At 40.6% G+C, this 120,018-nt stretch overlaps 1 protein-coding gene across 2 annotated transcripts; it reads left to right on the forward strand.

The window, feature by feature from the left end:
• Window positions 1–1,183: 1,183 nt before the first annotated feature.
• SLC25A12 (solute carrier family 25 member 12) lies at window positions 1,184–108,662 on the forward strand. 2 transcript variants are annotated; one of them, XM_007537799.2, is made up of 18 exons: window positions 1,184–1,566; window positions 2,547–2,600; window positions 27,111–27,253; window positions 36,828–36,943; window positions 45,948–46,087; window positions 63,408–63,554; window positions 67,559–67,697; window positions 68,360–68,453; window positions 70,020–70,104; window positions 80,396–80,477; window positions 82,258–82,416; window positions 87,980–88,032; window positions 88,259–88,339; window positions 97,683–97,823; window positions 100,430–100,568; window positions 105,427–105,585; window positions 105,705–105,795; window positions 107,579–108,662. In XM_007537799.2, exons 1-18 carry the CDS (start codon window positions 1,555–1,557, stop codon window positions 107,772–107,774), a joined length of 2,031 nt encoding a protein of 676 aa, XP_007537861.1. In that variant the 5' UTR covers window positions 1,184–1,554; the 3' UTR covers window positions 107,775–108,662. The 2 variants fall into 2 exon arrangements, with proteins under 2 accessions (XP_007537861.1, XP_060033695.1); XM_060177712.1 differs by lacking the exon at window positions 1,184–1,566 and adding an exon at window positions 2,214–2,234.
• The last annotated feature ends 11,356 nt before the right edge of the window (window positions 108,663–120,018 follow it).

Raw genomic sequence — 120,018 nt, forward strand, 5'->3', positions numbered from 1 at the left:
GAATGGAGGACACCAGTCCAGGTCCTCACACTTGATAATGTGTGCACTTAATGGGGTGCACCACCACTCGGTTCCATAAGTGAATCTTTTATGAAACCAATTTTCAAGCATAGATTTTGAATGGCTAGTACTGCATATTCTTTCTCTTTTTCCTCTTTCTCCCCCCTTTCTTTCTGTTATACTTGATAGTAGAGAGAGAAATTGATAGTTAAGGGGAGATAAAGAGGGAGAAAGACAGACAGACCTCCACCTGCAGACTTGCTTCATCTCCAACACGGGCCCTCGCGCATAATCCGGTATGCCACCACCCAGTCCCACTCAATGTGACATTTCAAATCAATATTTTCCATTTGCCAGTCTTCTTTCCTCATTTTAAAGTACTTAACACAAATATGATTAATGAGATCAGAGAAAAGGAAATCTGTGAGATTCAACTTTGGAAATGCCTTCTTTTCTGCCAGGGTCTTCACTGGGGCTCTACTCTGCACAATTACACCAGTCCCTGAGGACAATTCCCTCTCCCCCCTCAGCGGGTGAGAAACAGATAAGGAGAGAGACAGAGATCATTGCTACGACTCTTCTTTGCATGATGCTCCTATTTGGGGTTGTGGGTGTGGGTGACCATCTTTAAATTCTTAAAGTGTAAGGACTATTTTCTGCTTGTGTATTCTTTCTTTGAAAGCAGAACTATGTCTGGCAAGAATACATGTCCAGTAAATACAGCAGGAATCTGTGGCTCAATGTAGCAAGATTAAGTTTAAGAGATAGTCTTTTGGTTCAATGTATAGTTACTACTTCTTGGGTATGACTGGAAATGCTATGTAGGAGCAAGATGGGACAGGAAGTATCAACCTTTTGAAGACAAATGGATCTTCATTTCATAAGCAAAATTGCAACCCACCTCTTTGCACACAGGATCTGTTAGTTAGGACCGTAGGTTGAGTCTATGAATATAGTTTCATAATAGTACAGGAAGCAAAAATATACTGCACACACCAACTTAGGAGCGTGTTTCCCCCAGAGGAGTTGTTCTCAGCATTGCTTATTGTCGACATTTGTCACTAGCTGTCATTAATTCATTTATTATTAGTATTATTAATGGGGACATGTTCTTTGATCCTTCGAAATCTTGCTCAATCTAGGGCCCAAGTGTTCCTTTAAGTCTCAGGGGAGAACGACTTTGGCTGGTGTCGCCAGTGTCCGAAGCCACACCCACCAAGAGGCCTTAGGAAATCTGGAGCTTTCTTGGCGGCTACTAAGTTGTTGGCAACCACGCGGCGCGTCGGAATTCCACGGCTGGCACCGCGGTCTTCCCGGTGGAAGATGCATCCGCTCTCGCGGGCTGCAGGTCCGCAAGCCCGGGGTCCAGCTTCTGATCCAGCCTGGGCGCAGGGCCCTCTCCCCGGCCACCCGGCCGCCCCGAGCTCATTTGCATAGGGACGCGCGCGGCGCCGGTGAACGGGAGGGCGGGCGCGGCCGGGGAGGCGGCGCGCGCGCGCCCTGACAGCTCGGCCCCGCTCGCTCACTTGCTCGTCCCCGGCTTCCGAGCACAGCATGGCGGTCAAGGTGACTCCAACTCTATCCTGCTGCCTTTATGCATAGGCGACATTCCGGGGGCTCTTTCTGCGGCCCCATCTTCTCTTCCCATTTTCTTCTTTGCCTTCTTCCTAGATAGCACGTCCTGGGGCTCCAGTTGACGGATAGGGGAGCTGTGCGGGGCTTGGACCGGAGGGAAAGGATGCCCGGCTGGGGGAGGGGAAGGAAGAAGGGATTGTGAGTTTGAGGGACTGCTGCGGAGAATGGATCAGTGAAGAAGGAGTAGTGTACTGCCCTAGGTGCAAGGGATTGGGAGTCTGGATTTGGAGGGCATGGGAAAACGAGTGGAGGAAGCAGCATGTAAAACCGGGAATACCTTAGACATCTGTGTATTGCGGTGGGGGAGGGGGCTAAGTAACTGGGAAATTTAGGGCGTCAGTGGGACAGGGGACAGTGATTGGAAGGGACACGGCAGGTGGCTGGATGTCCAAAGTATTTTGGAAACGTAGTAGCGTTTATATTTTAGGCTGGGCTGAGAAATGGACGGTCACGGAGATAATTGTATTCAAGATTGCTTTGCAAGGGGGAAGAAAGGCTGCTAGGCCATGCGATTTATTTGGGTGTTTCAATTTTCTTGTAGTTGCACTGTAGTCTGTTGATTGGAAGGTGTTTTGGTTGTTGCTGTCTTCTTGTACAAGGTTGATCTACATCACCTTTCCTTTCCGGTATAGAGGAGATCTGACTGGTCGGTTTGCTGTTTCTTAGGCTGTTCACACTTGTCTAACTACCCTGTTACGTACAGATCTCCAACTTGACAGTTGTTATTAGTATTAGTGTTCTAGGTTTGTTTTAAACTAAGTGCCCTTATAAATGATAAAGAGTATGGATTGTTAGCTTTTGAACTCTTAAGCTCAAGAGATAATGTGTTCTCTATAGTAAAGAACTAACTGGCTTTCTTTCTATCTCCCCTTCTCTCTCTCTTTCACTCACTCTTTCTTCCTTTCTTATAGGTGCAGACAACTAAGCGAGGTGATCCTCATGAGTTAAGAAACATATTTCTACAGGTAAGATGGTTTATACTGTGTGCTTTTTCATTGCAACCAAGTTTCTGTTTATTTTTGAATACTTTTCAGGCATTAACTTTGGGGGATATTTTATTCTTATGTACTCTTAAAAACATAGCTAGACAATATTTAGTTAAGGTTTGAGTAAAGGTATTCCTTCTTATTAAGATTTGATAGAGGGTTTTCATCAATCACTGATATATATATATATATATATATATATATTTTTTCCGTATAGTTGCCCTTGTTGTTTTTCATTGTTGTAGTACTTGTTGTTATTGATGTTGTCGTTGTTAGATAGGACAGAAAGAAATGGAGAGAGGAGGGGAAGACAGAGAGGGGAAGATAAAGGTAGACACCTACAGACCTGCTTCACCCCTTGTGAAGTGACCCCCCCCTGCAGGTAGGGAGCCGGGGGCTGGAACCCCGATCCTTATGCTGGTCCCTGTGTGTTTAACCAGCAGCGCTACCACCAATCACCGGACTTTTATATAATTGGGAAAAAATGTGAAAGAATACTGAAAAGAATTTCCAGCTTCCATTAAGTACTGTGACCAAAATAAAATTTCAAAATGTACTGCCACTCTTGTATAATCAGATACATATTGTGGTTAGAATTCTTTCTTAGTTGAAAGGTGCATGTTTAGAAAGTTTTTCTAAGGGCAGGGGTAGATAGCATAATGGTTATGCAAAGAGACTCTCATGCCTGAGGCTCTAAAGTCCCAGGTTCAATCCCCTGCACTACCATAAGCCAGAGCTGAGCAGTGCTCTGGTATAAAAAAAAAAAAAGAAAGAAAGAAAGTTTTTCTACTTGTAAGTAATTATGTAATTTGTTATAGAGAACAAATAAAAGAAGATTATAGCTTCTCTTGATTTGTGTGTATCTTTTCCTCCTATTTTATATCATAGCTATATGCTGTGGAGAGTGGTTTGATACAAAATGTTACTACCTGATATTCTTGTAAGGATACACCTTCTGCTAAATTTCTAGGATCTGTTGCTTGGCTGTAGACTTTTAAAAGTTGACTTAACTTTTTGCTTTACTTTCTTTTTCTAAAGTTCAAAAACTTTTGATTTGGGAAATTGTATTAAAGAAGTAGATGTAAAGTATTCCATTAAATATTGTGTCTTTCTCTGAAAACTTCTTAAGAACTTTCTGTCTTGGACCTGAGTTCTTGTATAGAAGCTATGACCTTGGACAGGTCCTTGAGTAGTACTAGTTCCCTTTGTAAAATGATAGACGATCTCCAAGGTTCTTTCCAACTCCAAAAGTCCAAATCTATATTAGGAACAAGTTCTGACATATGCTGATGAGCCTGGAATAGATGACATTTTTATCTTAGATTTGTGAAATGGTTAAGCTACTATTGGGGAGAAGGCTACATAGTGTATAACTCATGACATAAGTTAGTGAGAAATTAAATGTAGATCTTAAAACTTTATTCATTCATTTGCTTATTTTTATCACATCACTGCTCAGTTCTGGCTTATGACAGTACTAGGAATTGAACCTGGGATCTTTGGTGCATCAAGTATGAAGAGTTCCCAGCCCTGAATCTTAAGTTTTATAAAGTTAAGTTAAATCTTAAATATAAATCTTAAGTTTTATAAAGTTAAGTTACCATTGGCTTATTATCTAGCCTTCCTGGGCTTTAGCTTCTTATGTGGGATTCAGTAGGGCATAAGGGAATGTGAATTAAAGTATTTACAGTTTTAAAAGCACTATCGAAGAAAATATGAATTTATCAATATATTGATTTCTTGGGGGGGCAGATGTGGAAGTGGAAGCAGAAGAGTAGGCCTGTTTAGCTTTGGATAACTTTTGAATCACATTATATATATATATATATATATATATATATATATATATATAGTTAAAGCTTTTTTAAGAAAATATTCTCTTTTTGTTGCCCTTGTTTTATTGGTGTAGTTATTATTATTGATGTTGTTGTTGTTGGATAGGACAGAGAGAAATGGAGAGAGGAGGGGAAGACAGGGAGAGAAAGAAAGATACCTGTAGACCTGCTTCACCGCTTGTAAATCGACACCTTTGTAGGTGGGGAGCTGGGGGCTCAAACAGGGATCCTTATGCTGGTCCATGCGCTTAGCCCGCTGCGCCACTGCCCGACTCCCGAATCATATTATATTTTTATGTATTTTGACATCTGTATTAGATTTTTATATTGAAAAGTTGTGGCGCTCATAAGTGTGCAGTTAATACTATAGCTACTATAAAGACTTCATAGTTTTTTCCTTTCCAGTATTACTTTATTGGGGAAAGATTGTTTTACAGAATTGTTATCACACAGGTACATCTCCACATTTCCCCCAAATAGGTATATTTCACCTTCAATCAACGTATTATCTTTTTTTGACCCAAGAATTATTGATAGGTAAGAGACATCAAGATCAGAAAGATTGGAGAGTCGGGCGGTAGTGCAGCAGTTTAAGCGCGCACATGGTGCAAAGCGCAAGGACCGGCTCAAGGATCCGGGTTCCAGCCCCCGGCTCCTCACCTGCAGGGGAGTGGCTTCACAGGCGGTGAAGCAGGTCTGCAGGTGTCTATCTTTCTCTCCCCCTCTCTGTCTTCCCCTCATCTCTCCATTTCTCTCTGTTCTAGCCAACAATGACGACATCAATGAGAATAACAATACAACAAGGATAAGAGGGAATAAATAAATATTAAAAAAAGAACAGAAAAGGTAGCTAGTAAGATACATAAATAGTTGAATGAATTTGAAGACAGTTACCAAGTTACGTATCAGATCTTTTTTCTTTAATTCCTAACTGGCATACTTTAAACTTGGGTTACTTGAAGCTATAGAACAGTGTTTAGAAATAATTTTATTATACATGTATATGGTTTTTAATTTTAGGAATAGACAAAATATAGGATAACTACATATTTCTTTCTTAATATTTATTTATTCCCTTGTTTTATTATTTAATTATTTTATTTATTTCCTTTTGTTGCCCTTGTTTTTTTTTATTATTATTGTTGTAGTTATTATTGTTGTTGTTGGACAGGACAGAGAGAAGTGGAGAGAGGAAGGGAAGACACGAGAGGGAGAGAGAAAGACAGACATCTGCAGACCTGCTTCACCACCTGTGAAGGGACTCCTCCTGCAGGTGGTGAGCCGGGGGCTCGAACTGGGATCCTTACACCAGTCCTTGCACTTTGCGCCACGTGCGCTTAACTCACTGGGCTACCGCAGGTCTCCAGACGACTATATATTTCTATAGCTCTTAACCTGTTAACCTAACAAATATTAAGGACTTTTTGCTGTGTGCCATATGTATGCTCATATTTAGTTTAGTAGTAGACACCAAGTTGAACCATCAGAGGGGAAGATTGAGTCAAGATTAAAATGGCAATGGATATGTGACTAGGTCCCCTCTGAGACTGATTCTATCTGTAGTTCATGATTGAAGTAGTCAATAATAGTGAGGGCAAATGTATTGCCTCTGGTAGAGCAATCAGATAGACTTAAAAGATTTTTTTAAATGTTTTATTATTTATTTACTTTCCCCTTTGTTGCCCTTGTTTTTTTTTTTTTTTTTTTTTTTTTTTAAATATTTATTTTATTTATTTATTCCCTTTTGTTGCCTTTGTTGTTTTTTTGTTGTAGTTATTATTGTTGTTGTCGTTGTTGGATAGGACAGAGAGAAATGGAGAGAGGGAGGGGAAGACAGAGAGGAGGAGAGAAAGATAGACACCTGCAGACCTGCTTCACCGCCTGTGAAGCGACTCCCCTGCAGGTGGGGAGCCGGGGTTCGAACCGGGGTCCTTATGCCAGTCCTGTGCTTTGCGCCACCTGCGCTTAACCCGCTGCGCTACAGCCCGACTCCCCCCCCTTGTTTTTTATTGTTGTAATTATTGTCGTTATTGATGTTGTCGTTGTTAGATAGGACAGAGAGAAATGGAGAGAGGAGGGTAAGACAGAGAGGGGGAGCAGACCTGCTTCACCGCTTGTGAAGTGACTCCCCTGCAGGTGGGGAGCTGGGGGCTCGAACTGGGATCCTTACTCTGGTCCTTGCGCTTTGCGCCGCCTGTGCTTAACCCGCTGCGCTACCGGCGGACTCCCTCAGATGGACTTTTATCTAGATCTGCTGCCTACTTGGCCATGTAATAATGAACAATGACTAACATTTACTGATGATTCTGTAGTGTGCTAGACATTGACTTAATAGTGTTTAAAGAGGAGGTAGGGTTACATGAAGAGATAATTTTAATGTCTCTGTTAAATAACCAATGTTAAATAAATTGGTTAATGTCACTTATAAGTGCTGTTGCTTGGATTCAAATCAAACTACGAAACTCATACGCTTTAAAACCAACTTTATTAATTAAAACATTAAATTCACATCTAAAGAAGTGAGAAAAATCCACTGTGTGAACTATACCTGTATGTGGTTTTTACATAGCCTTTTAAAATTCACTGTATATTCTTTGCTCAAAACAAATGTACAGTATTTCATGCCAGTTAGGGAATTGTTAGCTATTATTCTGATATCTGTGATTTAAGCCTGTGAAGCGACTCCCCTGCAGGAGGGGAGCCGGGGGCGGGAACCCGGATCTTTACGCCGGTCCTTGCGCTTTGCGCCACCTGCGCTTAACCCACTGCGCTACCGCCCGACTCCCGACATCAATAACTTTAACAATAAAACAACAAGGGCAACAAAAATAAATAAATAAATAAATAAATAAATAAATAAATAAATAACTTAATTTTAAAAAGCGTGAGGACCAGAGTAAGGATCCCAGTTTGAGCCCCTGGCTCCCCACCTGCAGGGGAGTCGCTTCACAGGCGGTGAAGCAGGTCTGCAGGTGTCTATCTTTCTCTCCCCCTGTCTTCCACTCTTCTCTTCATTTTTCTCTGTTCTATCCAACAACGATGACAGCAATAACAACAACAATAAAAAACAAGGGCAACAAAAGGGAAAATAAATAAATTTTAAAAATCAGTATGTGTTTATAATATATTAATCCCACCATTAAAAGTTCAACTCTGTTCTCTATAAAGATTTTTTCCCCAGTCTCATCAACAAGCATTCTCTACTTTTTTCTCTTGCTACACTGTGCATCACTATAGTAATGTTGTGCAAGTGTTTTCTCATTAAAGACCAGTTGATAAAGCAATTTATTTATAAAACTGATACTATCCTCTTATTTTTTTTTTAATTGTCTCCGGGGTTGTTACTGGATCTTGGTCCCAGCACTATGAGCTAGAGAGAGAGATTAGGGATGGGCAGTGCCGCACTTGGTTAAGTCACACAGTACTAAATGCAAGGGCCCGTGAAGGATCTGGGTTCAAGGCCCCCCCACCCTGCAGTGGTGAAGCAGGTCTTCAGGTGTCTGCCTTTCTCTCTGTGTGTCTGTCTGCTTCTGCTCTCAATTTCTCTCTGTCCTATCCAATAAAATGGAAAAAATGGCCTCCAGGAGCAGTGGATTCGTAGAACCCCAGGGATAAACCCTGGAGGCAAAAAAACAAAAAAGGGAGAGAGAAAGATAGCAGACCTGCTTCACTGCTTGTGGAGCGTACTCCCTACAGGTGGAGAGCAGGGGTAGGGTAGGGAGCCCAAACCCGGATCTTCGAGCCAATCCTTGCAGGAAAGTACTATGTGCTATTAACCAACAAGGGAGAGTGCAGGGGTAGATAGCATAATGGTTATGCCAAAAGAGAGTCAGTCATGCCTGAGGCTCCAAAGTCCCAGGTTCAATCTCCTGCACCATCATGAGCCAGATTAAAAAAAAGTAATAATAATAGTTAAGTTCATTAAGAAAACAGACAGTGGTTGGATGGTGGCACACCTGGTTGAGCACACGTATTACAATGAGCAAGGACCCAGGTTCCAGCCCTTGGTCCCCACCTGCAGGGGGAAAGTTTTGTGAATGGTGAAGCAGTGCTGTCTCTGTCTCTCTCCCTCTCTATCACCCCCCTTCCCTCTTGATTTGTGGCTGTCTGTATCCAGTAAATAAAGATAATAAAACAATTTAAAAAAGAAGGAAAACAAACCAAAAACAATGCTTATTTAGGTTATTTATAAGAAAAAAAGTGCTATAACTTTGTAACTACTTAGAACATTTGCCCAAGGAATTTCGGTTTGAGACAGTAGGGAGGCACTGTGGGTTTCTGAGTGGCAAATTGAAGTCTGGCAGCTCTGTGTGCTGGATAAAGTGGAGAGGTTGGAAGTAAGGCGATCAGCTAAGAGGCTATTAAAATAATACATGTGAGAGATAATGACCTGGATTGGCTGATGACTGGGGACATGGGAAAGAAGGACCATACCAGGGACTTTGGAAGGGCTGATTCTGTTGGATCTGGTTATAAATACAGAAGTCAAGAAGTAGTGACAGATGTTTTTAGAATAGAACTATCAAATACAAAAATTAATTAGGGGCCAGGTGGTGATGCACCTGGTTGAGCACACATGTTACTATGCACAAGGACCCAGGTTCAAGCCTCCTGTTCCCACCTGCAGGGAGAAAGCTTCATTAGTGGTGAAGCAGGTCTGCAGGTGCCTCTCTGTCTCTCTCCCTATCTCCCCTTTTTCTCTCAAATTCTGGCTGTCTCTATCCAATAAGTAAATAAAGATAATTTTAAAAATTAATGTTGAATTATAAGCCATTCACTTAAAACAGGTTTTGATTAAAAAAAAAAACAAACTACTTTGTATGGTCCAGGAGTAGTTCAGTAGATAAAGCACTGGCCTGTCAAGCCTGAGGTTCTAAGCTCAACCCCCAGTATCCTATGTACCAGAGTAATAAACTGATTTCTCTCTCTTATAAATAAATAAGTCTTTTTTTAAAAGGGGAGGGGTAAAGACTACTTTACCACAAAGTGTAAGTGACATTAACTTTTACTTTTAAATTTGTCAGCATGGCAATATTCTTGATATTACTGCTGCCCTCAACACAGCTCCCTGTTCTTTGCTTCTGTTTTTTTTTTAATAATTTTTTAATATTTTTATTTATCCCTTTTGTTGTCCTTGTTTTTCATTGTTGTTGTAGTTATTATTGTTGTTGTTATTGATGTCGTTGTTGTTAGGACAGACAGAAATGGAGAGAGGAGGGGAAGACAGAGAGGGGGAGAGAAAGACAGACACCTGCAGACCTGCTTCACCGCCTGTGAAGCGACTCCCCTGCAGGTGGGGAGCCGGGGACTCGAACTGGGATCCTTATGCCGGTCCTTGCGCTTTGTGCCACATGCTCTTAACCCGCTATGCTACTACCGCCCGACTCCCTCTTTGCTTCTGTTATCTCCTGTTGCTACTGTATACTTCTGATGAAGCAAACTAGGTCAGTGATAGTGTGGGGGTGAGAGAGGTAAAGAAGAAAGATAAGTCAAGAAATGACAGTTGTCCATATTCCCAGAGGAGTAAATGTTAGGGGAAGATGACCAGAGGACTAAAAAGGAAAACCACTCAGAAGTAGGTGTGGCTTAGAAAGGAAGAGAATGCAGAGCCATAGAAAAAGTAGACAGATAATATATGAATATAGATAGATAGTTGGCAAACGCTAGAAGAAGAAGATAGTTATAGAAATAATAGTAAACCGGCGGCCAGGTAATGATGGTGCATCTGCTTAAGCACTCACGTTGCAATGCATAAGGACCCAGGTTCAAGCCCCTGCTCTCCACCTGCAGGGGGAAAGCTTCACGAATGGTCAAGTAGAGCTTCACTAGCTCTTTCCCTGTCTCCCTCCCCTCTCAATTTCTATCCAATAGATAAATGAAATAAACATTTTTAAAAATAATAGTTAAGCCCATATCTGTGACGTTTGAGGAACTAATGCAGTTTCCAAGGGGGGGATGGGACATAGAACTCTGGTAATAAAGGTGTGGAATTATATCCCTGTTATCTTATAATTTTTAAATCAATATTAAATCACTAACAAAGTTTTAAATGACAGTTGTAAAGGCAAAATAAGCCACCAGAATCATTCATGGAGCTTGGTGCCAGATCCACTGCTCAGGGTAGCCACCCCCCCCTTTTATACTTGATAGGACAGAGAGAAATTGAGAGTTGAGGGGAGATAGAGGAGAGAGAAAGATACCTGCAGACCTACTTCATTACTCGTGAAGTGACCCCCTGCAGGTGGGGAGCATGGGATTGAGTCCAGATCCTTGTGCATGATAATATGTATATATAGCATAATGGTTATGTAAAAAGACTTTCATGCTTGAGGCACAGAGTCTCAGGTTCAATCCCCAGCACCACATTAAGCCATAATTGAGGAGTGCTATGGTTAAACAAACAAAAAACAAAGTCTCAATGCCTACGTGTTTGATTTTTTGCCAGAGCATTGCTCAGCTCTGGCTTATGGTGGTACTGAGGATTGAACCTGGAATCGCAACAGAGCCTCAGGCATGAAAGGCATTTGCATAACCATTAAGCTATCTCACCAGTCCGTGTTCATTTTTTAAAAATTTTAAAATTATTATATTTATGTATCCAATTATTTATTTTTCTCTTTTAGGTTTTATTTTATTTAATTAATTTTTCTCTTTTTTTGATAGTTCAGGGATAAATTGAGGTAGGGGTGAGATAGGGAGAGAGATACTTGCAACACTGCTTCACCGCTTGTGAAGTTTCTCCCTTGCAGAGAAGACGGGGGCTTGAACCTAGGTTCTTGGGCATGGGAACATGTGCGTTTAATCAGGAGTGCTACCACCTGATCCCACTGAATTGAAGTGAACGGCTTTAAATGTAAGAGCTTAGCAATTCAAAGCCTGAAATTTTAAGAGGATTTCCCAGAATAAATTGGCCTGGTATGGATCACGTAGAAGAGAATCTACAGTTTTCTGTTTTAAAGATTCATTTGTTTTTTTATAGGAGGGCCAGTCATTATTCTGGACCATGTGATTCAAGGAATCCAATTCAGGACCTCAGGTTTCAGAAGCTAACGCTTTATCCACTGCACTACACCACCCCCACCTCCTTTTTTTTTTTTTTTTTTTGCTTCCAGGGTTATTGCTGGAACTCTGTGCTGGCACTCCGACTCCATGGCTCCTGGCAGCCAATTTTCCAATTTTTTATCAGATAGGACACAGTGAACTTAAAGAGGAGGGGTGGATAGAGAGTGAGAGAGAGGATAGACACATGCAGACTTGCTTCACAGCTTGTGAAGCGACCCTCCTGCAGGTGGGGAGCGGGGGGGCTCGAATCAGGATCCTGACGCCGGTCTTTGCTCTTTGCACCACCAGCGCTTAACCCACTGCGCTACACCCAACTCCCAGCTTTCATATTTTTAAAGAATCATCTCCCTGATCTCTCTTACTTAGTACTGCCAAGATTTCTGAAGCTTTGTCTTTATAGAGTCATCATCCATCACTGAGACGAATGTTTCAATGGTGTTGGACTTCTACAACTGTGCTAATGAGTGTTTGCTGAGTCACTACTGCGTATCAGCCACTATTTGAAGTATCTTTAGGTACCATTAGTATTTCCACTTTCTAGATGAGGAAACTGAACCCCAGAAAACTTAACTAACTTGCTCAAGGGTATAGATACAGTAGTTGGAAGAAACTTAGTTTTCATGCATATTATTATTATTATTATTTTGCTTAATACTTGGAGATGCACATATATTAGCACATGTAGAATAATCTTATCTTTTTGCAAGACACTTTATTATATGGAATCAAGACTAAGTTTAGCCAAAATGATCTAATGTAGCACTAGTATGACTAGGATAATATAATGAATTGCCATATACCCATCACTTAGATTTATCTATTACTTAACCAGTCTTGCATCATTTGTAGTATAGTTGCACTAGATTATTTTGAAGTAATTTCCAGACCACCATATCTCTGCATCCATAAACACTTCAATGTGCATAACTGAAAAATAAGAACTCTGAACAACCAAACAGCCACAATATGATTACCGCACCGTAAAATACTCAACAGCTCTGCTTCCCCAGAGACTTACCCTACTACGGAAAGAGAGAGGCATACTGGGAGTATGGACCGACCAGTCAACGCCCATGTTCAGCAGGGAAGCAATTACAGAAGCTAGACCTTCCACCTTCTGCAACTCACAATTACCTTGGGTTCATTCTTTATCCCCAGAGGGATAAAGAATGGGAAAGCTATCAGGGGAGGGGATGGGATATAGAGATCTGGTGGTGGGAATTGTGTGGAGTTGTACCCCTCCTATCCTACGGTTCTACTAATGTCTCCCTTTTTAAATAATAATAATAATAAAAATACTCTGTAACACTCGGGCGGTAGTGCAGCAGTTTAAGCACACGTGGTACAAAGTGCAAGGATCCCGGTTCCAGCCCCCGGTTCCCCACTTGCAGGGAAGTTGCTTCACAAGCAGTGAAGCAGGTCTGCAGGTGTCTATCTCTCTCTCCCGCTCTCTGTCTTCCCCTCCTCTCTCCATTTCTCTCTGTCCTAGCCAACAACGATGACATCAACAACAATAGCTACAACAATAAAACAAGGGCAACAAAAGGGAATAAATAAATAAATAAATAAAAACACTCCTTAACTACATGACCTTTTAGTGTTGAAATTTCCCTGCACATTTAATTTAGTTATTATTTTTAATAGTATTTTGCTTAATAAAGCTCATTTCTTGTAGGTTTTTTTAAAGTAAATTTTATTATCTTTATTTATTGGATAGAGGCAGTCAGAAATCGAGAGGGTAGAGGGGAGATATAGAGGGAGAGAGACTGAAAGAAACCTGTAGCGTTGCGTCACCACTTACAAAGCTTTCCCCCTGCAGGTGGGGGTCAGGGGCTCAAATCCAGGCCCTTGAACTTTGTAACATGTGCCCTTAACCAGGAGTACCATCCCCCAGCCCCTCCTTGAGAATTTTATACTTTTAGGTTTGTTTTTAATTAAAAGCAGGATCAAAACCAGTTCATACATTGCATTTGATTGATCTGTCTTAGATCTTTAATATTTTCTGCCTCCTACCAGGATAAAGAGTCTTCTTCCCTCTATGACGAAAATCTTAGTATTTAATCAAGCCTTGCTAACAGTAGAGTATTTCCCTCCCTTAGGAGCTGCACCTTGATTGTCAAAGACATGATTTGCCCAGGCTTACAAACACATATATATATATGCTCTTCATAGGTTCCCATGGTTACTTAGATCAAGAGATTGAAGTATTTATTTTAAGAACAATGTAAATTAAGTATTCAACATATAGTCTGTCCTGGGAAACATTTTAGGTCCAGTTGTTGATTTTCTTGGGATCATTATTTTATTTCCAAAAATTTTTGGTCATTTTGAGAGGAAAGCTGTTTTTGGTTACTCTAGTTCATTTTTAATAGTGTTTGTTACTTGCTCTCAGTGATCAGTAAGGGACTTTATCTTACTGCTGTCCTAGGAATTGCATTGTTTAGTAGCTGACAGTAAAGAGTGGCTTATAATGAGTAGTAAGAAATGAAAATATTAAAGTGAGAAGAAAGGTATGCACACAATCTGAGTTAGAAAGACATTTCTGCAGAAAATTCTTTGCAAATTCAAATAGAAGCTTTTGCTTTTAGTGTATGTGAAGTATGTGAAGTATACAGCTCTAAGTGCCGATTAGAACCAGATGTGTGAAATCCTCTTTTCATAATGCATGAATGATGATCTGCGTCAGTGTAAGAAAAGTTCAGTGGACTGGTGGAATAGCTCACTTGCATAGCGTACTGCTTTACCATGTGTATGGCCCAGATTCTAGTCTGGTCGCTACCATGTTGAAGGAAGCTTCAGTGCTGTGGTCTGGTCTCTTTCACTTTTTCTCTCTCTGCCTCTATCTAGTTAAAATTTCTGTTTATAAAAAATAATGTGATTGAAGACCCCACCAATGTGCCCTGGAGCTTAGCTTCCCCAGAGACCCACCCTACTAGGGAAAGAGAGAGGCAGACTGGGAGTATGGACCGACCAGTCAACGCCCATGTTCAGTGGGGAAGCAATTACAGAAGCCAGACCTTCTACCTTCTGCAACCCACAATGACCCTGGGTCCATGCTCCCAGAGGGATAGAGAATGGGAAAGCTATCGGGGGAGGGGGTGGGATATGGAGATTGGGTGGTGGGAACTGTGTGGTGTTGTACCCCTCTTATCCTATGGTTTTGTTAATTAATCCTTTCTTAAATAAAAAAAATTAAATTAAAAAAAATAATAATGTGGCAGGCAGGGGGTAGATAGCATAATGGTTATGCAAACAGACTCTCATGCCTGAGGCTCCAAAGTCCCAGGTTCAATCCCCTGCACCACCATAAGTCAGAGCTGAGTAGTGCTCTGGTAAAAAAAAATAATAATAAAAATAATAATAATAACATGGCATGGGAACATCAAAAGAGTGTTTATAAGTGGTGGAGCTGCTTTGTGGTGTTTCTCCTTTAACAAGTAAGCAAAAAAGGTAATGGGCCTCAATAGTGTTGTTAAGATAATTGTGAACATGTGTGCTCAGTTTTTTTCTCATTAGAATATTATGATGGATGAATTTCATTGTTGTAAATGAGTTTGTGTGTCAGATCTGTTGAGTTTCTTGTTATGCAAAGTTCAAGGTTCTTGTGTAGTGGAAGGCATGCATTCCTGGTGAAGTCTGGTTTCTACTATAAGAACAGTAAAGTGAAGAGCAGGATGAACTTCACATACTTAACTGTTGCTTTGGCACATTATTGCTTTGGTGCATAACCTCCTCTGTATTGTTGCCACATTTCTTTTTCTATATGGGAAATACTCTATATCTGTAGCTGCTGAACTTTGTTATATTGTCATTTGAGTTTGTCATTAGAGTTGAATTTACTGGAATTGGAAGGATGTTACTGATCTTGAAATCTCAGTTCATGTTAGTGGGAACAAAGAAATTAGGAAGTTTGTTTTGACTCATGTTACAGCCATGTAGTAAACATGCAGACATGAAGTTGCCTCGACCATTCAGGACAGATCTGGTCAAATTAAGAAGAGTGGAAGTCAACCCTAAGGAAACCTTGGTTCAAAGAAAGAAAAAGAGACAGAACCACACATTCATGCCTGGAGAAAAGCAGAAAAATTCAGTAAGCCAGGATGGAAATTGAAATGTAGTATATTCCTGTGTCTCTAGGCAATTTAGCTTTCTTTCTTTAAAAACTTTGTCACATATTAAGGAGAAAACTAGAGCATCACCCTGGTCTATGCATTGCCAGAGTTTTAACTCATAAAGTCCTGTGCTACTTCCCTAGTCATTTTCTAAGCTGGTTAGAAGAACTATTTCTTTTTTGCCTCCAGGGATATCATGGGGCTTGTTGCCAACACTACGAATCCACTGATCCTGGAAGTTACTTTTTCCATTTTTTGCCCTTGTTGTGATTATTATGGTTGTTATTGCTGTTGTTGTTGGATAGGACAGAGAGAAATTGAGAGAGGAGGGGAAGATAGAGAGAAGATTAAGATAGACACCTGCAGACCTGCTTCACAGCTTGTGAAGCGACGCCCCCCTGCAGGTGGGGAGCCCCAACTTGGAACCAGGATCCTTATGCTGGTCCTTGTGCTTCCTGGAACATCACTCTGGTACATGTGCTGCCGGGAATTGAACTCAGGACCTCACTCCTGAGAGTCCAGTGCTTTATTCACTGCGCCACTCCCGGACCACATATTTCTGTTTCTTTTTTATAAAAAAAAAAGAATAACTATTTCTCCGGGGGTCGGGCAGTAGTGCATAGGGTTAAGCGCACATGGCGCGAAGGGCAAGGACTGGAGTAAGGATCCTGGTTCGAGCCCTGGCTCCACACCTGGGGGTGGGGGTGTTGCTTCACAAGCGGTGAAGCAGGTCTGCAGGTGTCTGTCTTAACCTCCTCTCTCCATTTCTCTCTGTCCTATCCAGCAACAACGACATCAATAACAGCAATAATAATAACCACAACAATGATAAAAAACAACAAGGGCAACAAAAAGGGGAAAAAATAGCCTCTAGGAGCAGTAGATTCGTGGTGTAGGTACTGAGCTCCAGCAGTAACCCTGAGGCAAATAAAAAAAAGAACTATTTCTCCATTTTTTAAAATTTATTTAAATTTATTTATTATAAATATAAATAGAGACAGAGAATTTGAGAGGGAAGAGGAGTGGGGGGGGGAGAGAGAGACCTGCAGCCCTGCTACACCACTCATGAAGTTTTCCCCCTGCGGATGGGGACCAGGGACTAGAACCTGGGTCATTGCACACTGTGGTGTGTGCACTTAACAGGTGCGCCTCTGCCTGGTTCCAGAATAACTTTTTCAATATGCGTCAGTTTCCTTGTACTCTGCTCTTCAAGATCTCATCTTTTCCCTCCCCAAACAGCTATCTTTCTGTAATTTCTGGTTAGAGAAGAGGCACAGATCGGTTACTAAGCAATTCAGTTAGTAGCACAGGGAATTAGGACCTCTTTTCTGACCCTAGTTTTCTTGACCACCAAGCTATTATCTGAGCTATTTGAGGTCAGGAAAAATGTTTTATTGATCTCTTCATCCCTCATACAAGGTGTCATATCCAGTACATAGTGCTTAAATGTTTTTAAGTAAATACAGGATAACCTGAAATATTTAATTATGGCAAGTTTTCAACTTAAGAATTAGTGTTTCTACACATACTAGCTTGGTTTGGCTTCTATTCTTAAAAAGAAGATCCTTGCTATAGCTATTGTATACTTTTTAAAGATAGAGACAAAGTGAAAGAAACCACAGCACCAGGAGGTCGGCAGGTAGCGCAGCAGGTTAAGTGCACATGGCACGAAGAGCAAGGACCAGGATAAGAATCTCGATTTGAGCCCCACTCTCGAGCCCCACTCTCGAGCCCCACTCTCTTCCCCTCCCCACCTGCAGGGGAGGGTAGATTCACAAGCAGTGAAGCAGGTCTGCAGGTGTCTATCTTTCTCTTCCCTTCTCTGCCTCCCCTCCTCTCTCAATTTCTCTGTCCTATCCAACAACAACATCAATGACAATAATAACAATAATGACTCCAAGGCAAGCATGCCTAGTTAACGTGATCTTATTTATAGCTGGAGGTAGTTCAATGTAAGTACAACATGTACTCGTATATGAAGCCCTGTTGTCCTTTTTTAAAAAATTTTTTTATTTATAAAAAGGAAACATTGACAAAGTCATAGGGCACAGCTTCGCACAATTCCCACCACCAGAACTCTGTATCCCCTCCCCTCCCCTGATAGCTTTCCTATTCTTTATCCCTCTGGGAGTATGGATCCAAGGTCATTGTGGGATGCAGAGGGTGGAACGTCTGACTTCTGTAATTGCTTCCCCGCTGAACATGGGCGTTGACAGGTGGATCCATACTCCCAGCCTGCCTCTCTCTTTCCCTAGTGGGGACAGGGCTCTGGGGAAGCAGAGCTTCAGGACACATTGGTGGGGTTGTCTGTCCAGGGAAGTCTGGTCGGCATCATGCTAGTATCTGGAACCTGGTGGTTGAAGAGAGAGTTAACATACAAAGCCAACAAATTGTTGGCCAATCATGGACCTCAAGACTGGAATAGTGCAGATGAAGAGTTGGGGGTTCCTCCATTTTGTAGATAGCTAGTAGGCATATTTTAGTTAAATTCCAGAGGGCCTATGACTACACTAGTTTTTCTTTTTTACCCTGAGCCTGAAATAATCTGATATGCAGGTGGATCCAAGTTATTGTCTGGGTAGATGATGTCATGGCTGAGAAAAGGACCAGAAAGCTGGATCAGGGAAGAGAGTAGTTCCCCAATATGGGAAAAGGGTATAAATACTGTTGACTATAAACCCTATCGATTTGATGTGCTCTGGGGCCCATAATTAGCTTAGGAGACTATGTGACCTCTGCATTCCTCTAGATCTGAGTTCACATTCTGTGGTCATAGCCCTGCTGCCTTTTACTGGGAGAAATTTTGATGAAATGTATAGAGATTCTAATCTCTTCTAAGATATATTTTATTTCTCAAGTTTCAGAAGGTCAAAGTTTTTTCAAGCATATGTGCACTGTACTCAATATACGTTTAAATACTTTTGAAAATATTTGGAAAGTCAGGGAAAACTATACAGTTTTACATTCAGATATTTGAGATGGGCTTTGAAGGTTTATTCAAGAAAATAGATCAGCTATTTTTGTTCAGATACTGTCAGCTACTTCTCGTCTATGTCTTTCACATGTCCTTAACTTCTTGCCCAGTAGGGATTTGCAGCTACTAAGTAGACATCTCTGAAATGGCAAGTGATTAACTCTAAAGTTATTTGGAGCCTGGATATAATATTTGGTTTTTTTTCTTTCTTTTTCTTTTTAAAATTTTTATTGTCATCATTGTTATTGCTAGGGCTTGGTGCCAGTACTATGAACCTACTGCTCCTGGTGGCCATTTTTTCTTTTTTTATTTGATAAAACAGAGAGAAATTGAGAGGGAAGGGGGAGATATGGTGGGAAAAAGATAGGGGCCAGGTGGTGGTGTACCTGATTTAGCGCACCCAGGTTCAAGTCCCTGGTCCCCACCTGCAGGGGGAAAGCTTCACAAGAGGTGAAGCAGGGCTGCAGGTATCTCTCTGTTTCTACCTCCTCTTCCTCTCTCAATTTTTTTTCTTTCTGTATCCAATAAGTAAAAAATATCTACTTAGAGAGAGAGAGGTAGACACTAAAGATCTGCCTCACCACTTGTGAAGTTTCTCTTCCTGCAGATAGGGAATGAGGGCTTTAACCCGGGTCCTTGTACATGGTAAAGTGTGTGCTCAACCAGGTACGCCACCACCTAGCCCCCTGCTTTCATTGAAAATATTTTTAGTTTATCTTTTGAAAAGATAGGAACAAAATAAAAAATAATTTCATGAAACTACCAAATTACTTGATAGATTAATTTTTTGCATTATCTTTATTTTTTTATTAAATAGAGACAGCCAGAAATCAAGAGGGAAGGGGGATGATAGAAAGGGAGAGAGACAGAGAGACACCTGCAGCCCTGCTTCACCACTTGAAAAGCTTTCCCCCGGCAGGTGGGGACTGGTGGCTTGAACCTCTCGGTCCTTGAGCACTGTAATGTGTGCACTCAACCAGATGTGCCACGACCCGGCCCCCAAAAGGTTAAATTTTTAGCTTAATTAACCTGAGAGACCAAAAACTTTGTTTTAAATTCCTTTTATCATTTTTAGTGTAAACACTCAAGTCATTCTGCCTGGAAAGAGGTCTGTGATTGGGAGCATAGCTCAGTGGGTCTCAGAGCAAAAGGGCCTACCTACCTGGGACTCCGGACTCCATTCTTGGTGCCACATGTCCTGTATGATGCTCTGGCTTCTCTCTTGTATGGACCTTAGAGAAGGTCTCCTAAGGGCACTTAACCTTTTCTGTTTATAGCCTTATATATTACTCTAGGCCATGTTTACTTTTCTGTGACTGCTAAAAATCATTATTATCCAGTCAGTTAAAATATGAAGTGTTGAAAGAAGTTCTTTAAAATAGATCATCCTTATTTTAATAGTATTTTAAAAATTAAACACTTTAAAAATAGCATTTATAAAAATACTTTAAGTTCAAATGTATCACCAGATTTTGATATACCTGCTTTCCTTTCTTCCTTCCTCCATTTCTTTCTTTCTTTCTTTCTTTCTTTCTTTCTTTCTTTCTTCCTTCCTTCCTTCCTTCCTTCCTTTTTTTTTTTTTTTTTTTTTTTTTTACCAGAGTATAGTTCAGCTCTGGCTTATGGTGGTGCAGGAGATTGAACCTGGGACTTTGGAGCCTCAGGCATAACAGTCTGTTTGCATAACCATTATGCTATCTACCCTCCGCCCCTTCCTTCCTTTCTTCATCTTTTTTTTTAAAATTATCTTTATATTATAGGGACAGCCAGAAATTGGAGGGTAGGGAGATATAGAAATGGAGAGAGAAATAAGACACCTGCAACACTGCTTCTCCACTCGCAAAGCTCTTCCCCTGCAGCTAGGGTCCGGGGGCTCGAACCTAGGTCCTTGCACATTGTAACGTGCACTCAACCAGGTGCACCACCATCTGGCCCCTATACCTGCTTTTCTTTGTTAAGATAACACCTAAAATGTTTTAGTATTATGTCTGTGGGTAGATTCTTCTATCATTTCTAAGCTCCCTTGCTTCTTCTGTCTGTTTAGGCAGCAGGCCCAGTGACATTGCTAAGTAATTGTCTTTAATTTACTCAGTTCTTGTGGATAAGAAGACCTGTTTTTTCCCCCCTCTGGGCTATACACTTTATCTTTCAGTTAAAATCAAGCTAAAATTGACTAGGAGAGTTGAGGAAAGCACTAGTAAAGTACCTTGGGGTAAGTGGTTCTCTGGCCTCATTTATAAAACCCCAGATACTGCAAAGCCTGTTCCAGTAAGTGTCCATGAACGCATTTGTTTTCCTTATTGGCTGCTGTAACCTTGCTGGCTTGTGCTAAGGCTGCTTGATTTCCTCATCATTTTACAGCCAAAAATACTATACAGTTCTAGTGATTTATAAAGTACAGTATACTTTCATATGTATGTGTGTGTGTGTGTGTGTGTGTACACATATGTGCTGTGTATACTGCTGGTAGTCCTGGCAGTCAAACTCAGGTATTAAATGCTTTTATGGGGAAAAAATGTACAGTTAATTATCAAATTTTGTTTACTCTAACTCTACAATGTTTTCATATTTTTAACCCTATCTTGAAATTTGTTATCTGCTAGCTAAAGAAGACAACACTCATTTGTGAACCCAACAAAGGTCACCATATCTTTCTCATCTGTTGTATTTTCTGACCTAGTATTTATTTTGCTTTTAGTTCATATATATATATATATATATATATATATACACACACACTAGAAGTCAGAACTTGGGATCCTTGTTAAAGAATGTAAACATTTTAATGATTCTTTACATATGATGTATACATTTAGTTGTTTTTTTGTATTTTGATATTGCTAAATTGACTAAAAATATTTATTTTCATTTGATAGGATAGAGAGATATTGAGAGATGAGAGAGAAATAGAGAGAGTGAGAGAGATACCTATAGCACTGCTTCAGTACTTGTGAAGCTTCTCCCCTGCAGGTGACCAGGGGCTTGAACCTAGAAGTTCTTCAGCATGGTAATGTGTGTGCTCAACCAGGTGTGCTACTGCATGGCCCCTACATTGATTTTTGAAAGGACTGAATTTGGAAGAAGCACAGTGTACAGAACATTGTATATAATATGCTATCATTTGTGTGAAAAGAGAAATGAATAGTATTGGGGCCAGGCAGTGGCGCACCTTGTTAAGTACTCACATTACAATGCGCAAAGACTCAGGTTCAAGTCCCTCGTCCCCACCTGCAGGGAAGCTTTGCAAGTGGTGAAGCAGGGCTGCAGGTGTCTCTCAGTTTCTCTGTCTCTCTCTGTCCTTCTCCCTTCTCAATTTCTCTGTATCTAATAATAAAAATCAAAATAAAATAAAAATGACTAGTATTCATAAGCATATTAGTGTGTCTTAGGTCAAACATGTTGGGTTATATCATGCAGGAAGGTATATGTGCATGAAGGTTATATCATGCATGAAGAATGAGAATGCAAAGGAGCAACTGACAGAATCTGGTAAAATTTCCCTATAAAATCTCTCTGGAAGGATATACAAAAAATTACCAAGGAAATGGGGTGGGAACTAAGTAGGAACAGAGATGGGATGAAAACTTTATTTTTTTTTACTATATACAAATACTTTCTGAATTATATATATATTGAGTTGAAACAGAGATCAAGAGGGAAAAATGAGATAGAGTGGGAGAGAGAGAGAAACCTGCACTACTGCTTCATCACCCATGAGCTTCCCCCTTCCCTGCAGGTGGGAACTGGGGCCTTGAACCTGCCTCATTTGCACTACTGCCTGACACCTGAATTATGTTTTTTCTTTTTAATTAAATTTTAAAAAATATTTATTTATTCCCTTTTTGTTGCCCTTGTTGTTTTATTGTTGTAGTTATTATTGTTGTTGTTATATGATGTCATCGTTGTTGGATAGGACAGAGAGAAATGGAGAGAGGAGGGGAAGACAGAGAGGGGGAGAGAAAGACAGACACCTGCAGACCTGCTTCACCGCCTGTGAAGCGACTCCCCTGCAGGTGGGGAGCCGGGGGCTCAAACCGGGATACTTAACACCCGTCCTTGCACTTTCTGCCAGTTGGCTTAACCCGCTGCGCTACCGCCCGACTCCCTTAATTATTATTTTTTTATTTTTATGTATTTATTGGATAGAGACAGCCAGAAATCGAAAGGGAAGGGGTGATGGAGAGGGAGAAAGAAAGATAGACACCTGCAACACTGCTTCACCACTTGCAAAGCTTTCCCCCTGCAGGTGGGGACCAGGGGCTTGAACCTGCTTCCTTGCGCACTGTAATGTGTGCACATAGCCAGGTGCACCACCACCGTGCTTTTTTTATTTAACAAAACATCATAACATAAATAACTAAATCCTCAGACTTTCCACAGAGGGAGACATCGTGTGTGTGACGTAATTGGCAGCTAGACTTCACAGCCTGGACTTTTCTTAAATCCTAACGGTTTCACCTTGTGCCTTTCTCACTGTGTAGTTATCGGCCTGCCTCCACTTATCTCAATGGAAACTCCTTTATACCCCCCTCCCCTTATTCTTTTTATTTTTTTTTGGCGTGGGAGGAGAGTGTGGAGACTGAACCTAGGCCTCCCATCATGAGAAGCTACTGAACCTGCCCCACCCCACCTATATTGTTGATACTCTACCATTTGGGTTTCCTCGTTATCATAATCTAGAGAACCGTTGGGGGATACTGAGGTGCTTAAGGTTTTACTAAATTATTTAGACGACAAAGGGGGAAAAATACCAGACAGTAATTTTGTTTTCGATGGCTTACTGCTCTAATTTCTGTGGGTGTGAGTCATGCCTACCTTGCATGCTGGATCCCCATCATCTAGTGAATGAAAAAACTGACATTACAGACTTGACGGATGAATTGGAGTTAGGAGAAGAGCATTAAAAAAAAAATTATTTCTTTATTGGGGAATTAATGTTTTACATTCAACAGTAAATACAATAGTTTGTACATGCATAACATTCCCCAGTTTCCCATTTAACAATACAACCCCCACTATGTCATTCATCATCCTTCATGGACCTGTATAGGAGAAGAGCATTTTGGGAAGAAAGGATAGCTTGTCCAGAATTCAGAGTCTGACAGAGGTATATGAAGACTGGAAAAAGGTCAGTTGGGTTGAACTACAGTGAGGAATGTTAAAGATAAAGGCAGAAATACATCATATAGGACTTTATAGTTTTTTTTTTTAATTAAGGAGAGTAAAAAACAAAAACAAAAACCAAAAACAAAACGAGGGGCTAGGCGGTGGTTAAGCACACACCTGGTTAAGTGCACAGGGACCCAAGTTCAAGCCCCTGCTCTCTCATCTGTAAGGGGAAAGAAAGCTTCACGATTGGTGAAGGGTTACAGGTGTCCTGCTGTCTCCCTTCCTCTCTGTCTCCCCTCCTTTCTCAATTTCTGCCTTTCTCTATTCAATAATAAATAAAAATATTTAAAAAAGTTAAAAAGCAGTAAAAAAAAAAAACCCTAAAGATTTGAAACATAAACAAACAAAAAAGAAACAAACACATTTTCTTCTTTTGAGTAAAGGAGTTAGTTGAAAAAAATGATAACAAAAATATACAAAAAGGAGGCCAGGTGGTAGCGTACCAGTTGAAAATGAAGTTTACTTTTAAAGTCTATTGATATGTAACTTTCTCCTTCCCTCCAGCTCCACCTCATGTATATGGTACATTTCACATACTACTGTCATTCATATTCTAGCTAGTGGTTGACTAGTCATTCAATTTAAATTCTAATTTTAGACTTCCTAGTGTCACTTCCACTCTCCCGTATACCTTCTTCCTCTCCTGCATGCCCTAATCTCTGGTGGTTATTGATCTTGGTAAAGCATGTCCGATTAGGTCATCTGTATACAACAAAGCAGCCAGAGAAATAACTGAGCTGTTAAGAGTGTTGCACTTGTATGTCTGAGGTTCCTGGTTCGATTTCCGGCACCACTGTTGGTTTGATAGCTATTCCTCCATCCCTCCTTTCCCCTTCCCTTCCTCTGTCCCATGTGAAACTTACTCTCATATGTAATAAATAAATCTTTTTTTTAAAAATGAACAAGGTAGAAAAGAAGCACTTGACAGAAAATGATAGAATCTACTCACTTTTTAGGATCAATACCAGTTTTTTTTTTCTTTTTCCTGTGTTTGTATACAAATTGCTTTGAAAAGTTAAAGTCTATCTAGTCTTTATTTTATAGATGTGTGAAATATTCAGAGGCCTAGAAAGAGAATGAGGGTACACAGGACAGCCAGCAGATTGGGGTATGCCTGCCTCCCAACCCAGTACCCAACCCCAAACCCCCCTTTTTTTTTTTTTTTTTCCTCCTCCAGGGTTATTGCTGGGCTCGGTGCCTGCACCATGAATCCACCGCTCCTGGAGGCCATTTTTCCCCCCCTTTTGTTGCCCTTGTTGTAGCTTCGTTGTGGTCATTATTATTGCCCTTGTTGACGCAATTCGTTGTTGGATAGGACAGAGAGAAATGGAGAGAGGAGGGGAAGACAGAGAGGGGGAGAGAAAGACAGACACCTGCAGACCTGCTTCACCGCCCGTGAAGCGACTCCCCTGCAGGTGGGGAGCCGGGGTTCGAACCGGGATCCTTACGCCGGTCCCTGCGCTTTGCGCCACATGCGCTTAACCCGCTGCGCCACCGCCCGACCCCCAAGTTTCGTCTAATTCTGCATCATCCTTTAGTTTTATTAGCAAGATTGTGTATTTCTATGCATGTGGTTTAATCTTCCTCTACCTCTTCCCAATACGCCAATTCCATTTCAGGTTATTTATTTTATTTACCAGAGCACTGCTCAGCTCTGGCTTATGGTGGGTGGTGTGGGGAACTGAACCTGGGACTTTGGAGCCTCAGGCATGAGAGTCTTTTTGCTTATCCATTATGCTGTCTACCCCCAGTCTTATTTGTTACGTGCTTGCCATTAATTTTAATTTTAAGGTTTCTCAAGTTGTGTTTCCCCCTTCCTCCATCCCCTTCTGGAAAACCTCTGGGATCGTGTTATCCCTTTACATTCAGGTCTTGATCACCTTGACTGTACATTTACTATTTTTCATTGTTCTTGTATCTCTCCTCTTCTCTCTATATAGAGAAAATCCAATTACTCTTAGTCTTCCGCTGCCCCCAACCACTGCTCCCTGCCAATTTTTTTTTTTTTTTGCCTCCAGGGTTATCGCTGGGACTTGGTATGACATTACAAATCCCCTGCTCCTGGCGGCCAATTTCCCCATTTTATTGGTTAGGACAGAGAGAAATTGAGAGAGGAGGGGAAGGTAGAGATGGGGGAGAGAAAGACACCTGCAGACCTGCTTCACCACTTGCCAAGTGATCCCCCTGCAGGTGGGGAGCCGAGGGATCTAGCCGGGATCCTTGTGCAAGTCCTTGCTCTTTGTACTATATGCACTTAACCCGGTGCGCCACCACCTGCCACCACCTGCCACCACCTGCCACCACCTGCCTAACCCCCACCCCCAACTTCTTCTTCTTAAGTTTTTATTTATAAAATGGAAACACTGACAAGACCACAGGAAGGGTACAATTCCACACAATTCCCACCACCAGAACTCCATATAACATTTCTTGTTCTTTAACCCTCTGGGAGTATGGACCCAGGGTCATTATGGGATGCAGAAGGTGGAAGGTCTGGCTTCTGTAATTGCTTCCCTACTGAACATGGGCGTCCACAGGTCCATCCATACTCCCAGCCTGTCTCTCTTTTTCCTTAGTGGGGTGGGGCTCTGGGGAAGCAGGACTCCAGGACACATGGTGGGGTCGTCTGCTCGGTCCCCCACCCCCCCAATTTCTAATGAAGACTTTATGGATTTGTCCATTGAGGATCTTTTTTTTTTTTTTTTTTTTTTGAGACAGGGAGACAGAGGCAAAAGAGATGAAGAGATGGAGTGTGAAAGAGACCACAGGACAAAAGCTTCCTTCAGTAGGGATCAGGCTAAAACCTGGGTTGCACATTTGGCAAAGCAGCACACTATCCAAGTGAGCTGTTTTGCCCGCCCTCGGTGGACACTTCATGTAAATAGGATCATACAGTATGTGGCCTTTTTGTGTCTGGCTTCTATAACTTACAGTGCTCTCAAGGTCCATCCATATTGTCACTTATCCCATCATGGTACAGTGTTTTTGAATTTAATTTAGATACATTAATGAACAAAGATTCCTTTCCCTCAAGTGTTGCCTCCACTGTACTGAAGGAAGCTTCAGTTTTCTGTTTCCTTGCCCTCATTCGGTCTCTGTGGAAAAAAAAAAAGTGGGCTCAGATGGTAAAACCCTCCTGATGACCATGAAAAAAAAATCCTTCCTTTGTGACACATTTTATGAATAGTTGGGAGATGATAATAAATGCTTTTTTTACTGTCCAGATAAAATTATGTTAATTTTGATAATGTTCTTCATTTTCCTTTTTATGAGAGATTTGTTGGTTATAAAGTTATATTGAATAATTTAAAGTATACATTACCTTTTTGCTTTTTAGTATGCCAGTACTGAGGTCGATGGAGAACATTACATGACCCCCGAAGACTTTGTCCAGCGCTATCTTGGACTGTACAATGATCCAGATAGCAATCCGAAGATTGTGCAGCTCTTGGCAGGAGTCGCTGATCAAACCAAGGATGGGTAAAAACCTTTATGCATTTTTTTTCCAAAATAATGTTCTGGAATACCTTATTTAAAAATAGAAAACCACAAGTGACCTGTGACCTGTTTAGACTTTTAATTTAGTAGGCTATATATTTTCCTTGGAAACTTATAAAAACAGTTTTCTGTCATCAACCAGGATATTGGCATTTATTTCTATCTTTTTTTCTTAAAGATTTTTAAAATATTTATTTATTCCCTTTTTGTTGCCCTTATTGTTTTATTGTTGTAGTTATTATTGATGTTGTTGTTGGATAGGACAGAGAGAAATGGAGAGAGGAGGGAAAGACAGAGGGGGGGAGAGAAAGATAGACACCTGCAGACCTACTTCACCGCCTGTGAGGTGACTCCCCTGCAGGTAGGGAGCCGGAGGCTTGCACCGGGATCCTTACACCGGTCCTTGCACTTGGAGCCACATGCACTTAACCCGCTGAGCTACCGCCCAACTCCCTCTGTCTTTTTTTTTTCTTTCTTTTTTTTCTTTAATTTTTAAAAGAATTTATTTATTTTTTCTTCTTTTTTAATTTTTATTTCTTTATTGGGGAATTCATGTTTTACATTCAACAGTAAATACAATAGTTTGTACATGCATAACATTCCCCAGGTTCCCATATAACAATACAACCCCCACTAGGTCCTCTATCATCCTTCATGGACCTGTATTCTCCCCACCCACCCACCCCAGAGTTTTTTACTTTGGTGCAATCTGCCAATTCCATTTCAGGTTCTACTTGTGTTTTCTTTTCTGATCTTGTTTTTCAACTTCTGCCTGAGAGTGAGATCATCCCATATTCATCCTTCTGTTTCTGACTTATTTCACTCAACATGATTTTTTCAAGGTCCATCCAAGATCGGCTGAAAATGGTGAAGTCACCATTTTTTACAGCTGAGTAGTATTCCATTGTGTATATAGACCACAATTTGCTCAGCCACTCATCTGTTGTTGGACACCTGGGTTGCTTCCAGGTTTTGGCTATTATAAATTGTGCTGCCAAGAACATATGTGTACACAGATCTTTTTGGATGGATGTGTTGGGTTCCTTAGGAGAAGGAATATATCCCTAGGAGAGGAATTGCAGGGTCATAGGGTTGGTCCATTTCTAGCCTTCTGAGAGTTCTCCAGACTGCTCTCCACAGAGGTTGGACCAATTGACATTCCCACCAGCAGTGCAGGAGGGTTCCTTTGACCCCACACCCTCTCCAGCATTTGCTGCTGTTACCTTTTCTGATGTATGACATTCTCACAGGAGTGAAGTGGTATCTCATTGTTGTCTTGATTTGCATTTCTCTGACAATCAGAGACTTGGAGCATTTTTCATGTGTTTCTTGGCCTTTTGGATCTCTTCTGTGGTGAATATTCTGTCCATGTCCTCCCCCCATTTTTGGATGGGGTTATTTGTTGTCTTGTTGTTGAGTTTGGCAAGCTCTTTATATATGTTGGCTGTTAAATTCTTATCTGATGTATGACATGTAAAGATCTTCTCCCATTCTGTGAGGGGTCTCTTGGTTTGGGTAGTGGTTTCTTTTGCTGTACAGAAGCTTTTTAATTTGATGTAGTCCCATAGGACTTGCCTTAGTCTTCTTTGTAATTGGATTCGTTTCATTGAAGATGTCTTTAAAATGTATGCGGCAAAGAGTTCTGCCAATATATTCCTCTAAGTATCTGATAGTTTGTGGTCTAACATCCAAGTTCTTGATCCACTTGGAATTTACTTTTGTATTTGGTGAAATACAGTGATTCAGTTTCATTCTTCTGCATGTTTCAACTCATTGTTTCCAACACCATTTGTTGAAGAGACTCTGCTTTCACCATTTAGTAGTCTGGGCACCTTTGTCAAAGATTAGATGTCCTAGGTGTGGGGCCTCACTTCTGGGCTCTCAGTTCTATTCCACTGGTCAGTGTATCTATTCATGTTCCAGTACCAAGCAGTTTTGATGACAGTGGCCCTATAATACAGTTTGAAATCTGGGAGTGTGACGCCTCCGGTTATCTTTTTTTTTCAATGTGCAGGAAAGGGGCTGTATAGATAGCTCACTGGGCAGGGCTGTATAGATAGCTCACTGGGCAGGGTGTATTCCATGTCATGTGCTGGATGTCGGCACCATACAGGAGGTTCGGTGGCATTGGGGGAAGCTCGGGGGCTATAGTGCCTTTCCTCTTCTCTGTTTTTCTAGCTGAATGAAAATGTGGCCTGGAGCAGTGAAATTGCATAGGAGTGAAAGCGTGAAAGGCTTTTGCATAACCATTATGCTGTCTCCCCAGCCCAGTACTTATTTATCTACTAGACATTGAGCACTGACTATGTTTTAAGCACCGACTATGTTTTAAGCACTGTTATAAGTGCTAGAATTACAAGGGTTTGCATATAAACTATGTAATGACATTAAATAAAATAAAAACTGTAGCTTGCTAGGAGCTTATAAACACAATGAAAACAAATTGGGGAAGAATTTAGAGTGGTATTTATTCATTGATCTGTGTACGCATTTATTGACAAACATTCACTGAATAACTCCACTACTAAGTACTACTAGGTACTGCTAGGTGCTGCTAGGTGCTTGAAATGCAAACATAGATAGAGTAGGGCTCTGGACCTAGGGAGAAGTCCATGGCTTAGTGACAGAATGAGTAAACAAATAAGTGAATAAAAACAAATAAGGTGATGCTTCTTACTTAGCATACTGGAATATATATATATTAGAAAATCCACCTAGGAAAGCCTGGGTAACTCTGTTTCTAGGTAGTCAGGTTAGCATCATAGATGAGGTGAGAATTGAGTAAAATCTGACAAGACTAATAGGAAATTTTTTAAAATAAACCTTTTTTTGTCATTATCTTTATTTATTTATTGGATAGAGACAGCCAGAAATCAAGAGGGAAGGGGGTGATAGAGAAGGAGAGAGACAGAGAGATACCTGCAGACCTGCTTCACCACTTGCAAAGCTTTCCCCCCTGCAAGTGGGGACTGGGGGCTCAAACTTGGGTCCTTGAGCATTGTAGCATGTGTGCTCAACCAGGTGTGCCGTCACCTAGCCCCCACTAATGGGAAATTCCTACTGGTTGAGCATGTTGGGAGAATAGCGGAATGGTTATGCAAAGACACTTTCATGCCTGAGGCTCTCAAGTCCCCATACCGCCATAAGCCAGAGCTGAGCAGTGCTCTGGTAAACAAACAAACAAGCAAAGAAGCAAACAAAACTCCCAAGTGATCAAGGAATGTGCACATGGGCGCACTGAGGAGTGGCAGCAGGGAGGCTGTATTGCAGGTGTTTGGTGTGGCTCTATAGCTTTAAGGCTAGAGTTGTGGCTGGAGTGGAGTTGGGGACCCTGTGTCCTAGGCTTTGACTCTATCCTGGAGACTTGTGATCCTCAGTCTTAGAGGTATTTTTAGGCCTGGCAGTTTACGAGTGTGTGAAGTCACAGAAATAATAAGGTACATCTTAGTGGAGAGTCATTCTACTCAATTCGAGAAAAAGTACTCTACTTTTATATTAAATAGGACAGAAGTGGGGAGATAAGATAATGATTATGTGAAATTATCCATGCCTGAAGCTCTGACGCCCCAGGTTCACTATGAGCCTTAGTTAGAGCAGTACTCTTGTAAAATAAAATAATAAAAATCAAATATGACTATATTATGAAGTGAATGTAATATTTATGTGAACTATAAAAGTTTGAGGATAAGTTCAATGCTATGCACCCAGGCTTCTAGAGGGCCCAGGTGTTTGTTTTCCTGTACTTGTAGAGTTGTTGGTGTGAAAAACTTTGAAAAGTTGGGCAGTAGGTTTTAAAAATTATCCCCAGGCATGGGCGATAACACAGTGGTTATGTAAAAAGACTCATGCCTGAGGCTTAGGGGTCCCAGGTTCAGTCTTCTGCACCACTATAGCTGGGCAGTGCTCTGATAAAAATAATTATCAAAAGTAAATAAATAAACCTCACAAAAAGTTATTTTCATTGCCATAATATAACCAAATTATAGAAAATAAGCTTAGATATGACTTGCATACAACAAAATCTAAGAGTCTGTTGTAATGAAAAAAAAATGTTATCTAAATTCTTTGAGTCCAGCATTAGTACTGCATCCATTTAAATTTTTTACAGAATCTGGCACAATGCATGAAATTTACTGTGATTATTTTATATCTTGGAAAGATTTGATGAGAGTATGTATCCATGGTGGATATTAAGGAACTTGTTTACATTTTGTGTCTAATCTCTAGAAAGGCAAATTAACTGATAAATTATTGTCAATTCTTCAGTCATTGTATTTCTCAATAGTGATTAGAGAATAAGGTATACAAAAATTAATTATAGGGGCTGAATGGTGGTGCTCCTGGCTGAGTGCTCATGTTACAGTGTGCAAGGACCCAGGTTTGAGCTCCAGGTCCTCACCTGCAGGGGGAAAGTAGTATTTGCAAGTGGTGAAGTAGTGTTGCAGGTGTCTCTCTCTCTCCCTTTCCATCATCCCTTCCCTCTCAATTTCTGGCTATCTCTATCCAATGAATAAATAATTACAATGAAAATTAATTACAGTTAATTGAGGGGGTTAATGCTTTACAGTGGATTCATTGACATATACATACAATTTCATTATGTATCAGGCCCCCCAAATTTTCTCTCTCCTCCCTCCCCCTCCCTTCCCAGAGTCCTTTGCTTTGGTGCAATAGATTTTGACAATTTTAAACTTATTCTAGATCAATCCTTCATCATTTAACATTTACGGAAAATAAGACCCAAAGAGATTGTGTTACCTGGTAACACAGTTATCTTGTTTCTTCCTCTAGTAGTCATTTTCAAAAATGATGTTCTCTTTTTGTCCTTCTCTTTCTATTTCCCACCCTTTTACTCAGAGCAGTGATGAAAGATTAGAATAGTTGTCTTTTTTTTTTTTCACCCTCAGGATATATTGCTTGGTTTTATGGTAACTTAAAAAACATCTTTTTTTTTTTTTTTTAATTGGGAGGCTAATGTACAACTGTAGGCACATGGCGCAATTTCTCCTCTCACCATGATAGATGTCTGCAAAGCACTCGCACTCCCAAATTAGGTCCACCATTGTGTATCAGGACCTGAGCCTCCCCCCCCCAACCTCTTTTCTGCCCCCCTTTCCCAGAGTTCTTTGCTTAGATGCAATATACCACCAATCCAAGTTTTACTTTATGTTTCTCCTTTCTGTTCTTGTTTCTTTTTTTTTTGCTCCCCCCATTCTTGTTTCTTTTTTTTTCTTTAATTTTTTCATACTTATTTCTTTTCCCTTTTGTTGCCCTTGTTGTTTTTGTTGTTGTAGTTATTATTGTTGTTGTTGATGTCAATATTGCTGGATAGGACAGAAAGAAATGGAGAGAGTAGGGGAAGATAGAGAGGGGAAGAGAAAGAGAGGCACCTGCAGACCTGCTTCACCGCCTGTGAAGTGACTCCCCTGCAGGTGGGGAGCCGGGGGCTCAAACCAGGATCCTTACGCCAGTCCTTGTGCTTTGTGCCACCTGTGCTTAACCCACTCCACTACCGCCCGACTCCCCTGTTCTTGTTTCTTAAGTTATCCCTGTGAGTGAGATTATCCCAAAACCATCCTTCATGAATTATTTATTTATTTATTTAGCCTCCAGGGTTATAGCTGGGGTTTGGTGCCTGCACTAGGAATCCACTGCTTCTGAAGGCCATTTTCATTTCCATTTTTTTAATAGGGTAGAACAGAGAGGAATTGAGAGAGGAGAGAGAGATAGAGAGGGGGAGAGAAAGATAGGCACCTACAGACCTGCTTCACTGCTTGTGAAGTGACTCCCCCCCTGCAGGTGCTAAGCTGGTAATTCCTTGAGGGAATCCTTATGCTTCATTCTATGTATGATTAATCTGGTGCACTATTACCTGGCTCCCTGAATTATCTAACTTTTTGGCAATGGACTCATTGGTATATAACAATTGGTATATAACAAGTGGTATCACGTACTCAATTCCAAATATAAAGTAGAGCTAGTATAGAGAAGTTTAAATAGTTTGATTAAATATTTGGGAAAAGTAAATTTAGGAGTGGTCAATATCTTTTGTGCTCTGTATTCCCCTTTTTTGTTTTGCAAACTGCCCCCCCTTTTCTCTTCCCTACTGCTTTTCTTGATGAACGGTAAAATAAATAGGAGGGTTTTGACATAGGCACTTGCTGTAGAAATCATGTGGAAGCAGCGTTGTATGATGTAAATAACGTGACGGGTTATCTAAAAGTAAAAGCCACTAGTGAAGTATAATTTGAGGCTTAAACTCTGACCTGCCATTTTTCCTTCTTTCCTTCCTTCCTTCCTTCCTTCCTTTTACTCTTTCTTTCTTTTAAAGATTTATTTATGAATGAAAGCAAAATAGGGACGAGAACTAGATTCTTACTCTGGCATATGCAACACTGGGGATGGAACTCAGGCCCTCAGACTGTGTTTTATCCACTGTACCACCTCCCAGGCCATTATATCTTTCTATCTGAAAAAGTCAGGCTGGAGTGGTGAAGCCACTGCACTAATTTCAGTATAGTAGACACCTATCCCAGGGAGATGAGGAATTATACCAGTGTCAGTAACTGTACTATAAACCACTATCCCCCATAAAAAATTAATAATAGAAAGCTTAACATAAATATGAAATATTTCTTAGATGGATGGGAGTAAGATGGAGGTATGAAATGAAGTATAAAACGTAATCATTTTCTACTACTGTGTTGGGAAACGAGACTCTAATTAAATCATGCATTCCAAAATGAATTTATTCAAGAACATATGTGAGTTTTCCTGCTGGATAGAATCTTTGCTCTGTGGCAAACTTATCTTCTGATGGTAAATTAGACCAGAAACAATAAGTCACATAATTATTTCACTTAGAATTTTCCAAAGGGGTACTAAAAAATGCTGCTGTGAGGGTGTGAAGTCATCTGACGGTCTCTAAGATGGTTTTCTTGAGAACTGCGCTGTGTACAGATTGCATGCAAATCAGCTGGGCAAAAGTTCAGAGATGGGGGATCATCTAAGAAGATCTTGCTGAGTGATGACCCTGACGGGAAGGAGCATGGGTAGTTTTAGGTCAGACCTGTGCAGAGAGCAAGGAGCAGGGATACAGCAGTCAGATCCTATGGGTCCAGAAGCCACATAATAATTAGATCTATTCCTTTATTCTTTCTTGATTTATATATTATTATTATTGTTGTTTTGCCTCCAGGGCTATTGCTGGGGCTCAGTCCCTGCACCGTTAATCCAATGCTCCTGGAGGCTATTTTTTCCTTTATGTTGCCCCTGTTGTGGTTATTATTATTGTTGTCATTGCTGTAGTTGTTGTTGGATACTACAGAGAGAAATGGAGAGAGGACGGGAAGACAGAGAGGGAAAGAGAAAGATAGACACCTGCAGACCTGCTTCACTGCTCGTGAAGCGACTCCCCTGCAGGTGAGGAGCCGGAAGCTCAAACCGGGATCCTTACCCGAGTCCTGGCGTTTTGCGCCATGTGCACTTAACCCTCCACTGCGCTACCGCCCGCCCCCTTTATTCTTTATTTATTAACCTTTTTATTAGTTACTTAATAGTGGTGTACAAGACTATTAAAATTAGAAGGATGTGGTGTATTGCACTAAAGTAAAGGTCTGGGGAAGGGGGGGTTTCTTACAGGTCCTGGAGCATGATGGTAGAGAAGGTCCTAGGTGGGGGCGGGGGGGGTGTGTCAGAGAGTTTTGCAGAAAATTGAGAAATTTTACACTTATACCAACAACTGCATTTACTGCTCGTGGTAAACCATTAATCCCTCCAATAAAAAAAAAAATTAGGGATGTACCTACTCATCACCGAAGTTCTGTGCTGCCCACTCCCACCCCAAGACCTATCCATTTAGATAGGGTGACTGTATATTTGTTGTTTAATTGAGACTAAAAGCAAGAAAGCAAGAAAGCAAATGCTACTACTATTATCTATGCATTTATACACACACACAGATTTTTTTTTTTTTTTTTTTTTGCTTCTAGTGGTTTGCTATGTAGTTATGTTTAAAGGGCTCCTTTGCCACTGGCATTTTCTGGAAATTGATGGTTAAAGCTAGAGCAGTGCTTCTCAATGTGATGAATGCATTAACTTCTCATGTTTGGGGGCTAGGGGTACTGCTAAACATGATACAGTGCACAGGAATGTCTCATAACAAATCATCCTGCTTTAAATGTAAGTAAGAGCTGGTGGGAATGTAAATTGGTCCAACCTCTGTGGAGAACAGTCTGGAGAACTCTCAGAAGGCTAGAAATGGACCTACCCTATGACCCTGCAGTTCCTTTCCTGGGGATATATTCCTTCTCCTAAGGAACCCAACACATCCATCCAAAAAGATCTATGTACACATATATTCTTGGCAGCACAATTTGTAATGGCCAAAACCTGGAAGCAACCCAGGTGTCCAACAACAGATGAGTGGCTGAGCAAATTGTGGTCTATATACACAATGGAATACTACTCAGCTGTTAAAAATGGTGACTTCACCGTTTTCAGCCGATCTTGGATGGACCTTGAAAAATTCATGTTAAGTGAAATAAGTCAGAAACAGAAGGATGAATATGGGATGATCTCACTCTCAGGCAGAAGTTGAAAAACAAGATCAGAAAAGAAAAAACAAGTAGAACCTGAAATGGAATTGGCGTATCGCACCAAAGTAAAAGACTCTGGGGTGGGTGGGTGGGGAGAATACAGGTCCATGAAGGATGATAGAGGACCTAGTGGGGGTTGTATTGTTATATGGGAAACTGGGGAATGTTATACAAACTATTGTATTTACTGTTGAATGTAAAACATTAATTCCCCAATAAAGAAATAAAAAAAAGAAAAGAAAAAAATTTAAAAAATAGGAAAGCTATCAGGGGAGGGGATGGGATACAGAGTTCAGGTGGTGGGAATTGTGGGAAGTTGTACCCCTCTTATCCTATGGTTTAGTCAATGTTTGCTTTTTATAAATAAATAAATAAATAAATAAATAAATAAATAAATAAATGTAAGTAAGTGCCAAGGCTGAGAAAGTCTAATTTAGAGACTTGATCAGATTCAAGCGTATTACTTCCGGTTTTATTCTCTTTTTATGATACCGGGCGCTATTGATTATTGCCCAGCTCTATTAATTTGTTAGGGGTTCACAAGAGAGTAATGTTGGGGCCATATGGTGGTACATCCTGTTAAGCACACATATTACCACGCCAAAGATCCAGGGTCCAGCGCCCACTCCCCACCCGTGGGGGGAGGGGAATGCTTCATGAGTGGTGAAGCAGGTCTGCAGGTGTCATCCTCTCCCTTTCTCCATATTCCCTCTCCTCTCAATTTCTCTCTGGCCTGTCAAATAAAAATAGAGATAAAAAAAGAAAAAATGGCAAAAAAAGAGGAATGTTTAATTTCATCATTTCTTCTCTCGTGATTATCTGAAATGCCTCTATAAAGAGAAACTTGCTGTCATCAATTATTTGCTTTTTCTCAGTGATAACCCATTAAGTAAATCCAGGTAAATACCTAATATTCTCCTTTTCTTTACCAACCAGCCACATTTTATATTTTATTCCAGGTTGATCTCCTATCAAGAGTTTTTGGCATTTGAATCAGTTTTATGTGCTCCAGATTCCATGTTCATAGTGGCTTTCCAATTGTTTGACAAGAGTGGAAATGGAGAGGTGACATTTGGTAAGGAAAAAAAAAAGATTACAAGTGATAAGTGAATTTAGTGAAATTGGTCGAGTCTCTAATTACTAAATCTAATAAATGAATATATTTTTACTCCTTATGAGCTTACTCAGGACCTACTCAATATGTGAAATATTAATTTTCTTAAAAGTGTTTATACAGATAAACTGTTTTTTTTTTCTCCCAAAGTGAAAAACTTGCTAGAAGTAAAGCAGTGTAGGAATGCTGTTGCCTCAATTCATTGAATCACAGCACTTCCACATTCCTAAAATATATGATAAATTTTTTTTCTTGTTCTGGGCCAGACTGGACACAACTCTTTATGAAACAGACCATAAGCAACATGGACTAACTATCTTCTTTTTTAAGTTTATTTATTTATTTATTTTCTGGTGGATAATCCAGAGCTTCTCTAGCACTTTAGGAAAATTGTTAGCATGCCAGTTTAATACTAAGCATAGGACAAGGGGTGAATTCAAGTAATAATAGTGTTCTCCAAAACCCATGTTAGATTTTTGGTTTGAGGAAACAAGGTTAGAAATAGATTTTCCAGTGCAAGGACCGGCGTAAGGATCCCGGTTCGAGCCCCCAGCTCCCCACCTGCAGGGGAGTTGCTTCACAGGTGGTGAAGCAGGTCTGCAGGTGTCAAAAAAAAAAAAAAAAAGAAATTGATTCTTCAGTTTTCAGGGAGTCTATCGCATTCTGGGTATATTACAAATCATGTAAGCTGATTTCTATTTGTAGCCATGCATTTCCTTTTAAAGATGCTAATATTCAGAATCTAGTTTGTGTTTATTAAATAGATCCGCAAATTTTTCCTGCAACAGGCTTTACAGTAAAAACAATATGATGTTTCGAAGGATCTTGATTTTCCCCTGCTTTTTGTTTAATATTCTATTGTTTTGATTGTGGTAAAACAACACATCAAGTTTTCTGTCTTAAGCATTATTTAGTGTATGGTTCAGTAGTATTCAGTATATTCTCATTGTTGTGAAAGTTCTATAGAACTTTTTACTTGGCAAATTTGAACTTATTCCCCTGCATGCTGTGAACTGGCATCAAGATGTGGTTGAGAAAGTATTAAAAATCAGACTTTCCATGAGCCACACACAGCACTTAACACTGATTCACTCTAGTGCTTGTTATAAAACAAATATCTTTTAGTTAAATCCCAGTGAAGAAGTATCACTACTGTGGTATATTCTGAGGATATACAAGTACTGAGACCAGTGGTATCATTGCTGTGATCTTTGTGGACACATTTCCTAAGCTGGTATCAGTTATTTCCTTTCTCCTACCCACTAGTCCAATCGTGTTCTGTGTGAAAAGGGTTTTTTTTTTTTTTATTTCTTTATTGGGGAATTAATGTTTTACATTCAACAGTAACGATTTTTCCAAATAAAAATTTATGTAGAGCTTTTTAGGTTTCTGTGTATATTTGCTTTGGAGCAAGCTCTCACTATTTTACCTCCTACAGAATGTTGACTTTCCTCAGAAGCACCCGGGTTCTATAATTTAAAGCATAAAATTTGTATCACTTCATCATTCAACGTTAACCCTGTCCTGCTACTAATGCTCTATTTTCTGTTTTTAGTAGGTGTCACACATGCTCACGTCTCACTCCCAAATATACAGAAATATTTAGGTCATAACTTGATACAAATAACTGAATTAGAAACAGTATACTTGTGCTTCTATGTACTCATTGTTTAAGAATTAGATTTTCCAAAACCAAATTGATTTATTTTGTCTCTCCTATACAGGTGTGACCACGTTTCTTGTGTGCCTTCCATTTGATTGCCTTTCCCAGTTTCTATTTTTAAAAATAAACCACTCAAGTCAGTTCATTCAAAAGACTAACAATAGAGACTCATGCCATTGTTGATTAATAGATTAAAATGAGTGCACTAAGTAGCTGAGTGATTTATATACCCTTTATTATTTCATACAAATGAAAGCTTGTAATTATTGGCCTCAAGTCTACTATTTTATACATCTGTTGTCTTTCCCTCAGAATGTGATTTAAGAGTTAAGATTTTAAGACAATAAAATTAGGATTAAAAGCAAAATAGATCAGTGTTTTGTTCTTATAGTTCTTAATATGAACAGAAGTACATATAAACCCTCCAGAATCCTGCTTTCATGTCCTTCTGGAATTAAATAAAGCCTTCCCTGCTTCTGATGTTGTTCCTAGGGTCCCCGACTGTCTGATAGTGTTGATAGTGTTTACTTATTTTCTAGGAATTTTCACATTTTTCCTTCCTATCTTGCTTCTCTAGTGTTGAGGTGTCATTTTTTTTAAATTAAATATTTTTATTGGGAGTCGGGCAGTAGCACAGTGGGTTAAGTGCAGGTGGCGCAAAGTGCAAGGACCAGTGTAAGGATCCTGGTTTGAGCCCCCAGCTCCCCACCTGCAGGAGTGTCCCTTCACTGGCAGTGAAGCAGGTCTGCAGGTGTCTGTCTTTCTGTCCCCCTGTCTGTCTTCTCTTCCTCTTTCCATTTCTCTCTGTCCTATCCAACACAACGATGACATCAATAATAACTACAACAACAATAAAAAAAAACGGCAAGGGCAACAAAAGGGAAAATTAAAAATTATTTTTTATTTATTTATTTTAATTATTGGATAGAGACAGAGAGAAATTGAAAGGGGAGGGAAAGATAGAGAAGGAAAGAGACAGTAAGACACCTGCAGCCCTGCATCACCACTCGTGAAGCTTTCGCCCTGCAGGTGAGGACCAGGGGCTTGCATCCGTGTCCTTGCGCACTGGAATGGTGTATGTGCTTAACCAGGTGTGCCACCACCTGGCCCCTTGAGGTGTCATTTTTACACAGATTTTTTGTAACTAAAAGGAGAAGCACTGTATTGAAGGTTAGAATGTTTAGTTTTCTATCCCCAGTAAAAGATGAGAATCCTTTGAAGCAGTTGACAATGTCCCTTAACTAAGACCCATTCATTTCAGGTAGCATTCAAGGATACATGGTTTCAGTGTAAGGAAATGATTGACTGGGAATTAATTTTTATAGGATTTGGGATCTGTGATAAAGGTCAGTTTTCATGTTTGCACCCAGTTAATAAAATGAACTGTACTTAAGTATTTATAGACATTCATTTGAGCAAAAGGAAGTTTTTTTTAATCCATTCTAAATGTCTCTTACTAGTTGATCTTTTTTTTCTAGTTTGGAGCTTAAATATAGTATAGTCTTTTATAAAATTGGGAGAGAAAGGTGGGAGAAAATATTAGATGCAAGGTGCTGTGGAACGGGGAAATACTATTATGCCATCGGCCTCTCTATGATGATATTGTTTTCTGTGTACTTGTATATTTTCTCATTTTTGCTTTCTTAGAACTACACAGAAAATTATCTACTTATGTGTTATGTGTGTGCATCTTCAAAGTTTTATATAAATAGCAATATTGGATAAAATTTACCTGAGTGCTGGAAAAAGGTTTTCTCTCTCTCTCTCTCTCTCTCTCTCGCTCGCTCACTCTTTCACTCTCTCTTCCCCCTCTTTCCTTCTTTCTCCCAGCTGCTTTGGGAGAGAGGACTGACATTGACATTTTGGTAATCCATTTCCAAATGTGAAACAGAGGAGGGTTCTGGAGTTCAATAAAACCTTTAGACAATCATTTTCTCTTTGACATTCTTTTAATAAGACTTCTAATGCATGTTGTGGATAATTACTTAGTGGCTTGTAGATCTCTGACTACCTGGTGGCATGACTCTTGTAGAGGCATGAGAATGTGTACTAGATACAGCATAAACTTGCCTTGGTTTCACTGTTATTGACTAATATATTGAATATTCTATCCAACACAATTACATTGAGAATATATGTTCAAGTTATATACCACATTGTATTGTTAATAGCTGTTGTGCATTTGTCCCAATTTTTAAAAACAGGCCTGTTGTTGCTTTAACCAAGATTTGGTAATTCTAAAAAGTCCACCAAACACTTACCTATTAACTAATAAATAAAGACAAAACCTGTTATACAGCCTCAATTTTTCTACTAAAATCTCATCAACACTTTTTCAAAGTTTCAAGGATGTGGCACTCTCCAAAGTGAGCATTTCCAATGGCACATATTCACTCCCTGATTGTTGAACCCTCAAAAGCCAGGGATTCCTTTGGATTTTGTACTGTTTGACCAACAATATGTATAGCAGTAAAAACGTGTTTAATTTGTGCCTCAAAAATACTTTCTTTCCCCCCTAAAGGGAAGAATGGACTGGGGTGGTGTAGATCATACCACTACTATTATGAAGAGTTTCAGGAGATGGAAGTCCAGATATAAACATGTACCTTTTCTCAGTGGAAACAAAGCTATAGACATGGAATAATATGAAATTCTAATGATAAATACCTAGTTTAATCTGTTCACAAGTAGAGTTTCAGGGCCCAGGGGGATAGCAAAACATTTTTATGCCTGAGGCTCTGATGTCCTGAGGTCGTAGGTTTAATCCCTGGCACACCATAAACCAGAGTTGAGCAGTGCTCTGGCTTAAAAAAAAAAAAAAATCTGAGGGAGTTGGGCAGTAGTGCAGCGGGTTAAGCTCACTTGACGCAAAGTACAAGGATCCGCTAAGGATCCCGGTTCGAGCCCCCAGCTCCCCACCTGCAGGGGAGTCACTTCACAGGCGGTGAAGCAGGTCTGCAGGTGTCTTTTTCTCCCCCTCTCTGTCTCCCCCTCCTCTCTCCATTTCTCTCTAAAAAAAAAAAAAAATCTGAAAAAAATAATTAAAAAAAGTAAGAGTTTCACCTGGTGTTCAAATTAAATCAGGAATGATTCTCAAGATTTTTTAGATATTGTGAGAAGATGATATTAAAACAATATTACTAGAATAGCTTAGAGTTTGTGGAAAGAAAAGTCATGGTGGCATTTGTTTTATGCCACTTAGTGATATACTATTGAAACATGATTTTCAATAGTAAGAGATGCTGTTTAAATATAATTTCACCTGTCTTGAGCACTAGGTCTTCCACCTATATAGCGGCAGGATTTACCTATTGACTGATGTATAATAGTCCTTTCTGGAGGTAGGTAAATAGTTAATAGAAATACTTTGCCTCAGGAAAACAATGTCCCACCTGAAAGTGGAATCTAGAAGTACGGGACTGAATGTGCTATATAGATTGGAACTTTCTCTGTAAGTTCCTGCTGTTGACTTTTGCTGTTGCTGTTTGTTTGTTTTCCTTTTTCGGCCTCTAAGTTGTTCCTCTCTTCCCATCCCCAAGTTTTCCTGAACTGAAGAACTCTTCCACAAGTTTCACTATTGTTTTTGTTCAGTGACATGTAAAAATATTTGTTGGTCATGCTGGAAGTCCTTTCAGATTCTGACTTCACTTAAAGAACTATACAGGTGAAACTCAGCTCTTAAGAATTTTTTTTTCTCCCCCTGAAAATAAAAATGTTTGATCTCAAGCCTTTAAGTTGGAAGCAGTGGCTCCGGCTGGGCTGAGATCCTTGGAATCAGGATGGTGTTGGGCTGATGGTAGGTGGGCTGTATCACAGGGCTGATGGCTTGTATACCTACAGGAGGAGTTCTCTGGCCACACCGTTGGTACAGCAGCTCCTTCCAGGCTCATTCATGGAACAGGCATGGCGGCAGTCTTGGAGAAGAGTGCCAGCCCCGGTCAGAGGTAATTTTGTGCTGCAGAAAGGTGAACAAGACCAGTAGGAAGCTCTCATAAGGACCCGGGGAGGGATGAGGGTGGATGAGATGGGGAGACACAGTATGGGCTTCTGTTAAAACCTCTGTTAAGACATATTTACATAATGCATATGCTTCAATGTGTAGTTCATCTAGTCCAATCACTGTAAATGACTGATATAGCTTAACGATCTATGTTTTTGAACATTTTACTTAATCTAGTTACCACTACTACCTGTTCTCCTGACAAAAATCATTGTGCTCCTGTCCTCTGAGAAAAAAAAAAGAACACAGTGACAGACTGGTTTTGTATCTGACCCCAGTTCCCTTCTCAAAGGAAGTACAAACTGTCTCTTTCATAAGCCCATGCTCTGCAGGAAGTAAAAAGAAAAGAAAGAAAGAAGAAAAGTTGCCTATTGTTTTCTATATATCAGAAAACGAATGGATTCCTATTTTCCTTTGTCAGTGCCAACCTAGTGTAAACACCATATCATATCTTGCTGCCGGTAAGATGCGACTGTCATATCCACTCCATGAAGGCCAGAACTGTAGCCACTAAAATAGCACTCTAGAGAATGCTAGTCAGAACTAAGTACCCTTGTTTGCCACTGGTAAGATGGGATTCTCTCTGAGGGGAAGACTTGCTATGCAACTTCACTAGATGTATTGGGACTATATTTGAAATTACTGGTGTTCTCTTTCATATTCTGCTGAATCTGATAAACCATAAAATATGAGCATCAGCTATTCGAGCTACTGTCTCACCAGTTCTGAAATGCACACGCACACACACACATGCATATCCTGCTTAAAAGTAGGTGGGAATTATGAATTTAATTGCAAAAATGATAGTTTTACTAATTATTTCTGTAAGTTTCCTGTATAAGCCTGAGGCAGTTGGTAGTGGAAATAATAACAAAAGGGAAGTGGATGTATCAAGAAGTGCCAAAATAGTTTTGAAATTTTGTTGGTCCAAGTAGCTACAGTTGTAGCTTATGACATGGCTGAAATAACAAAAAGTGTCTAGGGGGAGTTAATAAACCACAACACTTAGTAGTGATCATCATAAAACCATGTACAAGGCACAAAAATATCATATAACCATTTGGGGAGAAATAGAAAATGTCCAAATAGATATTCTTGAGACATGGCACTTAAATGGGGAGGTGACTATGAGTAATTTAGGCCATCTTTTTACTCCTTTCTAATATTTTTGTAAGATTTTTTTTTTAGAGGTGACTAAGAAATTTACAAAATAAATTTAAGTTAGTTTTTTATTATTGAGATATTTTATGACTAAATTATACATTACAATTTTAGTTTTTAAATACATCCTTTCTTGTAACATGGGCAACAATGTTCACAAATGAGTTTTTGTTTGTTTGTTTGTTTGTTTGTTTTAGTTTGAAAGCTTTTGAACTTTTGACTTTATTTGATAGTTTCCAAACTTGAGCTTCTGGTATTTTTCTATCTACAAAAGGAATTGTCTTATTGTACTATGACATAAAACATCTAAGTCACTAAATACCTACTTCTTATCAAATAGTTGAGTTTTAGAAGGTTTGACCTTTAAATAAAGGAGACCATGAGATAACCTACTCCCTTTAATGACATAGTATCATCTTTATATAGGTAGTAATATAAGTTATCCTATTCTGCTTTCTATTTATTTCTTTAACTTTTTGTTAGATCTTAATAAAAAGAAATCAAATTAATTTGGGAATAAAAGTTAATTTAGAAGGCACCTATAGATCTTTGCTGACCTGCCATAATAGTGCTAATTTTAAATATTTTTACAACCCTTATAATTGTCTTATAAACTTCAACATATTTTACAACTTGTTAAATTTTACATAAAGTTAAGGGTATCATTTTATTGGCTATATACATCAGGATTCCATAAATTGCTATTGAGTTCTTTGCTTTTAAAAATGAGAGCCCATAAATTTAATCTGTGTTTATAGAAGGTGCAAACAATTTGAAAACTCTGGAGTGCTGTTGCTATTTTGGCAGGAAATAAATACTACATCCCATTTGAAAGAAAAGATGAAAATCCCATCTCCCCAGTGATATCCAATGCCTTCCTACTTGAGTGCTGTGACCTATTCAGGACAGTTACATTGAGTCCAGGCTGATAGGATTTCCAGCTCAGGTTCCACTCTCCCCTGCTCCGCCCCCTTCCCGCTCCTAGCAATGTTTTTAGCAATAAAAAAAATGTATATTAAACTAAAGGGAATCCATTAAGCCATTTATAATATGAGATCTGTATCTTATACAAAGAATTTGCAGAAATTAGAGAAAATAACATAGTTGGAGGAGATTATAAGACATTTAACTTGTATATACTAATTCTCTAGTATAATTGATAGCTGTTGATGGTAAAACCTTTTCACTAATATAATTGGCTTAGATTTGAAAATAATTTTGTTCTTAAGACATCAGGCTTCCTGCTTAACTTTGTTAGTGATTTTTTTTTTTTGGCATGAGCTCTTAAATTAGTCTATCCAGTCTATGCTTGTTAAAGTATCAGCCATTTGTGAATTGACTTCTAGTAAGCGTAGAACTGTGTGGGAAAGTGAATGACACCAGTAGTGCATGATGACAAGCTGTCAGAGGATTTTGGTTGTCTATTAATTACACAGTGTGAGTGGTTCCTATCTAAAAGTTAGTGTACTGTGTTTAGATCTTTATTTAAAAGTGAATCACTAATTTCACTTATCTTAAAATATTTTAATAGTTGAAACTAATAATCATGGTTTTATGGGGATTTTGAAGCTTTGTGTCAAGACCATATTTTTGACAATATCAGAAGCTTTTAATAAGGTGCTTGCTGCTGAGCTAATGATATGCTTTTGGTAGTATTTCTTATACCTATCTTCAATAGACATTCAGGCTAGTGTGAATGTAATAATCAAGCCTCAATCAAACCATACTTGGTATGACAAATATTGCATTATACTGTAATTTAGGTATTCATGCTTCTGATAAAGGGCTTAATTCGACTCCTTGAGGAATGGGGAAAACACTATTGATTTATACTGGAATGCAAAGTAGCAGCCATTTAGAGTGCAAGATATAAATCACATCCTAATTAAAATTAAATCAGAGAAATTAAGAATTTCATGGCCTTATATGTAATGGTACACAATCTTAAGTGTAAAATTATATTTTGTATCAGTTGTGTTCCTGTGCATGGGTCCTGAGCACAAAACATTAAAGTTAATCTTAATAGAAGCAGATAATCTTGACTTTAAAAATTTCTCTTAATTTTTTTCTGTAGGAACATTGCAGTGGACTAAACTACTTATTCCAGATATAATTTCTCTATTTTTGTTTTCCTTTTTAAGAAAATGTCAAAGAAATTTTTGGACAGACCATCATTCATCATCATATCCCTTTTAACTGGGACTGTGAATTTATCCGACTGCATTTTGGGCATAATCGGAAGAAGCACCTTAACTACACTGAATTCACTCAGTTTCTCCAGGTAAGCCTACTTTCTGTAACTAATGGCCATATATGTCATTTCCCTCTACAGTTTTTGCTTTTTGTTTTTACTAATTTTATTACAAACAATAGAAATGTCCTGCAGCATTTCATCTTTTTTTTATTTCACGTGCCTAGAGGCGACCTCTTTAATTTCACAATTATTTCTTTGAGTATTTATTTCCATACCTCTAAATTATAAAACTGTGCTGTTATTATCACTTTAAAGTTTTTTTTTTCCTTTTACATTTGTTTTAAATATTTATTTATTGGATAGAGACAGAAATTGATAGGGAAGGGGGTGGGAGAGAGAAGGAGAGACACACCTGTAACACTACTTCACTGCTTGTGAAGCTTTCCCTCTGCCGGTGGGGGCTGGGGGCTTGAACCCAAGTCTTTGCACATTGTAACACATGCACCGTACCAGGTGTGCCACTGCCCAGCATGACTTTTATGTATCTTTGATTGGATTTGAACCATGAATGATTAGAAACTATGTTTTTCAGCTCTTCCTCTCTACTACAGACTTGGACATTTCCCACCACCCATGTTATTATGTCACAATTCTGCTTATCTCAATAGTGATATTTGAATCACTGTACTTTTTAGGTGCTATGCATGACTAAGTGACTACATTTATTATTTCTAAGAAAGAGAATAAAATTTAAATTTCATATAATAATGCTAATTTCTCAAGTTGTGTCTCAGTTATTAAAATGAATAATTTTTTATTGGCTTGCCAGAAAAATCATGATGCATTTTTGCACAGAAAAATATGGCATGACTTTTCCAGCAATCCAGTAACTTGTTAAAAATAAGTTTATGTATCTATTAATTTTGTCTTCATGGAGATTCCAGGGATTTTTTTTTTTTTTTTGGTGAGTGAAACTCCACATAGCATAAAGTTAACCATTGTGGTCTAGTGGGAATGCACCTAGTTGAATGCAAACATCACCATGCACAAAGACATCGGTTCAAGCCCCCAGTTCCCACCTGGAGGAGGGAAGCTTCACAAGTGGTGAAGCAGAGCTGCAGGTTACTGTCTTTCTCTCTCCCTCTTTAGCGCCCTCTCCTCTCTCAATTTCAGTGATAACCCTGGAGAATAAAAAATAAAAAAGTAGGGAGTCGGGCTGTAGCATAGTGGGTTAAGCGCAGGTGGCGCTAAGCTCAAGGACCAGCGTCAGGATCCCGGTTCGAGCCCCCGGCTCCCCACCTGCAGGCAGGTCCCTTCACAGGCGGTGAAGCAGGTCTGCAGGTGTCTGTCTTTCTCTCCCCCTCTCTGTCTTCCTCTCCTCTCTCCATTTCTCTCTGTCCTATCCAACAACAACGACATCAATAATAACTACAACAATAAAACAACAAGGGCAACAAAAGGGAATAAATAAATAAAATAAAATTTAAAAAAAATTTAAAAAATAAAAAAGTAATCAGAAGGAAAATTAAAATATATCTTGAGACAAATAAAAATGAGAACACAGTCCTGCAAAAACAGTTCAAAGAGAGGAGTTGGGCTGTAGTGCAGCAGTGAAATGCAGGTGGTGCAAAGTGCAAGGACTGGTTCAAGCCCCCAGCTCCCCACCTGCAGAGGAGTAGCTTCATAGATGGTGAAGCAGGTCTGCAGGTGTCTCTCTTTCTCTCCCCCTCTCTGTCTTCCCCTCCTCTCTCCATTTCTCTCTGTCCTATCCAACAACAACATAAATAACAACAATAATAACTATAACAACAATAAAAAACAACAAGGGCAATAAAAGGGAAAATAAATAAATATTTATTTTTTATTTTTTTTTCTTTTTTATTTAAGAAAGGATTAATTAACAAAACCATAGGGTAGAGGGGTACAACCCCACACAATTCCCACCGCCCAATCTCCATATCCCACCCCCTCCCCCGATAGCTTTCCCATTCTCTATCCCTCTGGGAGCATGGACCCAGGGTCATTGTGGGTTGCAGAAGGTAGAAGGTCTGGCTTCTGTAATTGCTTCCCCGCTGAACATGGGCGTTGACTGGTCGGTCCATACTCCCAGTCTGCCTCTCTCTTTCCCTAGTAGGGTGGGTCTCTGGGGAAGCTGAGCTCCAGGACACATTGGTGGGGTCTTCAATCCAGGGAAGTCTGGCCGGCATCCTGATGACACCTGGAACCTGGTGACTGAAAAGAGAGTTAGCATACAAAGCCAAACAAATTGTTGAGCAATCATGGACCCAAAGCTTGGAAAAGTGGAGAGGAAGTATTAGGGAGGTACTCACTGTAAGCTCTAGTGTACTTCTGCTTTCTTACTTTGGTGCCATACTCCTAACTCAGTCAATTTCTGCTTTGCGTTTCTACTTCTTTTTTTTTTTTTTTTACTTGCATAACATTCCCCAGATTCCCATTTAACAATACAACCCCCACTATTTCATTCATCATTTTTCATGGACCTGTATTCTCCCCACCCACCCACCCACCCCAGAGTCTTTTACTTTGGTGTAATACTCCAATTCCATTTCAGGTTCGACTTGTGTTTTCTTTTCTATTCTTGTTTTTCAACTTCGGCCTGAGATTGAGATCATCCCATATTCATCCTTCTGTTTCTGACTTATTTCACTCAACATGATTTTTTCAAGGTCCATCCAAGATCGGCTGAAAACGGTGAAGTCACCATTTTTTACAGCTGAGTAGTATTCCATTGTGTATATATACCACAACTTGCTCAGCCACTCATCTGTTGTTGGACACCTGGGTTGCTTCCAGGTTTTGGCTATTACAAATTGTGCTGCCAAGAACATATGTGTACACAGATCTTTTTGGATGGCTGTTTTGGGTTCCTTAGGATATATCCCCAGGAGGGGAATTGTAGGGTCATAGGGTAGGTCCATTTCTAGCCTTCTGAGAGTTCTCCAAACTGTTCTCCACAGAGGTTGGACCAATTGACATTCCCACCAGCAGTGCAGGAGGGTTCCTTTGACCCCACACCCTCTCCAGCATTTGCTGCTGTTACCTTTTCTGATGTGTGACATTCTCACAGGAGTGAAGTGATATCTCATTGTTGTCTTGATTTGCATTTCTCTGACAATCAGAGACTTGGAGCATTTTTTCATGTGTTTCTCGGCCTTTTGGATCTCTTCTGTGGTGAATATTCTGTCCAAGTCCTCCCCCCATTTTTGGATGGGGTTATTTGTTGTCTTGTTGTTGAGTCTGGCAAGCTCTTTATATATGTTGGTTATTAAACTCTTATCTGATGTATGGCATGTAAAGATCTTCTCCCATTCTGTGAGGGGTCTCTTGATTTGGGTAGTGGTTTCTTTTGCTGTGAAGAAGCTTTTTAATTTGATGTAGTCCCATAGGTTTATACTTGCCTTAGTCTTCCTTGTAATTGGATTCGTTTCATTGAAAATGTTTTTAAAATTTATGCGGAAAAAAGTTCTGCCAATATTTTCCTCTAAGTATCTGATAGTTTCTGGTCTAACATCCAAGTCCTTGATCCACTTGGAATTTACTTTTGTATTTGGTGAAATACAGTGATTCAGTTTCATTCTTCTGCATGTTTCAACCCATTGTTTCCAACACCATTTGTTGAAGAGACTCTGCTTTCCCCATATAATAGTCTGGGCCCCTTTGTCAAAGATTAGATGTCCATACGTGTGGGGCCTCATTTCTGGGCTCTCAATTCTATTCCACTGGTCAGTGTGTCTGTTCATGTTCCAGTACCAAGCAGTTTTGATGACAATGGCCCTATAATACAGTTTGAGATCTGGCAGTGTGATGCCTCCGGTTCTGTTCTTTTTTCTCAAGATCGTTTTGGCAATTCTAGGTCTTTTCTGGTTCCAGATAAACATTTGTAGCATTTGTTCTATTCTCCTAAAAAATGTGCTTGGGATCTTGATGGGGATAGCATTAAATTTGTAGATGGCTCTGGGTAATATATTCATTTTGATGATGTTTATTCTTCCAACCCATGAACATGGAATATCTTTCCACTTCTTTGTGTCTTTTTCAATTTCTTTGAGTAGTGACTCATAATTTTCAGTATACAAGTCTTTCACTTCTTTGGTTAGGTTTATTCCTAGATATTTTATAGTTTTTGTTGCTATAGAAAAAGGAACTGATTTCTGGATTTCAATTTCTTCTAACTTAGTGTTTGCACAGAGGAATGCCACTGACTTTTGAATGTTAATTTTATAGCCTGACACATTACTGTATTGCCTGATGATTTCCAAAAGCTTCTTGCTGGATTCCTTAGGTTTTTCCATGTATACTATCATGTCATCTGCAAATAAGGAGAGTTTGACTTCTTCTCTTCCAATCTGTATGCCTTTAATTCCTTGCTCCTGCCGGATTGCTATGGCAAGAACTTCCAACACTATGTTGAATAGTAATGGTGATAGTGGGCAGCCCTGTCTAGTACCTGATCTGAGGGGAAATGCTTCCAGTTTTTCACCATTGAGTATGATGTTGGCTGTAGGTTTGCTATATATAGACTCCACTATCTTCAGCAATTTTCCATCTATTCCTATTTTTTGTAGTGTTTTGATCATAAAGGGATGTTGTATTTTGTCAAAGGCTTTCTCTGCATCTATTGATATGACCATGTGGTTTTTGGTCTTGCTTTTGTTGATCTGGTGGATCACATTGATTGACTTACGTATATTAAACCAACCTTGCATGCCTGGGATAAACCCCACTTGGTCATGATGAACAATTTTTTTGATATACTGCTGTATCCGGTTGGCTAGAATTTTGTTCAATATTTTCGCATCTATGTTCATCAGAGATATTGGTCTGTAGTTTTCTTTTTTGGTTGTGTCCCTGTCTGCTTTTGGTATCAGGGTGATGTTGGCTTCATAGAAGCTGGCAGGGAGTATTCCAGTGTCTTCAATCTTCTGGAATACTTTTAAAAGTAGAGGTATTAGTTCTTCTTTGAAAGTTTTGTAGAATTCATTTGTAAAACCATCTGGTCCAGGACTTTTATTTTTGGGAAGATTTTTGATAACTGTTTCAATTTCATTAGCTGTGATGGGCCTGTTCATGTTATCCACTTCCTCTTTACTTAGTTTTGGAAGTTGGTAGGTATCTAGGAAATCATTCATTTCTTCCAGGTTCTCTAGCTTGGTGGCATATAGTTGTTCATAGAAGTCTCGCATGATATGTTGAATTTCTGCAGTGTGTGTTGTGATTTCTCCTCTTTCATTTACTATCCGATTTATTTGGGTCTTCTCCCTTTTTTGTTTTGTGAGTCTGGCTAAAGGTTTGTCGATTTTGTTTACTCTTTCGAAGAACCAACATTTACTTCCATTGATCTTTTGTATGGTTTTCCTATTCTCAATGTTATTTATTTCTGCCCTAACTTTAGTAATTTCTGTCCTTCTGGTTGCTTTAGGATTCCTTTGTTGTTCTTCTTCTAGGTCTTTGAGATGTGCAATCAGGTTGTTTATTTGTGCCTTTTCTTATTTCCTAATGTGTGCTTATATAGCTATGAACTTCCCTCTTAGGACTGCTTTCGCTGTGTCCCAAATATTTTGATAGCTTGTGTCTTCATTTTCACTGAACTCTCGAAACATTTTGATTTCTTCCTTGATTTCCTCTTTGACCCAGAAGTTGTTAAGAAGTGTACTGTTGAGCTTCCACATTTTGGCTCTGTTACTAATTTTTTGTTGATTGTTAAATGTTAGTTTAATTCCACTGTGGTCTGAGAAGATGCTTGGGATGATTTCAGTGCTCTTGAATAGGCTGATGCTGTCTTTGTGGCCTAACGTATGGTCTATCCTTGAGAATGATCCATGTGGATTTGAGTAAAATGTGTATTCCAGTTTCTTGGGATGAATGACTCTGAAAATGTCCAATAGTTCTAGTTTATCTATCTCTTCATTTAGCTCCCTTATGTCTTTACTGATTTTCTTCCTGGATGATCTGTCAAGTTGAGATAGTGGGGTGTTGAAGTCCCCTACTATGATTGTGTTACTGTTAATATATTGTTGTAGCTCTTTCAGTAGAAGTTTGATGTATTTAGATGGCTTCTCATTGGGTGCATAGATATTAATAATTGTTAAGTCCTCTTGATTGACTGATCCTCTGAGCATTAAGTAGTGTCCATTCCTATCTTTTTAAATCTTATCTATTTTAAAGTCTATCATGTCAGATATGAGAATAGCTGTTCCTGTCCTTTTTTGTGGGCCATTGGCTTGAATGATAGTTTTCCATCCTTTCACTTTAAGTCTGTGTTTGTCTTGTTGCGTTAGGTGAGTTTCCTGTAGACAACATATTGTTGGGTTGTGTTTTCTGATCCATCTTCCTACTCTGTGTCTTTTAATAGGTGAATTCAGGCCATTGACATTTATTGATATCAAAGATTGAAGATATTTTAACGCCATTCTTGTAGAGTTTTAGAGTGTTTTGATATATGTCTTATTTGTGGTGGTCTGACTGTTTATAGGAGACCTTTCAGAACTTCTTTCAGGGCAGGCTTGGTGATGGTTGCTTCTTTCAACTGTTGCTTGTCTGAGAAGGTTTTGATGCTTCCATCTAGTCTGAATGACAATCTAGCAGGATATAGTATTCTTGGCTGAAAGCCTTTCTCATTGAGCACTCGATAGATATCTTGCCATTCTCTTCTGGCCTGTAGTGTTTGTATGGAGAAGTCTGCTGCTAATCTTATGGGTTTTCCTTTGTAGGTGACTCTTTGTTTTTCTCTTGCAGCCTTGAGGATCCTTTCTTTATCCTTATTCCTTTCCAATCTAAGTATGACATGTCTTGGTGTCTTTAGGTCTGGGTTAATTCTGTTTGGGACCCTCTGGGCTTCTTGAATCTTTATGTCTTTGGTGTTGTCTAGACTAGAGAAATTTTCAGCTTTTATGGCCTGGAGAACGCTTTCTTCCTCCCCTTCTCTTTCTTCCTCTGGTAAGCCAATAATGCATATATTGTTTCTTTTGAAGTCATCCCATAGGACTCTGTTGTTGTTTTCAGCATCTCTTAATCTCTTTTTGAGATCTCTTACTTCTTTTTTAGTTGTCTCTAATTCATCCTCAATCTTGCTAATTCTGTCTTCAGCCTCATTGATTCTATTCTCTCTGCCCTCTACTGCTTTCTGGAGTTCATCTATTTTGTTGCCCTGCTGTGATACTGTTTTAGCTTGTTCAGCTAGTTGCCTTCTTAGCTCAGCGATTTCAGCTTTCAGCTCTCTAATAACCATGAGATAATTAGAATTTTCTTCCATATTCTCATTTGTTGTTCCTGCATTTCTGATTACAATTTTTTCAAATTCTTTACTCACTCCTGTTATTATTTCCTTAGCTAATGTTTGGATGTTGAACTCGTTGTTTTGTGCTTCACCCTCTGGAGGACTTTTAGCTGGACTCTTGTCCTGGTTCGAGTCTCCAATATTTTTTCTTGTTGTTTTAACCATTTTAAATAAGTTAACAGTTTTTTCAATCCCTGAGTTGGAGTTCAGTGGTGTAAAAGCCTTTTTTTTTTCCCCTGTAGGCTATGGGAGCCTGAGGGCTTTTAAACTATCAATAGGCTTCTTAGCTTAATCACTGACTCCTGACCAAGAGATAAAGCAGGGTGTGGCAGAGATAATCCAGTGGTTATGCAAAGAGACTTTCACAGCCCCTCAGCTATGCCACCGAGGTATAGGTCTTCTGAGTTTCCCGGTTAGATCTCTGTACCCTGGTGTCCCTCCCTGTTGCTGCTCCAGATTCTGAGGGTAGTAGTAATGGAGACTCAGAGTTGCACTTGGTGAGTCTCTGGGGAGTCCTTTCCTCCCTTCAGCTGTCCCCTTGTTGGTGGAGCAGACTGAAGGTGGTGTCTCCACTGACAAACTGTCGAACTGTTAGCAGTCACTTAATCTCTCCTTAGGCCCCTCTCTCCTCTCTGTCACCAGCCACGCGTGTTTGTACTCACGGGTGATTTACTGGGTTTCTGTGGTCATTCTAGTCCTGTCTTGTTTCGGTCCGGGTGGTCTCCTTTGGTATTCCTAGTTGATCCGGGAGAGGAGAGGAGAGAAAGCAATCTGCTGCTCGTAGCTCCGCCTCCGGAAGTCGAATCAAAATAAATAAATATTAAAAAATTTAAAAAACAGTTTGAAGAGGGGAGTTTATAGTGATTAATGCCTGCATTTTTGAAGAAAAAAGGTCAAAGAATCAGCTAACTTTATACCTGAGGAAACAAAGAGAAGAACAAAGTTCAGAGTATGCTGGTCCTTGCGCTTTGCGCCACCTGCGCTTAACCCGCTGCACTACTGCCCGACTCCCTCAAAGATTTTTTTTAAAAGAAAGAGTATCACTTCCAAATTCATCATCATCATCATCATCATTGGCTTCCAGAGTAACCGCTGGAATTGGGTGCCTGCACCACAAATCCACTGCTCCTGGAGGCCATCTTTTTTCTATTGTTGTTGTTGTGGTTGCTGTTATTGTTGTTGCTGTTAATTGTTGTAGGATAGGACAGAGAGAAACTGAGAGAGGAGGGGAAGACAGAGGAGGAAAGACAGACACCTGCAGACCTGCTTCACTGCCTGTAAAGTGAGCCCCCTGCAGGTAGGGAGCTGGGGCCTCAAACCAGGACCCTTTCTTTGGTCCCTGCTCCCCGCACTATGTGTGCTTAACCTGGTGTGTTACCACCTGGCCCCTTCCAAATTCATTTTCTGAAGCCAGTGTCAAACTCTGATGAGAAAGCTAGATAAGGATATTTAAAAGGAAAGAGAATAATAGGCCACTATCTCTGATGAACATAGGTATAAAAATCCTCAACAAAATATTAGGAAAACAAATTTTACAGCACAATAAAATGATCAGACACCATGAACAAGTAATATTTATTCCTATAAAGCATAGATAATATAGGCCGATCATGAAATGTAATACACCACATTAACAAAATGAAGTTTAAAACCTTGATCTTCTCAATATAATATGCAAAGACATTTGACAAATTATCATCCTTTTATGATAAAAACACTTAAAAATTAGATACGGATGGAAGATACCTCAATATAAAGGCTATATATGAAATCCACAGTAAAATCCTTAGCAGTGAAAAGCTTCTTTGAAACCAGTAACAAGGGTGCCGGCTGGTGGCTCACCCAGTTAAGCACACATAATATGAAGTGTAAGGATGTGGAATCGAGCTCCCCTCTTTCCCCCACCGCTCCCAACCATCAGAGGGGATGCTTCACAAGAGGAGAAGCAGGTCTGGAGGTGTCTGTCATTCCTTCTCTCTTTTCCTTCTCATTTTCTCTCTTCCCTATCCAGTAAAATGGAAAGAAAAAAAAGGCCACCAGGAGCAGTGGATTCGTAGTGCAGACACTGAGCCCCGGCCATAACCCTGGAGGCAAAAACAAACAAACAAAAAAGCCTACTCTGTTTTATTGAAAAGGTACTTGAAGTTCTAGTCTGAGAGAAAAGGCATCCAAACTGGAAAGGAAGATAAAAAATTGTCTCTTGTTTTCTCATGACTTTACACATAGACACAAATTGTTAGAACTAGTAAATTCAGGAAGGATACAAAACCAAAATACAAAACCCTGTTGTATTTCTATATAATACTAATGAGCTGTTAGAAAGAGAAATTGAGAAAACAATTTCACTATGAGAACATAAAAAAGAATGGGGGTGGAGTGGGGACAGACAGTGGCACACATATTACGCAGTGCAAGGGCCTGGATTCAAACCCTGGCTCCCCACCTATAGGGCGCATACTTCATAAGCAATGAAGCAGTCTTCTATCATCCTCTTCCTCTCACTATCTCCCCCTTCCTTTCTCAATTTCTCTCAGTCCTATCTAATAAAAATTAGGGAGAATAAAAGGGTGGGAGATGGCTGCTGGGAGTGGTAGATTCTTAGTGCCAGGCTGCAGCAATATTAGCCCCACCCCTCCAGGGTTATTGCTGGGGCTCTATGTAGCCACTATTAATCCACCTCTCCCAGTGGCCATTTTTTTCCATCTATTTTATTGGATGGGACAGAGAAATTGGGGGGGGGGGAGGGAAAGATAGACCCAGCAGACCTGCTTCACCACTCTTGAAACTCATCCTCCTGCAGGTGGGGAGTGGAGACCTGAACCCGGGTCCTTGCACATGACAATATGTGTGCTTAACTGAGCCATCACCTAGCCTGAATATATATATGTATAAGATAATACTTACCTGGGTAGGGTGGGGAGGTAGGGGGGTGGGATGGGGTACCGTGATCATGAGGATGGTTCCCCAGGGCAAGGCTTCTCCTTTGTACTCTGGGTGGCTGTGTTGACACCTTCGATTTCCCCAAATATGAAAAACTCAACTGTAGAATTCTGCTTTTATGCTCTCACCTGGAAAATTAGATTAAAAAGAATAAAATAATTGGGGAAACATGTAACTAGGAAGGTGAAAGGTTTGTACACTGAAAATTACAAAATACTGGTGATGGTGAAAAAGATTGACAAGGATGCAAGTAAATGAAAAAAAATTCAAGTTTATGAATTGAAAGAATTGATATTGTTAAATATTCATATTACCAAAAGTGATCTATAAGATTCAATGCAATTACTATCAAAGTTCATACAAATTTCTTTCTTTCTCTCTTCCTTTTTTTTTTTTTTGTTTGTTTAGCTAAGGGGTAGGGATATTTTTACTTTTTTTTAAAATTTATTGGGGTGAGGGGCTTTAATCGTTTACAGTATAGTCTTTAGCACATAGCTCAACCTCTTATCTCCCTATGATTAGGAGACACAGCAGTATTCCAATGTCACTTCATCCTGTCCACGCCCCTTATTCCCCAGAGTCCTTTGCTTTGGTGCAATACACCATGCCCAGTCCGAGTTTCACCTCCATGGAGTGGGAGAAGACCTTTATGTGTCACATCTCAGACAGAGGACTGATAACTAAAATACACAATGAACTCACCAAACTCAACAGTAAACAGACAGCAACCTCATTGAGAAATGGTGGAAAGCTATGGGCAGAATCGTCTCCAAAGGAGATATCTAATGGGCCAACAGACATTTGAAAAAATGCTCAGAGTCACTGATGACCAGGGAAATGCAACAATGAAATACCATTTTAGGGGCTGGGCAGTGGCACATAGTGCCAGGAACCATGCTGGGTGGTGACACACGTCATTGAGCACACACATCACAGTGCACAAGGACCCAGGTTCAAGCCCCCAGTCCCCACCTGCAGGGGAAAGCTTTATGAGTGGTGAAGCAGTACTGCAGAAGTCTGTCTCTCTCCCTCTCTATCTCCTCTTCCCTTCTCAATTTCTCTTTGTTCTATCCAATAAAATGGGGGGAAAAAAGGCCTTCAGGAGCAGTGGATCCATAGTGCCAACAATGAGCCCTAGCGACAGCCCTGGAAGGGGAAAAAAAAAACACTTTAATATTTATTTATTCTTTAATATTTATTTATTATTGGATAGAGACAAGAGAAACTGAGAGGGTTGGGGGAGATAGACAGAGAGACACCTGCAGTACTGCTTCACTACTTGTGAACATTTTCCCCTGCAGGTGGGGACCAGGGGCTTGAACCTGGGTTCTCATGTACTGTGATATGTGCACTCAATGAAGTATGCCACCACCCTGCCCCCAAAATATCACTTTACACCAGAGGAGATGTCATACATTAGAAAAGACAGAACATCGGGGAATTGGGCTGTAGCGCAGCAGGTTAAGCTCAGGTGGCGCAAAGCACAAGGACCGGCATAAGGATCCCAGTTCGAACCCCGGCTCCCCACCTGCAGGGGAGTCGCTTCACAGGCGGTGAAGCAGGTCTGCAGGTGTCTGTCTTTCTCTCCCCCTCTCTGTCTTCCCCTCCTCTCTCCGTTTCTCTCTGTCCTATCCAACAACGACGACAATAATAATAACTACAACAATAAAACAACAAGGGCAACAAAAGGGAATAAATAAATTAAATAAAATATTTTTAAAAAATTTAAAAAAAAAGAAAAGACAGAACATCAACTGTTGAAGAGGGTGTGGAGGAAAAGGGATTCTCCTACATTGCTGTTGGAAATTTTTTTTTTACTTTTTTTAAAAAAGCCTTTATTTATTTTCCCTTTTATTGCTCTTGTTGTTTTATTGTTGTAGTTATTTTTATTGTTGTTGTTGTTGATGTCGTCATTGTTGGATAGGACAGAGAGAAATGGAGAGAGGAGGGGAAGACAGAGAGGGGGAGAGAAAGAGAGACACCTGTAGACCTGCTTCACCGCCTGTGACCACCCGACTCCCTGCTGGTGGAAATTTAAGTTAGCCAAAACCCTGTGGAAAACAGTCTGGAGATTCATCACAACTCTAGAAATGTGGTCCGAGAAGTGGCGCCATGGATAAAGGGTTGGATTCTCAAACATAGGGTCCTGAATTCCATCCCTGGCAGCACATGTACCGGAGTGATGTATGGTCAATTTTCTCTCCTTCTACCCCTCACATACATACATACATACATACATACATACATACATACATACTAAAAAATAAATAAATAACTCTAGGAATGGACCTACCTTGTGACCCAGCAATTCCTCTCCTAGCATATGGCATTTTCTACAGAAATAGAAGAATCCTAAAATTATAAAACTATATGAACATCAGACTACAAAAGACCCTAAATTGTCAATGCAATCTTGAGAAAACACAGCTGGAAACATAACACATTTTGATTTCAAGATGTTTTACAATACTATAGTACTAAAAGCAGCATCGTATTGTCATGAAATCAGACATATAGATCAATGGCACAGAATAATCCAGAAATGAATGCATGCATACATGATCAATTATTTGACAGTGAAGCCAAGAATATCAATGGGAAAATATCAGTCTTTTTAATAAATGATGTTGAGGAAACTGGATACCCATATGCAAATAATTCAAACTAGATTCCTTATCTCAGTTTCCTCAGTAAGCGGGATGACTTCGAAGGTGGCACAGTGGACAAAGGGTTGGACTTTCAAGTATGTGGTCCTGAGTTCAGTCTCCAGCTTTGAATGTGCTAGAATGATGTTTTGGCTCTGTATCTCTCATTAATAAAATAAATCTTTTTTTTTTTAATTTTTTTTTAATATTTATTTTATTTATTTATTCCCTTTTGTTGCCCTTGTTGTTTTGTTGTTGTTGTTGTTAGGTAGGACAGAGAGAAATGGAGAGAGGAGGGGAAGACAGAGAGGGGGAGAGAAAGACACCTGCAGACCTGCTTCACCGCCTATGAAGCGACTCCCCTGCAGGTGGGGAGCCGGGGTTCGAACCGGGATCCTTATGCCGGTCCTTGTGCTTTGCGCCACCTGCGCTTAACCTGCTGCGCTACAGCCCGACTCCCAATAAAATAAATCTTAACAAGAAGAAGAAGGAGAAGAGGAAGCATCTATCCTCCAGTAAATGAATGGATAAGGAAATATATATATATATATATACTGGGTTGTCACAAAAGTCATGATGAGTATTTGTTTTTCTTTTTCATTATTATTATTTTTTTGCAACCAGGGTTTATGCTGGGGGTAGGCGCTGGCACTACAATTCCACTGCTCCTAGTGGCTATTTTTTCCATTTTTTTCCCCTTTCTATTGTTATTTGACAGGAGAGAGGAATAGAGGGTAAGGGAGATAGAAGTGGGGAGAGAAAGACATCTGCAGACCTGCTTCACCACTTATGAAGCAGTCCCCCCTGCAGGTGGGGAGCAGGGGCTCAGACCCTGGTCCTTGCAGATAGTACTATATGTGCTTAACTGGATACTCCACTGCCCAGCCCCAATTTTTCTATGCAGTATGTGTCACTTCTGCAACAACCCAATACAATGGAATATTATTTAGTTTTAAGGAAGTTCCTGTCACTTGTTACAACATGGATGAACTTGGAAGTCTTTGTACTAGGTGAAGTAAATCAAACAAAAAGCAAGTATGTGTATCAGTTATGTATAGAGTCTAAAGAAAGCATCCAAACTTCGTAAATAAAAATAGAAAATAGTTGCTGGGGGCTTTGTGTCTGTGGCAAGGTGGGAGAGTATATTAGAATAGTCTGGAAAAAGAGGACTAACAGTCATAAAATGAATAAGATATGAGGCTCCAATGTATCACATTGACTGTTATTAAATAACAATACCGTATTAAATAATTGAAATTTGCACAAGGAGTAGATGTATTTTTAATATTTATTTTCCCTTTAAAATTTTTTTATTGTTTTTTTATTGTTTCTTTATTGTTGTTGTAGTTATTATTGTTGATGTCATCGTTGCTGGATAGGACAGAGAGAAATGGAGAGAGGAGGGGAAGACAGAGAGGGGGAGAGAAAGACACCTGCAGACCTGCTTCACCACCTGTGAAGCGACTCCCTTGCAGGTGGGGAGCCGGGGCTGGAATCTGGATCCTTATGCTTGGTCCTTGCACTTTGCACCATGTGCATTTAACCCGCTGTGCTACTGCCTGACTCCCATGCAGTAGATCTTTAAGCATTCTCTCCAAGAAAAAATAAAGGTTAATATGTGAGGTGATACATGTGTTAATTAACTTGGTGGTGGGATTCTTCCCAAATTGCTTATATACAAATTGTGCTAAACACTTTAAAAATATTACAGTCCTGTCAAATATGCCTCAATACAGCTGACATTCTATTTTTAATTTGCTTACCATCTTTATTTATTTTTGAAGATTTTATTTATTTATTCATGAAAAATGATAAGTAGAAAGAGAGAAAGAACCAGACATCATTCTGATCACGTGCTTTGGGTGATTGAACTCTTTAAATTTTTTTTAAATCATCTTTATTTATTGGATAGAGACACCTGGAAATTGAGAGTGAAGGGGATGATAGAGAGAGAGAAAGACAGAGAGACACCTGCAGCATTGCCTCATCACTCGCAAAGCTTTTCCCTGTAGGTGGGAATATTACAATCCTGTGCATTGTAATATGTGCTTTCAACTAGGTATGCCACCACCTGGCCTCTCAGTTCCTCTCTATCCTATCAAATAAAGAAGAAAAAAGGAAGGGGAAGAAAGAGGGAGGGAGAGGGAGGGAGAGTGGAGAGTGAGAGAGAGAGAGAGAAGAGAGAGAAGATGGTCGCTGGGGGGAGTTGGGCGGTAGTGCAGCAGGTTAAGTGCAGGTGGCGCAAAGCTCAAGGACCAGTGTAAGGATCTGGGTTCGAGCTCCCGGCTCCCCACCTACAGGGGAGTCGATTCACAGGTGGTGAAGCAGGTCTGCAGGTATCTTTCTCTCCCCCTCTGTCTTCCCCTTTTCTCTCCGTTTCTCTCTGTCTTATCCAACAACGATAACTTCAATAATAACAACAATAATAACTACAACAATAAAACAAGGGCAACAAAAGCGAATAAATAAATATTTTTTAAAAAGATGGTCGCTGGGAGCAGTGGATTCATTGTGGAAGTGCTGAGCCCCATCAATAACCTTGGTAGTAATAATAAAAAAATGTTATACAAAATCCCCCTGCTATTCTAATTTTATTTATTATTATTTTTTAATGTGGAACTGGGGGATTGGGGCTTGGTAGTGGCTGGGGAATGAACTCAGGGTCTTCTGCATGGATGATACTACTGATGGACTCCCAGGTTCAAATTTTCTATTTTTTTGTTTATTTGTTTTGTTTGTGTTTTCACAACTGAGGGAGAGATAGCATAACACTGTTCTTCCACCTGTGGAGCTCCCAGGACCCTTGCTTCACAGTGTAAGGTACATGCCCTACAGGGAGAGCAGTTTCCTGCCCCTATAACTCTTATTGTAAAAACTGAAATTAAACACTGGAAACTTAACTTTCTTTTCAGGGATGAGAACTTCTCAAATAAAATCTGAAAGTCCCCCCACCATCCTCATCTTTCTATATTACCATATTCTGATTCATTCTTCTTTCTGAGAAGTAATATATAATACTTTTTCCCCCCTGGAAAACGTGTGCTTTAAAAATAAATGTTTTTTTAAATATATATATATATTTCTTTTAAAAATATTTATTTATTCCCTTTTGTTGCCCTTGTTGTTTCATTGTTGTAGTTATTGTTGTTATTGATGTCATCGTTGTTGGATAGGACAGAGAGAAATGGAGAGAGGAGGGGAGGACAGAAAGGGGGAGAGAAAGAAAGGCACCTGCAGACCTGCTTCACCGCTTGTGAAGCGACTCCCCTGCAGGTGGGGAGCTGGGGGCTCCAACTGGGATTCTTATACAGGTCCTTACACTTTGCGCCACATGTGCTTAACCTGCTGCACTACCACCCGACTCCCCTATATATATTTCTTTATTGGGGGATTAATGGTTTACAGTTAGCACTAATATACAATAGTTTGTACACGCATAACATTTCCACATAATAATTCAATCCCCACTAGGTCCTCCTCTGCCATCATGTTCCAGCACCTGAACCCTGCCCAACACCCGAGGCTTTTACTTTGGTGCAATACACCAACTCCAGTCCAAAGTTCTGCTTAGTGTTTTCCCTTCTTCTTCTTCTTCTTCTTCTTCTTTTTTTTTTACCAGAGCATTGCTCAGCTCTGGCTTAGGGTGGTGTGGAGGGCTGAACCTGAGACTTTGAAGCTTCAGGCAAGAGAGTCTCTTTGCTTAACCATTATGCTATCTACCCCACCCTAGTGTTTTCCCTTCTGATCTTGTTTTTCAACTTCTGCCTATGAGTGAAATCATCCCTTATTCATCCTCTTGTTTCTGACTTATCTCATTTAACATGATAGCTTCAAGCTTCATGTAAGTTGGGGTAAAGAAGGTGAAGTCACCATTTAAAATAGCTGAATAGTATTCTATTGTGTATATAGACCGCAGCTTACTGAACCACTCATCTGTTGTTGAACACCTAGGTTGCTTCCAGGTTTTGGCTATTACAAACTGTGCTGCTGTGAACCTAGGTAGACACAAATCTTTTTGGATGGGTGTGTTGGGTTCCTTAGGATATATTCCCAGGAGAGGAATTGCAGGATCATAGGGTAGCCTTCTGAGGGTTCTCCAGACTGCTCTCCACAGGGGTTGGACCAACTTACAGTCCCACCAGGAGGGTTCAAAAAGGAATGCTTTGTTGTAAATTCAGAGTGATGAATTATATACATTTTATTTATTGGATAGGAATAGTCAGAAATTGAGAGGGAAGGAGGAGATAGAAAGGAAGAGAGACAGACGCCTACAGCCCTGCTTTAAAACTCGCAAAGCTTCCCCCAGCAGGTGGGGATGGAGGGCTTGAACTTGGGTCCTTATGCATTATAACATGTGTGCTCAACTATGTGTGCCACCACCTGCCCCCCTGCATTGTTTATTTTTGTACTAAGTATACTTAGAGCAAGGATAGCTGCCCTTTTTTTTTCCCTCTTCTATTATGTGTGCTTGGGATGTGCTTTAACCAGACTAATGTACTATCTCTCTCTCTAATTTTTCCTCTAGGAACTACAGTTGGAACATGCAAGACAAGCCTTTGCACTGAAAGACAGAAGCAAGACTGGCATGATTTCTGGTCTGGATTTCAGTGACATAATGGTTACCATTCGATCTCACATGCTTACTCCTTTTGTAGAGGAAAACTTAGTCTCAGTAAGTGAGATCCTAGTAATTCATCCTTATTTTCTTCAAATATTTTGAACCACTGGGTCCTGGATATCATGCATGGGCCCATCTTTTCTTTCTTTTTTTAAAATTTTTTATTTATAAAAAAGAAACATCAATAAAACCATAGGATAAGAGGGGTACAGCTTCGCACAATTCCCACCAGAACTCTATATCCCATCCCCTCCCCTGATAGCTTTCCTATTCTTTAACCCTCTGGGAGTATGGACCCAAGGTCATTGTGGGATGCATAAGGTTGAAGGTCTGGCTTCTGTAATTGCTTCCCCACTGAACATGGGCGTTGACAGGTGGATCCATACTCCCAGCCTGTCTCTCTGTTTCCCTAGTGGGGCAGGGCTCTAGAGAAGTGGAGCTCCAGGACACATTGGTGGGGTTGTCTATCCAGGGAAATCTGGTCGGCATCATGCTAGCATCTGGAACCTGGTGGTTGAAAAGAGAGTTAACATACAAAGCCAAACAAATTGTTTACCAATCAAGGACCTAAGGGCGGAATAGTGGAGATGAAGACTTGGGAGGGGGTCTTCCATTTTTTAAAAAAATTTATTTCTTTATTGGGGAGTTAATGTTTTACATTCAATAGTAAGTACAATAGTTTGTACATGCATAACATTCCCCAGGTTCCCATTTAACAATACAACCCCCACTATGTCATTTATCATCCTTCATGGACCTGTATTCTCCCCACCCACCCACCCTAGAGTCTTTTACTTTGGTGTGGTACGCCAATTCCATTTCAGGTTCTACTTGTGTTTTCTTTTCTGATCTTGTTTTTCAACTTCTGCCTGAGAGTGAGATCATCCCATATTCATCCTTCTGTTTCTGACTTATTTCACTCGACATGATTTTTTCAAGGTCCATCCAAGATCGGCTGAAAACGGTGAAGTCACCATTTTTTACAGCTGAGTAGTATTCCATTGTGTATATAGACCACAACTTGCTCAGCCACTCATCTGTTGTTGGACACCTGGGTTGCTTCCAGGTTTTGGCTATTACAAATTGTGCTGCCAAGAACAGATCTTTTTGGATGGATGTGTTGAGTTCCTTAGGATCTATCCCCAGGAGAGGAATTGTAGGGTCATAGGGTTGGTCCATTTCTAGCCTTCTGAGAATTCTCCAGACTGCTCTCCACAGAGGTTGGACCAATTGACATTCCCACCAGCAGTGTAGGAGGGTTCCTTTGACCCCACACCCTCTCCAGCATTTGCTGCTGTTACCTTTTCTGATGTATGACATTTTCACAGGAGTGAAGTGATATCTCATTGTTGTCTTGATTTGCATTTCTCTGACAATCAGAGACTTGGAGCATTTTTTCATGTGTTTCTCGGCCTTTTGGATCTCTTCTGTGGTGAATATTCTGTCCATGTCCTCCCCCCATTTTTGGATGGGGTTATTTGTTGTCTTGTTGTGGGGGGTCCTCCCATTTTGTTAGTAGGCATATTTTCGTTATATTCCAAAGGGCCTGTGGCTATATTAGATTTTTTTTTTTCTTTTTCTTTTTTCCCCTGAGCCTGAATTCTGATATGCCAGTGGATCCAAGTTAATGTCTGGGGAGATGATGTCATGGTTGGAAAAAGGACCAGAACGCTGGATCAGGGAAGAGATTAGCTCCCTAATATGGGAAAGTGGTATAAACATTGTTGACTGCAAACCCCATTGATTTTGATGTGTAGATCTGAGCTCACATTCTGTGGTCATGAGTAGGAACATTCTATGCTGCCCCAGTATCGACCCATCTTCCTCAGGTGTGGCATAGAGTATGTTTTCCATCCTCCCTTCGGAGAATGGAACATTTTCTACCATTTTTTATCCAGGTTAAGGGCAAGGTCCTATGGGGGCCCACAAAAGGGTCTATTTTGTTGTTCCTGACAGAAATATCCAGAAACAATAGAGAGAGGGATTTATTCCAGGTCTAGGCCCATCATGTCTGTTTGGGAATCTCAGGACTCCCCGACTAAGGCCCCAGCTGATGGGCCCATCTTTTCTAACTCTATGCTTTGTAGGTTCAAGATAAACAGGCATGTATAAGGGAGGTTGGGATGATAATAAAATCTTCCTTCCTCATAACTTTTTGCAGAGGCCCCCATCTTGCTCATCTGTATTCTCAAATTATTTATTTCCATGTGCAGAGTTCAAGTAAAAGAACCAAGGGAGTTTGTAGAGGAGGGTGTGCAATCACTTCTTCCAGTCTTCCTAGACTACTGCTGTCAGGGTGGCCTCTTTGCACTCCATCAGGATCCCAAAGCCTTGCTGTCAGGATCACTCCTTCCTTTGTTGCCCGCAGAGTGCTCTTTGCTAGAGGGACTGCCCACTGGCCTCTACACTGTTTTAATAACCACTGCTGTGTCAGAAGGTATGGAGGAAATATGTGGGCATCCCTCTCTGTTGTTAACCCTTTCACCTGTGCATTCAGTCTGCATGGACCAGGCACAATTTTGTTGTTGTTGTGTCAAACTGCTAACCTTTATAAAGTAATCATCTAGCCCAACAGCAAACTGATGCCACCCACTTCCTCACAGAGTGGTGAAGCTTTCCTCACCAGTTTTCTTGTTTATGTGTCATACTTCTGTGTATGTTTGTGATTGCTGCTTGTTTTAAATGGAGGGAAGCCAATGAGTGCCTTTGTTGTTTCAGCTGAAGATCATTATCCCTGATTTAGACCTGGGGTAGAAAGATCAACTTCTGTTCTTTTTCTTCACTGAAATGAACATGGAGTATGTCACTTTCTCCTACACATTTCACCTCCATGACACCCACCTCCATTTCCCTACCTCATACTTCTGCCAAAAATTTGAAAGGAGGGAGGAGAGAAAGGGAGAGAAGGGGGAGGAGGGAACAAGAAAAGAAAAATCTCAGAGGGAAGAATCCACTCAGGGTGAGGGAACCTATTTAATCTTTTAAAAATAGGCTAGACAGAGCTAGCATAGCCTCCATTTCCCAAAGGCCATTTCAATCCTCAAAGGAATGTATTAAATAATTCGAGCCCTGCTTTGGGGTCGCTGTTATCCAAATTCAAAGTAACGCAAATATTGCCTGTATTTGAGGGTCTGTGGGGTGGGTTCCTTTGCCCATCATCCTACATGGCACTTAACAGACCTTTATGATAAAGGTTGTCTCACCCGTATTTCCAGAAACATTCCTTTGATTTTTTTTTTTAATAGAAAATGTTTTTAATCATAGGAGTTCCTCTGACTTCTGGCTTGCAAATTGGACTTTTGCAAACTATGAGAAATACTCTACCACCCCGCCACTCAAAAAAAATACTTTTTTTGAGTTTTTATCTAAGTGGTGAGTAGAAAGAAAAATTCCTTTTTTCACCCTACTGAGGTAATGAAGGCCACATTGCCCCATCTCTCCTCTGTCATGAGAGAACACCCTTTGTGTTGTTCCATTAAAAATATAATACATGGTGAATAAACCCTAGATTTTCTTTATATTTGTGTGAGTTTTTGGTAGTTGTAGTTTTCATGATTTAGATTCAGAGCCCAGCAAAGACTTTGTTGAATGTCTGACTGATAAGAATTACCTCACTGACCAGGAAAATGGATAGCGTGAAAAGTTATGTGTGCGTATGTTCAAAAAAGCAAGTTTTAAATACTGTCCTTATAGTGTACATTGATGCTTAGTTTATCCCAAACTAGCAGGAATTCCATAGTTGAGGGTCTTAAAAATCCTGTTTAAATAACCATTGTTTTTGATCTTTGATAATTACATTTGTTGTTTCTGACCTATAGGTAAATGAACCGTGAAGTCCAACTTCCAGATGTTGCTTTCTTCCTTAAGACCTAGGTTACATAGACTTCCCCGAGGGCATGAAATGGTCAGAGTAGTTTAGTAAGATACTTTGTGTGTTCATGGTCTCACTGTTTATCATTTTCGTACTGAAGACTCCTTTGAATCTTCTTTGCAAAAGGCAAAAGTATCCAGAAATGTGGTTTTTGTTTGTCTTATCCTCTTGCTTTGTCATTTCCTAGGCAGCTGGAGGAAGTATATCCCACCAGGTTAGCTTCTCATACTTCAATGCATTTAACTCCTTACTGAACAACATGGAACTTGTCCGGAAGATATATAGCACGCTAGCTGGCACAAGGAAAGATGTTGAAGTTACAAAGGGTAAGTTGTGGAAGATCTATAATGATTTGAATCTGATTTGTTTTACTTATCTTCACTTAGGGCATAAGGTTGAACTAAGTTTACCGTTCTAAAGCCAGATTTAGATTTGTCACCATGTCTACATCTGTGCTTTGCTTGAGCCAAAGTGGACTTCTCCAGTCTACATGGATATAATGGAATGCTGAGGTTAGGGATGGGAAAGTAGCTTTGACAGTTTTGAAAAGAACCTTTCCCCAGTCTGTCAAACAGGTCAGTGGCACTGTGGCAATAGCTTGTTTGTAGTAGGCAGGAGTTGCCACAGAAAGATGGGCAAGCCTGCTCCTCCTTTTGCTGAGTTGTAGAATGTTTTAGATGACTGGAGAATGGCCAATTCTTTTATCTTGTAGCTTTGGGGATCAAAGTGAATAAACAGGATAAGAGAGCATGCTGAAGAGATTGCTTTAACTTTGAAGTTAATTTATCTTTATGTATTTGTTCTTTTGTCATCTTAACATTTTATCTGTTTCCTGTCTTCAGGAATATATAGTTATTCTTTACGTATTTAGATTTAATTTTAGATTTTTTAAAATAATACTAAAATACCTTTAACTTTCAGCTCAAAGATAGGTCTAAGATAGAATAAGAAGCTTTCATGATTTTTAAATGTTTGCTTTTTCTTGCAGAGGAATTTGCTCAGAATGCTATTCGCTATGGACAAGTCACCCCACTAGAAATTGATATCTTATACCAGCTTGCAGACTTATATAATGCTACAGGGTAATAGTCCAATCATTTGCATCTATATGTCTATATAATTTTTTAGCATGTGAAACAATGATGTGCTTTCTGTTTATTTTAACAATAGCATAGTCACTATGTAAATGCTGAGGAGAAATAGGTGTTTATGAGAAGTAGGGAAGGAGGAAGAGACAAAGGAAGACAATGGGTGGAGGGGAAGAAGCACAAAGGAAGAGGGAAGGGAAAGAAAAAGAAGGAAGAATTGGAGCAAGATAGGTTAAAAAAAAAAGGAAGGGGTGGGAAGGTAAAAGGAAAGGCAAAAGTGAGGGCTGTGAGAAGGACATGAAGAACAGTAAAAAATGAGAAAAGGGAAGTAAAGTCAGAAGGAGTGAAAGAGGGATAAAATGAGTTTAATACGGATTCTCTGAACGTAGTGTGGATTTCAGAAGACTTGTGGCAATAAAGGAATAAAATATACTGAGGTACATGTTCAGGAATCTTTATAATCTTCCATGCATTGTAAATGGTCATTTTATAATTAGTACATACCATCTGGAACTGAAGAGTTTTATTTCCTTGAGTTGTTTCTATAATATTGTCATCGTAGTTACCATCACAGATAAGCCCAGATGTTTACTGCTTCTATCTTATAAATAACCACTCCCCCCAAACACATAGATAGATATTTAATTTACAAAGTCTTATTCAGAATCCAAAGAAAAGTCACTATCTGTGGTAGATCAGATGAGCCTAGGGCAAAAAGGAATTGTGTTCTAAAAAATGATCAGAGTTTTTTTAGTTGCAGCTAGAAGTTCTTTAAGTGGATGATGATCTATCAGATAAGGATTTTTGACCTTCTAACTGCAAACTGATAGAATCTGACATCATAACATCATGAGAGATTATTGCCTTCATGCTTCCCGGTGAATTGATAAGCAGATGTTGCTACTATTTGTACTAGCCAGTCTTTGGTGATTGGCATGAAATTTGAAAGCAGTATTTAACAGATTTGTATGTTACTTGATTTAAGATACTTTGTACCTACACATTAAGGAGATATATTTAGCATGTATGAACTGTTCACATCTATACTTTGCTTCTGGCAGGAATGGTTTTTTCCCTTTTAATATCTGTCACCGGAGTCTTACTAAATTCATGTGCTTAATTATTTCTCTGAAATCTTAAAAATTTTTTTAATCTTTATTTATTGGATAGAGACAGCCAGAAATCAAGAGGGAAGGGCATGATAGAGAGGGAGAGAGACAGAGAGACATCTGCAGCACTGCTTCACTATTTGCAAAGCTTCCCCCCTGCAGGTGGGGACCGGGGACTCGAACCCGGATCCTTGCACATTGTAATAATACGTGTGCTTAACCAGGTGCGCTACCACCCAGCCCCTTTTTCTCTGAAACCTTTCATTTTTGTGTTGTTGTTGTGGCAAGTAGAGTCTTAAATTGTTTTTTCTTACTAGAATGATCTGTGTGAATAGGAAATACTTTTAAACAATACTTCCTCCCCCTTTTTTTCTTCTAAAGAATGATTATCTTTGTTTGAGGAATTTGTTGCCCCTAACAATTCCTTCTTTCCTTTATTTTTTGCCTGAAGGCGCTTGACTTTGGCAGATATTGAGAGAATAGCTCCGTTGGCTGAAGGGGCCTTGCCTTACAACCTGGCAGAACTTCAGAGACAGGTAGGAAGAATCTAATAAATAGAATAACTCTTAAAAATGCTGAAACAGTATGTACATGATTGCCTAGAGCATGTGAATTTTATGAAAAAAATTAAACTGCTTTCCAGAAAAAAGCATTACTTAGCTTTTATAAAGCTAAGTAATGCTTTTTATAAAGCTTTTTATAAAACTACCATTATCCACCCTCATGGAGCCTTTTTGGAGTAAGTAAAATTAACCTTGTGTTATTTTTCTGTTAGCTTATTAAGATAAGGAAGATAAGAGTATACCAATTTATATCAGTGGACTTGACTTCCTCTCTCCTAGAATTAGCAGTCTTTTCACTTTAGGGGGAATAAAGATGTTTTGATGTTTGAAGAATTTTATTTCAGAGGGAAGTATTTTACAGTGTTACATGTTCCCTGGGGGTATCCTTAGTATTTTAATTGAGCAATGTTTCATTTGACTTACTGAAAAGATTGCAATGACTTATTCTTATTCAGGTGTATATATATTTTTAAATTTACTTTTGGATGGAGAGAAATGGAGAGGAGAGGTAGAGATAGAGAAGTTGAGAGACACCTGTAGCACTGCTTCACTTCTACTGAAGCTCCCCCCTGCAGATGGGGACTGGGGGCTTGAACCTTTGTCCCTGTGCACTGTAACATGTGTGTTCAACCAGGTGTGCCATTTCCCAGCCTCAAGAGTGCAGTGACTTAAAATTTCCAACTCTCTTTCTTTTTATTTTTGTCCAGATTTTCTGGTGCTCTTAACTTTCTGCTTCACATTTCTCTCTTGTCTCTAGTAGTTTTCCTAGCAACTGTACCTCAAAGTTCTTTTTGTTGTCTTTTGTCTCCTAAGTCTACAGTCTCTCTCATATTTCTTAAATCCTTGTGAAAGTGATGCATTTATGTTATTTGTGCAGATTCTCTTTTAGATTGTTTGTTTGTTTGTTTTAATGAGAGAGAAAGAGAGAGACCAGAGCTCAGCTTTGTGGTGGTGCTAGGGACTGATCCTGGGACCTTAGAGCCTCAGGCACAAAAATCTTGCATAATCACTGTTATCTCCTCAGCCCTTAAGGTAGATTCTTTAAAATGAACAGCATTAGTGGTAAAATAGATATTTTTGTGCTGGTGTTGATAGCCTGAGAGATTCAGCCAGAGACTTAAGAAATGGGCTGTGATGAAAAGCACCACTTCCTTCTTTCACTGGTAGTCTGATTGGCATCCAGATTGGTGGTGGAGTTCCTTTCCTATCTTATACCTGGCCAGAAGGATAGCACACGATCTGGAATCTCCAGAGAACAGGTAGAAATAGTAGGTAATGTATTGTCCCCAAAGAAAGAACCTCAAAGATTGTGTTGTATGTTTTTCTTCTCATATGCTAGATAGATTGGATAGTATTATTGCTGAGAGTTCTAGAGAAATAAAACTGAAGGGGCTAGGTGGTGGCATAACTGGTTGAGTGCACCATGTTACAATGTGCAAAGACCCAAGTTCGAGCCCCCAGTCCCCACTTGCAGGGGGAAAGCTTTGTGAGTGGTAAAGCAGTGTTGCAGATCTCTCTCTGTCTCTCCATCTCTATCTCCTCTTCCTCTTGCTTTCTGGCTGTATCTATCCAATAAATAAATAAAGATAAGAAAAAATTCAAGCCAAACAATTGTTTGATAACCAGGGACCTAAAGATAAGAATATAGCAGATGAGATTTGGGGGTCTCCATTTTTTGAAAACAAAAAACAAAAATAAAACAAACAAAAAAAAAACCCAAACTAGGAAGTCTATTTTAGCTATATCCTGAAGGGCCGTGACTTTATCAGTTTTTTACCTGAGCCTGACAGCTAACATGCAGGCGGGCTCAAGGTATTGTTTGGGGAGATGGAGTCATAGTTGGAAATAGGAAGAGTAGCTCCTAAATATGGGAAGAGTATATAAATATTATTAACTTTAAACCCCATCGATTTCACCTGGGGACCATATTCAGCACGGGAGCCTGTGTAACCTCTGCATCTCTGTAGCTGTGAACTTGCATTCTGTGGCTATGGCTAGAAACATTCTAAGCTGCACTAATTTTCGCACCCGTCTTTCTCAAGCGGCAGTGTATGCTGACCCCACCTCTCTTCAGATATTGGGGCAATTTCTACCATTGTTGTTCCACATTGAGGGCAAGGTCATGTAGGGACCTACAGAGGGGTCCTTTATGTTGCTCCTGACGGAGGTGACCAGTGACCATGGAGAGAGGGATCTCTTGGAGGTCTAGGCCTATCATGTCTGTCAACCCAGGACTCCCTGACTAGGGCCCCAGGTGATGGGGTGGCCTGGTAGTGACTAAAGAGTCGTCATTCTAAATTATGCCAGTCTCTTGCCCATATTCAGCTTTTGTAGTCTTTACTTTGTCTGACAAGGATAGCCTTGGAGTGATTCAAGGAAGTGAAATAGGTTGTTGGTGAGGAGGGTATCTAGGTCTAAGTAGAAACTATTTGATTAGGTACTTTATGGTGTCTTTTTTTTAGGTCTTTCTACTTGCTTGTTGCATTTATTGACTCACTGCAAACCACTGTGTGCTTTTACTTTAAGGTGTATATTTTCCCCTAACTTATGGATACATGTGTACATAAGCCCTATCTCATGGGCCCTGGTCTATAACTAGATTTTGAGGCTTTGTTAGGAAGTGCACCACCCAAAATGGAATTAAGAAGTCCTATGAGTTAGGAAAGGTCTCACCAGAGTAATGAAACTGGAGGGTTGACATTCCATGCCTGATGTCTCTGGACACAGTCTGGAGTGAAACATGCCAGGTGCTTAATAGAAATAGAAATTTTAGAGTTTCATACAGATTTATCAAGAGGGATTCAAATCAATATACTGTGATATATACATTGGGAAATTCAACTTTACTATTCTTGAGATCTGGTACGCATTTCTGTGGGCCCAGTTTTCTCTTCAGTAAACTAGAGTCCTTCAGTATTTCCAAAAACTCGTCATGCTCCTGAATGCTGTAAAAGTTGAAACAGGCGTGGGGCGGCAGCGCACCGGGTTAAGCACATATAGTGCGAAGCGCCAGGAACTGCGGAAGGATCTTGTTTCAAGCCACTGGTTCCCCACCTACAAGGGGGTCGCTTCACAAGCGGTGAAGCCCGTCTGCGGGTGTCTGTTTTTCTTTCCTTCTCTGTCTTCCCCTTCTCTCTCAATTTCAATTTCTCTATCCTATCAAACAATAACAGCAGCAACAACAGCAGTAACAACAGCAACAACAGAAGAAAAAAAGGAAAAAAAAAAAAAAAGGATTCCAGGAGCAGTGGATTCATAGTGCAGGCACTGAGCCCCCCCCCCCCCCCCAGTGATAACCCTCCCTGGAGACCAAAAAAAAAAAAGTGGTATGAAACAGGCAATTTTTATTTGCTTTAAAAAATTCAAATATGTTCTCTCTTTTCCTGACAGCACTAAAAACTTTTTTTTGACTTGAGTATTTTTTTTTTAATTGGGGGGATTAGTAGTTTACAGTCAACAATAAAATATAGAAACAAAAAAATAAAATGCAGTAGTTTGTACATGTATAACATTTCTCAGTTTTACTAAAAAAAACTTTTTAATGAAATTCAGGCAAGGATGCAGGCAGGCTTATATAAAATTATTCCAAAATTCTTATAGCAAGCAATATAATAGATGACATTTTCAGTCTGGAAAGAGCTCTTTTATTATTATTTTTAGTTAACTTATTTTAGATTCATGAAGCATTCTAAAGCAGTCATACAGGCTACAGCTTTAGCAGCTATGTTTTTTAAATTCTTTGGACCACAGAATTACAATAGTGATTACCATAACTGTTTCTATATCATTTGCAGAGGGCATCTTTGATATTGTTATGATTTTCCAGAATTATAAAACTGTAAATATGTAAATTTTTATACAATGCTCTTTTACCAGAATCTACTTTAAACTTAAATATAAAATAGAATGATATTTGCACGTGGCGCGAAGCGCAAGGACCAGCATTAGAATCTGGATTCCAGCCCCGGGCTCCCCACCTGCAGGGGCGTTGCTTCACAGGCGGTGAAGCAGGTCTGCAGGTATCTTTCTTTCCGCCTCTCTGTCTTCCCCTACACTTTCCATTTCTCTGTCCTATATAACAACGACGACATCAACAACAACAATAATAACTACAACAATAAAAAGGGCAACAAAAGGGAAAATAAATAAATAAAAATATTTTAAAAATGGAATGACATTTTTTGTTATTTTAACCTATTCAAGTTGTTATGGAAATACATGTGCATGATAGAAAAATATGTGAATTTAGAAGTTATTAGAGAATAGATGTTAAAAACTTGAACACTAATTATATAGCATTCACCCTGTCTGTTTCTTCCTTATTAATTTTTTTTGATTATCTTTTTTTATTTGTTGGATAGAAACAGTCAGAAATCAAGAAGGGGAGATAGAGAAGAGAGACAGAGAGACACCTGCAGCACTGCTTCACCACTCGAAAAGCTTTCCCACTGCAGGTGGGCATCAGGGTCTTGAACCTGCATCCTGGTGCATTGTAATATGTGCGCTCAACCAGGTGTGCCACCACCCAGCCCCTCTATTTCCCCCTTTAAATTTTCTTTTATTTATCATTTTATTGGGGGCTGAATAGTTTACAGTACTGCTGTTGGCACATGGATACAATTTCTCAACTCCCTATGCTAGGTGTCTGCAAAACACAAAACACCATCACCCCCAACATAGGTCCATTGCCACCACCAAGCACCGCACCCCAACACTCTCCACCTTATCCCTGTCTTCCCGTCGCCCCCTCCCTCCCCCAGAGTCCTTTGTTTTGGTGCAGTATACTGCACGCAGTCCAAGTTTCACTTTGTGTTTTCCCTTTTGTTCCTATTTCTTATGTTCTACCTGTGAGCTCATCCGCTATTTGTCCTTCTCATTTTGACTATCTCACTAGATATGATTCCCTCAACTTCCATCCAAGATGATGTTATTTTGTGAGAAATACATGAACTAATACACTCAATAACCTTGGAACCTATTAAACATGCATTAAAATGGCAGTTGCTATTTTGTGACCATTACCATTGTTGATTATATTTTAGCTGATAGAAAACCTAGCTTCTTCCCCCCCTCTTCTTATGTTCATAATGAAAGGTTTTAGGTTTTCCTTTCTTTACCTCCCGCCATTAATAGTGAGGCATTTGGAAGGGGCAGTTCTCTTTATTGGTTTGGCGATTTATGCTGTGTGAGGCAGCTTGGCTTGGGCATGTTGTTGACTCGTTACCTGACCATGTCAAATTCCCCTTTATAGGAGGAGATACATTCAACAACAAAGCCGGGAGAACTTCTCTCCAAATGAAATCGCAACTCATTTCCTATCATATGCATATGCTTAGGGAGCTCGATGAAAAATCATTTAAGATTCTAAATTCTTGTTTTGCTTTGAAAAACACTTAATTAATCTTGTTAAGTATCACCTTCATGTCATAATCATAACCTTAAGGGAAAGAGTGCCTTTTCCTTTGGCCAATTTACTCCCGGTAGGCGATCTTCATAGTACTGAATATTTTCTTTCAGTGTAAATGCTAAAAATTCTGTACATAGTCATTAATAGGGATGACAGCTTCAATAGCGTTCTGCTTATGAATATTCATGAAGTGAAATCCATAGCATTAATTACATTAATTTACATACCTGAATACAAGTGAACCATGAGTTATAGTGATAGCTAAAGCTAAAAAAAAAAAAACCTGTATTAACCATCTACTGTATGTTTTTTCCATAAATGCTATTTAATAAGGGTGGAGGTGAGTGACATTTCTTTCAGAAAGCATATAAGTATTTATAGTCAGATGTTTTTAGCTAAGAATTAAAGCACAGTATAATCCTTTACTTTCCATAGGATTTTGTGGGATTTAGTCACATTCTCTAAAGGAAGTGAGTATAAAGAAAAATCCATGGGGTGTTCTTATATGAATAAGAGAATTAGTGGTTGCTTCATTCTTATTTGGGATCACAGTTCTTTTATTCTAGGATATATGACTGAAAAGAATAATCTTTGGTAGTGAGGTTTATTTTCAACCAGTTTTTTTGTTAAGAACATCCTGTTTCTGAAAAAAAAAAGGTTTTTTTTCATCTTTTAAGAAATTTTATTGGTGACTTAATATTGATTTGCAAAACTGCATGTCAACAGGAGTATAATTCCATACTGTTCCCACCACCAGAGTTCTGAATCCTTAAACCCACCACGGTTCTCCTAAGTTTGCAGACATGGATTAACTATCATCTCTACAGCTATCTGTCTACATTTGCATATAATTGCCCTTTTTTTCATTTTTCTTTTCTTTTTTTGACTCCAGGGTTATTGCTGGGGCTTGGTGCCTGCACCACGAATCCACTACTCCTGGAAGCTATTTTTTTCCCTTTTGTTGCCCTTGTTGTTTTATCGTTGTTGTGGTTATTATTATTGTCATTATTGATGTCATTGTTGTTGGATAGGACAGAGAGAAATAGAGAGAGGAGGGGAAGACAGAGAGGAGGAGAGAAAGATAGACACCTGCAGACCTAGGGTTGTGAAGCGACCACCCCCTCTGCAGGTGGGGAGCCAGGGGCTTGAACCGGGATCCTTATGCTGGTCCTTGTTCTTTGCGCCATGTGCACTTAACCTGCTGTGGTACTGCCCGACCCCTTATTGCCCCCCTTTTCTTCAAGGTCCCCTTATTGCCCCCCTTTTCTTCAAGGTCCCATTCTCTCTTCCCCTCCAAGCCACACATAACCCTATTACTACATCCAAATGTCCATCTTTTTTCCCTCCTTTCTCTCTCTGGGACCTGATGGAGCTGGAGTTCAGAGCCCTCTTACCTTTTTCCTCCTATCATTTATCTCCCACTGAAAGCATGGATCAAAATTCTTTTTGGGGTGCAGAAGGTAGGAGGTCTGGCTTCTGTAATTGCTTCTCTGCTGAACATGGGTGTTGGCAGGTTTATCCATACCCCCAGCCTGTTTGGATGGAATCATAGTAGCGTCTGCAACTTGGTATCTGAAAGGCATTAAGTTATGAGGCAGGACAAAATGTTTAATAAATAGGAATCAGAATATAGGAATAGAGCAGGTGAGAGTAGGGATTTTAGGGTGGTAAAAGCTAGCAAGTCTATTTTAGGTATGTTCCTTGGGGCCCATGATTTTATTTGCCTGAGTTTAATAGTTAACATGTGGGGGGCAAAAAATATTGTCTGGAAAGATGTAGTCAGCTTGAAAAAAGGGCTAGAAAGGTGGATTAGGGCAGAGAGTAGCTCCCAAATTTGAAGAAAATATATAAATACAGTTAACTGTTTACCACATCATTCTGTCCCCAGGGTCCGTGTATATTCATATTTAGTGCAGGAGCTTGTATAATCTCCAAGTCCAACAGGGAATTTACCTACAGAATATTGAAAAACATAGATCCCGGAGAACTATAGTTCTCCAAACTTGGTAAAGTGCTTTATCCCTTGAGAAACAGCAAATCTCTGAAGAGTCAGTGCTTATTATTATAAGCAGAGTAAAATGTAGATAACTTTTTTGGTTCAGGGGCACTTTTTCTCTTTTTTTTTTTTTTTGCTACTGTGTGAGGGAATTAAAATTAGGTTTATACTCTAGGTTTTGTTAAACCATATTATCCTTTTTTTTTTTTTTTGGTAAGAGTCCAAATTAAAACATCAACCTCAAATTATTAAAGACTGACTTTTATTATAGCACATAAATGAAATCAAACACAACTATATAGTTACTTAGGGTAACTTTACAGGATTAAGTGTTTTTTTAATTTAAAAAAAATTATCTTTATTTATTTATTGGATAGAGACAGGTAGAAATCGAGAGGGAATGGGAGTGATAGAGAGGGAGAGAGACAGAGACACCTGCAGCCCTGCTTCACCACTTGTAAAGCTTTCCCCCTGCAGGTGGGGACGATGGGATCGAACCTGGGTCCTTGCACATTGTAACACGTGTGCTCAACCAGGTGCGCCGCCACCCGACCCCAGGATTAAGTGGTTTTTTTTTTGTTTGTTTTGTTTTGTTTTGTTTTTCTGTAAGGGGGCATGACTGTATCCTGCTATGTACAGTTTTCTACCTTTTTATGATGATTCCTTCCATGTAGTTTTGTTTTGTTTTTTTGAGCAGAGAACCACTCAAATCTGACTAGCAGTGGAAAGGAGACTTTCTGGGACTGTCCAGATCAAGTTCTGGGCACTAGTGTTGCATTATGTGCCTGGTCCTTCTTTGTATTAAATTCAGTTTGGGATGTAGTGGACCTGCTTTCACTTGATGGAACTGGAAGAAAGTCAGTAGATTAGGCTGGTTCAGATTTGTCACATATGTTATGATATTGGCTGGGGAAATGGCTCAGTTGGTGAATTGCCTGCCTGAGGCGACCAGTTTGTTCCCCATTACCTCACATGCCTGAGTGGTACTCTTACTTTTCTCACTTATATATAACTCTTTCACTTTGTGTGATTTAAATAGTAGAGTAAAGCTTTAAAATGAATGATGCTATTTGGAGTAATGATATTTTCTCAAGAGTTTCACCTAGACTTTTATTTAAACATTACTTTTTACTAGAGTAACTTCTTATTATTAGAACTTATTGGACCACAACATTATGAGAAATAAACTGAGCTGTTAGAAGATATCAATTAAAAGATCACAATTAATTATTAAATCTGTAGGTATAAGATGCTGTCGTTAAAACAGAAATGATGTATATTGTGTAAAATCTGTAAAACAAGAAAGCTGACCAAACCTTTTGATAGATTGTTTCCCAAATTGTTTGTAAATATCTGGTATTTTTACTATATTTTAGCTTGGTTATTTGAACTTCGGAGAGATTGTACAGATGAAAACAAATCAGAGTAGACTAGTATATTTTCCTTTTTTTATTTCTTAAAGATTTATTTTTATGATGGGAAAGGGGAGAGAGAGAGAGATACCAGAGCACTGCTTCATCATATGCACTGCTGGGGATCAAACCAAGGGCCTCATGCAGGCTTAAAAGAATTTCTAATTTGTTGAAGTACCTCCCTGACTGCTTTTATTTCCCTCTTCTTTTAGATTTTATGATAAAGCAAATATTTTTGTATTCTCATTTTAGACTTTTTCTTTTTTGCCTCCAGGGTTATTGCTGGGGCTGGGTGCCTGCACTGCAAATCCACTGCTCCTGGAGGCTTTGTTGCCCTTTTTGTTGACCATTGTTGTTATTATTATTGTTGTTATTGCTGTCGTTGTTGTTGGATAGGACAGAGAGAAATGGAGAGAGGACGGGAAGACAGAGAAGAGGAGAGAAAGAGACACCTGCAGACCTGCTTCACCACTTGTGAAGCGACCCCCCTGTAGGTGGGGAGTGAAAGGCTGGAACTGGGATCCTTACACTGGATCTTGCGCTTTGTGCCATGTACGCTTAATTCGTTATGCTAACGCCCGGTCCCCTAGACATTTTCATTATGAAAATATAAAGCAGAAGAACACAAATTACTTTAGATTCTTTATGTTGTGAGATACCACTGAAATAATATTCAGGGGGCTCCATAGAGTGCATATGTTAGCCAGGACTCAGGTTCAAATCGCCCCCTCCCCTCCGCTCCTCACCTGCAAAAAGGAAGCTTCATGAGAGGTGAGTCAGTGCTGCAAATATTTCTCTCTCCCTCTCTCTCTTCTTCCCCTCTCAATTTCTGTCTCTGTCAAAAAGGACAAAGCAAAGAAAAAGACAATAAAAAAAAAAGAAATAAAGGAAAGGAAGTGACTACCAGTAGTGGTGGATTTGGCTTGCAGGCACTTAGCCTCATGATAACCGTACTGGCGAAAGAAAGAAAGAAAGAAAGAAAGAAAGAAAGAAAGAAAGAAAGAAAGAAAGAAGGAAAGACTGATTCTGATCACAATTGTGTGTTTTCATTTGCTTTGTTATCACAGATTTTATGTAGAGTTATAAATGTAGGTAGGACATTGACCTTGAATCAAAATCATTTTATATATTTCAGAAAGATTAAAAAATTTTTAGTTGGTTAAGATAGAGAAGGGGAATTTTTTTTAATACTTGAAAATTTTATTTATCCCATTCAGTTCTTTAGAATAGTGTATTCTCCAAGAATAGCAGATGAAAAAAGCTTTTTTTTAGACTTGTTAGGAAAAAAAGGGGAGAGAGGGACTCAACTGTCTGTCTGGTTATGGTTCTTAAAGCTAATTGAAGAGCTATCTCTTCTAATATCTTAAAATAATCCATTACTGCTTTTTTCATTTGCTCTATATTTTTCCATTTTTTTTCTTTTTAAAAACATTTTCTTCTTCCCCACAGCAATCTCATGGGCTAGGCAGGCCCGTCTGGCTCCAGATTGCCGAGTCGGCTTACAGATTCACTCTGGGCTCCGTGGCTGGAGGTGAGTGACATGTCTATGTGCTGTTTCAAGCTTGTGTTAATGTAACTTTATCTCAGTAGTGTGGGACAGATCAGGAAAGGTGCAGTTCATTGTTCCCTCAGGTCATGACTGTGGGGCTTTCTGAAATGCTCTTTATTTTACCTGTGATCAGAGGACTTGCCTTAGTGTTGCGACGGCCCCTCTGGCTCCAGTCTGTCTTCAGTACAAAACCTCTGTAATAATGTGAAAGTCTTGGATTCAGCACTGCACTCACCATAATTATACTGTTTAAAGCCAGTAGGAAAAAATGGAGAATAAGACTATGTTTATGGACTTTGGGAAAAGGGCAGGTAGGAAATCAAGATTTAGCTTATAAATCACAGAATCTGACAAAATAAAGCAAACTCGGAAAAGGATTCACTTTTGCTTTCCTCCTTGTTTTTTTTTTTTTTCTTCTCTCCCTTCACTGATTTAAGAATATCTAGATTTATAGTTTGTAGCTGTCCAGAATTTGAGGGATTTTTTTTTTTCCTTCTATACTCCATATAGAAAGTTTGTAGAATCTACAGTTAGTTTGTGGAGAAAACCGTATAAAGGTGATTATTTATTTTTTTCAAAACAAGTCCAAACTGAGGATATGATTATTTTTTTCTTCTGGGCTTTAGAATTTTCCAGGTGTACTTTGGTTTTCAACAGGTGAAACATATAATAAACTCATTCAAATTAGAAGTCTTTCAGTTGCTAAGAAATTATAAAGCCTGGACCTTTTTCTCTTCTTTTTCAAATTTCTTTTGTTGGGGGATTATTGGTTTGCAGTTGACAGTAAAATACAATAGTTTGTATATGCATAACATTCCCCAGTTTTCCACATAACAATACAACCCCTGGACTTTCTTTTTTTTTTATTTAAAAAAATTTTTTTTAAATATTTATTTTATTTATTTATTCCCTTTTGTTGCCCTTGTTGTTTTATTGTTGTAGTTATTATTGTTGTTGTCATTGTTGGATAGGACAGAGAGAAATGGAGAGAGGAGGGGAAGACAGAGAGGAGGAGAGAAAGATAGACACCTGCAGACCTGCTTCACCGCCTGTGAAGCAACTCCCCTGCAGGTGGGGAGCCGGGGTTCGAACCGGGATCCTTATGCCGGTCCTTGTGCTTTGCGCCACCTGCGCTTAACCCGCTGTGCTACAGCCCGACTCCCGACTTTCTTCTTTTAACACATGTTGATATTTGCTTCTACATTGATAGTTAGCCACTGAGATGAATGCAGCCAGGGAGCTGATTAAACTCAGTCTCCAGCATCACATATGCTAGAGCAGTGCTCTGGTCTCTTTCATGAGGCAAGTAAGTAAATCTTTAAAAGTAAAATTCAAGATTAATTTACTGAAATGCGTGGATAAATTGAATGTGAGAAGTATAGTCACCTGTGTATACATGTATAGTCTCTTTCTGGGAAAACCAGTACAATATTTAGGCAGTTAATGAGAGCTAGAAGGAAAACCCTTACATAGAGCAGTTAAGTGTCATTAGAGAGAGTTGAGCGTTGATTACCTAATGTAGGTGAAGACTTGACTTAAGTATCCACTGCTGTTGTTCTCTGTAGCCGCTGTTTTTATGGGTCTCAATAGTTGCTAGTCTGTTATCTTTCTCCAGGGTGTGAGAGAAGGGCAAATAACAATATAAAATATATTTTTTGAGAATACCCGTATTATCTTTTATGCTCCTTGGAGAGGAGATGTGTTCTCCTTAGGTATTTCTTACTTGTCCCCTCTTTGAAACCTAAAAATTCTTCTCTTTTAGCTGTGGGAGCTACTGCAGTGTATCCTATAGACCTGGTGAAGACCCGCATGCAAAACCAGCGTGGCACTGGCTCTGTGGTGGGGGAGCTGATGTACAAGAACAGCTTTGACTGTTTCAAGAAAGTCTTACGCTATGAGGGCTTCTTTGGACTGTACCGAGGTGAGTAAGCAAATCTCAGTGGCTAACGTTAGTGACTTTTATCTCTCCAGCAGCAGATTTTAGCTTACTTACTTTTTTTTTTTTTTACTTAAAATTTTTTTTCTTCCTTTTTCATTCTAATTGTCTTTGAAGACATTGATGTCATAAATCTTATTGCAAGGCATCGATGTTACAGAGTGGGCAGCTTGTTCTAATAAAACCACAAATGGAACACGAGCCTGTTTTGTTTCCTGGGATTCAGTCTTCCAGTTGCCTGCTGGGTTTGTGTGGGTGCCTTACCTTACTTATTGTGAAAGTCAATGTAATATTTATTTTTTTATTATCTTTATATTTTTACTGAATAGAAGCATCCAGAAACCAAGAGGAATAGAGGAAGAGAGAGGGAGAGAGACAGAGAGGCACCTGCAGCCACTGCTTCACCACTTGCAAAGGTTTCTTTCTGCAGATGGGGACTGGGGGCTCGAACCCAGGTCCTTGTGCATTGTAGCATGTGTTCAACCAGGTGCGCCACTACCCAGCCCCATCAATATAATATTATAATTTGTCTGGCCAGACTAGAGTAGCTTCTCCCTTTTTATTTTCTCATACTGCCCATTTCCCTTTTAACTTTTTTTTTTTTTGCTGGTAGATAGTCTACAGATTCTTCATTTCTTCTTCCAACTATTTTTATTTCTTGAACTCCAAATGCTGTATTTGTCCCAGCATGGGTCTGTGGCACTGTGGTCTTACAGATTAAGGCACATGGCTACAGGTGGGATGTAAGAGTGACAGCTAAGGAACACTTAGTTTCTTTCCTTCAAGATCTAGAGAGGAGGAATGCACCCCCTTGTGAAATGAAGTCAGGCTGCCACTTCGATGTAAGCTAACCTTCTATTCACTTTTTCTTCTTTTTAAATATATATATATATATTTATATATTTAAATGTGTTTTTTTAAATATTTATTTATTCCCTTTTGTTGCCCTTGTTTTTTATTGTTGTTGTTGGATAGGTCAGAGAGAAATGGAGAGAGGAGGGGAAGACAGAGAGGGGGAGAGAAAGATAGACACCTGCAAACCTGCTTCACCGCTTGTGAAGCGACTCCTCTGCAGGTGGGGAGCTGGGGGCTTGAACCGGGATCCTTAAGCCGGTCCTTGTGCTTTGCGCCATCTGCACTGAACCCGCTTAAAATATACTTTTTAAATATCATTTACTTATTATTGGATAGAGACAGAAACTGAGAGGGGAGGGGAGGGAGGAAGGGAAAGATACAGCACTGCAGGACTGCTTCACCATTCGTAAAGTTTTCCCCTTGGAGGTGGGTCATCGGGCGTGAACCCAGACTCTTGCACACTATAACATGTGCAGTTAACCAGATATGCCACCACCTGGCCCCTCTATTCACTTTTTCCACTGTAGGAAATATTAAATGTTTTCTGCCTCTTCAAAGAGACCTATTATTCTCCTATTATTATTAGTTTTTCAAGTGAGTCATCTGAAGTTAAAAAGAAAAGAGAAAAAAAAAAAAGAAAAAGAAAGAAAAGAAAATCTTTTGGCTCCAAGTCTCATTCTTGAATATTTCCTCCTCTTAGTTCAGAAGCAGTGTGTGAAACAGATTTTATTTTGTAGGGACTGTTACCACCAACTCTGGGCTGAGCACAGTGCTGTCAGCATTAGAGGCTGCAGCCTAGTTGGCTTTGTAGGAACTTGTCTCTTTGGAGAGGGAATGACTTTCATGTACATGTTTTCACATTAGAATTTAGGGTTTCCTTTTGGGAGGGAGATTAATTTTTTAATCCCTTTGGGCGCCACTTGGAATTCTTTGAAAACACTCTTTACACAAGTCCAGGGCATTTATGTAATTTACTGTACTTGTTTGTTTGCACACACAGTCTCATTAATTCCTATCTCATTCTGAGCTCTCTTGAAGTGTTTGGCTTCCAACTTTTTTCCTAGGAGAGGAAGACTGAGCCTGAATAAAAGCTTATAGGAGAAGGAAAGTACCTCTTCGCAGTTTGCAGATATTCAAGTAAAAATTGTGTATCTGAAGAAAATGGTCGTGAGGGTGTTTGCTATTTTTTTTTCCATTTTTCACATATAGTAAAAAGAAGCCAGTCACTCTGAAATGAGATATGATATGACCCAAATATCCTGTTCCTGAAAACGAATGCGATTAATTGAGCTTAGCTCTTTAAAACTCTAGCCTGCTCTAGATCACAGCAGTGTGATCAGTGACCACAGCACAGGAAGAGGTGTGGATCACTCAGAATGCAGATCTGCATGTGCATGCTTGTTTTAACTTGTATTAAACACTGAACATTTAGATTTTTATTTGGTAGGTTATCTGACAATCCTAAGCTGTCTCCCCCCCCCCCCCATATCTCCAGTCTTTGTAAACAGTCACCTTTCACACTGCTTTGGTGTACTTTTAAAGGAACATTGTCTATTGGTAGGACCCTAGGTAGATACTGCACAGCCTAGCCTTCTCAATGAAGGGATGCTTACAGATTTCATTTGGAAGTTATGCTGAGCCAATTAATTGGATTTAATACAGCGAGTTAGTAGAGGAGGTAGAGGAATTGTTAATTCTGTTCAGGATGTGGCCTGATAAAATCAGTTCTCTAAAAGAGAATCTCTTGTATTAGGAAGAAGATTGTAGGTGTCTTGTTTGTGAATGCTAAGATTATTGAGATTGTCATATATTGCTTAGAACTGGTCCATTATACTGTCAGATGACTGACAAAATTGTTGACAGATTAGCCTAAACCTTTGCAGGCACCCAAAATAAAATGACATAAATCAGTCCTTTCTTAAAATTCCATGAGCCTTATGGAGACAAGTTGTAAAACAAATATACATGCTGACATAGTTGTATGGGAGTTAGATTAAAAGTAATAGGACCTGATAATCATGAAGGTTAGAAAGTTAAGACTGCCATCTGCTGAATTATTCTTTTAAATCAGTCTGCTACCCATTAAAAGTGTGTGTGGATTTGTATTTGTCGTTGATAATTCACTTTGACTGACAGTAGCCTGTATGCGTGATTACTTGCTGGTTCTCAGCTCACAGAAAATCACTCAGCAATATCCTCCAAGTAGGCTTAAGATCAGCAGTGAGCATGCAAACACATACATAACTCCTCTTGGCTGAGTGATTTAAAGGATATAAAATCTTTATTGTTAGCAACTTACTAAGTGTATGCAGAAGAGCATGCTAACAATTTGGATAATCTGTGTGCTTTCAAAAACTGAACTCTATGACTATCTACAGATGTTGAATTGTTTATGTAGGGTTTTTCTTCTCCAGTTTGCAGTCAGCCTGGGAAATTTAACTTTCTAGGAATAATGCTTTCCTTTGTTTCAAGGGATGCTTTTGCAATGTCCTAATTTTGACATATATTAATACTTAAGAACACGATAGGCATGTTTTTTGCTTGTAGAAGGTATCTATAAAATTCTACTTAGAACTATTTTTCTTTCAGTTTTTGATTTATTTTGTAAATATATCAGTACTGAATTCTAGGCTTCTCTTAAAAAAAAAAACATTTATGGGAACTGGTTTCCTGTAATAACCAAACCAAGTCAGTGCTCTTACCTAGACATAATACATGTGGCAATATTTGGATCTACTTACCAGTACACTTTGCGGCAGTTTTCAAGGATATGACATTGACTTCTAAAGTGTCTGTGCACATTTTGATGTTGGTTGTAAAGGCAAACGATTTGGTTGCTTTGCGATTTGCAGTATTCAAGAAGTAGAGACCATTCATTGCTTCCATTCCTTCCTCCTGTACTTTTTGGGAGATGTTAGATAATTAGGCATTAAGGGAAACATGGATATGAATTTATTTTTATTTTATTTAAAAAATTTGTATTCTCTTTATTTATTCATTGAATAGAGACAGTCAGAAAGCAAGAGGGAAGGGGGAGAAAAAAAGAGGGAGAGAGGGAGTTGGGCGGTAGCGCACATGGCACAAAGTGCAAGGACCAGCGGAAGGATTCCGGTTTGAGCCACCAGTTCCCCACTTGCAAGGGGAGTTGCTTTGCAGGCATTGAAGCAGGTCTGCAGGTGTCTATCTTTCTCTTCCCCTCTCTGTCTTCCCCTCCTTTCTCCATTTCTCTCTGTCCTGTCCAACAACAATGAAATCAATAACAACAACAATAAAACAAGGGCAAGAAAAGGGAATAAATAAATAAATACTTAAAAAAGAGAGAGAGACAGAGAGACACTTGCAGTTCTGCTTCACCACTCACAAAGCTTTCCCCTGCCAAGTGAGGACCAGGGGCTTGAACCTGGGTCATTGTGCATTGTAACATCTGCACTCAACCAGGTGCTCCACCACCCAACCCCTGGATATGAATTTATAACCTGGGGCTGGGTAGTGGTGCACTTGGTTAAGTGCATATGTTACCATGTGCAGGGGTCCAGGTTCAAGCCCCTGGCCCCCACTTGCAGGGAGAAAACTTCATAAACAGTGAAGCAAGGGTGCAGGTGTTTTTCTGTCTCTCTCATTCTCTACCCCACTTCCCTTTCAATTTCCTCTCTCTTTCTCCCTCTCTCTCTCTCTTTCTTCTTTCCTTCCTGCTTGCTTTCTCTTTCTTTCTTTCTTTCTTCTCTCTCTCTTTCTTCCCTCCTCCCTCCTTTCTTTGTTCCTTTCTTTCTTTCTTTCTTTTTTTCTCTTTCTTTCTTTCTTTCTTTCTCTCTTTCTTTTTTACCTCCAGGTTTGTCAGCAGGGCTCAGTGCCAGCACTATGAATTCACTGCTCCTGGTAACCATTTTTTCTTATTGGCCAAGACAGAGAAATTGAAAGAGCAGAGGTAGATAAAAAGGGAGGGAGGAAGATAGACACCTGCAGACCTGCTTCACCATTTGTGAAGCAGACCCCCTGTAGGTGGTGAGCCAGGGACTCGAACCCGTATCCTTGAGTGGGTCCTTGCACTTAGTACTTTGTACACTTAACTGGGTGTGCCACTGCCCGCTTCCCCTCACCCTCAATCGCCCTCTGTCCTATCAGAGTAATTTTTTGTTGTTGTTGTTGCCAGGGTTATTGCTGGGGCTTGGTGCTTGCAATATGAATCCACTGCTCCTGGAGGCTATTTTTGTCCCTTTTGTTGCCCTTTTTGTTATTATTATTGTTGTTGTTGTGGCTGGATAGGACAGAGAGAAATGGAGAGAGGAGGGGAAGACAGAGGGGGGAGAGAAAGACAGACACCTGCAGACCTGCTTCATCACCTGTGAAGCGACCCCCCTACAGGTGGGGAACTGGGGGCTCAATCCGGGATCTTTACCCTAGTCCCTGTGCTTTGCACCATGTGCGCTTAGCCTGCTGCACTACCACCTGACCCCAGCAGATTAAATATTTTTTTTAAAAAATCTTTAAAGAATGTACAACCTCAAGAAAGCATAAAATATTTGACTTCAATAATCATTACATACACATACAGAGTTTTTAGAATAATCCATTTTCCCCATTTTAATGAAAACCCTAAAATATTTGATGGGTAAACACCATGGGATAAACCTTTTCTTATATTCATGCACAGTCTGACCATGTTGCTAACAGTCCTGCCCATTTGCTTATGTAGGTCTGATACCACAGCTTATTGGGGTTGCTCCAGAAAAGGCCATTAAACTGACTGTAAGTTTTTTTTTTCCTTTGTGAATTAAATTTATGTTATTTGTTTCGATTGTCATTAAAATGGATGTTGTTGAGATTGGTACACTAACAAAACAGTTGTAAAAATTTGAGCTGATGATTGTTTTGTTTTATCATGAAACAGCTATTTTGCTGAGTTAGAAAACCAGTAGCATTCCTATAGAGGAAATCATGGGGCATTCTTACTAACTGATGTTTTTCTAATTAGGTTAATGATTTTGTCCGGGACAAATTTACCAAGAGAGACGGCTCCATTCCACTTTTTGCAGAAATTCTTGCTGGAGGTTGTGTAAGTAGTAACCCAAGCAATCTGTTCCTTTAATCCCTTTGCACATTATATGTAATATTGCAGTGGCATTCTGATCTCAAGGGCTCCTAAGTAGACTTTCCCAGCAATCATATTATGTGATTTAAAGACTTTATTGCATAACCTAACTGGTTTGGAGTGTAGAAAGGAGGTAGTATTTTTGTCAACTTCATCTCTTAGAAGCTCCTTCCTTACCTCTTTTTTTCTTAAATATTTTATTTATTTATTAATGAGAAAGATAGGAAGTGAGAGAGAAAGAACAAGACATCACTCTGGTACATGTGCTGCCAGGGAATGAACTCAAGACCTCATGCCTGAGAGTCCAGTGCTTTATCCACTGCACCACTCCCCGGACCACCTTCCTTACCTCTTTATATAAAGTTGTCAATTTGATTCTTAAATATCACAGAAAATAGAGCACTGAGTAGAGTTATTGTACATTTATGCTGATTGGAACATTAAGATAGTGTGAGATGATTGATGAAATGGGGCCTTATGTATTATATTTAGGACTAAGTAAGTCATTGTGGTATATCTATGATTGTCATCCTTTAAGGACCGGAGTGCATAGTCAACAACAATAGCTATGTTGAAGATATTGATGAATTCTGAACATAAAGACTCAGGTTACATTTAACTCAGAGTGAGCACACAGATCTCTACCTTTAAAGTGTGAACTTGCCATTCATTGCATTCAACTAATCTTCAAATCCAAGTTTTCAGCTCAGCTATTTTTATTTGTAGTGTTCATTTCCCACTTGACAATAACTGACTTATTTAAGACTTACATAGTTTCATTTGTTCCCAAAATTCTTAATAACTTCCAGTTGAATTGGTTGCCAGTCTTGGCTCAACCTTTCTCAGTTGTTTATAGAACCTGAGGTGATGAGGTCAATGGCCTTTGCAGCTTTTAACTCAGAGATGATGCCTGGAGGGTCCAAGGAAGAGGCTGCCCCGCATTCTCCTGGATGAGATCTGTCAGTCTTGATTCATACCTGAGTCCTTATCTTATTGCAGCCCAAGTTCTTATGAATGAGGTGACTGTGTGTGTGTCCATCCAAGTGCATTCTCAGAAAGAAAACTCACCTTTGCAGCTGAAATTTTTTTCATGAAGGATAAATAGAACAAAACCTTTGCTTAGGCAGATCACCAAAAATACAGTTTTTCTTCTTCACTTCCTTCCCTCACTTAGATGTTGTTTTTCTTGGGCTGGAAAGACCTTTTTCATATAGTTAGTTTGGCTAAGAACTTCTTTAATTCAGTTTTGTCATTGCACAAGCAGAAATTTGCTGAGTTAATGTTATTTCTGTTATTCTAAGTAATTTCTTACATAGCTGATGATTTCTATTTTTGTTAATAATATCCAGAGGGGTTTTTTTTTGCCTATGAAGTGTACTAGCTCCTGTGTCTGGCATGTGACCTAAATAGCTAAACTTTAGTCAGATATCTCATCTTTTGTTTTCCTAGACATGGTCTTTGTTTTTAGGTTTGGACTTTGGGCATTTTTATACAAGTCTGAAGTGCCTTAAAGGTTTACTGATTGAAATCTCCCCTTAAACCTCAGTCATTTCTGGACACTTTGGTTCATTGTCTAGCTAGAAATTGACAGCATGAAAATTAGTCAGATTGGATTCTAGACAAAATGATTATGTTGCCTGCAGTTCTTCGCCTCAAATGTGTTCTGCTTCCCTTTTGCTCTACATCTCTCATTCAAAAAGGAAAGAAAATGTGCAAATATCAAGCTTCTACTGCTTAATTCAGTGACAGTATAGTGTAGATGGTAGTGAAAGCATAATCTTCTTCTTCTTCTAAAAGTCTGTGCATTTCCACAGAGAATAAAAACTTAAACAAGGGGTCAGGCTGTGGTGCACCTGGTTAAGTGCTCACATTATAGTGCGTAAAACCCCTGGTCCCCACCTGCAGGGGAAAGCTTCATGAGTGGTGAAACAGGGCTGCTGGCATCTCTCTGTCTCTCTCCCTGTCTCCCCCCCCCCCAATTTCTCTCTGTCTCTATCCAATAATAAATGAATACATAGACACACATGTATATGACATATTTATTTATAGGATATCAGATACTGTGGAATACAGTAAACCCTGTCTTTCGTCATCACCATAGTTTCACTGCTCCAGACTGAATTTTTTCAAATACAAACAGACAAAGCGGGAATCTGGTGGTAGCGCAGCGGGTTAAGCGCTCATGGCGCAAAGCGCAAGGACCTGCATAAGGATCCGGGTGTAAGTGTAAGCCCCCGGCTCCCCACCTGCAGGGGGGTCACTTCACAGGCAGTGAAGCAGGTCTGCAGGTGTCTCTCTTTCTCTCCCCCTCCCTGTCTTCCCCTCCTCTCTCCACTTCTCTCTGGCCTATCCAACAATGACAACATCAATAACAACAACAGTAACAACTACAACAATAAAAAACAGGGGCAACAAAAGGGAATAAATAAATAAATATTAAAAATAAAAAAGAAAAGAAGCAGACTGTAGCTTCCTCCAGTGCGGTGGGACTAGGCTCCAACCTGGTTGCAGGCATTAAAGATTAAAGCCATGTTATACATCAATTATATTTCAATTGAAAAGATTATTTTGAGGAATTTTTAGGCTGTTTTCCATAGTGGCAGCATGTAAGGCGTCTATATAAGCTACCACTGAGCTACAGACCTGACCTTTAACTTTAATTTTTTTTTTTGTTTTGTTTTAATTTTCTTTTTTCTTTATTTTTTTAATTATCTTTATTTATTGGATAGAGACAGCCAGAAATTAAGAGGGAAGGGGGTGATAGAGAGGGAGAGAGACAGAGAGACACTGGCAGCACTGCTTCATCACTCGCAAAGCTTTCCCCCTGTAGGTGGGGACCGGGGCCTCGAACCTGGCCCCTTGTGCCTTGTAACACATGCACTCAACCAGGTACGCCAGCACTCAGCCTCTTAACTTTAGCTTTTAGGACCTTTAGCCTTGAGCCAGATAATAATAATTCATAGTTTTACTTTTCGTTGTGAACATTCTCGTATATTCTCTTAAAATGTACACACATGCATACGACTCCTCACAGCTATGGAGCTGCTGTTTCTAAAACCAGATGGAAGCTTTGCGTCAGTCCTTGCCCTCTGCACCATATGCGCTTAACCCGCTGTGCCACCACCCAGCCCCCAGTGGAAGTTTTGTTTTGTTGTTCAGATGGAAGTTTTGTTGACTCTTAACTTCCTTGTTGGAAACACAAGCATCATTTCCTGGATGCCTAAAGACAAGAATATCTTTTTTTTTATGTGTTTATTGGCTATCCATAGTTTCGTATGCCAAGAGTCTTTTCAATTCTTCTAAATTGTATTGGATTATGTAAATCTTTTTACTGTTGAGTTGTTCGTTATCCATCATGGTTATAATCCTTCATCAGGTATAGGTGTTATGAATAGTTTTCCTGGTCTGTTACTTGCCTATTAGTTATTTTAATGACACCTGTGAGTTTCTAAAAGAAAACTATATATAAAAAAAGAAAAATAATGTAGCTTCTTAGACTTACCCATAAATATAAGTGGGAAAAATTTAATGTATTTCCAAATTAACTAGGCAGATGTGTTCTCCAGGAGCTATGTTCACATGGGGTTAAGGAAACTCATCTGAAAGCTTATGTTTAGCTCTCTGTTAAGCAGACTAATACATTTTGTACTATAACTTCTATCCTTTCACAAGTATTCATAATGTAATCAGTTAGGTTAAGTGTTCTGGTTAGAGCTTAACAAAGAGGTACTTAGCAGAAATGTTCAGAAAATACATGCAATCCAGCAAATTTAGATACATTTTCTGCCTAGTTGACTTGGAAAGGCATTAAGTTTGTATTTAGCTTTCAACTCATACAGGCTTTTTTTTTTTTTTTTGTATATTTCTTCTGTGACTCTCTCTCTCTCTCTTTTTTTTTTTTTGTCTCCAGGATTATCACTGGGGCTTGGTGCCTGCACTACGAATCCACTGCTCCTGGAAGCTATTTTTTCCATTTTTCCATTTGCCCTTGTTGTTTATCGTTGTTGTTGTTATTATTATTATTGTCATTGCTGCTGTTGTTGTTGGATAGGACAGAGAGAAGAGGGGAAGACAGAGAGGAGGAGAGAAAGACACCTGCAGACCTGCTTCACTACTTGTGAAGTGACCCCTCCAGCAGGTGGGGAGCCGGGGGCTTGAACTCGTATCCTTACACCAGTCCGTGCACTTTCCGCCACATGCACTTAATCCATTGCGCTACCGCCCGACTCCCCCTCATACAGTTTTTTTTTTCAGATTAGTGCACAAAGGCTGTGTGAGGTGGGACAATGTTTGAGATTCCTTTTGTTCTGTTAAGAAACCATGAAAATGGAAAACCTGTGACTAAAGTGGTGGTGCCTCCAGTTGAACACACACTTCACCAGGTGCAAGGACCCAGGTTTGAGGAACCAGGTGGTGGCGCACCTGATTAAGCACTCACATTACAATGCACAAGGACCCAGGTTCAAACCCCTGCTCCCCACCTGCAGAGGAACAGATTCATGAGTAGTGAAGCAGGGATGCTGGTGTCTGTCTCCCTCTCTATCTCTCTATCTCCTCCTTCCCCCTCAATTTCTTAGTCTCTATTCAGTAATAATAATAATAATAATAAGCCTCGGGCTAATAATAATAATAATAGGCCTGGGGCTTGAGCCCTTCATGAGTTGTGCATCAGGTCTGCAGGCGTCTGTCTTTCCCTCTCCATTTCTATCTCCCCTTCCCATCTCAATTTCTATCTGCACTATCTAAAAACAAGAATAAGAAAGAAGAAAGAGAGGGAGGAAGGAAGGAAGGAAGGAAGGAAGGAAGGAAGGAAGGAAGGAAGGAAAAGTGGCCGCCAGGAGCAATGGATTTGTACTGCTGCCACCAAACCTTAGCAACAACTCTGGTTTCAGTAAATAAATAAAGGAAGGAAGGAAGGGAAGGAGGGAGGGAGGAAAAAAGAAAAAAAAAAAGCTAGGGAGGCAGGTGGCGGTGCACCTGGTTAAGTGCTCATAGTGTGAAGCACCAAGAACCCACATAAGGATCTGGGTTTGAGGCCCCCCTCACCTACAGGGAGAAGCTTCACCAGTGGTGAGGCAAGTCTACAGGTGTCTGTCTCTCTCCCTCACTATCTTCCCTCGCCTCTCAATTTCTCTCTGTTCAATCCAGTAAAATGGAAAAAAAAAAAAAAAAGTAACCGCCAGGAGCAGTGCGTTTGTAGTACTAGCACCAAGCTCCAGTGATAATCCTGGAGGCACATGCAGGAGCAGAGTCCCAGCAATAAAGCTGGTGGCAAAAACAAAATATAAATATAAATAAAATAAAAGAGGAATGCTTGGTTGATGGTCCCTCCTTATTTCTCCTGACCCATTTATTATTTATGTATACCTCCAGGGTTATCACTGGGGCTCAGTGCCTGCACTACAATCCACTGCTCCTAGAAGCCATCTTTTTCCCCCATTGTTGTTGCTGTTATTATTGCTGCTGTTATTGGATAGAACAGAAAGAAACTGAGAGAGGAGGGGAAGACAGCAAGAAGGAGAGAAAGATAGACACCTGCAGACCTGCCTCACCACTTTTGAAGTGACCCCTCTGAGGTGGGGAGCTGGGGGCTCGAACCTGGATCCCTGTGCCAGCGCTTTGTGCCATGTGGGCTTAACCCAGTGCGCTATTGTTTGGCCACCCTTCTGAGTCCTTTCTTTCTTTTTTTTAAATTTATTTTCCCTTTTGTTGCCCTTGTTTTTTTTATTGTTGTAATTATTGTTGTTATTGATGTCATCATTGTTGGATAGAACAGAGGGAAATGGAGAGAGGAGGGGAAGACAGAGAGGGGGAGAGAAAGACAGACACCTGCAGACCAACTTCACCGCCTGTGAAGAGACCCCCTGCAGGTGGGGAGCCGGGGGCTCAAGCCCAGATCCTTATGCCGGTCCTTGTGCTTCACACCACATGTGCTTAACCCGCTGCGCTACTGCCCAACTCCCCTGAGTCATTTCTCATGGCAACTAATTCTATGCTTTTTCTTACTGTTTGGCTAATTTAAAAGCACACATTTTGAACATCTCTTAAAAGAACTGAACCTTAACTTGAAGTTAGATTTTCATCAATGTCTGTAAGGGAAGATCCTATCGTGAATTGTTCAGATTTGAGCATTTTGTGGTTGGGTCAAATAGTTGCAAGTATCAGAGATAACGGATGAAAGAAGGAAGTAAGCAGGACCTGATTTGGCACAAATCTGTGTGTGGGCATTGCCCCTGTGGTAGGCTTGTAAGGGCAGGAGGTTGAACAGGCCTAAGGACATCAGAGTGGTGACATCTCAACATAACATTACTTTCTTCTCACTTTTGCTATTAGTTTTGCTTGTCTCTCATTTAAGAAAAATATGTGTGACTACATGGAAGCTTTTCTGGTTTTTTCTTTTTGCACACGGGTAACAAATAAGATTTCTTTCCATTCATTGTATCTTTTGTATTTCTGTTTTAGAATAAAGAAATAATAATGTAATTCTGAAAAATGAATGTACCTGAATGAGGTATATGCTTTGCCACAGTGGCATATATCAGTTGGGCTTGATAAATGGTCCAGTGCCCTACTGGGACTTAGTGTGTGAGCTATGTAACAAGTCCTTCCTCCCTCTTTTCTTCCCTCCTTCCCTCCCTCCCTCCCTCCCTCCCTCCCTTCCTTCCTTCCTTCCTTTTATCCATCCTTCCTTCCTTCCTTCCTTTTATCCATCCTTCCTTCCTTCCTTCCTTCCTTCCTTCCTTCTTTCCTTCCTTCTTTCCTTCCTTCCTTCCTTCCTTCCTTCCTTCCTGCCTCCTTTCCTTCCCTTCCCTTTCTCTGTCTTTCTTTCACTCTCTTCCTTCCTTTGTGTGTCTCTCTCTTTTTAAGGTTTATTTATTTATTTTTAATATTTATTTGTTTATTCCTTTTTGTTTCCCTTGTTTTATTGTTGTACTTATTATTGTTGTTGTTATTGATGTCGTCATTGGATAGGACAGAGAGAAATGGAGAGCGGAGGGGAAGACAGAGAGAGGGAGAGAAAGACAGACACTGCAGACCTGCTTCACCGCCTGTGAAGCGACTCCCCTGCAGGTGGGGAGCCAGGGACTCGAACTGGGATCCTTACACCAGTCCCTGCGCTTTGCACCACGTGCGCTTAACCCACTGCATAACTGTCACTTGCTACTAGAGCGTGGAGGGGGCAGGACTTTGATTCACTGGTGGTGTATTCATGGTAACTACTTGTTCCATCTTTCAGTTCTACCTGGAAGAATATTTCTGGTTTTGTTTTGAAAGGATATTGAAATTATATCTGGATTCTCTCCTTTGGTGTGGCTGTAGCTGTGTATCTGTCTCAGAGTTTTCCTCAGCATTACATTTTAGAATGTGACCCAGAAGAGATCTTTTTCTTTTAGAGTGAAGGCCTCTTTGTGGGAACAGGGCTCTGTTAATTGCTCCTCTACAATCCAAGTAAGTGGATGTGGGAGCTGAATGCTTTTTCACAAGAGGAAAGACATTATTATTGATTCACATGATAACTCTAGCTTGGAAATGGTGTCTACTAATTGTCTGTCATCTTTTTTTATTTTCATTTAGCCCTCTTCACTGCAATATCTGGCTTCACTTTTGTTTTCCAAATGAGTTTATCTTTTTTTTTTCTCTCTCTCCCTTTCTTTATTTTTTTGAAAATATTTATTTATTAGGGGTCGGGGTAGTGCAGCGGGTTAAGCGCACAGGACATGAAGCACAAGGACTGGCATAAAGATCCTGGTTCTAGTTCCCGGCTCCCTACCTGCAGGGGAGTCGCTTCATGAGTGCTGAAACAGGTCGGCAGGTGTCTGTTGTTCTCTCCCCCTCTCTGTCTTCCCTTCCTCTGTCCATTTCTTTCTGTCCTATCCAACAATCATAACATCAGTAACAACAATAATAATAACCACAACAAGCATAACAAAAGGGAAAAAAATACCCTCCAGGAGCAGTGGATTCGTGGTGCAGGCACCAAGCCCCAGCAATAGCCCTGGAGGAAAAAATATATATTTATTTATTTATTAATGAGAAAGATAGGAAGAGAGAAAGAACCAGACATCACTCTGTACATGTGCTACCGGGGACTGAACTTGGGAACCTCATGCTTGAGAGTTCAATGCTTTAATCCTCTGTGCCATCTCCTGGACCACCTCTTTCCCTATCTCCCATACACTTTCAATTTCTCTCCATTTTATAAAATAAATAAGTAAATAAAGGGGCTGGGTGGTGTTGTCTGTGGTTGAGCGCACGTGTTACAATGCATAAGAATCCTGGTTTGAGCCCCTTGACCCCTTCTGCAGGGTGAAAGTTTTATGAGTGGTGAAGCAGTGCTGCAGGTGCCTTTCTGGATCCTTTTCTATCCCTCTCAATTTCTGGCTGCCTCTGTCAAATTAAAAAAGATAATAATTAAAATATATATATATATATATATATATATATAAATAAATAAACAGACAAAAATCGGGCCAGGTGGTGGCACACTTGGTTGAGCTCGAATGCCACAATGTGCAAGGACCTGGGCTCAAGCCCCCAGTCCCCACCTACATGGGGGAAGCTTCAAAAGTGTTGAAATGGGGGTTGGGGGGTATGGCATAATGGTTATGCAAAGAGACTTTCAAGTCTGAGGTTTTCAAGTCCCAGGTTCAATCCCCCACACTGCCATAAGCCAGAGCTGAGCAGTGCTCTTGTTAAAAAAAAAAAAAAAAAAAAAAAGCAGTGAAATACTGCTGCAGGTAACTGTCTTTATCTCTACCTCTCCTTCCCTTATGGTATTTCTCTGTCCTATCAGATAAATAAATAACCAATGGCTTCCTTAGTCCTGCTACTTTGGATATGTCTGGCTTGGCCCAGGGGAAGGCTGATCTGAGAAGCATCATCCCTGCGATTCTCTCCAGCATCAAACAAAAACATAACTCTTTTTCCCTTGGAAGAGAACAGCTTCAAATGATAGAAAAGAGAGGCTTTGGGGCTGGGTGGTGGTGCACCTGGTTAAGCGCATATGGCATAATGAGCCTGTGTTCAAGTCCTTGGTCTCCACCTGCAGGGGGACAGCTTCATGAGTGGTGAAGCAGTGCTGCAGGTGTCTCTCGATTTTTCTCCCTCTCTGCATCCCCCTTCGTCTCAATCTCTGGCTATCTCTATCCAGTAAACAAATAAAAGATAACAAAAATGCTAAACACAAACAAAAAATTAAAGAAAAAAGAGAGGCTTTTCTGGATTTTTTTCTTGACTGAGCTGCTGATTGGGCTCTCATAAGATGCCACCGGGAAACGTGCTTCTATCTCTTCTCCCTTACCTGCAGGCTGGTGGCTCTCAGGTTATCTTTACAAACCCACTAGAGATAGTGAAGATTCGCCTTCAGGTTGCCGGAGAGATCACCACCGGACCCAGGGTCAGCGCCCTGAATGTGCTGCGGGACCTGGGGCTCTTTGGTCTGTATAAGGTGAGTAGCCTCCCTTAGGTTATCTCAGTAGACACTTTGCAATGTACTCAATAGAAATATGGAAGAATGTGGCAGCCAGACTCCCTGCCTCAAATGGAAAAACAATCTTGTCCAGCAGGGTAGTCTCCAGAGTAGAAAATCAAACAAAAAGAAAAAAATCAGGACACTTCTATTAGAGGCCGTGGGATGCACAAACATGCTCTCCTGTTGTCATCTTCAGGCTTTTATGAAGCTGCCAGTGGGGAGGCCGGCACCACAGACCCGCTGGCATCAGGCTTACAGCCTTTTATTTGATAGCAGGTGTGGGGGGAAAAGTTTCTTTAGTATTCTCTTTGGGCTGGTTTAGGACTTCAAAATAGTCTTGTGTTTATTTTGAGTCTGAATTATCTCTATTGTTACCTTCCCAGTAGGGACTTCTCTTTGTCTTAATAATTTGACCACAGTAAAACAGTAGTAGTGTTGGGTAAGAGTCAGCTCTTTAAGAAGTTAAGTGGTGGGATTTGTCAATAATGAATTCCATTTGAACACCACCACCACCCCCCCAAAAAAAAAAGAACAAGGAAAAAAAAAAAACAACCATTGTGCTGTACTTTAGCAAAATGCCAGTCAACAGATTCCTTCCCTGCAGGTATACTCACTCCCATCATTACAGATCAGATGTAATGGAGCAGAAGCTATTATTTTTTCTTAAACAAGGAAGAGTAGTTCTTTCCATTCTTTTGCCTGGTATAAGGTGGGGGGGGGTACATAAATTTAGCTGCTATAGGCAACTGTGTTTCCACAGCATCTGATTTATTTATAGATCCATCACTGTAGAAATGTGTAAATTGGCTTCTGTAGCTGCAAATTAGAAATTAGAAATCTCTAGATTAGATTCACACAGCTACAGGGCTCCTGGGAGCTCAGGAAAGCAATGATGCCTAGTTGGAGAGAGCTTTGCACTCATTCCCTCCCCCAATTTCCATCTTCTTCTGAATTCCCTTTGAGAGCAAAATGTATTAACAGTCTTACTCTCTGATACCTTCCTTTAGTGGGTTCTTGCTCTTCCCCTTTAATGTTTAAGTTTGACTTTTTTAAACATAGTCACTAGGGAAATGAGTGCCAAAGATGGAATATTCCCCTGACTAGGTCATATTACTAATAAGTAATAGTGATAATGGCGGTAGAATAGTGTGAACAACCATGCTGAGGAAGGTATTCATTGGGACCACAGTCACTGGGACATGCTGTCCCTGGGCATTTTCCAGTCCTCTTGTCTCTGGGATTCCCCCCCCCATCCTCAGATCTTCTGTGACTTAAAACTTGAAGAGGTATGTGGTTGGTGGTGACTTTTTTTTTTTATTCCCAACTCTAATATCACTTTATTCAGGGAATGCTGATTGACAGGACTGCTATGAGAGTACATTTTCACATTCCCTGAAGAAATAAATGTAGGTGTCACTACATTTCACCCTCATCCAGATTGCCATCCTGTTCCATCAAAGGGACTTAGAGTCCACCTCCCCTAGTGCCCCTCCCTTCCCCCCTTGAGTCCCCAAATTTGCTGCAATAGACTACAGTTTACTGAGGATTCACTCTGTATTGTCCTTTGCGTGGTTTCATGTTCCCCTTCCCTAGAATATCACTTTTTAAAAATTTTTTCTTTTTATTTATTTATTGGATAGAGACAGAAATTGAGAGGGAAGGGGGAGATAGAGAGGGAGAGGATAGAGAGACCCCTGCAACACTGCTTCACCACTCGCAAAGCTTTCCCCCTGCAGGTGGGGACCAGGGGCTCGACCACGGGTCCTTGCGCACTGTAACATGTGCTGTCTTGCAGGTGTGCCACCACCTGGCCCCACACTTTGCTTTTCTGTTGTCACAATTTACAGATTCTGACATGGCCCGTCAGGGTTTCTAACCTGGTCTGGGTTGAAATGATAGTTTGGCAGTGCTGCCTTTGCAGGTGGCTTTAGAATCAGGCTGTTAATATTGGGATCCAAGGTCTGTTCCCACCAGTACACTCTCCTCCTTGCACCCAACCAAAGCGAACTGGATAAGCAGCCTGGAGGTTAGAGAACTGAATTTTAATTAACCTGAAAAAAATGAATATAAGGTGGAACCCAAGAAAAGAAGCGAGAAGAAAATCCAGACTGAAATTGTAATGGAGTGTGGTCTGTTGCAGCAATTATAGGGTGGGAACGGGGGATTTGAGGGGGCATGTGATACCATTGTCCTGTGGCAGAGGTTTGGTGAGGGCAAGTTGTACTCATGTGGAACTCTAGCCCTGCAACAGCAATTCTGTACATCAATACTTCCTCAGTAAAGTGAGCTGTAAACAAACAAACCTGAAGGCTGGATCTGTACTGTCAATGCCCAACTCTTAGCAGTTTAAATAACACTGCTAGCCAGTTAACTAGCTGTGACTCAAGAATTCACTAGCCTCTCTCAAACTTTGACCTATGTTTATTTTTCTACACCCCACTAATTTTCTCCATTTCCCTTCTACATCAGTCCTACCCCTGCCTGAGGGATGCCTGAGCCTTGTGACGCTGGGTTTCTCTTGGGCCTCCGCATTCTGCCTGTGTTGTGTGAGTGTCTTACGCTATTTCCTCATTGTGTGACAGGGTGCCAAAGCCTGCTTCCTCCGAGACATTCCCTTCTCTGCAATCTACTTTCCTGTTTATGCACATTGCAAACTACTGCTGGCCGATGAAAATGGACGTGTGGGAGGTTTAAATCTCCTTGCAGCTGGAGCCCTGGCAGGTAACTATCTTTTTTTTTTTTCCCACAAAAAAAAAGAATTCTTTTCCCTACCCCACCCCCACCCCTCCTCTTTAAGAAGTATAGGATTTCTATATGCTCCTCCCCCTTTGTTTCTGGAAGGGGTATTATTTGTATCTGACTTAGTTTAAATGTGATAACTTTTTCTCCTTTGTGGGATGTGCTGTAATTCTGATGAGAGTTAATTACATTTGCATAATGTGGATAAACAGCTTAATGCAGCTTAGCAACTCCGAGCCAAATTAGATCTGCCCATCTAAATTGGGCTTTCATCATTAACGTGATTCTTAGCCCCCTGTGCCCCTCAAAACCTTGGATGCAGTCAAGCTAAGTGGTAAGATGGAAAAGTTCTCCTTTAAGTCGGTGGCTATGTTGTGCTGCATGTTCATACATGGGTCTAGCATGCGTAGACATTCTGTATGTTGGAGTCTACGTGATTGAACTCAAAAGTGTTCAGGAAACTCTTCCGTCCACAGTCTTCCTCATTATACCAAAGTGAGCAGGGCTCCCTCAGCAAACCTCCCTGAACTCAACTGGTATTTCTTCTCTACCCCCGTAATACTTTTCTTGTTAGTGGCTATTTGCTTAAGTTTTATCCTCTGTACCAGGCTGGGAGCTCTTTAAGGGCAGGGATTTCATTCTGTCCTTCCTTGTCTTCCCTACGTGGCCAACATAGTAATCATAGGAGCTCAGTAAGTGCCATGGAATACACGGAAACCTTCATCTAGTATAAAATACCAAAGTAGGCACAGAAGAAATTTCATATGAAGAACAGCCTAACAAACATGGGCAGGTGTTAAGATGCTTCCTTCTGTCCTCATGGTCTTGCCCTTCTCCTAAGTTTTTTTTTTTTTTTTTCTTTTTTTAACTTTCTTTGATAGAACAGAGATAAATTGAGAGGGGAGAGGAGAGGAGAGACAGAGAGAGAGAGACACTCTCAGACTTGCTTCACCACTCGTGAAGCGTCCCCCCCCCCCCCACCCTGCAGATGGTAACCAGGGAGCTTGAACCTGGTTCCTTGTGCACTGTAACATAAGCACTTAACCAGGTGCACCACCACCTGGCCCATTCCCTTCTCCTAAGTTGTGAAGGGGCTGACTTGGGGTAGACAGGGAGGATTAAGCGTTCTTGGTTATATCAGCATGTGAAATAACAGAGGAAGTAAAATGGCATGCGTCCGCTCCAGGTCAGGGGAAGAAGCAGAGAAGGGGAACCTGAGCCTGCTGCCCAGGGTGGTTCTGACTGACTGGGATCAAGGCGCTGTGCAGCCTTCACTGGGCTCATGCTCTGATATTCCAGAGAAACACAGCAGGACAGCCTGAGCACTTCCGGAAGCCTATGTGGATTATGTGGCAGAATCTCTAGGCTCTGAGAGTATGGGGGTGGGTCAGGTGGTTGTGCCGACAGGGAAGGTCTTGCCATGATTAAGAATGACTAAGCGGGAGTCGGGCTGTAGCACAGCGGGTTAAGCGCAGGTGGCGCAAAGCACAAGGACCGCATAAGGATCCCAGTTCAAGCCCTGGCTCCCCACCTGCAGGGGAGTCGCTTCACAGGCGGTGAAGCAGGTCTGCAGGTGTCTGTCTTTCTCTCCTCCTCTCTGTCTTCCCCTCCTCTCTCCATTTCTCTCTGTCCTATCCAACAACAATGACAACAACAATAATAACTACAACAATAAAACAACAAGGGCAACAAAGGGAATAAATAAATAAAATAAATTTAAAAAAATTAAAAAAAAAAAAAGAAAAAAAAAAGAATGACTAAGCAATGACTTTTTTTTTTTTAACTCCCAGGAGCTTAGAGCTCTTACTTGGTCAAGATCCAGCTAGGACAAGATCCCTTGTCCTCTGGTGTTTGCATCTTCAGTCAACTCTACATTTGAAAGCCAGTAATAACCTGCTCTGTCTTGGCATGAAGTGCTGGTCCAGCTCTTTTGTGGCACTCACCTAGTTTTAAATAGGGACCAACAAAATTTCCCTGTATTCATTTTCAATCAGTTGCAAAAAAGAGAAACAGATGGAAAAAAAAAAACAGTCAAAGGACAGTCCAGTAGTGGATAGGCATCTTTCCAGAGCCTTCTGGAACCAGTATGTATTCCCAAGGAAATATCAGCACCAGCTTTTTTTTTTTTTTAATATTTATTTACTTTTGTTGCCCTTGTTTTATTGTTGTAGTGACTGATGTTGTTGTTGGATAGGACAGAGAGAAATGGAGGGGGGGGAGAAAGAGAGGGAGAGAAAGACATCTGCAGATCTGCTTCACCGCTTGTGAAGCAACTCCCCTGCAGGTGGGGAGCCAGGGATCGAACCGGGATCCTTAAGCCTGTCCTTGCGCTTTGCACCACGTGCACTTAACCCACTACGCTACTGCCCGACTCCCAGCACCGGCTTCTTATCCGTAGACATTTGATGTTAGAGATGATTCCCACCCCCGATTTTAACAGGTAAAGGTTTGCTGACAGGCACTGAGAATATTCAGAATCCAGAGCATTCCAGAGGCAGGCAATTTATCTGAATAAGGTGCAGAGCCATGTGGAGGGGGAGGTATTTGTGTCATTCTCTTACAGAGCCCCCCACAAGTTTGCCAGTTCCATCTGCCTAGCAATGATTCAGTGATCTTCAGGCCAAATTGAATTTCTTCCCCCTGGGGGAAGTTATGCTGCTCCTTTGTTCCGTTTTGTTTTATAAGTAAAAAGGTGTGGCTGTGCAATCAGTCTGTGTGTCCTGCTGCTGATCCACCTCAACATGACCCCAGGGAGGTGGGGCTCAGGGCATGGATGATAAGGCCTTTCATGATCAGTTCCCCTGTTGTTCCTTAACTGCTTGCCTGGCCTCTGCTCCTGTGGTAATGCCTTCTGTCATGCAAGCATGCCTGAAAGGCATCACAGTTAACTCTGAAGTTAGACCCTCCACCCGATGAGTGAATGTGAGCATTGCTATTCACCGTGCACAATAAGTTGGTAAGTGCTACAAAAACAACAGAGTTTAGGGTCAGATGCACTTAGTCACTCATTCAATTGACAGTGGTCTCACTTCTTACTATACATGAAAATACTGTTATCTTGGGGCTGTAGCGCACCGGGCTAAGCGCACATGGCGCGAAGTACATGGACTGGCGTAAGGATTCCAGTTCGAGCCCCTGCTCCATACCTGCAGGGGGTTCGCTTCACAGGTGGTGAAGCAGGTCTGCAGATGTCTTTCTTTCCCCCACTCTGTCTTCCCCTTCTCTCTTGATTTCTCTCTGTCCTGTCCAACACAGGAATGGCAACAGCAACAAAAATGGGGGGGAAAATGGCCTCTGGGAGCAATACATTTGTAGTGGAGGCACTGAGCCCCAGCAATAACCTTGTAGGCAAAAAAGAAAATAAATAAATAAAACGAATCAACTAAATAAAAAAAAAAGAAAATACTAGTATCTTATTTAAGAAAAAAATGGTGGTAAAATAATTGAAACCTAAAGAGTAGCACACACACAAAAAAAAAAATGGTGGTAAAATAATTGAAACCTAAAGAGTAACACACACACATACACACACACACCCCTTTGGGATCATGTACACACACACACAAAACGGTGGTAAAATAATTGAAATCTAAAGAGTAACATAAACACACACACCCCTTTGGGATCATGTACACACACACAAAACGGTGGTAAAATAATTGAAATCTAAAGAGTAACACACACACACATACACACACACACACACCCTTTGGGATCATGTACACACACACACACACACACACAAACGGTGGTAAAATAATTGAAATCTAAAGAGTAACATACACACACACACCCCTTTGGGATCATGCAGTATAGAATGATTCCGCCAATTCAGAGAGCAACAAAGGAATTTTGCCCTGGTCACACTGAAGCAGCTTAGAGGCTTTCTTATCTTTTTCCCATTAGTGCGCAGGCATCTCTTTAAGAAGCTTTGCTTTGGGGGTCGGGTGGTGGCGCAGCGGGTTAAGCTCACGTGGTGTGGCGCAGAGCGCAAGGACTGGCGTAAGGGTCGCGGTTCGAGCCCTCGGCTCCCCACCTGCAGGGGAGTCGCTTCACAGGCGGTGGAGCAGGTCTGCAGGTGTCTATCTTTCTCTCCCCCTCTCTGTCTTCCCCTCCTCTCTACATTTCTCTCTGTCCTATCCAACAACGAACGACATCAACAGCAACAATAATAACTACAACAAGACTACAACAACAAGGGCAACAAAGGGGGGGGAGGCCTCCAGGAGCAGTGGACTCATGGTGCAGGCACTGAGCCCCAGCAATAACCCTGGAGGCAAAAGAGGAGGGGGAGGGGGAAGAGGAGGGGGAGGGGGAAGCGGAGGGGAGGAGGGGGAAGCGGAGGGGAAGAGGGGGAGGGGAGGGGAGGGGGAAGCAGAGGGGGAGGAGGGAGGGGGAGGGGGAAGAAGAGGGGGAGGGAGGAGAAAGGAGGAGGAGCTTTGCTTTAAAAACAGTTGGAGTTGCTGATTGTATTATTCAATGCTAGATGCGAGTGGCATTTCTGTCTTTTTTTTCTTTTGGTTATCTCTGGAGCTTGGTGCCTGCACTACAAATCCAGTGCTCCTGGCGGCCATTTTCCCCATTTTATTAGGGGGGGAGAACAGAGAAATTGAGAGGGGAAGGGAGACAGGGAGAGAGAAAGCTAGACATCTGCAGACCTACTTCACCATTGTGAAGCGTTGCCCATGCAGGTGGGGAGCCGGAGCTCGAACTTGGATCTTTGTGCTGGACCTTGCGCTTAGAACTACATGGGCATATCTGGTTGCGCCACAGCCTAGCCCCTGCATTTCTATCTTTATAAGACACTTCGGATAAATTCAGTGTGTCTTTCTCCTGGAAGGTGTGCCCGCTGCTTCTCTGGTGACCCCTGCTGATGTCATCAAGACAAGGCTGCAGGTCGCTGCCCGTGCCGGCCAGACAACGTACAGTGGCGTCATTGACTGTTTCAGGAAGATACTCCGGGAAGAAGGGCCCTCGGCATTCTGGAAAGGGACTGCAGGTAGGTGCCGGAGACATCTGGAAGGGCGGCTGGCGTTTGAGCCCTGCCCCTGTTATGTTAGGCACTGATAGTCTTTGCCACAGTCATCCTGGTGCTAAGTGCCTTCACTCTTTTTCCAGCTCGAGTATTTCGCTCCTCCCCCCAGTTCGGCGTTACACTGGTCACCTATGAACTTCTCCAGCGGTGGTTTTACATTGATTTTGGAGGCCTGTAAGTCACTCCTGTTCAGCTCTTTGCCAGAGAAAGTATCAAAATCAAAACAAGCCTTGTCGTAGCCAACAAAGGCACTTTAGGAACTCTGACAGAGCTAGTGTATTTGAAGCGAATAGTAGGAGTGAGACGCTTCATTGTTAAGGGAGTCCGCCTACAAGGCCACATTTCCAAATGTATTTATTGGCTTCAAGCACAGGGGTTGGGTCTTTATGTGGATTTTATTATACAACCTTTTCACCAGACATAATGTAGATTTGTGTCAGTATACTTCTGTGACCATTCTTTCAGAGATTTAGTCAAACCCAAATGTTACTGTTCACTATATTATTAGATAGGTGGAGATGTTCTTAAAGCTAATGTACTGCAAAAAAAAAAAAAAGAGAGAGAGAGAGAGAGACTAAAAAAGAGAGATGTTAGGCTCGTGTAAACAGTCACTGATGAGAGCAAGATGAGGAACTGGGCGTCCTGGAAATAAAGCCTTAAGGGTCGTGCTGCAGAGCAAAGAATTACTGTTGAGTTTTCTGCACGGGGGAGGTTCCACCTAAAGCTGCCTTTTAGCAGGAGGCCAAACACCAAGCGTGAATCTTTGCTTTATAAACCTTTATTTTACTTTTGCCACATGCAAAAAATTTGCCACGTACAAAAATTATTGCTGGGGCTCCATGTCTACAAAATTCCTCTGCTCCCAGTGTACTATTTTTTTTTTTTTAAGATAGAGGATAAGAGACAGAGAGGAAGAGACAGAGAAAGGAGAGGTACCACAGCACTGTTTTACCGTTTGCAAAGCTTCCCCTGTTCAGGTGTTCCTATATGGTGGCCAGGGTCCTTATATGGAGCCAAGTGTGCACTCTGTTGGGTGAGCCACAAACCTTTGAACACCTTTCTTTTGCTCAGAGTTCAAGGAAGGAAGCAAGAAGCAACAAAGTAAGAATAAGCAGTCTAACAAATCCAGGCATCCTCCTCCTCCTTATTTTTTTTTTTTTCCCCTAGAACTCTGCTTAGCTCTCTGGCTTATGGTGGTGTGGGGGATTGAACCTGGGACTTTGGGCCTCAGGCATGAGAGTCTCTGCTTTTACATTTTGTAAAAGTAAGAATATAATCTGCTACTCTAATAATTTTATAATAATCTTTGTGACACTTTTTTAAAATGAACTGATTAGGTAGTATCAAAAGAAAAATGTAAACTTGTTATAAATTCTGCTAGTGCAGAAAATTTAGAAAAGTATAAGAGAGAAACCCATCCACAATCCTATTTCCCAAGGAGAGTTAATATCTTTTTAATTATTACCTTAATGTATTGGATAGAGACAGCCAGAAATTGAGAGAAGGGGGGAGGAGGCAGAGAGGGAGAGAGACAGAGAGACACCTGTAGCACTGCTTCACCACTCGTGAAGCTTTCCCCCTGCAGGTGGGGACGGGGTTTGAACCTGGGTCTTTGAGCACTGTAACATGTGCTTTCAACCAGGTGTGCCACCAACTGGCCCCTGGAGTGTTAATATTTGATTTTTCTCATGATCCTTTTTTATCTGGAAAGCTCTACACACACATGCATATATATATATATATATATATATATATATATATATATATATATGCATTGGAATTGAGGCATATTATTATTATATATATTATTTCCAAGGCAGCTAGAAATCTTGGCTAATATGGCCTAGACAAGGAAATGGACACTCTCTGTGTCACGTGGTTCAGACTGAAGTGGTCAGCTATATGCCACCCTCATTGGCCTCGAGCACGCTAATCACCACTGTCTCCCTACCAACAGCAAACCCTCCGGCTCAGAACCGACACCCAAGTCGCGCATCGCAGACCTTCCTCCTGCCAATCCGGATCACATTGGCGGATACAGACTCGCCACAGCCACTTTTGCTGGCATTGAAAACAAGTTTGGCCTTTATCTCCCCAAATTTAAGCCTAGTGATGGTGTGGTTCAACCAAAGGTAGCAGCGACAGCTCAGTGATGAGACCAACGGCTATTGAATCTGGCAAATGGCACCCTGGAGAGGTTAAGAGAACAGCGCTGTAATGTATCCACTCAGCTGCATGGTACTGACTGAGCTGAGGAATCAAATTATTCTTTCTGTATGACATATACATATATTTGTTTATAAAGTAATCATTTGCCTAGGGAGAGAAACACAATGCAGTTTCAAGCCTTAGTCTTTGTGTTGAAATGTTTTCTAAGCCTTGGCATGAATTAGTGTTCTAGACTGCTCTGCACAGCTTGCACTTACAGTGACTGTACATATTGTACATCTTTGTACAGAGACATCTTGGCACCTCGTCCCAACATATCGCATTTATAGAATGTAATGCAGTTCTGAGTGGCTTGAAATGTACAGAATGTTTTGAAAGTGTTTTATTAAGAATCACATAAAAATAAATGTATTACAATTAAATTCATTCTCTTATTGGTGACTTATGGAAATAAAGCATCAATACTGGATGTATTTAATTCCTAGCTTGTTTTCCATTCTGGAATTCAATGGTATTTGCTGATAAGAGGCATAATGAAACCCAGTGCTGACACACCACGGAATATGAGATTCTTTGGGGGGAAAGATATGCCAGCGGATCAGTTAATGACTTGTGTGAGCTGATGTGTTTCCATTTGTATTTAATGCGTGTGTAAATCCTCTGTTCCTCAGTCAAAGGGCATTTTCTAGGCAGTTTCTCTATCTCTTGTTAGTGCGCATATGGAAACAGGAGCGTCTCCAGCATTAGTGGCTCAGTTTTGCCTTCCTGTGCCACAGCAAGACAGGGGACTGCTTTTCAGAAGCGTGAAGGCTGGTTTGGCAATTTCCTTCATATGGCTATGATTCCAGTCAACAATAAAACACCGAAACGTATGCATGGAGTTGGAGTTTCCTTCATAAATATACTGATAGTGCTCTTAACATTGATTCATTACAGAGTACAGTTAACTCATGACCAGGCTTCTCTCTCTATCTCCCACTTTTATAGAAAAGAGTTTGATTTGGAGGCTCTATGGTGGAATGAGGGGAGGGAAGAAGAAAAAGAAAAAAAAGGACTTTACCTTCCAATTCTGTGGAGACTGGTTTCTTCCTTATGTATCAAAATACAGATTCTTTCAAAAGCCACTCCCCAAGGGTGTGATTCCTAATCTGGATCTAAACTTGCTTCTTGGCAGGGGCATCTGTACGGCACTGTGGTTGTGATGTGGTATGCACCATTTGAGTTTATTTACTTAGCAAAGTGCTTGGGAAAACATCATTGCTGTTGCCAGTGAATTGAGATATAAGAATGTATGCAAATATTTTTTAAGGGGCAGGTCTGGAGATGGACCAAGTCACTTTATGTCCTACACAGCACTTATCAGCCCATGGCTGACAGCCCTGTGCAGTAATCATGAGCTATCTCAGAGCCCTTCAGGGGCAGGAGAATTAGCTCTGAAAACAAGTTACTGGGATCTTCTCACTGAAACAGAATGACTAGAAATCCTTTTTTTGTTGTTGTTGCTATTACCGCCTGTTAAAAGCACCCAAGCATCCCATTGATATGCTAATATACGTGTGTTCAGACGAACATATACATAAGCATAGATTCATAAACTATAGCATCAACAGTAGGATGTGAAAGAATCTTCTGCTTCTCCCTTCATCACCCCCTGATTATAGGTAATCACTGCTAACAGGTTAAACCAAGTATTCACTTGCATCTGGTTTTCATATATCTATCTATATATGTAAAAAAAAAAAAAAAAAAAAAAACCCGGGGCTCGAACTGGGATCCTTACTCTGGTTGTTGAGCTTTGTGCCACCTGCGCTTAACCTGCTGCGCTACCGCCTGACTCCCATGGCTTTTTCTTTTTAAATATTTATTTATTCCCTTTTGTTGCCCTTGTTGTTTTATAGTTGTTGTTAACGATGTTGTCGTTGTTGGACAGGACAGAGAGAAATGGAGAGAGATGGGGAAGACAGAGAGGGGGAGAGAAAGACACCTGCAGACCTGCTTCACCGCTTGTGAAGTGACCCCCCTGCAGGTGGGGAGCCGGGGGCTCAAACCGGGATCCTTACTCTGGTCCTTGCGCTTTGCGCATGCGCTGTAACCCGCTGCGCTACTGCCCGACTCCCAAATTTTATGACTTATTTGTTCAGTTAATTCCTAGCTTGTTTTCCATTCTGGAATTCAATGGTATTTGCTGATAAGAGGCATAATGAAACCCAGTGCTGACACACCACGGAATATGAGATTCTTTGGGGGGAAAGATATGCCAGCGGATCAGTTAATGACTTGTGTGAGCTGATGTGTTTCCATATGAGAGTTTTCATGTCAGTTCATTGACTTATTTGAAATTCTTAGTAGCAGCAAAGAGTTCCATTATAGAGGTGGTGGTGCTTTTCATAAATACTCGCTTAATGAGATTTGTTTTTCTTTTGTGCTACTGCAAATGATAGTGTAGCAAGTGATAAGCATCTTTGCACATATATTTTGAGTCACCAGGATTGAGATTTAAAACTGGAATGGTAACTCACAAGATATATAAACTTTATATTTTGATATACAGTGCTATTGTTTAGAAAGACTCTAATAATTTACTTTCTTACTGATAGCATATGAAAATGCCCATTTCTTTTTCTTTTCTTTTGCCTCCGGAGTTATTGCTGGGGCTCGGTGCCTGCACTACTTCTTGGAGGCTATTTTTTCCCTTTTGTTGCCTTGTTTATCTTTGTTGTTACATTGTTGAATAGGACAGAGAGAAATGGAGAGAGGAAGGGAAGACAGAGAGGGGGAGAGAAAGACACCTGCAGACCCGCTTCACCGCCTGTGAAGCGACTCCCCTGCAGGTGGGGAGCCGGGGCTTGAACCGGGATCCTTTATGCCAGTCCTTGCACTTAGCGCCACGTGCGCTTAACCTGCTGCGCTACTGCCCAACTCCCCTTTCCCATGTGTTTTAAACTTAACTTGCAAATGCTTCCTCATGGAAGAAAATTTCTAAGAGTTTCTAATTAAATTCTTTTTTGCCACCAGAGTCATTACTGGGACTGGGATATTCCTGACAGGTTTTTTTTTTTTATTATTTTTTTTTTAGAGGAGAGTGACACACACACACACACACAGAAATACCTGAACAATGCTCCATGGCTCGTGACTCTTCCTCTTTGCCAATGAGGACAGGGGCCTGAACCAACATTACCGTGTCCTCACACATGGCAACATGCATTTTACTGGATGCACCACCTCCAGACCCCAAGTCTAATCCTTTTATAACAGTTTACTCATATCACAATTTATTATAGACGTCTATGACTACTACAGTGTTGACGCTGGACAAGTTGTATGTACCTGGAAGTGTGCATTTTAAAAGGATATATACTGAAGAGTAGAACTACAGAGACAAAGGTTTTGTTAGACTCTGTGTGGCTAGTTCTTGCCAAACTCACCCACAGAATTCTTGTACTAATGTACATTTCTTCAAGAGTGTATAGACTTTTTAATTTTGACTAATCTGTTAACTGTATAATATTTTATTGTTTTTGAATTTTGTTTATTTATTGGAAAGAGACAGAGAGAAACTGAAATAGGAGGAGAATATAGAGAGGGAGAAAGAGAAACACCTGCAGCTTCAGTACTAGTGAAGTTCTCACTTGCATGTGGGAACTGGTGGCTTGAATCTGGGTCCTTGTTCATAGTATCGTGTTGTCAATCAACTGCACCACCACTTGGCCCTATTTTACTGTGATTTTAAGTAGCAGTTTTCTTATATCAAATGAAGCAGAACTCTTTTTTTTTCCCTCCAGGGTCATGGCTGTGGCCGGGTGCCTGCACCACAAATCCACTGCTCCTAGAGGCCATCTTTCCTCTTTTGTTGTCCTTGTTATTGTTGTTGCTGTTGTTGGATAGGACAGAGAGAAATCAAGAGAGGAGGGGAAGACAGAAGGGAGAGATAGACACCTGCAGACAAGCTTCACTGCACATGAAGCAACCCTCCTGCAGGTGGGGAGCCGGGGGCTCGAACCGGGATCCTGGAGCTGGTCCTTGCACTTCGTGCCACGTGCACTTAACCCGCAGGGTGGAGAAATAATTTACTCAGGAAGGGCCTATGCCTTTCCACATGCATGGTCCGGGTTCAAACAGCAGCACCACATGGGAGATACCATGGCTCTCCAGTAAGCTTAGGTGCTGTGTGGCATTTCGCCCTCTGACGTGATCTTTGAATGAACAGTGCAGCCACACCTGCATGGAAATGTATTGTGCATACTATGCTATGAGTTTCAGTGTATATCTCCCCCCAGTCTGTGGTTTGTCTTTTCAACATTTTTTTATATACAAACAGCTTCATATGTTCAAATATATAAAAATTTTCATTGTGGTTAGCTTGCTTTATTTATTTATTTATTTATTTATTTATTTATTTATTACTACTTTTTGTCTCCAAGGTTATTGCTGGGGCTGGACATCTGCACTACGAAACCACTGCTCCTGGAATGCTACTTTTCCCTTTAGTTGCCCTTGTTGTTTATCGTTGTTGTTTTTATTGCTGTCGTTGTTGTTGGGTAAGACAGAGAGAAATGGAGAGAGGAGGGGAAGCCAGGGAGGGGGAGAGAAAGAGAGACACCTGCAGACCTGCTTCACCACCTGTGAAGTGACCCCCCTGCAGGTGGGGAGCCGGGGGCTCGAACTGGTCCTTGTACTTTGTGCCCCGTGTGCTTAACCCGCTGCTGCTGCCTGCCCCCCTTGCTTTATTTTTAGAAATTCTTTAGATCATGACTGTTGTTGATACTTTCTTCTTCTTCTCCTCCTCATTCTCCTCCTCCTCCTTTCTTCCTGCTTCTTTCCAATTATTTATTTTTGATCAACACAGTTGAGGGGGAGAGGGAGATAAGAGAAACCTACAGCAAAGTTTCACCACTCATGAAGCTTCCCTCCTGCAGGTGGGGACTGGGGGGCTTGAACTTGGGTCCTTGCTCATAGCAATGTGTGTGCTCTACTGGCTGCATCATCAAGTGGGCCTGTGGTTAATATTTTATTTTTAAATGTCTTTTTTTTAATTAATTTTATTTTTGAGAGAGATGCAGAGAGAGAGAAACACCAGAGCACTGCTCAGCTCAGACTTATGGTGGTGTGGGGGATTAAACCTGGGACTTAGGAGCCTCAGGCATGAGAGTCTGTTTGTATAGCCATTATGCTGTCTCCCCCACTCTCTTTTTAAATATCTTATAGGTTTGCCTGCTTTTTTTTTTTTTCAGGGCTTGATGGTGGCACTACAGATCCACTGCTCCTGGCGGCCATTTTTCTTTCTATTTTATTTGATAGGACAGAGAGAAATTGAGAGAGGAGAAGGAGATGGTGAGGGAAAGATAAAGAGAGACACCTGCAAGCTGTTTCACTGCTTGGGAAGCTTCCCCGGGTCCTCTTGCATGCTACTATGTGCACTCAGCAGGCTGCAGCACCACCGCCCCCTAGAGGTGTGCCTTTTACACGGAGGCTCTATATTGCTGGAGTTGTCTTGGATGTGTGGCCTGAAGTTATATACCTGCTTCTTCGTATATTCTGTTCCTATGATATTGTTGTGAATCAGTTTTCTTTCTGTTCAGATTACTTATTGATAGTCTATACTAATACAACTGATTTTTTTTCTATATTATCTTACAGTCTATGACTTTGCTATACTTGTTACTGCTGAATAGTTAGGTACTGTTTTCTATACATCTATTTTTTTAAATCTCCATCTCTTTTACAGCTTTATTTTCTTCTCTAAAGCAGTTATTTCGTGGTGTGCCTTTAAAATTTTGTTTTCTTGGGGGATTAATGGTTTATAGTACAGTTGTTGACACGTGGCTACAAATTCTCATCTTGCTAGGCGTCTGCAGAACATTCTTGCTTTCGACTTGGGTCTGTTTCCACCCTCATGCACCAGGACCCAGTGCTTTCTTTACTCGTTCCCTTCCCTTTCTTCTGCAAGTCCCTCACTTTAGGGCAATAAACCCTTCCAGCTCGAGCAGTAGTGCACACTTTTTTTTTGCTTTTTGCTTCCAGGGTTATTATTGGAGATCAGTGTTATCAGGGTTATTATTCAAGATCAGGTCTTGAAACTTTACATCAGGCTCAACCTGACGCTGTTGACTGGCTACAGAAGGGCAAACGCTAGAAGAAGAAGAAGTGCCTGCACTACAAATCCACTGCTTTGGGAGGCCATCTTTTCCCCATTATGGTTGTTGCTATTATTATTGTTGTTGCTGCTGCTATTGTTGGATGGGACAGAGAGAAATGGAGAGAGGAGGGAAAAACAGAGAAGGGTAGAAAAAGATACCTGCACACCTGCTTCACCACTTGTGAAGCGACCCCCTGCAGGTGGCGAGCCAGGGGCTTGAACCGAAATTTGCATTGGTCCTTTTTTTTTTTTTTAACTGTTTTTCCCAAACTGTCTTACTGAGGAAAATGATGATTTGTAAGACAGTTGTCACATGAGTACAATTTTTTTTATATCCCCATGATAGGTGTCTGCTCACCACTCTCACCACTAATTTAAGTCCTCCTCACCATCATGACTAGGTACCAAACACCCTCTTAAGAATGTCCCACCTTCCTTTGTGAGAATCCTTGTCTCTTCTGGAATACATTACAGCTAATTTCACCCTATTTTCAAACACAATGAAATCAGAAAGCAATACATAAACAAAGTGAGATACTCACCTGATGCAGAGATTATAAAAATTAAACCAAACAAGGGATTCTGTCACAGTAATGAAATTCTTCTTCTAGCGTTTGCCCTTCTTCCATAGCCAGTCAACAGCGTCAGGCCGAGCCTCATGTAAAGCCTCAAGACCTCCTTTGAATCTGGAGAGGTGGCAGTCGTTGACTATGTGGCTCATAGTCTGTCTGGAGCCGCAAGGGCAGTTCGGGTCGTCTCTGGCTCCCCAGCGATGGAACATAGCGGCGCACCGGCCATGGCCTGTTCGATAGCGATTGAGGAGGGCCCAATCATAACGTGCTAGGTCAAAGCCAGGTTGACGCTTGCAGGGGTCTGTGATGAGGTGTTTGTTCTTTACCTCAGCTGACTGCCAGCTCTGTTTCCAAGAGACTGGAACAGAGAAGTTCAGTGTAGGCGTAGGGCACCAGATTGGGTGACGAGACGTCAAGCGTTGGACAGGGTGGGCGAAGATATCCGCGTATACTGGCAGGTCCGGTCGAGTGTAGACGTGGGAAATGAACTTAGATGATGCCGCATCCCGACGAATATCTGGCGGGATGATGTTGCTAAAAACTGGCAGCCATGGAACCGGGGTGGAACGGATGGTTCCAGAAATTATCCTCATGGAGGAATATAATTTGGAATCGACCAAGTGGACATGGGGGCTACGGAACCATACTGGGACACAGTATTCTGCAGTGGAATAGCATAATGCCAGAGATGATGATCGTAGTGTGGAAGCGCTCGCACCCCATGAGGAGCTGGCCAGTCTTGCAATGATGTGATTCCTCACGCCCACCTTTGCTGCGAACAAGCCCTGGCCCTCTCAACTTACATTGAAAATGGATTCCAGAAGAATTTAAAGACGGGTGCTGTCTTTGTTGATCTCACAGCAGCCTATGACACGGTCTGGCACCGTGGTCTCCTAGTCAAGATCTCAAGATGCCTGCCTCCATGGGTGGCCAACACTATATTGTTTCTTCTCCAAAACAGAAGTTTCCGGGTACATCTGGGTGACAAGTCTAGCAGATGGAGACTTGTCTCAAGTGGCCTCCCCCAGGGCTCTGTTCTGGCTCCTATGCTATTTAATATTTACATCAATGACCTCCCAGAAACTTCTTCAAGGAAGTTCATCTACGCCGATGACATCTGCTGTGCAACTCAGGCATCAAAGTTCGACATCCTAGAGGAAACACTCATGAAAGACATGTCTCTGATTACTGTAAAAAATGGCGACTAATCCCTAGCACTGCAAAAACGGTATCATCTGTTTTCCATCTACACCATGCCTCGGCCTCGAGTGAGCTTAATGTGCAGCTTGGCGATACAAGAATCCGGCATGAAGCCCAGCCAGTCTATCTTGGCGTTACTCTCGATTGCACTCTGTCATTTCACGAACATCTCATAAAAACTGCAGTAATGAAATGAAAGAGAGCATCTTCATTAGAGCAGAAGATACAGATAATAGATAAATGACCTAGAGGACAAGATATTTGGAACTCCCCACAGACAGAAAATGAGTGAAAAGGAGTCAACATGATCTATGATATTCCACTAAAGCAAGCATTACAATAGTTTGGGTTCAAGGAGAAGGAAATTTATTTTCTGTTTTTTTCCCTTTTGTTGCCCTTGTTGTTTTTATTGTTGTTGTTATTATTGCTGTCATCGTTGTTGGATAGGACAGAGAGAAATTGGGGTTGGGGAGAGAGAAAGATAGACACCTGCAGACCTGCTTCACCACTTGTGAAGTGACCCCCCTGCAGGTGGGGAGCCAGGGGCTTGAACCAGGATTCTTACGCCATCTTTGCACTTTGACCCATGTGTGCTTAACTGACTATGCTACTTCCCCCTGGAAATTTATTTTCTTATTTTTCTTTTTTGATGTGGCCAGGTTGGGGGGTGAAGAGGGATGAGACAGAACAGATACTTGCAGCACTCCACTAATGAAGCTTCCTCCACTAATGAAGCTTCCTCCCTGCAAGTAGGGGCTGGGAACTTGAACGCACATCCTTAGGGGTGGTAATGTGTGCACTGTACCTGGTGTGTCACTGCCCAGTGAGAAGGAAATTTATTTAAGGAGATAACTACGAACTTCCCAAATCTGAGGAGACACTCTAGTTCATGAAATAAGACACTACATTATAGACTTAATGTAAAAAAGACCTTCTCTAAGATACATTGTAATGAACTTGTCAAAAAGTCATTAAAAAAAAAAAAACAGAAAGAGAAGACTGTAACCTGCAAGTAAGCCTCCATTAGGTTATCATCAGATTTCAGAGCTGAAACCCTACACCTCAGAAGAGAGTGCAATGACATATTTAAAGTGTTGAAAGAAAAAAAAAAATCCAGCCAAAAATACTCTGGAAAGATATTCATCAGTTATTAAAGAAAAAAAGTTGTTGTTTTTTTTCCCAGACAAAGAAAAGTAAGGGCATTCATTATCACTAGACCTGCCTTACCAAAAAGTGTGGAGAAAAGAATTCTATATCCTGAAATGAAAAGATACTAACTAGTGACATGAAAGAATAGCACACATGGATGGGTAAAGGTAGTCAGTAAACTGTAATTATGTGATAGGATGGCTTGTTAACCACTGAAACATTGTGTAGAGACTAGGGAAAAGTATTAAAGATAATTATAGTTATATAACCTGTTTGTGAATGCATAATAGTGGATTACTGTAGGCACCAAGCCCCAGCAATGACTCTGGTGGGATAAAAAACAAGTGGAGGAAGAAAAGATTAATTTTCTGTAGATACAGAAATTTCACCAGCTTGAATTCCCCCCTTTTATTGGTAATTAACGTTTTCCTATTTTTTTACTAGTGGTCTAATAATGATTTACAGATTATAAGAATATAGGGAAATAGCTCAATAAATGCAGCAAGCAAGTAGAAAACCCTAAAGAAAAGAGCATAAAGTATCTAATCAGATGTTTACTACATAGGCCTAAGTACCCTCCTCTCCTGTGCCCTACTTCCCTCAGCCACTTGAAGTCTAACCTCATCAGATAAAGGACTACAAAAGTTGGATAAGAGACCAGCACACTTTAATGATGGCCCTTTTTGGTTGCTACTAGGCCACCCCATCATCCGGGGCTCTAGTCAGGGAATCCTGAGATTCCCACATAGATATGATAAGCCTAGACTTCAAATAGATCCCTCTCTCCACCATCGCTGGTCAATTCCAATAGGATCGTCATCATAAGACCTCCTTGGGCCTCTCTAGTACCTTGCCTTCACTGTAGAGCAGCAGTGGTTAGGGACTGCCCCACTCTCTGAGGGGAGGTTGAGTCAGCCTACTCTGCCATTCAAGGAACATTGGTCCTGAAATGAGTGCAGCCTAGAATGTTCCCAGCTGTGAGCATGGGCTTTGACCTCAGACTGACAGGGATTTTTAGCTCCGGTGCTAAATATGAATAGACATGGGCCCTAGGCCAGATCAATGGGGTTTACAGTTAACAGTATTTGTAGTTCTGCACCACTTTTCCCCCATCTTACTGAGGAAATGTTGGTTTATATGGTTATTATCACAGGGCTCCCTAAGATGAGAGTCACTACACCTCACCCTCCTCCACCATAGGGCACTGGATTCTCAACCCATCTTAACTGTTGCTTCCCAGAATAGGCCCCTCTGTAGTGTCAGATCTGCTCTGAAAGACCATCCACTAAGGTTGCATTCTAGATCATTACTAAAATAATAATTATTACTATTACATTGTTTCATGGGTCCTGTAATAAGTCATCTGGTAACTATCTTTCTCTTTTTGGCTTGTTTTGCTTAATGTAATAGTTCTCTCCAGTTCTGCCCACTATGGGCCATTCTAGCTATAACTTCCCTATTCCATATTCAGGGAGGCCATCTTAGTAGTCTGCAGCTGGTTTGCACGGTTTGTATACCATGAAGACTAGCTACACATTGAGTCCACAAAAATTGGTTCAGACAAGTTTTTGCTTTTGTAAATTGGTGATTTTAAGTTTCCATGTGGGGAGCTATGATGCATGTATATACATAGTCATTTCACAGATGCTTAATAAATGTTACCAGTTATTAATACCACATAGTCAGAATAGAAAGTGCATGTTATTTATAATTTAGGGGAAACAATAAACTTAAAATATTAGACATTTATTATTTATTTTTAGGATAGAGAGAGTTGAGACAGAGGGGGAGATAGAGAGAAGGAGAGGAGAGGAGAAGAGAGGGGAGGAGAGGGGAGAAGAGGGGAGAAGAGGGGAGAAGAGGGGAGGGGAGGAGAGGGGAGGGGAGGAGAGGGGAGGAGAGGAGAAGAGAGGAAGAACTTGCAACACTGCTTCACTCCTCGTGAAGCTTCCACTTTCCAGATGGGGATTAGGACTTTGGTTTGACCTTGTGCAAGGTGATGCGCACTCTACCAGCTGCAGCACCACCTGTCTCATCCATCCCTTTTTAAAGATACACTTCAATTATTTTTTAGCCAAAGTGCTGCTCAGCTCTGCCTTATGGTAGTGCTGAGGATGGGACCTCAGAGCCTCAGACATGAAAGTCTTTTTTTCTTTTTGCCTCTAGGGTTATAGCTGGGGCTCGGTGCCAACACTACAAATCCACTGCTCCTGGTGGCTATTTCTTCAATTTTATTGGATAGAACAGAGAGAGAAATTGAGAGAGGAGGGGAGATAGAGAGCAAGAGAAATATAGATACCTGCAGACTGTTTTGCAGCTTGTGAAGCCTCCCTCTGCAGGTGGGGAGCTAGGTGCTCAAACCCAGATCCGTGCTCCAGTTCTTGGGGTTTGTACTATATGCACTTAACCAGATGTGCCACTGCTCAGCCCCAATATGAAAGTCTTTTTGCATAACCATTATGCTATCACTCTAGCCCAAGACAGACATTTTTGTTAAGTGTTGGTGCAAGATCTTGAGTAGATCTTCCCAATTTTATTTCATTGTATCTTTTTTCTTTATGAGGGGACTAATGTTTTACATTTGACAGTAAATACAATAGTTTGTACATGCATAACATTTCTCAGTTTTCCACATAACAATACACCCCCACTAGGTCCTCTGTCATCCTTTTCCAGGACTTGTACTCTCCCCATTTCATTGAATCTTATTTCATACTAATTTGTTGCCTCCTTCAGTAGAGGAAGCAGGAGAAAACATGGCAAAATAAGGTAATTGATCTCCTATGTATCCATCTATCCAAAGAACACCAAAACACCCATCTGAAAAAACTTATGTATGCCTATGCTGAGTGTGTGTGTTTATGTGTGTTTGTGTGTGTGTGTCTGTTATGGCTAAAATTTGGAAACAGCCCAAGTGTCCAATAACAGATGAATGATTGAAGAGTTGCGATATATACACACAGTGGAATACGACCAAGCTGTGAGAAATAATGAAATCTCTTTTGCCACAACATGGATGGATTTGGAGAGAATCATATTACATGAGATAAGGAGGATAACTATCCAGTGATCTCACAGCAGGGGCTTAATACAACACAGGAGAATACAGGTAGAAGCATTAATACACTGTGATTTAGCTCAATAGATCCCAGGACACAAAAGTGGGGA

Source organism: Erinaceus europaeus, chromosome 18, assembly GCF_950295315.1.
Source record: "Erinaceus europaeus chromosome 18, mEriEur2.1, whole genome shotgun sequence".
Taxonomy (NCBI): domain Eukaryota; kingdom Metazoa; phylum Chordata; class Mammalia; order Eulipotyphla; family Erinaceidae; genus Erinaceus; species Erinaceus europaeus.

Coding starts and splice junctions, on each gene's coding strand:
- SLC25A12 (XM_007537799.2), top strand. Junction 2,601..27,110: donor TAAGAAACATATTTCTACAG/GTAAGATGGTTT, acceptor TTTGCTTTTTAG/TATGCCAGTACTGAGGTCGA. Junction 105,796..107,578: donor TACATTGATTTTGGAGGCCT/GTAAGTCACTCC, acceptor CCCTACCAACAG/CAAACCCTCCGGCTCAGAAC.